Source organism: Aethalodelphis obliquidens, unplaced genomic scaffold (genome assembly GCF_003676395.1).
Source record: "Aethalodelphis obliquidens isolate GAN/ISIS:26980383/991018 unplaced genomic scaffold, ASM367639v1 scaffold32, whole genome shotgun sequence".
Lineage (NCBI taxonomy): Eukaryota > Metazoa > Chordata > Mammalia > Artiodactyla > Delphinidae > Aethalodelphis > Aethalodelphis obliquidens.
The window spans coordinates 2,592,502-2,731,842 of record NW_020837976.1 but is presented as its reverse complement, the minus strand read 5'-3'; the positions used below and the strand labels follow the sequence as shown (position 1 = coordinate 2,731,842).

Sequence of the window (139,341 nt, the reverse complement as noted above, 5' to 3'; positions counted from 1 at the left end):
TGTGTGTGTGTGTGAATCTGTATCCCCAGATACAGGAACATCTAAGGATGTTAGGAACATCTAAGCATCTAGGGAGTCAATGTGCTTTATCGTTTTCTGACCCTATCTTAAAAACTGGTACTTACCAGGTGGGCATAAACAACCCTTAGCACCTCTGAAATTGCTGTGGGGTAAAGCTGACTTCCACTTAAATAAATTTTGCAAGATGGGCTTCCTATGGACAAAAGTAAGCAGATTTCCACTTCAATACAAACCATTTTCTTTCTTTCTTTTTTTTTTTTTTGTGGTACGCGGGCCTCTCCCGTTTTGGAGCACAGGCTCCGGACGCGCAGGCTCAGCGGCCATGGCTCATGGGCCCAGCCGCTCCGTGGCATGTGGGATCTTCCCGGACCGGGGCACGAACCCGTGTCCCCTGCATCGGCAGGCGGACTCTCAACCACTGCGCCACCAGGGAAGCCCCAATACAAACCATTTTCAACAGTTAAAAAAAAATCCAATCAGAAAATGGGCAAAAGATAAGAAGAGATGTTTCTGAATACAGATGATATACAGATGGCAAATAAGCACATGAAAAGATGTTCAGCATCATTAGCCTTCGAGGAAATGCAAATTAAAACCACAGTAATGAGATATCACTACGTATCTATCAGAGTGCCTAAAATAAAAAATAGTGACAACAATTTGGTGTTCGGTGCTGCTGGCAAGGATGTATAGAAACTGATCACTCATACATGGCTGCTGAGAATGTAAGAGCTACAGCCATTCTGGAAAGCAGTTTAGCAGTTCCTTATAAAATGAATCATGCTATTACCATACTATCCAGTAATGACACTCCTGGGCATTTTCCCAGAGGAATGAAAATTTGTGTTCACACAAAATCAGTATGTGAACGTTCATAGCAGCTTTCTTTGTAATAGCCCCAGACTGGAAACAGCCCAGATGTCCTTCGACAGGATAAACAAACTGCGGTCCGTCCACACTGTGAAACAGCAGTCAGCAATAACAAGGAATGAAGTATTGATGCGTGCAACAATTTGGATGAATTAATGCTGAGTGAAAAATGTCAATCCCAAAATACGACATGCTGTATGATGCTACTTATGTAACACTTTTGAAATGAGAAAAGCTTAGAAATGGAAAACAGTTGTCAGGTGACTGTGGTGGATACCTGAGCGTGTGATAAAATTGTATAGAACTAAACACACACACACACACACACAAAGGTGTATAGATGAAACTGGGGAGATCTAAGATGGGTGAGTGGTATTGAAGGCGGTATCCTGGCTGTGATATTGAGCTCTGGTTTTGTGAGATGTTACCACTGTGGGAAACTGGGTGAAGTGTTCACGAGATCTCTGTATTATTTCTCACAACTGCATGTGAATCCACACTTATATCAGTAAAATTTTATTTTTTTAAATTAAATTAAATTTTTTTCTTTTTTGCCACACCGTGTAGCATGTGGGATCTTAGTTCCCCAACCAGGGATTGAACCCGGCCCCCTGCATTGGAAGTGTGGAGTCTTAACCACTGGACTGCCAGGGAAGTCCCCAAAATTTTCATTAAAAGAACATGAATCATAGCACAACATTTTCTTTAAAAACCATAAGTCCAGGAAAACTCCGGGCCAAACTTTCAATTCTCTTATGGGATGCCACACGTCAGATCACCCTCTTCCTATACATTGGCTTGGATATACTCACCTGCATAATTTTTCCCCCTAAAGCAGATTACTTTTCCCTTTCTAGTCCCGCCACCCTCCCTCCACCCCATCCTAATCCCTCCACCCCATCCTAGAGTAGACATTATTTTTTAAATAATTTTTATTTTATTGTATTTTTTAAATATTTATTTATCTATTTATTTATTTTGGCTGCTCCAGGTCTTAGCTGCAGCACATGGGATCTTTGTTGTGGCATGTGGACTCCTAGTTGCGGCATGTGGTCTCTAATTCCCTGACCAGGGATCAAACCCGGGCCCCCTGCACTGGGAGCATGGAGTCTTGCCCACTGGACCGCCAGGGAAGTCCCTAGAGTAGATGCTGTGTTCTTTGCAGGTTGGTGAACTAATCTGTAGCTAATGTGAACCTGAGACTTGCAGCCCTTAATGGCCCTCCAGCTCCTAAAATCTCATATGAAGAGATTTCCTTTCTTGGAGGTCTTGAAATTGTCTAGCAGATGATCCTCAAAGCATTAAAAAGATTGTGACTTTAGACCTACGAAAAGAGAAGTCTTACATACTGGAAATAACATCTCTTTATAGGAAAGAAACTAAATTTTTAATTTGTTTTTAGTTCCTACTATGTGCCAGACATGAGGCAGATTACTTTGCTTTGTTTCATGTTCATAACAAGCCTATGAGGGAGGAATAGTTTTGCTCTCTTACATATGTAGATAACTGAGGACCAGCCACACGGTCCTCACCTGATCCCATAGCTCATTAGTAGCAGAGTCATGACTGGGGCCTCGGCTGATTCGACCCGAAGTCCCCACCAGACCTGCAGTTCTCGAACTTTTTGGTGTCAGGACCCCTTTTAACTTACTTAAAAATTATGCTTTGGTTAATGTGGATTATATTGATTGATATTTACCACATTAGAAATTAAAAGTAATATATTTTAAATACGTATTAATTCTTCTAAAAATAACAAAAATAAACCCATTTTGATGTAAAATATAAAATTTTCATGAAAAATAACGATATATCTCCAAAAACTAAACTTAGAGAAAAGAGACGTTTTAAATCTCTTTAATGTTCGGCTTAGCAGAGGACAGTTGGATTCTCATGTCTGCTTATGCGTTACTTTGTTTGTGATATATTGTTCAGGTGAGGTATAGGAAGAAAATTAGGTCTCACAGTTTTTTAAATAGATTTTCCAGATAATTTTGGATATTAGTCTTTGATGCTATATCAGTACTCGACAAGTGGTAGTTTCTTTTCTTTTCTTTTTTTTTTTTTTTTTACGGTACGCGGGCCTCTCACTGTTGCGGCCTCTCCCGTTGCAGAGCACAGGCTCCGGATGCACAGGCTCAGCGGCCATGGCTCACGGCACCCAGCCGCTCCGCGGCATGTGGGATCTTCCCGGACTTGGGCACGAACCCGTGTCCCCTGCATCGGCAGGCAGACTCTCAACCACTGCGCCACCAGCGAAGCCCCAAGTGGTAGTTTCTTAAAGATCAGTTACAGTGAGGAATCTGAAACCATATCAATGAATTTCTTTTTGTACCCTGTTGTATTAAAATCCGTAGGTCTATCTTCAGTTTGGTTCTTTTACCCATGCATGGTTCATAACAAATCATTGGTCATTTGAAAAATATTGATTCAGCTGAGGTATTTAGATCTTTTTTATCTATACTGAAACGTGTTTCAGTATAGATAAAAAAGATCACATTCATCTACACCATCACCGACCTCATCAGAAAAGTCTTTAAGTAGCAGTACCGGCTTTCCAAAATGTTAATTTTTACTTGAAAGCTTAAATTTTATCACTGGCCACAAATATGGACATTTGTTTTCCTTGCAGTGACAGGCTTACTTCATTAATTTTTGAAAAAATGTCTGCCGAGTAGTCGAGTCTGAATAATCACTGCTGTCCTTCCTCCTTTTGCAATGGCATCCCATGCATTGCGGATGGTTCAGCTTGCAACTCCGCTGTACAGGCGCTTTGCCTCAAGACAACCATCCCTATGCAGAATATTAAAAAGATGTTAATATCTAATAAAATTAATATATTTTTTTACTGCTTCAGAAAGGACATTCTTAAGTGGAAATGGCTTTTCTCCTTGCCGGTGTCTGGCAGTGAGGAATACAGTGAAGAATACTGCCTTGACCGTGTTAAGGCACCGGTTTTACCTACCTACCTACCTAGCACCAGTTTTGTGCTCTCAGTGAAAATGCCAACACAGAGAAAAAGGCAGATGATGTTAGTGTTATTATGAAAAGGACATCAAAGGACCCCCTAGCGGCTGTGGACCATACCATATCAAACCTCTACCAGTTGAAGTAGAGCTTCTCAGATTTTGTTTTTTAGCATCAAACCTGCCAGGGTTGGTGCAGCAACACGGACAGCTGAGGCATGTTTATTCAAAAGTCCCCATAGATGTGCACAATTTCCACCCAGATGAAATATCAAAACCAGGAGCCAACAGGAACCATCATGAAACATTCTCTTCAGTGTCTTGTTCCCAATATCCCAGGTGCTCTGGCTTCCTGCTGCCCAAGGTCACACAAGAGGGGCCCCTGTTGTGCGGTGTAGCTTTAAAGAACAGGTGTGGAAAGAGCAAGCCTGCCACCACCATTGCTGCGCTCACTGCATGGAAATACAACTCTAGGAACCCAAAGGAACAAACTCTGGGATGCCCAACAGACTCCACTCTGCTGACTTTCCTGGGCAATGGCTGAGCTCTCTGCTCTGTGTGGAGTACATTGTACCTTGGACTCTTCTCTTCAACATTTCACGTTCCAGAAAACCCTTCCCCAAGACCCTGTTCTCCTTTTCCAACTTGGCAGCTGGCTACCTGAGAAATGAATTGCTGCACAGGTGAGAATGACCATTAAAGTGTTCAGTGCTGTGGGTAGGCGTGTTCACCTTTGAACAGGAGCCTCCTGGAGTTCTGTAGGAAACCTGACCATGAAGAAATAATTCTGTGATGAGGAGCATTTCGTTAGGATCACAGGCAACTGGGGGGGTGGTTCTGGAGCCCCTGAAGTTACATCAGGGGTCTCCTCAGCTGAGAACAAGTCAGAGGAATTGGACGATAAAACGATTGGAGGAGGGAGACAAAATCTACACAGCAGTGGTTTATCTCCTCGTGAGACGAAGGCTGTAGGTTTTTTTTTTTTTTTTCAGTCTTAGGCTGTAGGTTTTTATTTCAGTCTCTAATGAATGAAAAACATGCAATGTTTACGTTGTCAAAGGACAAATAGAACCATGGTGTACATCCTAAATTTACACAGCTGATTTCATGGGTGATCCCATCTCTAACATTTCCACACTGTTCTCCCTTGCAGGTGTTTGGATGTTACTTAAGTAGGTCATGTTTTAGGAGTTTGGGGGGAAGTCTCCTCGACATGCCTCCCACTGTAGTTTTCTTGATTAAGGAGGCTTTCATCTACTTTCTGCACAGGGAGAGAGGGTGGGGTGTGCTGGGAGCGTCTAGATAATTCAGCAGCCGTGTCAGGTTGGCCTGGCTAGCCCTCTTGTCTGGAACGAATGGGGTGCCCAGGAAAGTAAGTTGGGGTGCAGGTGGTGCTACCCAGCAGACACCTTGTCCCTGAAATGCACACTCATGAGCTGAGCTGTCAGCCTTCTGTGTGCTGCGACAGGCAACCTGGCTTCTCTTTCAAGCCCTGAATTATAAAACAAGGTGGTGCACGTTTTGGAAAATCCCTTTGTGGGTGTTCTTCTAAAAGTACTAATTTGGTCTTTTGGGTTTCATCTGGGACTGGGAAGGCTTTTCCACTTCTGCCTCTAGTCTCTGCTGACTTCAGTATGAGCAAATAAGGTCAATTAATATCTATGGAATAAAACTTACAGAATTAAATTCCCTTTTGAAAAATGACAGCATTTGAAATGACTCTATGGCCTAGAAGTGACAGCTGCTCTGTATCCCTCGTCCAGAGTTTGAACGTTTAGGCAGCAGGGAGGATCCAGGGGCTTAGAAAGAGTGCTGGGGTCACGGAGCCTCCTATGTGCAGTTTTCCTTAGAGATCCCCACGTAAGCACCCGTGTGTGCCCTATGGGCTGTGACTTCCCTGGTCTCTCCTACCGGGTAATTCTCTTCTCCTTGCAACTCCCACCACTGCCTGAAATATCCCTCCTGTTCTACCGCCTCTATATGACCCTTGCCCTTTATGAGCCCCTCTCTCCCACCTTACTCCCCCCTGGGTCTCTCTAAATCCCACCTAGTTGTTAGGGCTCAGCTCAAATTCCGACTTCTCCAAGAGGCTTTCTTTCTGATTCATCACCACCATCTCTGCAATACTGACACTAATGATAACAGCTATCAGTAAGTGAACAGTTACTATATACCAGGCTCTGTAATAAGTTCCTGTAGCATCTCATTCAATCCCCAAAATAACCTTGTTACTTGAAGGTGCAGAAAGCTTGGAGAATTTGAGTGCACTGGCCATGTCATACCCTAAGTGACAGAGCTGGAATTCCTGTCCTGACTTGCCTGGCTCTGAAGGCCATGCGTTTAACTGTTCTCCAGTCTGCCCTCCTGAAAGGGGTTAATCATCTAATTGTGAGAAGCTGATGAAGCTAGCTGATGAAGGTCATACTGTCCAATCCTCTCGTTTTACAGGTGAGGACCCTAAAGCCCCCAAAGGCAAAGAGACTTGCACACGGTGAAGTGGTGGCAGAGCCTAGCAAGGACCCGTTTTTCTGGTTCTCAATCTCACTTATCCTTTTTTCATTCAACAAACGTGTATTAAATCCTTCCACATTTAAGGCACTGTGTTGTGCCCTGAGTATCTTTCCTGCTGCACATTCTCTGGGTGCCCCTTTTGCAAGCTTAATGAATCCACACCCAAAGCTGCCTTAAGATGGGGATTGGGTAAGCCCCTGCCTCCTCTTAGCGTGGCTCTGTGTTGAAGCGCCGTGCACCTCTGAGGCCCCAACGTGGAACCCTTGTCATTGGCCTGTCCCACACTCAGAGCAGCTGCATAGGGGAGGGTGTGCTGGAGACTGGAGGTGAGGGTGTTTGATTACAGGGTAATGTGAAAAGTGCAGAAAGGCCCGGTTTATGAAAATGATTCAATGCTGCTCTAGTAACTCTTTCAAGAACAAGCATTAGAAAATAGGAAGCATGACTCCAAGTTTTACCAACTAAGTCTAATCCAATTCCAAAAGATGTGTCTCTCTGTTGCTGTCGTTTGTGTATATATATAGAAGCCACCAAGCTTGTCCTCTTGGGTGTCTCCCATCCTGGCACCGTGTCTGGCTTTATTATTATTAATTTCATGGGCAGCGTTGGCCGAGGACCCTTGGAGATGCCCGAAAAACCCTTTCAAATGAGCTGACAGGACTTGGGGGGACACAGTGAGGTCCTGTTTGAGAACTTGAAAGGAAAGGAAATGCAGTTGTTCCTTGAGAGTTAAACAGTAATGGCAACACAAACTAGGGGCAGAGTAAGGGTAGACATGCACGTGGATGTAATGAAACAGGACTGGCGACCGGCTCAGCAGCATGAGACTGCAACTCATCTTGTCACCTTCCACTCACACAAGGGTGACTGACCGGACTGCACACAAACAGCCCTTTTGAAAACTGCATCTACTGGGGAACTCCGCTGTGCCGGATCCTGTTGTGCATCGTTCTCGTGCAGCCTGCGGTGATCCAGAGAGGCCAGACGGCGGCCCGTAGGGAGCCTGGCCCTTGGGCTCTGAAGCTTTTATGCTTCATGGTTGGGAAGCACGCACAAAGCTCAGTCTGCCCCAGGTGGACCACCTTCCACTCCCAACATCCCCCCTTCCTAACACAAACTTCCTGACAGGTGAGGCCAAGAAGGAGGCTATACCTACCACTGATTGGCCGCCTGCTCTAAAAGACCATGAGGATTCCTGCCAACATGCCCTAAACCCCAGTACCTCTGTTACTAGAAGCCCAAACTGCAATCACCCCTCCTCACCCAGATGCTTCTATGAGTACAGATTCATATCATCTTAACCTACCTCAAGCTTCCAGATCTCTTCTTGTTTCTATCTACAGTCAAACCTTGGTAATCTCATGCACGTCAGTTGCTTCAAGTAACACCTAGAGGTTGGACTCCCAAATTGATATCACCTACTTGGCCTCTCCCCTGAACGTCAGAGTCACATATTCAGTTCTCTGCCTCATGCTAAGCGTCTTAATCTTGGAATTAAGATTGAAAGCCTGCTAAGCATCTTAATCTTCACGGGTCCAAAGCAAATCCCTGTTGCTCCACTGCAAATCTGCTTCTTCCTTGTTCACCTAGCTGCACAAGCCAAAGACTCTGGAGTGACCCTAACCCTTCATTTTCCCTTAGACCCTTTACAATTACCCAGTGAATCCTACCGATGCTCGACCTTCAAATAACCAACTCCACTGCTACCCTCAAACCACCATCGTTCACAGGACAGCTGCAGTAATCTACGACTCTCTGCTCCCACCTCGGCCCCCCTATTATCTCAGCCCTTTCTCACATCAGCTTGAATAATCCTTTTAAAACAGGCCAGGTCAAATCCCCTCCCCTCCCCTTAACCGTTCCCCATATCACTTAGCCTAAAACCCAGTCCTTTCTGGGCACAAGGCACTACATCATCTCGGCCTTGCCTTTCTTTCTGACCACACCTCCCACCAGAGTCCTGGTTTGCTGCGCTCCAGATGAAGACTCAGCATGCTAACAACATGCTCCTACCTCATGGCCTTCAAGTTGCTGTTCTGTTTGGAAAGCTCCTCCTCAGATATTCCTGAGCTCACCTCCTCACTTCCTTCTGATCTTCTCAGCCGGGCCTTCCCTGACAGCCCCTATCAAAACAGCCCCTGGCGCTTCCCTGGTGGCGCAGTGGTTGAGAGTCCACCTGCCCATGCAGGGGACACGGGTTCGTGCCCCGGTCCGGGAGGATCCCACATGCCGCGGAGCGGCCGGGCCCGTGAGCCATGGCCGCTGAGCCTGCGCGTCCGGAGCCTGTGCTCCGCAACGGGAGAGGCCACAGCGGTGAGAGGCCCACGTACCGCAAAAACAAAACAAAACCCGTTAAAGGGCTTCCGTGGTGGCGCAGTCGTTGAGAATCTGCCTACCAATGCAGGGGACGCGGGTTTGAGCCCTGGTCTGGGAAGATCCCACATGCCGTGGAGCAACTGGGCCCACACGCCACAACTATTGAGCCTGCGTGTCTGGAGCCTGTGCTCCGCAACAAGAGAGGCCACGATAGTGAGAGGCCCGTGCACCGCGATGAAGAGTGGCCCCCGCTTGCCACAACTAGAGAAAGCCCTCGCACAGAAACGAAGACCCAACACAGCCATAAATAAATAAATTAATTAAAAAAAAAACAGCCCCTGTTCCTACATCATAGCCCACCAGGCCTTTCAACTAAGAGTCTGGTAGGTAGTTAATCTGGTAAGTTAGTTGGTTTCAACTAGGAGTAAGGGTAAGTCCTGAGCATCTCTTTAGCACCAACAATAGTCTGTCGAAAACTGTTAAAAACAACTTTTTTTTATTGTGGTAAAATATACATAAAATGTACCATTTTAACCATTTTCTTAAGGTTTTTAGCATAGCTTTTTAGCCTCCATCCCGTGTAACTACAACATTTGACTAACATCTTGAGGACAGAACTGTGGAGGAGGCTCCTCAGGTCTCCGGTTCTGTCGCTGCAGCCTTGGGGTTCCCAGGGGTTCTGTCAGGCTCTCCCCTTCCTGGAAGTGACCCTCTGCTTGGTGAGGCCTGGATTGCTCAGCCTCCTTCCCCAGGGAAATACCGTTAGCAGAATTCAACTCACCTGTTTGTGTCTTCCCTCCCTCCCTCCCTCCCTCCCTCCCTCTCTCCCTCCCTCCCTCTCTCTCTCCCTCCCTCCCTCTCCCTCTCTCCCTCTCTCCCTCTCTCTCTCTCACCTTAGTGTCTCCAGCCATTGGTGCTTCAGCAGTTCTCTAGGGCATTTAGAGAGGATCGTTAATCTCTCCCACCTGGAAACCTGAATACCCTTCTCTAATTTAGAGGCTTTCCCTAGCTTGCCGTCCTCTCTTTTTGCAAGAATTACTGACTGAGGTGTGTTAGGATCACTAGAAATCCATATCACCCTTATTTTGAGACCACTTTTTTCCTCCCAAATATCTTATTGAAATAGATCGACGGTCTGTACGGCCAGGCCACTCAAGGTGGCTGTTCTTTTGCTCTTTGTACATCCCCTGCTCTACCAGTCCCTGCTTCACCTACACTCTGCTCACACGAACGTGCTTGCTCTCTGCCCCAGCTAGCGACTGTTCTAGTCCTTAGGCCAGATGGTCCACCTGCTAGTTTATTAAAGGGAAACGTCTGCCCTTGTGATGGTTGTTAACCTGAGGGCCTGGGCGGGACCTGCTAGTTTCCCTGGTAACCGATGAGCCAATCGCAGGTCAATTCTCCCTATAAGTGGTAGCCTCTTCCGCCCCAGGTAGAGGGGTTGTTGCTATGGCTTGCCTACTCGCCTGGTGGGGTGGAGTGTCGCTCCAGGACCCTTTGTTTTGGACGTGTAAGATCCCCTTATCCAATAATTCACTGATGTCTCTGTCTCCGGGCTCTTTCTTCAGTCTCGAGACTGGGCAACTATAAGGCTTGCAGCCCAACAATTGGTGAGCCAGCCAAGAGGCTGAGGAAACTCCCGTGAGCACTGAGATGTGGGGAAATAAGGACGGGGGGTGGAACATTGCTGGGGAAATCCCAAGGTGGCTGTCCACCAGCGTTTGGGGCCCTGTGGTAGCTGACTACCATGAGAGGTGTCTTCCTCTTCCGTAATATTGATATCCTGTTAACCTGAGTCTCTTTTCAGTTTAAAGGTAGCAGCCCCGTGCTCGTGGCTCCTCTAACTGCAGGGTGATGGCTGGTGAATACAGACAGAATGCAAGCACCTGGCTTCGCTATTGGGTGTTATCTGGTCAGGTAAGATGAGCGTACCCCTGACCCACCACTCCTAAACAATTAGACACCAGCTTTAGGGATGTTAACTCAGGGACAGGCCTGTGAATTGAACGTGGCCGGTTACTCAGAAGGGTTTGGTGGGGGCCTGAGGCAGCGGCGAAATAATGAAAGGGTACTCTTGGGCTTCTGGTCCCAGCTGTGGAAGGGGGCAGAGCAACGATACCGTGTGATGGAACAAGAGCTCTGTGCTGACGATGCGTTACAGCAGGTGGAGGGCATTACAAAAGGCCTACCTGAGTCATTGAGCAACACACAAAACCCCACTATCTGGGGTCTAAAACAGCTGTATACGACATATGGGACCCCACCATGGACATCAACAGTGACCAAGGAACTCACTTTACTGGGTCTGAAGTTCAGGAATGAGCCAATTAAGAATGACGTACACTGGCGTTTGCTTATTACCCCACTGCTGCTGGGCTATGACCGGACTACTTAACAACTGAGATGGGAAACTGGTTCTCTCAACGTGTGACACATCCCAGGAGCAATTGTCCCAGTGCCTACACCATGATAACCCAGAAGCAACTAGTCAACACAAGCCAAGTTCACCTATTGGCCACTGAAGGACCGTTGCCAGCTATTGGTCAGGACAGTAACTTACTTTTGCCCTTGCCGCAGGGTCTGTCCCCAGGAACACGTTATAAAATGGCCCTGGGACTGGCAGGTAAGTCCCCGGTGGTTTGCTTTTCCCGCCCCATGAGGAATAGGATTCTAAAGGGACTTAAGAGATTTCACCTGTCTTCTACCCAGCCCCACCTGAGACTGCTGAAACAATCCAGGCCCCCTACTGGAGAAAGGCACCATTATATCAGCCTGTGGTCAGTTGTTATACCACCTCTCCAGCGTTCGGCACCGGCTGAGGACTGAGGGTGGACAAGCGGTGTACTACTGCAGGCCAGGACGTGGCGGCAGAGGTAGTGTTATCTCAGAATGTTGTCACTGCTTGTCGTTTGCTTAATGGTCATGACCTTCCCTGTATGGTGCCTGTTAAAACATCTTACATTTTGTCCCTAGTCTGAATGGAGGGAATCTGTTTGTGGACTGGGCAACACTGGGGGCCTCACTGCGAAATGAGTTTGATTGCTGGAACTACAGTGAGATGCTGTTGTTGTCCTCTGGAATTCCATGAAAATTTGACCTGATGAGCTGCCTGGCTGTAAGGTTTGCCCACCTCTTGCACTCTTGATGCTTTTTAGCTTCTGTTGTCTGTATTGCATTTGCGGTATTTGGTGGCAGGGCACCCCTACGTACCTGAGCCCAGGGATATCTCGGAAGAGGGGTGAACCAAGATTGTAAGGGTCATGCGGGGTATGTGGGGTGGAGTGTATGGCCAGGCCACTCAAGGTGGCTGTTCTCTTGCTCTTTGTACATCCCCTGCTCGACCAGTCCCTGCTTCACCTACACTCTGCTCACACGAACGTGCTTGGCCTCTGCCCCAGCTAGTGATTGTTCTAGTCTTTAGGCCAGAACGGCTCCAGCTGCTAGTTTATTAAAGGGAAGTATCTGCCCTGGAGATGGTTGTTACCCTGAGGGGCTGGGAGGGACCTGCCCCAGCTGCTAGTTTCCCTGGTAACTGATGAGCCAACCTGCGGTCATTTCCCCCTATAAATGGTAGCCTCCTTCTCCCCTGACTAGCGAAGATTGTTGCCATGGCCTGCCTGTTGTCTGTCCTACATGGTAGGGTGACCCCTTGTTTTGGAGGGGTAGGATCCCCTATCCACTAAATCATTGTCTCTGTCCCTGCCTTGGGGCTCTTTCTTCAGTCTCGAGGCTGGGCAATGACAAGACTTGCAGGCCTGCGGGGTGCAGCCCCAAATGGTCTAAGGTTGGTCTGAGTTTCATCTTATTCGTTCCTGCCAACCTTTGGAAATGTTAAAGAACACTGAAGGGGTCCAGAGTCAGCATGAATGATTATCTGAGTGAATAAACAGAAGGATCAGTACAAACGAAAACCTCCTGGACACATCTTCAACTGGGTAGTGGGCCTCCCTGCATGAGTGGAGAGTAACATATATGAGGGAAATGCTTTGGAGGGAGTACTAGAGGCCAATCGTTACTGCCCTATAGTCTGGCCTATGATTTCATAAACTGGTTTGTTGAGCAAATGTCCACTATGTAACGGTTGCTGTATTCTTTAATGTGTGAAAGTTCACTTCAGAATTAGAGATGAATGTGTTTCTATTTAATAGTTTTACAATTATAAATGATGTGTAAAACAAGGGTCTCTTCCCGTTTCCAGTGAGAGACCCCATCCAATTGATCATTATGTCCCTTGTTACCACTGAATTGGTGATCAGCTCACTGAGGAGAAACTGTCATATTCATCTTCGGATCCTCCCTCAGCTGCCCCAGTTCTGGTAACAATCATTCAATTGCTTAAATTTCTTTCCGATTCCTACTGCCACCTTCTTGGCTCAGATGTTCTTCATGCTGGGAATATTACTAAATTTCTTTATTGCACACCTGATTCTATGCTTGACTACCCCCTGCCCACCCCCCCCCAAAAAAACCCTCATTTTACGTATTATATATTGCTGCCTGATGATTATATATAAATTAATACGTTACTACCCAACTCAATATTTTCAGTCAGGGGATGTTTGAAAGCTTATCATGTAGCTATTTAGTTTTCCCTGTTGTCTTAAGCAGTATTTCTTAGATTTGACTCATCCTAATAATCTGAGAACTTAAAAAAAAAAAAAAAAAGCTCAAGTTACACCTGAATCAAAATTCCCACAGGAGCCCAAGAATCTATTTATCAAGCATCCAGGTGACCTTTATGATTAAGTACTTGTGGTTATTGTACTGGCAGCTTTAGTATCACATGTGAAAAAGTAGATTTGGGGCCCTTTCTTACTTTGGGGTCCAGCAATCTGATTTAATAAGTCTTCCAGGTGATTCTGACGTACACTAAAGTTCAAATACCGTCGAACTAGCCTGTAACAATGACTTAGGGCAGTGGTTCTCAGATGTGGCTGCACACTACCATCGTTTAAGGAACTTTTAAAAACAATACTGAGCCCTTACCTCCAGATATTCTGATTGAATTGGGGCACAGTAAGCATTTGACTAATATATCATCATGGATACTGAGGCTGATGTAACCTACCACCTATAACTCATCTCAGAATTTTTAATTTATCTAGCCTTACTGATTGGATTTATATGGTGACAAGTTTGAATTTTTAACATAAATGTGTGCATCTGAGATATTGAGGTTCTCTGTAGACAGATTTAATTTGAATAAAGGGACCTTCTACTAATGGTTTGAAAACCACAAGCCTACAGACTCAAGTCCAAACCCTTCAGTCTTGCCTTTAAAACACAAGTTTATTGTCTCTCTTACTAATACCGCATAGCCCTACTCTCCAGCTGTAATATTGGGTTGGCCAAAAAGTTGGTTCGGGTTTTTCCGTAGCAGCTTATGAACGAACGTTCTTGGCCAACCCAATACACCTGTAGGAAGTATGCTTCCTGGCACCTAGGAAGGGGAAAGAGCACCAGACTGAGGTCCCAGACTACAGTCTAGTTCCAGCCTGTTGGACTTTGGCAAGTCACTAACTCTCTTTTGGCTTGTTTCCTCATTACGAAGGGAGGGGCCGGAACCAAATGATGTCTAGCACTCCTTCTGACTTAAGTGTTTTAGTGTTTTCACATTCAGGTTCATTTCCAGCTTAAGACTGTGTTGTCCCTTCTGTAGGATAACTCATCCAGAGGCACAGTTCAAGATCTAATTATCGTTAGCATTTCTTTGGCACTCAGTCCAAGCCTCTTTGACCTCTTAGGCGTCTTTGTGTGTTTATGTCTGGTCTCCCACTGGGTAATAGATTTCACGTATCTCTTTGTATCCCTAAATGCCCAGCATAAAAGTCCATGTTTCTTACTTTTTTCTCAGGACCATGAATTATGGCCGCCGCCATTTGTTTTATTCCAACAATAGCTATGTTGAAAGCTTGTTTTTGCTGAGTGAGCTCTCATGACTGTACCAAAGCTTTCCAACTTATATCCTACTTATCCTACAAATTTTCTTTTATGATAGTCCTATTCAGCCCCTAGTTTCCACTGATTATTCTCAAAATAGCTCTCTTGTGGCCTCTGCTGGTTTGACAGTAGACAACTGCTTCACTAATTCCTTAAATGCACACTAAAGGATTCAAGTGTAAGGACACTTCAGTTTTCCAAGGAACCATTCTAACAACATCAGCTCAGCAAAGAGAAAGATTTTGAGATGTCTCTTAAACTGCTAGCCTTGCTGAGAAAAGACAGTGGTAAAACCTGAGATTTTAAATGCTTATTTCTGAAGTGGCATTTTTCAAACTTAAACTCATGCTTGTTAAGATGCCAGGAACAAGTGAATAAGATTCTTAGGTGTGTTCTTTAAAAGCTTGCCCCTTTGGAATAAACTTGTCAAAATTGGCCTGATTCTGATACTTGTATTATACCTGGCAAAGATAGAAGTGCTTGATAAAGGTTTAAGTAAATATACTAGTGTTATTTGGTTTACGTAACACTATTCCTTTTTGACAACTAAATTATAAGTTAAAGACGATCTGGGCAAGTATCTTTTCAGAGTTGTTTGTTTTAGAGGGCCTAAGAATGTTCTCTGTAAGTTTTTAAATACATATGCTAGATGCAATTTTAAATCGAGTTACTAATATGTTAAGCTGCCTTTCCAGTGGGACTTTGGGAAATTTTTCACTACGTGAGAGGTGTTAAGAATATTCTTCTGCTTCATTTGTTCTTTTCTCAAGGTAGCATGTTGTATCTTCTATATACATTTGGATACCTATGATTAACTCATTCAAACTGTTACCTCTGACAACCTTACGTTTCAAATGACTTAATCGGGATGCCTGTCTGTCAAAGGCAGGAAAGGTGTTAATCCAATGTGAAGTGCTGACGTTGCAGTTCTGCATGCTTTCAAAGTTTAAATCACAGGTCTTCAACTTTAGAAAGCTCACAGGCAACTTGAAACTATATGTAACTACATACAGTGACTGATACATATTTGTATGAAAATACTGTCTAACATATATAATGCTTTACAAATGAAGAAGCCCTTTCATATATCTTAAATCACAAACTGCAGTTCTGTGTTTAAATGCATCTGTCTAACTCAAGTGTTTTTAAAAAGTATCTATTACATTACTTCATTTAAAGGTAGAGCTGGTCAACAGCAGATGAAGAGACCTCAGTTTACCCAACCTCACAGGGTTACTGAGGAAAAATGAAAAATGCTGGCTAAAAGGTTGGATTTCTGTCAAGCCACTATTAGGTAGACAATCTCTTGTCTCTGCTTAGGCTCCTTTTTTTTTTTTTTTTTTTTTTTTGCAGTACGCGGGCCTCTCACTGTTGTGGCCTCTCCCGTTGCGGAGTACAGGCTCCGGACGCACAGGCTCAGCGGCCATGGCTCACGGGCCCAGCCGCTCCGCGGCATGTGGGATCTTCCCGGACAGGGGCACGAACCCGCGTCCCCTGCATTGGCAGGCGGACCCTCAACCACTGCGCCACCAGGGAAGCCCTAGGCTACTTTTTTTTTAAAAAAAAAAACAGATCATTGGAGATATACAGCTCTAACTGCACATCCTGTGGTGCCCTGTTCCAATCCAGGTGTCTCTCAGTGGCTATTGTGGCCATTGAGACACAGGGAAAGTTACTGGGAGGGGCCTTCTGCAAAACTTTTTAAAGAAGGACAAAAACAAATGACATGTGCCTTTTTCTTTTCCCTTCTACCTGGCTAGAACATGGACATGATTCCAGAGGCGGCATAACTATTTAATAGTCACAAGGATGAAGGCCACATACAAAATATGAAAGCAGAAAGCTAGAAGAAATCTGGGTTTACGAGGGCATAGACCAGCTTTGGACTGCCCATCTCCAGACATTCTAATGTGAGAAAAAGAAAACTAGTCATTTGTTGTTTAATCTTTTTTGGATCTATTTTTTGGCAGCTTAGTGTTAAGCTGATACATAAATTCCCAAGATTATTTGACGATTAAAAGAGAAAAATCTATGTGAAGAGTGTAACACGGTTTCTGGCATATACTAAGTGACCAATGAATGGCTATTATTTGGGGAAGATCAGTTGACTGTCAGCAGAGAACAAAAAATCAAACATAGGATAAACAATTTGGGAAGGGAAGAAAAGTGCTGAATAGAAGCTATGATAGGTCCATTAAAAAAAAAATTGAGAATCACACTCAGAGCCAAACAATGTACAAAGAGGTCTAACATAAATGTAGATACTAAATGTAAGTGATTTCTTTTCCAATCCCCTCTCTGAAAACATAAAACTGATGTCATTTACTCATGAAAACCTTGATCAATGAGGAAGATGAGACTAAAAAGTTTTTTTAAAAAACTCTGAGAAGTAAAGGTTATATCTATAAGGTTATTTAGATTTTGGTGAGGCATTCCATTCAGTGTGTCATGTACTCCTGCTTATGTAATACTGTCAAGATCTGGATTAAAGGAATACACAAGACACTGATAAACAAAATGCCACTAGAAAAGGTGACACAGATGTGGTCAGTCATCGTGATGACTCAGACACTAGGTTCCAGAGGAGTAGAAAGTTGCTGAATAGAGAAATCTATTTTTGTTCACAAATTGCAAGTTCATAACATTAGTCAATCCAGAGAAATACAACTAACTGAATTTGAACATGTGGGCGGAGAAGAACTCAAATTGTTTGGAAACTGCACTAGGAAGAACAAGTATGATGAAAAGAAAACATGTGAAGAGCGGGAATAGTATGATCAGAGGATGTTAATTTATAGTAGGTGGCAAAGGAAAAGATATTTGTAGTCACCTTGAAAGGAATTCACTACCGAGCAGTTCATTTCAAGTCAATGAAAGAAAGAAGCTGGAAAGTTAAAAGGATTGTTAAAATTTAGCCTTTTAAAAGACATGAATGCCAGACATTGGAATGACCTACGTAAGAGCAACTTGATTAAGAGGAAATCTATGTTAACATGAAGTCACTACTGAATGTGAATACCAAGGGAAGATGGAATAAAAGACCCGAAAGGCAACAAATCAGACTACAACTATCATATTTTCAAAACTGTAATTAGGTATTACCAAATAAAGTAATAAACAACTTTTAACTTAGAGTGCAAAATAAAAGCACCTTATTATTTTAAAGGTGCAAAAGCAAGAAAATACGACATAAACTTATCCATTTTTAAATAGTCATCTGTGTGATGGGTAAATGCTATTTCAAAACATTTTCAATAGAAAAATGATTTATAAATCAGTTTTCAGAAGATCAAAAAAAATCAATGCTTAATACCAACTTTAACTATAAATAAAAAGAATATTGTCGTCTCTCCTGTTCTTGCTGCAACATTTATGTCTTCTGCTCTTTGCCTTTTGGAGAAAATATTGCATTGTAAGGCTGCCGTCTTTTTGGACGAGGACAAGGATCAAGATCTTCTTTAATGTAACCTTAAAAATAAATCACAAATTTAGAAGACAATATCTGCAACATATTTCAGCATGTATCCAGTAAACATCTGTCTCATTTAGTGCCTTTTAAGTTCACATGATTTTTCTATTAACTGGTTGTGCTGATTAATGATTTCACTACCTAGCATCAATTTTCTCATTTATACTAAAAACAATAGCAAACATTTATCAAATGTGCTGCATACATTATCTAGGATAACTCTCACACTCCTCTGCAGCAGCTTCCACTATGCCTGTTTCACAGCTGAGCTAACGGAGACCCAGGGAAGTTTGATAACTCGCTCAAGTTCCCAAAGCTAGGAAGTAGGAAAGCTGGCGCCCTGCCCAAGATCTAACTCCAGAACCAGAGCACTTAAGCACTTTCCTATTCTGCCTCCCGTTGGTTGCAAATGGGGACAAATGGTAAACATGAACTTTTTACTATGATAAATTCCAGGTGCTTATCAAAAAGACTTTTTTCAGTAGCTATTTGTTGAGATGACATGTCCCTATATTCTTCAGACTATTCGATTCTCCTAAGGTGTCTCCTTTCACGTAGTTTTCAGGGGAGGATTCTGCTCTGCCATACCCCTAAGCCATATTAGGGGTACAAGCACAGGCTCTATCCAGACTGTCTAATTCTATTTGATGACCAAGCAGAGACATCATGTCAAAGAGGACTTGTTAATGGGGAAAGTGGAAGTATGGTAATAGCTGTAAGAGACTTTGCATCTTTTAGAAAAACTTTTCACTAAGTATCTGGAGCTTTAAAGCTGCATACGTTCTCAAATTACATTAAATGTAAGTGCTGTATTTGAAGGGGCTAGTTGCATGTCAACAGTCTCCCAAACAAACAAAAGTCCTTTTTACTCAAATATGTTTTATAAATAATTAGCATTCTGAATAGTGAGGTTTTAACATCTAAAATTCAGGGTAGTCTCTTTAAAAAAAAAAAGATGCTTTTCAACAATATAACTTTGCTGGCAACTTTTGTAAAGTTATGAGAAGTCATTTTGATGACTGGATAAAACAGAAATTACTTTCTGAAATTTGAATGATAAAGGAGGATAATGCATACACAATCCCATTAAAGTGCTTATAAACAATCTATGATTCCAATGAAGTTATTTGAAAAGTTGAAAGTTAAGCCTTTACAAAATTTTATTTATGTCACAAAACTGGCACCCAACTTACAGCAGAAGGTAGAGAATCATGGAGAAAAAGTTTAGTGTTTAGACTCGGGTATACACAGTATTTAAAAAAAAAAAAGTTCCAAAATGTTACAATCTGTATTCTCACCTCTTTCCACACAAGTCTGAGTGGAAGGAAAACCAACTTCCCAGAAATGCTCTGGTGTGTTGGGTGGAATGTAGCGAAATCGGTGTCTTGAGCAGGAAGCCAACTTCTTTTCTCTTTCTTCTGCTGGAAAATCTGCATAATACTGATAATAAAACTGGTGAGTTTTCCACTTAGGAATAATAAATGGAGTGTTATGCTTACTGGTTATAAACTAGAAGCTAAGAAGACTTATTCAGCATGCTAAGGAAACTGAATTCTCACTGATAGTAATACTATCTCTAAGTAAATTACTATATAAATTACTAATAATAATTAGTGCTGGTCTGTGAAATGTTTGCTCCATAAAGAAAAGGAGCCTGTATCACAATGTAAAAAAACATACTGCTTCCTGCATCAGTAAAGTCTTACAAGTAAAAAAAAATGCCAGCTGAACTTTACAGCATCCTTAGTGGTACAGCTGATTTATATACTGGTGCAAACTCTTCATCTTTCTCAGACCAGTAACAAGAAGGCCAAGGCCTGCACTCTGAATAGCACATTTCTCAATTGTTATTTGACTATAACGTGTGTTTTGAAGTAGTTTTCCTTTCACTGCAATTTTTTAAAATAAAAATTTAGCTCTGAATGTTGTAGGCTTCACGACTTCCCCTTTTAAACTAGATCTTTCAATTAGGATCAAAGGCATATTACTTTTTGCAAGTGTGATCATAAAGAACCTGAACTTCATGCAAAGAAAGATAAAACTTTTATGTGAAAACTATACCGGTCTTCAAGCTCTAGATCTAAAGAAAATAAAGCAGTAGTGTAAAGTTTAATAGAACACAGATGATAGGATCACATAATCCAGCTAATTCCATTTTACACTTGAGGAACTGAAAATCAAAGTGATAATTCACCAAAGATATCACCTATTAAAAGTGGCAGACTTAGGATTAGAATTTTTTGGAAGTAAAGGTTTCTAATATATTTTTCTTTTACATAGATTAATTAAAGGTTTTAGAGTATCTCTGAAACTTTTTTGGGGGAGGGTATCTTTTCCTTCATTCTCATTGCCATGAATATAAGCCTTTGTTACCTTAGCCTGGGAACTGCCCTTAGAGAATCATGGTTATCAGTCAGTGTTAGAGAAACACTGCCACCAAATTACAACATATTTGAAAACAACAGTAGGCTAATGTAGCTGTTAACGCAGCAAGCAAGCAGAAGAGTGTTAGAAGATGAAGTCAGAGAGGAGGTGCGGTGGGAGTCTGCTGTCCTTGATAAGGGCTTTGATACCATTTCTTAGAGAGGAAAACAACTAAGGATTTTGGGCAGAAAAGTGACATGATTTAACTTTTATTCTAAAAAGATCATTTGGAAAAAAGACCATTCATTGCTGTGTTGAAAGTACAATCAGTAGGATTTGCTGATAGATCCATTACTGAGATATGAAAGAAAAAAGTAGGTAACTGCAAGATCTCTGGTTTAAACTAGAGAAGAATGGACATATAAAAGGCTCAGAGGTAAGGTTTGAGAATTGGAGATAGAAACTGTGTTTGCTTTAGGACACGTGAAATTTGAGGTGACTATTAGCCACATGTATATTGCATATTCCACATGTGGAACAGGCAATGGGAAAAATTTAGGAACTGTAATTGTAAGCATATAGACAATATTTAAATACATGGGACGGGCACTTTCACTCCTGGTCATGAGGGAGTAAAAGGGAACAGAATTACTCTCTATCTTAAAAAACTGAAAAAATGTAATAAAATGCATGAAACAGTGTTTTCAGAGACTGGATAACAGCACAAAAAATGATTCCTGAGAAAAGGAAAGCAAATTAACAGTGTTTCCAGCAAAAGAGCTTTTTTCTCACTGGTAGTAATAGTTCCACTTACAATTAAAAACTGGAGGTTTATTTAGTATAGACCATACTCCTTAATGAAGAAATCATGATACATTCGTGTTATGAAAACTCATGATACAGGAGGAGGTTTTGCTTGTATCACCAAACTGCTTTCCAAAATAGTGATCTCAATTTACACTCCCACTGTTAGTATATGACAGCATTTTTCTCACCAAATGCTTACCTGCACTGTAACCTATTCATACATAACTTTAATGTGCTTGGTTATCAAATTCTCTAGCCACAGTTTTTAAGAAGAAAATTTAAAAGGGGAAGTACATTGCTGGAAGCAGGGGTCTAACAGCTAAAGGATAGCAAGGGAAGAAATAAAAAGAGTACGTTTCAAAAAGACATGGAACCTGCCTAGCACTATTTATTAAGAGGACAATTAGTACAATCTACTTCAAGATATACTATCTAGTCCACAACATCCAATGTATAAAAGGAAAATACAATTGTGTTTTAAGGATGAAGTACAGCCTATTCATCACATTTTGTTTAGAAAGGAAAATGTTTGGGGAAAAAGAGCTTATGGTTGTACCAGTTATTTAGAAAAAACAATTATGAGTACATCTCATTTCCTGAGAGTGCTGGTGTTTAAGTAAAAAATAAAATAGCCAAGTTTCCAACTAAAATGTCAAAATTTCTCCCAAATAGTATATGTATTAGAGCCTCTGCCGTAACATAACACAAGGTAAAAAAATTAAAAGATATACAAATAAATACAGAAAAGACAAATGGCACAAATGTCTTAAGCTGGAAATAAGAACTACTGCTTAGGCTCCAGATTCACTTAGAGAATCTAAGAGAAATTGAGGGCTTTCGTTTTCATCTGTATCTCTCAGGTCCCAGCCAGTATAGTCTATGTATTCATTCTGTTATTCCTGGCTCAAACTTGTTTCTAGATACAAATACCGTTTGTATATGTGATTTTGAAATCATGCATATAAAGCCATCTTTAAAAAAAACCCAAATGACAGTATTTACATTTGTACTTACAATTTCACATTCCTTACACGTGTGTCCAAGCAATTTTCTTCTTTCTTCTTTTTTCCGGACCACCTCAATATGAGGAAAATTTTGTAAGCTAGTTTCTCTGGGGGGAAAATGAATTAAATTTATCTGTTACTATAGAGAGCTTTGGTTTAGGTTTTAAATTAGCAAAGGTGAGCATCCAGAAGAGAAATAATCCCAAAACATTCATTCATTTTATTTGAAATGCTTCCTCAGAATGTGAAAAAAAACAAGCATGCCTTCATTCACTCTCCACTGAAATATTAAGTATTTTACATATTACATAGTATTTTACATATCAGGTATTTTTATAGATATTTTTCTCTAACTGAAAAAGATAACTATTACTTCCTATTTTTGCCTCTGGCTGGCTGAAAATAATTCAGGTAAAATATAAAATAACCTAATCATAAAGGAATGCTGTATTAATACAGCATGATGCTGTATTATTAAACTCAGGAATTGCTATTCTATAACATAACTGAGAGAATACTGCCTGTTAACTCGGTTTCTAGTACTAAAACCCCATAAATCAGGGCTAACCTACTCCTCCCTGAATTCATTTGTTTGCATGTCATTTACTATTTTCTCCAACTATTTCTTTTGTTGCTTCCGTCTACCTTAAATTCTTCAAAATATTAGGCACAATTATCATTTGTGCTTGTCCTTAAAGACAAAGATTCTATTGTGAACCACTGGAAACCTAGGAAGGGTCAAAGCCACTGAGGTATTGATTGATGAGGTATATAGTCCTTTGGTAAGAAAAAGCAATCAGGAAGTATGGAACATTTCTTTATTAATATACCTGCATCCTACTTTAAAAAGCCCAATATAGAAAACTCCAAATTTACAAGTAAATGAAGACTTATGTAACACCATATACATTTGTTTATAATAGAAACATCACCAGTGAACTTAAACAGTCTGACTCACAAAAACTGGCTTTTAAAATGACCTGTTGGTAACACATCTACTCCTTTGAGGTATTTTGATAGTTGGCAATTACTGTTCTTCAAAAAAAAAGCTTTAAATGCTCTATTTCAAAACGTATCAGGTTATATAGGTCCTTTTTGTGCTTAAATCCAACAACTCTGGAGCAACTGGTAAATTAAAAAAGACCAAGAAACAACAGATAAAAAAATATTGCCATGACTATACTTTCTTTCAAATAGTTTATGGAATCGTAGGTTTACATAGCATATGATTTAGCCATATCCTTTCCTCTTAATCTGTTCTGTTTCTGTAGTGTACTATAACACAGCAAGGAATCCACTAGTAGACTAGCAGTTGCAGTAGACATCAAGCATCACCTAAAAGGTTACTAAGCTTCTTGTACTATCCCTACATCTTTACCAACGTGCTGCATCTCCAGCTATCTAATGGTTTTAGAATAAATAAAACTACTCATGTATTTTTTTAAAAGTTAGTGAACCTATGGGACTTCCCTGGTGGTCCAATGGTTAAGAATCCACCTTCCAATGCGGGGGACACAGATTCGATCCTTGGTTGGGGAACTAAGATCCCACATACTGCGGGGCAACTAAGCCTCCAAAACTAATGAGCCCGCACGTCTCATCTAGAGCCCAAGCACTCTGGAGCCCGTGCGCCACAACTAGAGAGAAGCCCGTATGCCACAATGAAGATCCAACACAGCCAAAAATAGAAAAAAAAAAGTTAGTGAACCTGTATTAGAAACATCTGAAATGATAGTTCTTACTCTGCAATCTTCTAGGAATCTATTCCAAAGATGCACAGGCAAACATTTGAAAAGAGAATGCACAAGGCTATTCATTGTAGCGTTATGCATGCAGCATAACTGTAGACAACCCAAATGCTCATTGCTAGGGAATAAGCTATGGTACAAACAACAAAATACCATGAAATTAAAAAAAGAAATGAGGAATATCACTATATACTACTGTGAGTGATTTCCAGGACATACAGTTAAATGAAAAAAGCAAAGTAGAGAAAAGCATATATAGCATTCTACCATTTGTATAGAGGAGAGAGTACAATTATCTACATCTACATCAATTTCAAGATATACAGATAGAAATTTGCTTTTACTTTTTAAAATGGATGGAAAACCGTAAAATTTTTAACAAATGGTTATGTGTGTAGGAATAGGAAGCTATCAAAATGAAGGCGACTTCAGAATATACCCTGTTTTACAGCCTCTAGTATCATATACATAATTTCCTTAATTTTAAAGAAAGAATTAAAGATAAAAAGAAACAATTTCTAAAAAATCAAAAGCAAAATAACACAAACATGGATACTGGGTTGGTGGCACAACTACAGTGAAAATAATTATCCTAAGTGACCTGAAAACACAGTGATTTGACTGTACCTTTCTGATGGGATATATCGTAAGGACAAAAAGACTCAAAAAAGTCTTAAACCATTTTCATAGATCATGTTATTCGTGATAGTCTGAATTATTCTGAGACTGTTCTGTGGAATCAAGTTAAATGAAGAATGATGTTAGTGGCACTGAGAAGTGGGATTTTCAGTAAGTGGGGAACTAGATACAGATGTAACAGAGGAGGTTACAGAGAAATCCTGTAGTCCTGAACTTGAATTGAAGCTATCAGTATGAACACATGTAGTTTATCTTAAAAAACAAAATGAAACAAAGACTTTTACTTCTAACTCTGTCCACCTAAAAGGTCCAGAAACAATGGCTAACTGGAGCAATGAGCAACCCCAGCAGTCAGACTACGGCCTAAATACTGTTAAACTAGGGCTCCTGGAGAAATGACAGATTCCAGCCTATGGCAGGAGCCTAGAACATCTTCTCATACCAGAGCAAGGAAGCTATGAAAGACAGCTAGAGTAGTGTCCATTCAAAGAGGCTTCTGCTGGGCAAAGATGGGACAATCTGAGTATCATAAGGGTGATAAATGCAATGGATTGAAATGCATCAAACATATTTAAATCCATTAGTTCATAATAATACTTAAACAAGACACTCTCTAGTCACATTTGAGATGCTAGGGTACTATTTCTTTGGAAAACTGGTGAATAAAGGGAAAGAATTAATCATTTAGCAACAAAATGACAGCTCTTATCTATTAGAGTCTTACAGGCAACAGTAGAAATTTATCTTGGCCTGTCAGATTTCTAAATTCTTGACCAAAGTATGAACAATAACTTTACTTATTGAGTGACTGAACTTGCCAACATCATAACTTAAAGAAAAAAAAGGATAAAAAGTTTTTTTGAATAAACTGCTATGCCTTAATTCACTTCTAGAATTAATAGTACATGACTGAAAGTTAGAGAATTTGCAATATTTGCATAAAAGGCAGAAAGCAGCATTATGGTTTAAAATCAAGATGCTTAAATTTTTTTTTAATTTAAAAATTCTCATGAAATAATTCTGAAGCACAGCCTAAGGCCTGCCACCCAAAGGCTATACTATATACAAGTTACAGTATTCAATAAATTCCTCAAGTTCAAATAAAGTTCACAATAAAATAGGATAAGAATAAAAATACATTATAATGAAGCAGAGAAAATAACTGTCATCACTGTCCAGAACAGGGTAGTGGTGGTAAAAAAATTTCCTTATTTTAAAAATTTGTCATTTTTATACTTGAGTTCCATTTTTGTTATGGTCATAAAGTAAATGATATAGATTCTATTTTAACCAAAGTAGCAATTTTAATAGGTCAGAGATCCTCTGACAAAGATAGCTCTGTGGTACTTCCAATCACATTGCTGGTATTAACCAAGGCCAACTTACCTTTCATCATCTTTAAAATATGGCTCCACAAATGTTTTCTGTTTGACTTTATCTTGTTTATCACCAGGAGCTGTAAACAAAACAATCATACCACAAACTGAATGTAGAACTTATTTAGAAATAATTAGCTTTGGGGAAAAAAAGGACATATACCAAAACTTCTATTTTTATTGGGTTTAATACTCTGGTCCCTAGGCAATTAGTTTAAGTTTTCTATAACTAATTCCTTCCTTTCTTTTTCAGCTGCATAATAAGGAGAGTGCTGATTATCTCACCTAAGAATTGCTAAAGAGATAAAAATCGTAACTATAAAAGTATTTTAGACTCTAAAAGAACTACCTGGATGCCTATTATCATCTGGCACCAAACAATAACATGGCTTTTAATCTGTTCACTTATTAGTCCCGTTGATTTTTTTTTTTTTTTTTTTCAGTACGCGGGCCTCTCACTGTTGTGGCCTCTGCCGTCGCGGAGCACAGGCTCCGGACGCGCAGGCTCAGTGGCCATGGCTCACGGGCGCAGCCGCTCCGCGGCATGTGGGATCCTCCCGGACCGGGGTACGAATCCGCGACCCCTGCATCGGCAGGCGGACTCTCAACCACTGCGCCACCAGGGAAGCCCCCCGTTGATTTTTATAATGTGTCTTTAAGGTAGCTGATAACTAGGAAATAAAAACATTTTAAAATTTTATCAAAATATTGGTGACAAAATAAGAACTAGAGCCCATGGACGTGAATCCCAAGTTGTCTAGACTCAAATAGCTAACTGCTATCATCTGTTCAAATAATCAAAATTTACTGAGCATTGTGCTAAGTTCTGGACATAAAATGTAGAACAGGAGAGACCAGGTCTCCTGTCCTCATGGAGTTTACATTGCAGTGAGGGAAACAGACATTAAGCAAGCAGAAGCTAAGGCTACCTGAACATGTAAGGTAATAACTGATGAATACAGAGAAGTCAGCCGTGAGAAGAGGTACGAATGGTGAACGTTCTAGGTAAAGGTCCTCGATGGGAAAAAGTTTGGCACATTATAAGAAGTAAGAGGAGGATAGTGTGGTTGAGATTTAGCAAAAAAGGGTAGTGTTGGGGAAGATGAGGCTGGGGTGGGGGTGGGAGTGGAGTGGAGGGAGTGGGCAGGTACCAGATCATGATGGGACTTGGAGGCCAAGAGAAGGAGTTTGAATTTTATTGCAAGTGCAGTGGGAAGCCACTGAAGACTTAAATATTATCTACTTTATTGAGGCATAATTTACATACACGGATTTTAAGTATACTATGATGAATTTTGACAGATGTATATTCCAGTGTAACTGCTACTACCTAAATCGAGACAGAGAACATTCCCATGAAAGTTTCCTATTCCATTGTTTCTCATGCAAAAGAATGTTCTCCTATGTCTCTCCCCTCCCCAACAATCACTGATTTAATTTCTATCACCACAGCTTAGTTATGTCTGTTTCAGAGCTTCGCATCAATGAGATCATAGAGTACGTATTCTTTTTCATCTTGTGCATTTGTCTAGCTCAACAGGTTTTGGAGACCGATCCATGTTGATGAGTCTAGTAGTTCCCTCCTTTTTGTTGTGAAGTAGTATTCCATCATGAGTATACCACAATTTATTCACCTGCTGATGGACGTTTGGGTTGTTTCCAGTTCTGACCTATTACAAATAGCACTGCTATGAACATTCTTGAACACATCTTTCCGTGAACATGTTTTCATTTTTCTTGGGTATATAACTAGGAGTGGAATTGCTGGGTCACAACACAGGTATATGCTTAGCTCTTACAAAAAACTGACAACTTCAATAAAGCTGTTAAAAAACCCCTGCTGAACTGTTTTCCAAAGTATAGTCAATTTTCTTCTCCACCAACAATGGCATGAGAGTTCCAGCTGCTCTTCACACTTGCTAATGCTAGATGTTAGCAATCTTTTTAACCATTTCTGGGGGTGTGAAGTGTTATCCATCCCTGACTGTCCAAGAATGTTGATCGTCTTTTCATGTGCTTATTGGCCATTCAAATATCTTCTTTTCATTGAAGGATTTTTAAGCAAGAATATAATCCAACTTAAATTTAAACTAAATCACTTTTAATTCTCTGTAGAGACTGGGCTAGAGATACGAGATACATAAAAAGACCAGTTAGGAGGCCTGGAATAGAATAGGTAGAGATCAGAGTGGCTGAGACCAGGTAGTGGCTACAGAGATGGAGAGAAGTGAAGTGTTATGAAATATATTTTGGAGATACTGCTGCCAGGGTATTAGACTGGGCATGAAGCAGGTGAAAGAAGTCAAATACGACTCCCACATTTCCATCTTTAGTAAATGGGAGGATAGTTACTGAGGCTTAATGAAACCCAGAAAGGCAGAGGAAGATCAAATATGGGTAGAAAAATTAAGATTTCTAATTGGAATATATTAATTTTAAGGTGCTTATAAGATGTCCAGTATGTAACTGGAATAAAGTCTGAGGTTCAGAAGAGAAAGGATGAGGCTGGGAGTAATGAATATATAGAAACGTCTTTTTCACTTGTCTTACAGAACAGCACCTACTCTCGTGTTCTTCCTACTTCATAGGCTGCACCTCCTTCTCAGTTTCCTTTGCTGGTTTCTTCTTTGTTTCTCTGACCTTTTAAAGTTGCCATACCGTAGAGGTCAGAACTTGAAATACTCCTCTTTTCTATTTATATTCAATTCTTGGGTGTTCTCACTCAGTGCCTTTCAGCTCCATCTACTTGTTATTCACCTCCTGCCCACTAAATCATTTTTTTTATTCTGGATTTCCTGTCCAAACTTGACACATGTCAATTGCCTACAAACACCTCCACTTGAATATCTAGTAAGTACTTAACATGTCCAGAACTGAGCTTTTGATATCCTGCCCGAAGTCTACTCCTTCCTATGAGGGAAGACTAGGTAGAATTTTGTGATATGGGGGTCTAGAAAATGAAATAAATGGACAGAAAGTCCTAAATTCTATGACTGAGTGACTGGGAAAAATAAAAAAGTCTGAAAGGTCACTTGGTAGGAAATAAATGGAACTTGGTTTAGATGCCTTAAGTTTAAGCTGTTGAAGAGATGCAAAAGTAGGATAACTAAGAAATACAGGGCTGGGATTCATTGGAGAAGTCAAACTAGAGATACAGATTTGGAGTTTTATTTTCAGAGGTAATTTAATAAAAGCATAAGAGAAAATGAGTGTGAGGAAGAAAACAGTATCTTGGGGATACTCTAGGAAACAGAAGTTGCCAGAGATCAGAAGAGCAGTGCAGCACTGCCAAAAAAGCTAAGTAAGAAGAAATTCTGGGATGTTCAGTGTGAAAAACAACTTAAAAAAAAAAAAGATAGAAATTAATAATTACACCTTATAAAAGAATATCTTTTTTTTTTAAGTGAAACCAATTTGCAAAGGATTTTGGATCCACCAAACAGGATTCATATTCTTGGGGAGAAAAATGAACTGAACAGTTGTGAATTTTTATCACGAAATTTGCTTGATCAAGTTTCTGCCATGGACTGAGCAAACGAAAGCATGCTGTTACGTATCTTTGGTTAAGGTCTCATCCTGTGGGCTGTCACTTTAAAAAGCACAAGGAAAGCATAATCAAGATAGATTTATACTCAATGCTTTGACTATTGTCATAGCAGAAGTTGTGCTCATTTAAGCCACTATAAAACCACCTTTGCACTAAATTAAAAATTATGACCGTGTTAATCACAGTAAGAAAATGAGATATTTAGCAAGAATTTTAACTAATTTTCAATTCAGATTATCTACTTAAGAGTTTCACTTAGACTGTTCTTTTGATTGCTAACCTACATTATAAATTACTGCTTCTAATAAAACAGATCTGAAGAAGGCAGATATAGTATTTTATCTGGGAAGGTAAAGTATTCAAGCAGGAAACGGGTCTGAATTTTCTGCAAAACTTCCTCTTTTCACTCAATTACAATCATTCACTTAATTATGGTATCACTTAACAAAGAATTTTCTCAAAACTTTTATAAGCTGAGTGAAAGGTTCATAGGAACCCTCTGAACTATTTTTGGTAACTCTTCTATTAATCTGAAATTATCTTTAAAAAAAAAACTGGAAAAAAATTTATTCAAGAAGCATGAAACTTGGTTAAGATACCTCATTAAGCCTGTTTAATATGCATGATGACTTAATTTACTAAACTCAGTGTACTGGAAAAACCATAATTAGAAAGGAAAGTGCCTTACAGTTGGGTTTTTTTGTAACAGTTGACGACTCCTCTTCATCTGCTACTTGGGGGAAGCTATCCACCAAACAGGATTCATATTCTTCATGTGTAGTCCGATCAAACATATCTTCCAAGCTATCATTCAGTTTTCTTTCTCCATCTGTGTGAAAGAGCGTTGGCTTAGGCAACAAGCAAGCTTTTTGCTTTCTATGTAGACCAATGTGAAACTTGTAGGAACTGCCACAAAAATAATTCAGATGTGTATGAGGCAACAGTAAACCCCAAGCCTGGGTAGTTACTGCATATTTATAAAGGTTTTATGTTATGCCTTCAAATGTCCTTTACTCATGTCAAGAGAATGCTAGTTTTTGTTACTGTCATTATAAATGTTAAAAAGTCTTTTTCTCTCTATCCACTCATGCATCAATATAATTCACACTAAACCAAAAGGAACTACCCAAAGGAATGGTGAGGAACAGAAAACACAGCATAATAAATGGTGAAAAATATGAAGTTTAAATAAACTATGTATAAATAACTGACATTAAAATCTCTATAGAGTTTTGTTTACCTGCTTATTTTTCTAATGTGGTAGCAAAAAAGTATTTTCTTGCATTATCATTAACACTTGGAAGTTCAGTGTTACAGAAATAATGAATTCAATTCCATATTTGATATGCAAAGTGCGAACTTCATCTTCAGAGTACTAACTACATTTCCATTATATGATTGTATTTTTAAAAACACCAGTTTACTAAAAATAGAAGTAGATTCAGTTGGCTAACAAATATGACAAAACTGAAGCCTACCAAGATGACTCTATATAAAGTAACTACCACCTCCCCCCATGCAGACTCTCTGGCCCCTCACCCCGTTTTATCTTTCCGTAGCACTTGCCATCATCTAGCATACCATACTTGTTTGTTTCTCCCCTATTACAATGTAAGCTCCACAAGGTAGGTACTTTTGTTCTGTTCACTATTATCTCCAATTCCTGATACAGAACTGTGTCTTGATAATTACTGAATGATTAAACATTTGTTCATTTTTCATTTTGAGGGTCAAATCTGTAAGTAAAAATAACTTCTACGTGCCAGGCAGTATGCTACGCATTCCGAAAGCATTCTGTATATGCTGCTAGTAAATCACAATAAGTTAATGATTTATTTGTTTGCGGGTCAGACTTCTGATTGTAAAGTGCTTGAGGACAGAGACCATATCCTTATTGATCTTTCGATCATAGCATCTACTAAGTCTAACACAGAGTAGAGATATAAAAATCAGTTTTTGACTTGAAATAGTAGTAATTGGGAGTTTAATGGTATGCTGCATCTTTAACCAATTCTAAGTATGAAAAAGATCTACTTTATGGGTAAAATGCGCAGACTGTTATTTTCCAAGTATGGGCTCAACAGTATCTCCTATTCCATTTGCTGTTCTTATAATGTGATCTTGGAACTCCTCCTACTGAGCAACTTCTGAGTCCAGATCATAAAAATACCATGCACTTCTACCTTGCTCTTTGGGGATGCTCACTCTGGGAACCTAGTGTCCAAGTAATAAGGAAGCTCAAACTAACCCATGTGGAAAGACTATATGGAGAAGCCCTGAGACTGAATAAGAAGAGAGAGAGATGCGAAGTATCTCCCATCTGTCTAGCCCTCTGCGGTTCCGGCTCCAGCCACCATCTGTCTATGACTGCACGAGACCCGGAGATAGAACCACCCAGCCTAGACCTTCCTGAATTCCTGAGGCACAGAAACTATGAAAGATAAGAAAATGGTTGTTGTTCTAATCCTCTAAATTACTGGAGTGACTTATTTTTCAGCAATAGTACGCACAACACCTTAGTCAAAATTATCTAGGTAATTTTAGTTTAAGATCTAGTTAAACTCATTAGTTTAAGTTCTAGTTTCACCTCCATATGATACTTGCTTCAAATATATTTGGGAAACTATCATCTTCTTAGATTAAGTACATAAATTTGAAGCCAAAGTTGTCATACTTTGTTTTTCCCTTTTCTACAAAACTGAGGAAAACATTATCAGGAACTGGTCCCAGGAAAAAACTAATCTTAAAAGCAAAGTCATCTTCTTAAGAAGAAAGTTATTTAAGTATCATTTACTATAAAAAGACAATAAATCACTGTTAAGGTTTACTTTTCTTTTTTTCCAGCATCTTTATTGGAGTATAATTGCTTTATACTCCAATAAAGTATATATACTTTATTGGAGTATAATTGGAGTATATAACCCAATGGTGGGTTAGCTTCTGCTGTATAACAAAGTGAATCAGCCATACCTATATACATATCCCCATATCCCCTCCCTCTTGCATCTCCCTCCCACCCTCCCTGTCCCACCCCTCTAGGTGGTCACAAAGCACGGAGCTGATCTCCCTGTGCCATGCAGCTGCTTCCCACTAGCTATCTATTTTACATTTGGTAGTGTATATATGTCCATGTCACTCTCTCACTTTGTCCCAGCTTACCCTTCCCCCTCCCCGTGTCCTCAAGTCCATTCTCTACGTCTGCATCTTTATTCCTGTCCTGACCCCAGGTCCTTCAGAACATTCTTTTTCTTTTTTTAAAGATTACATATATATGTTAGCGTACGGTATTTGTTTTTCTCCTTCTGACTTACTTCACTCTGTATGACAGACTCAGGGTCCATCCACCTCACTACAAATAACTCAATTTCATTTCTTTTTATGCCTGAGTAATATTCCATTGTATATATGTGCCACATCTTCTTTATCCATTCATCTGTTGATGGACACTTAGGTTGGTCCCATGTCCTGGCTATTGTAAATAGAGCTGCAATGAACACTGTGGTACATGACTCTTCTTGAATTATGGTTTTCTCAGGGTATATGCCCAGTAGTGGGATTGTTGGGTCATATGGTAGTTCTATTTTTAGTTTTTTAAGGAACCTCCATACTGTTCTTCATAGTGGCTGTATCAATTTATATTCCCACCAACAGTGTAAGAGGGTCCCTTTTCTCCACACCCTCTCCAGCATTTGTTGTTTGTAGATTTTTTGACGATGGCCATTCTGACTGGTGGGAGGTGATACCTCATTGTAGATTTGATTTGCATTTCTCTAATGATTAGTGATGTTGAGCATCCTTTCATGTGTTTGTTGGCCATCTGTATATCTTCTTGGGAGAAATGTCTATTTAGGTCTTCAGCCCAATTTTGGATTGGATTGTTTTTCTGATATTGAGCTGCTTGTATATTTTGGAGATTAATCCTTTGTTAGTTGCTTCGTTTGCAAATATTTTCTCCCTTCCTGAGGGTTGTCTTTTCGTCTTGGTTATGATTTCCTTTGCTGTGCAAAAGCTTTTAAGTTTCATTAGGTCCCATTTGTTTATTTTTGTTTTTATTTCCCTTTCTCTAGGAGGTGGGTCAAAAAGGATCTTGCTGTGATTTATGTCATACAGTGTTCTGCCTATGATTTCCTCTAAGAGTTTTATAGTGTCTGGCCTTACATTTAGGTCTTTAATCCATTTTGAGTTTATTTTTGTGTATGGTGTTAGGGAGTGTTCTAATTTCATTCTGTTACATGTAGCTGTCCAGTTTTCCCAGCACCACTTATTGAAGAGGCTGTCTTTTCTCCATTGTACACTCTTGCCTCCTATATAAAAAATAAGGTGATCATATGTGCGTGGGTTTATCTCTGGGCTTTCTATCCCACTCCACTGATCTATATTTCTGTTTTTGTGCCAGTACCATATCGTCTTGATTACCGTAGCTTTGTAGTGTAGTCTGAAGTCAGGGAGCCTCATTCCTCCAGCTCCGTTTTTCTTTCTCAAGATTGTTTTGGCTATTCAGGGTCTTTTGTTGTTTCCATACAAATTGTGGAATTGTTTGTTCTAGTTCTGTGAACAATGTCATTGGTAGTTTGACAGGGATTGCACTGAATCTGTAGACTGCTTTGGTTAGTATAGTCATTTTCACAATGTTGATTCTTCCAATACAAGAACGTGGTATATCTCTCCATCTGTCTGTATCGTCTTTAATCTTTTATCAGTGTCTTATAGTTTTCTGCATACAGGTCTTTTGTCTCCTCTTCTTTTTGTTGCAGTGGTAAATGGGAATGTTTCCTTAATTTCTCTTTCAGATTTTTCATTGTTAGTGTATAAGAATGCAAGAGACTTCTGTGCATTAATTCTGTATCCTGCTACTTTACCGAATTCATTGATTAGCTCTAGTAGTTTTCGGGTAGCATCTTTAGGATTCTCTATGTATAGCATCATGTAATCTGCAAACAGTGACAGTTTTACTTCTTCTTTTCCGATTTGGATTCCTTTTATTTCTTTTTCTTCTCTGATTGCTGTGGCTAAAACTTCCAAAACTATGTTGAATAATGGTGGTGAGAGTGGACAACCTTGTTTTTTTCCTGATCTTAGTGGAAATGGTTTCAGTTTTTCACAATTGAGAATGATGTTGGTTGTGGGTTTGTCATATATGGGCTTTATTATGTTGAGGTAAGTTCCCTCTATGCCTGCTTTCTGGAGGGTTTTATCATAAATGGGTGTTGAATTTTGTTGAAAGCTTTTTCTGCATCTATTGAGATGATCATATGGTTTTTCTCCTTCAGTTTGTTAATATGGTTTATCACATTGATTAATTTCCGTATATTGAAGAATCCTTGCATTCCTGGGATAAACCCCACTTGATCATGGTGTATGATCCTTTTAATGTGCTGTTGGATTCTGTTTGCTAGTATTTTGTTGAGGATTTTTGCATCTATGTTCATCGGTGATATCGGCCTGTATTCTTTTTTTTGTAACATCTTTGTCTGGTTTTGGTATTAGGGTGATGGTGGCCTCACAGAATGAATTTGGGAGTGTTCCTCCCTCTGCTATATTTGGAAGAGTTTGAGAAGGATAGGTGTTATCTCTTCTCTAAATATTTGATGGAATTCCCCTGTGAAGCCATCTGGTCCTGGGCTTTTGTTTGTTGGAAGATTTTTAATCACAGTTTCAATTTCAGTGCTTGTGATTGGTCTGTTTATATTTTCTGTTTCTTCCTGGTTCAGTCTCGGTGAAGGTTGTGCTTTTCTAAGAATTTGTCCATTTCTTCCAGGTTGTCCACTTTATTGGCATATAGGTGGTTGCAGTAATCTCCCATGATCCTCTGCAGTGACAGTTGCTACTTCTCCTTTTTCATTTCTAATTCTGTTGCTTAGAGTCTTCTCCCTTTTTTTTCTTGATGAGTATGGTTAAAGGTTTATCAATTTTGTTTATCTTCTCAGAGAACCATCTTTAATTTTATTCATCTTTGCTGTCATTTCCTTCATTTCCTTTTCATTTATTTCTGATCTGATCTTTATGATTTCTTTCCTTCTGCTAAATTTGGGGTTTTTTTGTTCTTCTTTCTCTAACTGCTTTAGGTATAAGGTTAGGTTGTTTATTTGAGATTTTTCTTGTTTCTTGAGGTAGGATTGTATTGCTATAAACTTCCCTCTTAGAACTGCTTTTGCTGAGTCCCATAGGCTTTGGGTTGTCATGTTTTCATTGTCATTTGTTTCTAGGTATTTTTTGATTTCCTCTTTGATTTCTTCACTGATCTCTTGGTTATTTAGTAGTGTACTGTTTAGCCTCCATGTGTTTGTATTTTTTACAGTTTTTTTCCCTCTGATATCTAGTCTTATAGCGTTGTGGTCAGAAAGGATACTTGATACAATTTCAATTTTCTTAAATTTACCAAGGCTTGATTTGTGACCGAAGATATGGTGCACCCTGGAGAATGTTCCGTGAGCACTTGAGAAAAAGTATTCTGCTGGTTTTGGATGGAATAGCCTAGAAATATCAGTTAAGTCCATCTTGTTTAATGTGTCATTTAAAGCTTGTGTTTCCTTATTTATTTTCCATTGGATGATCTGTCCATTGGTGAAAGTGCGGTGTTAAACATCCCCTACTATTATTGTGTTACTGTTGATTTCCCCTTTTATGGCTGTTAGCATTTGCCTTATGTATTGAGGTGCTCCTATGTTGGGTGCATAAATATTTGCAATTGTTGTATCTTCTTCTTGGATTGATCCCTTGATCATTATGTAGTGTCCTTCTTTGTCTCTTGTAACAGTCTTTAAAATCTATTTTGTCTGATATGAGAATTGCTACTCCAGCTTTCTTTTGATTTCCATTTGCATGCAATATCTTTTTCCATCCCCTCATTTTCAGTCTGTGTGTGTCCCTAGGTCTGAAATGGGTCTCTTGTAGACAGCATATATATGAGTTTTGTTTTTGTATCCATTCAGCCAGTGTATGTCTTTTGGTTTGAGCATTTAATCCATTTACATTTAAGGTAGTTACCAATGTGTATGTTCCTATTACCATTTTCTTAATTGTTTGGGGTTTTTTTATTGTAGGTCTTTTCCTTCTCTTGTGTTTCCTGCCTAGAGAAATTCCTTTAGCATTTGTTGTAAAGCTGGTTTGGTGGTGCTGAATTCTCTTAGCATTTGCTTGTCTGTAAAGGCTTTAATTTCTCTATCAAATCCGAATGATATCCTTGCTGGATAGAGTAATCTTGGTTGTAGGTTTTTCCCTTTCATCTCTTTAAGTATGTCCTGCAGCACCCTTCTGGACTGCAGAGTTTCTGCTGAAAGATCAGCTGTTAACCTTATGGGGATTCCCTTGTATGTTATTTGTTGCTTTTCCCTTGCTGCTTTTAATATGTTTTCTTTGTATTTAATTTTTGACAGTTTGATTAATAGGTGTCTTGCTGTGTTCTCCTTGGATGTATCCTGTATGGGACTCTCTGTGCTTCCTGGACTTGACTATTTCCTTTCCCATATTAGGTAAGTTTTCAAGTATAATCTCTTCAAATATTTTCTCAGTCCCTTTCTTATTCTCTTCTTCTTCTGGGACCCCTATAATTCGAATGTTGGTGTGTTTAATGTTGTCCCAGAGGTCTCTGAGGCTGTCCTCAATTCTTTTCATTCTTTTTTCTTTATTCTGCTCTGTGGTAGTTATTTCTACTATTTTATCTTTCAGGTCACTTATCCGTTCTGCTGCCTCAGTTATTCTGCTATTGATTCCTTCTAGAGAATTTTAAATTTCATTCACTGTGTTGTTCATCATTTGTTTGCTCTTGAGTTCTTCTAGGTCCTTGTTACACGTTTCTTGTAATTTTCTCCATTCTATTTCCAAGATTTTAGATCATCTTTACTATCATTACTCTGAATTCTTTTTTCAGGTAGGCTGCCTATTTCCTCTTCATTAGTTTGGTTGGGTGGGGTTTTACCTTGTTCCTTCATCTGCTGTGTGTTTCTCTTTTTTGTTTAACTTACTGTGTTTGGGGTGTGTTCGCAGGCTGCAGGTTCGTAGTTCCCGTTGTTTTTGGTGTCTGCCTCCAGTGGGTAAGGTTGGTTCAGTGTGTTGTGTAGGCTTCCTGGTGGAGGGGACTGGTGCCTGTGTTCTGGTGGATGAGGCTGGATCTTGTCTTTCTGGTGGGTAGGATCGCGTCTAGTGGTGTTTTTTGGGGTCTGTGAACTTAGCGTGATTTCAGGCAGCCTCTCTGCTAATGGGTGGGGTTGTGTTCCTGTCTTGCTAGTTGTTTGTCATGGGGTGTCCAGCACTAGGGGCTGCTGGCCGTTGAGTGGAGGTGGGTCTTAGCATTGAGACAAAGACCTCTGGGAGGGCTCTTGCCAACTGATATTACGTGGGGCCGGGAGGTGTCTGGTGAATCAATGTCCTGAACTTGGCTCTTCCACCTCAGAGGCTCAGGCCTGACAGCTTGCTAGAGCACCAAGACCCTGTCAGCCACATGGCAGGAGAAGGTGGGCCATGAGTTGGGTGTCAGCCACTGCCTGGTTGTAGCTCTGTCACAGCTGTCTCCAAAGGTCACCCAGATACATTGGGTTATTCCACCATTCCTCAGAGCTTGCACATGCCTGTCTGGGATCTGTAGATGTCCTCCTGATACTCTTCATTGAAATACCTTGCATTCATGGTGGTGAGAGATATGCTAATAGTGTTGGTTCTCTTCAGTTCAGAGACTGGGACAGTCTGAGCTTTCATGTGGCCAAGTCAGGAGCAGCTGGCCAACGGTCCCAAAGTGATAACATGTCAGATTCCAAAAAGGCTTTCTGCAGCGCCTGAGCAGTAGTCCCAAGCAGCTGCTCAGCTGCAGCACTCTGACCGGGGAACTCGGTGGGACCCTCAAACGAGGATTTCTGCGGGCCGTAGAGCCTAACTTGCCCACCCAGGCAAGGAGCTGAGGAGAGCATCTTCCAGCCCCGTCTCACCAGAGGAGCGGACACCTGGTTAAGGTTTACTTTTAATAGGTACTGTCCTCTCAACGTAGGCAGCCAGGTACTTGATTGTATGGATATTATTACTCAAGAACAAAGAATTAAGGCAAAGGCTATTAAAATTTTCTCTCACTTACTGCATTTGGGGCAGCAAGAGATAAGGTGTTTCTTAAGAAGCAAGGATAAGACTGGCTGTTTTACTACTGGGCCCTAAGCAGGTAGACTAGAGAATATTCAGCAGAAGATGCACACACAGTCTGAATGTCCTCAATTCTAAGAGATGATCATTGGAAAAGGCCTCTGCTTTTAGCCCTGCATCACGTGGCAGGTCCTAACTCTTTAACACATAAGGGTGATGAATGACAACTATTCCCAGTCTAGTTGATCTCATGTCATATGCCTCTGTAGTTAGGAATGTTGCTAAGGTGGTGCCAAATGAAATCCTTCCATTGTTCCCACCTCTTTCAGAAAATCAAGGCTTTAGATGAAGAATTAATAGTTTCTCACTACAAAGGGCTGTAGACTCCTAGTTCTGCCAAATCTCCTTTTCTATAGAAGTAGAATATGGCAGAGTCACTCACTCATCATATACACTATCATTCTTAGTTTACTGCTAATTTGCAAATCTATACTAATACTTCTCAGTGGAATCCTCCCTTTTTTCCCTTGATCAAATTGCTTTGGAAAATAGTATTTCTAAAACAGGACTCTCAAGATTCCCTTTACACCTTTTATAAAAAAAATTATCTAACCAGGGATCAGGAAACTTTTTCCTAAAGGGTCAGACAGTAAATATTTTAGGCCTGTGGGGCCATAAGGTCTCTGCAGAAACTACTCAGCTCTGCTGCTGTGTTCAACAAGCAGCCACAGGCAATAAATAAACGAGTGAGGCTGCGTTCCAGTAAAACTTTACTTACAAAACTGGTAGCTGGCTGTAGTTTGCTGACCCCTGGAAACAACGTGAATTCTTTTGGAAATAAAAATTATTTTTACTAAAGACTTTTTTTCCTGAAATATTGACACTTAGCTTTACTAAAGAGAAATCTAGTATTAGGAGAACAGGGGGGAAAAAAAAACTAGTTTATGGTGAAGAGGTCACTTATACTCATCAGTGCAATGGTATGTCTATAAACTTCCCTCCACATTTGTATTAAAATTAAAAAAAAGAAATCAAATCTTACTTGGACTTTTTTCTCCCTTCTGCTCTTGATTCTTCATTTTTAAAAGCATAGTTTCACTAACCAATGTACAGTCCATGTCCACTGTCTCTCCTCCTGCTAATCTTGACTGACTGCCATCCTGAATAAATATTTAAAAATTCAAAATTTTAACAATCATTCCTTTATGTCCTAATATTTACTTTTTTGGGGGGGTGGGGTAAAATATACATAACACAAATGTTACCATTTTAATCATTTTTAAGTGTACACTTACATTTCAGTAGCATGAGGTAATATTTACCTTTACCCTTTAGGAATATAGATACATTTAGGTTTAAATGCCTATAAACCATTTTTAGCTTTTATATACAAGCATCATCTCTCAAGCCTAGGAAAAGGACTGCTGCCAAGCATGAGAGAACTATGCGTTACCACGATCCCTGGAGCTTCCTTTCTTCCCTAATCTGCTTCACAGAAATGAACATCAATGTACACTAAGAACAAAAGTTCACAAGTCAAATTTGATTTCTTAATGGATATTTATTACTCTAGCAACTGTTACGTACTTTATTAATATGCTAGCAAGTGAAAGAGAACTTCTCAAACTATGAAGAACCTAAATACAAACCAAAAAATTTATTTCTGCTATGAATTTTAATGAAAAAATACACAGTATTTAAAAAAATTAGCCAACTGGGAAAAATGAAATTCTATTCTTGAAGGTAGATTATTTTAAGTTAATCAAGGCATATGACAGATTATTTTGATAAAAAAATAAAACTATTTAAAATATGTAATTAGCATTTTACATTATTTTAAAACTATATTTTTCAGCAAAGTTCTCTAAAGTCAGAAAGTATTATTATTATTATTACACTTTCAAAAATACCATAATGTTGGCATAATAAGTGTTATTATTTCATAGTTTTCTGAATAAATACATGAAGGCTGTAAGAGGTATTTGATTCCCTCAAGGTCATAGAGTGAGTCAGGACAGCAGGGTGACTAACAATACACTAGAATAACCACATGGGCTTTGGTTCTATTTTCTAACTTACCTTTGTATCTACTACAGTAATATCCATTTTATACTGAGAAAGGTCTGCTCCTGGATCTATACTCCACTGGATGTTTTCAAAGGATACATCTTAGATAAGGAGAAAAAAATGCACAAATAAAAACAAATTTTTAAAATTCTCATCACTTTAAAACATTATGGGACCCACAGAATGAGAAAAGTTTTGCAAATCATATGTCTGATAAAGGACTTGTACCTAGGATATATAAAGAACTGTCACAACTCAATAACAAGACAATTATTTCAATTAAGAATAAACAAAGGACCTGAAGAGACAGTCCTTCAAAGAAGATATACAACTGGCCAATAAGTACATGAAAAGAAAAGTTAGATAGTTCCTCAAAAGGTTAAACACAGAGTTAGCATACGCAAATGTTTACAGATATACATGTAAATGCAAAGAAAAGGACAGGCTATCTATGGGTGAGGAACAAGGTTTGGACGATAAATTTCTACTTTTTGTATTTTTAAAATCTGTATAGTTTAAATTTTTTAAAGCTTTCTTTTTGTAAAGTAAATAAGAAACAACTACATAGAACAGGTAAATCTATAAAATCACCTATAGAAAGTAGGCATTAAAGATGTCAATTTATTTTTTCAAAAAGCAGGAAAATCACATGTAAAGTGAAACCAATAAGAATTGTGCTATAAACACAGAAACACACAGGGATAAGATATTTTTTCTGAAAATAATTCAGTCTATCCAAAGAATGTACATAATATATTACAATACTCAATTTAAAGTCATTAAAAAAGAGTAGAAATGCTATTTATAGTGTACATACCTTGGCTGTTTTGTAGAGACTTTGTTTTAGCAATTCTACATGGATTTAACTGAAGAACTGATGCAAGTTCACATGCTCCAGGGACTGACCTGGTTTTTATTTTTATAGGCTCACAAGAACCAGCACCCTAAAACAGAAAGAATTATTAGCATCTAGGAGAAATCACAACCACCATTTTAATCAAAATCCTTGAACATTTAACACAAACCTTCATGCCATCAAAAAGATTCTCTGTCTCCAAACTTTCACGTGGACGTAGAGGGATTTTAAAGATAGAATTTTCTTCCTTTATTTGTAACAGTGTTTTATTATCTGGAGATTTATTCAAGGACTGGAGGAGGGACTCCTGTAAGCTGCTGGGCTCTTCTGGGGAATCTCTGGTTAACCCACAGCTCCCACTCAAGGCCTTACGGCTTGAGGAAGAGCCCTTTGGAACAGGCTTCAAAACCTCAGAGAGAGTCACTTGCCTAAATCCGATTTTAGAGTTCTCACTTCCTTGGCTTTTCTCTTGACGCTGAATAGCTGAAAATCGATCAGACAGATCCAGAGGTTTATCCATCACATAGTCTCCATTCATGTAAGAATGACTATCCGGTGGAAAAGGAAAAGCATTTTCTTTATCAAAGGAGGCTTGGGGGCAGCTTACTTCATCTTCACTTTCTTCCTCGATTTTCTTCCTTTTGGTTCGGCCTCCCAGTGATTTCAGGGGTACCACATGTTTATCTTTATCAGTAACAGTATCTTTAATGTGATCAATACTATCCTGTTCACTTGTATTTTTATTTATAAGCATCTGCTTATTAGAAGATGACTGGTTAGTGATCTTCTTCACTTCAGCCCCAATATTATGATGTGTGAAAAGGGCACCATCTTCAGATTTTGATCTAGGTTTCTCTGGTCTAGAATTAGAAGTGTTGCTGAAAGGCATTGTTTTCAGATGTTTTTTTTTCCCAGTCTCTAAAAGAGACGGGGACAAACTTGTATTCAAACCTAAACTACTTTTCACATTAGAGGTAGCTCCAAATACAGGAGATGATACCCGAGTAGTCAATTCTTCTTGAGGAGGAGGCTTTGAATTAGAATCTGAAAATCTAAAAAAATAAAGAGTGGTAAAGCTTTTTTCCTATTAAAGAAATAAGGTAAAAATTAAAAGACAAGCATAATGAGAAAACTTTTGCTAATATACAATTATTAATAGTAAGGTCTTATCTACATCTTAGACGCAGACCGTTAACCAAAATTTAAGATACAGTATAGTTGCTGGCTTCTCTTTATTTGGCTGACAAAAAGCAGAGGGAAATGATACAGCAAACCTATCTCAATACAATGATATTCCTATCTATAAATATTTTTCCTAAGTAACTTTAATTAATTTACTATATAATAAAATCGTATTTTAGTAAATCCCACTGGGAACCCAAATTCTTTTGCTGTTAGGAAATCTTATCACGAGTAACTCCAAGAAACAAAATTCTTATACTACAGAATTGAACATAACTCAAGACCCAGACTGCCTGTAGCAGAGGAGACAGCTGTGGCAGTAGAAAGAGCACTAGGGTTAAGTTTGAAGATGTGGAATGGCTAAGAGCTCTGACTCTCATACTTAATATTTGTGTGGTCTTAAAAAGACATTTAACCTTTGTGAAGCTGCATTTTTGTTGACTGTAAAAAATGGGGGTAATAAAACCTACTTTAATGAGTTACTATGATGACAAATTAAATGTGATATATGTATCTAATACTGAAAGCTCTTTTAAAAAGCAAAGTGCCACATAAATATAGGTACTGTTAGTTAAGGGATGTTCTGAAATTAGTAAAAACAAGATGTATCCCAATCTTGGAAGCTCATCTGAACTAATAATGGATTTCATAAAATGTCCAGTTTTTGAAAATACAAACCCAGAAGGGATGATTGGATCTTTAAAGGAGATAAGGCTGGGACCTCTTAAGTACTCCTTGATAGAAGTACAGAAAGAATCTAAAAGTAATATCCATCTCTCTACATTAACACAAAAAGCCCTCAATTGGTCATAAACTGGGGAAAATATTTTTTTAAGTAAAAATTAATACAACCAGAATAACAAGCTGAGGGAGAGAAATAGTTTAAATATATGGAACTCACTGTAATGGAATTTCATCAACGGTTTGTAAGTTTTTACCAAAGTGCCCCAAATTACCTTAAACTATCTTCACTATTTCTTCTAGATTCCTCAAAAGGTTTTTTGTGATCTCCTTCCAGACAGTGGTAGAGCTCATCACCAACAGGGCTCATAGGACCTCGAGATTCCTTCAATAATAAAATATAAAGTACGTAAATACAATGGAAGATTATTAATTCTCTCTTTTTTTTTTTGGCTGTGCCACACAGCATGTGAGATCTTAGTTCCCTGACCAGGGATCAAACCCGTGCCCCCTGCAGTGGAAGCATGGAGTCTTAACCACTGGACCACCAGGGTAGTCCCAAGATTATTTATTCTTAAAAAGGAATGAAATACTGATACACATTATGATGTGGATGAGGCTAAGTGAAAGATGCCAGACTCAAAACCCACATATATGATCCCATTTATATATGAATTATTCAGAATAGGTAAATTCATAAGGACAGAAAGCAGACTGGTGGTTGCCAATTCCAAAAAACAAGATTAGTTAGATTAGAGGACGGGAAGAGAGATGACTGATCATACTTATAGGAGACAAATTTAAAAGGATGCTTTAGAGAGCCGTGCTTCCCGAACTTTAACATGCATACAAATCAACTGAGGATCTTGTGAAAATATAAGTTCTCTTTCAGTAGGTCTGGGGTTAGGTTTGAGATTTTCTATCTCTAACAAATTTCCAAGGATGCAAATGCTGTCGGCCTGTGGATCACATTTTGAGCAGCAGGTCTTTAGAGATCAGTTCCCTTACTAGATTTGGTGTCTAAACTACTGACTTGCCAGGTTTATGGGCAGGACGGAATTAAAAACCATTAAAACATTTAAAGTTCAAAGGGTAAAAACTACCCACTATCACTTGAAGAGAGATTTAAAACTAGAAAGGACCAAAAAAAAAAAACTTCAAATGCAGTGAAAAACCAATTCAATGGTTTGAATATACATTTACATATATTAAATGTATATTCAATATATACATTTACTGACTAAAGCAAAAGAATAGTTTTAAAGCTGTACCAAAATGAAACTTCCCTAAGATTGAAGAATTCAAGGTTTCCATTTTTTAGGGATCAATTAAGAAAAAAAGTAAATGTGTCTGATGGAAGGAAGAACTAAAACAACGAAAAGAAAATCATGGGGTCAATTTCTGACTCAATTCCTAAAGATTTGGTCTAATTGGACTGGCATTTATAAGGACAAAGATGAATTAAAGGATCTATAGTAGACCCAAGAATTCAGACTATCTTCCAAATCAAAGCCTGGTTTAAAGGATGTTGAAAAGATCCAATAAATTCTGAAATCAACCTAAAGGTTTAAGACTTCTCTTAAAGTCTTCTCTTAGTTGGAACAGGGCAGGGAGGAGAGGGGGAGAGGGAAGAGGGTTGCTAAATCCTCTAAGTCATATAAATTTTGATTCAACCCACAACCTATATATCCCAAGAATTCTAAAGATTCTAGATTTCTGCGACTGCCTGGGGTGAATAATATAAATGGGCTTTTCTAGTCACATCAATTTTTGTTCTAGGCCTTTATCCAATAATCTTTGGATAAAATAATTTTTCTCTTGCTCAATTCTCGAAAAACTGACCTCAAAAGACACTAATTAACTCATATCATCACCAAAGTAAACAATTACTTACAGACTCATCTTGAACACTAAGTCCAAGTGTTTCAGCAACAACTGTAGCTAAATTATCAGGAGGATAACTGCTTTTTCCATGTGTATCTAAGTTCAAAAAAAAAACAAAACAAATTAAACAATTGTAGAAACTAGATGTATGAAAAAATACGTAAAAGGAAAGAAAAAGCTCAAAGGACCACTTTGCAAAATGGCACTGAACAATTTTTAAACTTCTATGTAAAGTCCAAAATATCTACTATAAATTGCAATAAGTTGCAGGTATCTAGCACCTACACTTGCCAAACTTTTTCAGCTAGTTTTCTATTTTTCCTAAATGAATTGAATGTTAACAGGTAGATTATTTTTCTTATTTCCACTGGAAAAAAATCATAAAAAACATATAATTAAATGGAGTTCTTGTGATACAAGATACAGCATGAATATCAAACCGTATTTATATAGTAACCTTTCATGAAAACACTTTCAAGAGAGTTTCACTTCATGAAAATTCTCACAGTGCAGAGAGATTTTCAGCATTGCATAATTTTCAAGTTTTAAGCTAACACAACATATTTATACAGAATTCACCTGTGTTCAAATATTTTATAAAGTTTTATGTATACGGAGTTTCAATAAGTCAACAAGTATTTATGTAGCACATACTAGGTTTCAGGCATTGTGCTACGAAGAGAAAAGGTTGTTGTCCTCAAGGAGCTTATGGGCTGCTATAGTTGAAAGGTATAAAGAAAATTGCAATAAAATGTGATAAACATTAAAGGTACATAAAAGGGGTCATTTAAACACAGAGCAAGGACTCCTAAATCTGCCTTGAGAAAACAAGGAAAGCTCACCAAGTGTTGACTAAGCTGACCCTTGAGAGAAAAAGGAATTAAACTGGGCTGGGGGCAGAGAGGATTCTAGGTATGTGGAAGGTGTGATATGTGAAACAAAACTGCATGTTCAGGCAACTACATGTGGTTCAACTGCTGGAAATCAAAGTGCAAAAGCTAAAATGGTAGTTAGGACATAAGCACAGACAGGTTGATAAGGGATCAGATTATGCTAAAGAATTTAAAATTTATCCTGTAGACAATGAAGAGATAGTCAAGGGTTTTTTAATGGAGGACAGATGCAATATTTGGGCTAAAAAGGTGATTCAGACAGGCTGAAGAGATATTCAAGGGTTTTTTAATGGAGGACAGATGCAATATTTGGGCTAAAAAGGTGATTCAGACAGGCTGACAGAACAAGAAGCGCTCACTAATAGGCAACGGGACTAATTAGATTACTAAAAGAGTCTCATGAGAGATGCTGATGGCCCAAACTAGTATAATGTGGGTGCAGAAGAATGTGCATGACAGATGTGTAGGAGGTGCAATCAATAAGACTTGGAGACTATTTACGTATGAGAGTTGAAGAAGCAGGAATCTAAGATGATTCGAAGTTTTCTGATTTAGGTAACTCAAAGAGGTACGTAAACTGTCATTCACTGAGACTGTAAATAAAAGGATGAGCAGGTTTGACAAGAAAGTCTCACTTTGGACATGCTGAAGTGGAAGGATATCCAGGTATAGATGTTCAATAGCAGGCAGATACATCAGTTTGGAATTCAAGAGAAAAGTCTTGGAAAGAGAGAGATTTGGAATTTATTATCATATAGGTGGTGGCAGAATACTAACTCTAAGTGAAGATTCCTCCAGAAACAGAAAATGAGAGAAGAATAGGCCAAGGATCATATATACTGGGGACAGTGACATTTAAAAGACAGATGGAGAAAGAATAGCCAGCAATGGAAGGTGAAAAATGAACAATAAGTAAGAGAATCAGGAGAGTGGCACCACTTCAAGAAAAAGTGTGTGCAATGTCAAATGTCATAGAAAGGTCAAGTAAGATAAAGACTGGTAAGCATTCACTAGATTTAACAACCAGGAGGTCTCTGATGACTACTGCCAAGCAGTTCCAATGTAATGAGTGAGAGAAGAGAGTATGAGGATGTGTCCGCTTTTCTCCCCCTTCCTCTCCCTCTTTTCCGCCCTCCTTCCTCCCTTCCCCTGCACCCCTTTTTCTTCCTGGAGTGAATGGGAGTTGACAGAAAGGAGAAATTGAGCACAGACTGCTTTTTCAGCTTTGAAGAGAAGCTCTAGCTGAGAGTGGAGACAATTAAGAGGGGGTTATTTTAAAAGACAAAAGATAACATGTATCTTTATGTTGAAAAGAACGAACCTGCAGAGAAACTGGAGATACAGGATAAGAGAACAACTGATGGAGTAAAGTTCTGGCAGCAGCAGAAGAAAATGGGCTCCCGAGTGCTGAGAAGCAAGGTTCTGACACAGTCTAACGTCCCCTGCAGCCTTTGCCTGACAGTCTGTCTATACACATGCACACAAACATACATACACTAATATAAAAAATTCGTAGCTCTCAGAGTATAGGCTCTGATTTTACTAATTTTACTAATATAAAATGAGTAAGTGATTAACCATGGCCAGTCCTCCCAGTTTTGCTCTGCATTTCATCTCCTCTCACTTTTTCAAGGATCTAGCAATTGTTCCCTCTTTCTCCAGAATTACTCATTTCTCTCTTTACAAGATCATTCCATCAGCATAAAAACATGCTGAATATGCTATAATAGTCCATCTTTTAAAATCCTCCCTGGACCCATGTTTCTCTTTAGCCACTGTCCGTTCTCCCTTCCCCCTTCACCACAAAAAGGCCCTGAAGGACTTGTTCACAAGTGCTCCTTCCGGTTCTCTTGAACATGATAGTCTAGTTGATCACCTCTACACTTTAACAACTCTCATTGAGAGTTAAACACTCAATGATCCCCAGGGGACCAAATCCAACGGTCAATACTCAGTCATCATCTTCTGCGGCCTATCAGCACTGTTCTCCACAGTGACCACTCCGTTCTTTCTCTCTTGGTTTAAAGGACGCCACTTTATCTTGGTTCTCCTATCTCACTGGCAGCTCCTTCTCTGGCTACTTGGTTGTTCCTCATTTTCACAATCTCTAAATCATCATCCCAACAGCTGCGATACTGCCTCCGAGGAAGTGAAAATGGTTCTTGGGGGGCAAAAAAAAATACTTTTATGTATGAGACACAGATACACATACACTCAATACAGTATATCTGCAGTATTAAAATCTCATGGGGGAAGTGATGCAGGGGGGCGGTGGGGTGTCTAAAAAGGCCACGTGGGAGTGATAATAAAAAATAGCTGAGACTCACTCCTTTACATAATGGAGTGCCTCAGGGCTAAGTACTGGAACTTCTTCTCTTTCCCATCTTCACTCACTTGCTTGGCTATCTCATCCAGTCTCATGGCTTCAGACACCACCTTCATGCTAACAACTTCCATTTGTATCTCTATGCTAGACTTCTCTACATTCACACCCACCTACCCATCCAAAATCTTTACCTGAATGTCTACCCGGCATCTGAAAACAAAATATTCTCAAAACCAAACCCCTACCCTCAGCCACCCTGCAAACCTCCTGCTCCCAGTCTCTTTCCTCTTAGCAAATAGCAACTTTAAAGAACAGAGTTGCCCAACCCAATCTCCCTTTCACTCACTCTGCCCCAGCCACACAGGGCTCCTTAATGTTCCTCAATCAAACCAAAGAACACCCCCACCTCAAGGCCTTTGTGCTTACTGACTTCTCCACCTGGAATGCCCTTGCCCCAGAAATCAACACGACTCACTTGCTTCCCTCAGTCTCTGCTCAAATGTTGCTTTTAAAGTGAGGCTTTCTAATATCTCTTCTTACCCTGCTTTATTTTTCTTCAGAGCCCCTGATCCATCTAACATATTTATTTTCTCTCTTCCTCAACTAGATTATAAGCTCTATGAGGTTAAAGATTTTGTTTTGTTTAGTGCCCGGTATACATTAGGCATCCAAATATTTATTGAATGAATGAGTAAACCACAGTAAAGCCTTATTTACTTAAAATTACTAGCAACTGTAATTAATGTGGATAGGGATATTAATATGAATTAATAACAGGATAACATTACTTTCCAATATGAAAAAGACTGCTAAACAACAAATAATACAAACAAAATTATATGGAAAATATTTTAAAATGTTGTCTAATTCAGACGGTCACTCTTGTCCACCAATTTTAAACTTGTACAGTAATCTCAGTATCTTGCTTACTAGCCACTGGAGCTTGACTCTGATCACAAGTGTCAGCCACTAGAATTTCACGTTCATTATGTTTATGTGGTGGATGAGTTGAAGACTTTGGTATTTTTCTCAATTCTAAGGGAAAAAAGAAGAGAGATTACATATAAACAATCAATCATGAAAAATGATAAGCCAATACAAATCTATCTTTAAATGCACTAGAAGTGCATTTTATTCACGTAACTTTAATATTCTAAAAAGGTTATTCCTTTAGTTTCACTGAGAAACAAAGTTGGTAGTTAGGACAGTGGGGTAGAGAGGACTGGAACAGATAAATTCTTCTGACCTAAGGCTTCTAGAGTTGTAATATTTTAATGTATCTTTTCCTTGTGTATCATTGCAAATCAGTAGGTTCATTTGAAATGAATATTGCATCATACAGCTTTTTCAATCTTTGTTTTAGAGTTTTCATTTTCTGGAAGGAAAGCTGAAACATGCTTTATCAGAAATCATTCCACTATTTAAGGGTTTAATTCAAAGAAAACCAAAAGAAGGACAAAGTAAAGGGAAATAGACTTTTACTAATTATAACTAGAAATTATCATTAAAAAGCAGTATACATGTAAAAATAAATAAGCATGGGTGGTTAGAAAGAGAAAAGGAGTAACTAGTCATTAAATTAGTTTTAACATAATTTGCATGGCTCAAAAGCATATTTTAAAAGCAGAATTTCATATTCCAAGTAAAAATGATCAGAAGATTAAAACTGACAAAGTTTTAAATAGTTACAGGTTATTCTCATACAATGAAGAAATAAACCAAGAGCATTTTACTAGATACAAAAGACGACTTTTCCTAAAAAAGAAAATTGCTGTGATTTGCTTTTCTGGATATTCTTTCAGATGGATTTAAACATGATCTAAATTATGCCGATGCTTATCTGTAGTGATTCATGTTCTATCTGATACCAGACAAAAAGGCCCACAAATGTTCATTCTAAATACATGATTTACATTTTAATTTAGCTCCTAATTACGTGTAAGATTTTTAACAATTCTTTTGTTTTCCACTAGATGGTGATGCAAGCTCATATAAAATGGGGGAAAACTGTCAATTTTCCAGTATCAAAGATTAAGATCTACTGTTTCTTTAAAAGGCATAGCTACTGTCAACAATTTATTTGCATTAGAAAAATATCTCTAAGACTGTGTATACTCCTTTCCCTCGAGTGCTTTCCTTGTTACAAACAGTTTAGGTTAAGATGAAAGTTTTAAAAATATTTACTTTTAGATTAATATTAAAAGGAATAAGCACTGTATCACATCACAGGATAAATTTCAGGACTACATGAAAAGGTATTTCCAAAGCATTTAGCAGAAATGGTCAACTGGCTTGGAATTAGAAATATGCCACTGACAAGCCACAAAGTAGATACATTATAAAGCCATTTCTTGATTTACCACCAAGCGCTACATATTATAAAAAATAACAATAGCTAGTTAAAGCGTTGGTGGGAGTAGCTGTGGATAAGACTTGGAAACTACAATAGTTTAGAGCCAGGAAGATCTATATTTGAATTTTGACTCATCTACTTACTTGACAGGTTACTTAACCCCTCTAAAGAGCAAATCTTTCCTCATCTATAAAACGAAGGTGCTAGTAGCTACCTCAAACCTGTCATGAGGATTAAAACACAGTAATAATGTATTCCAATCAGCAAAATAACCAGCACACAGTAGGTGGAACTTAATGTTAGGATATCTCCTCTTCCCATGTATCCTACTCAGATATATACACATAGGAATAGTTTTTAAATAAAAAGAAAACTATTCACTACCTTTGTAAAATGCTGAGTGTTTACATATTCAGATGAGCAACACACGTCTATACATAATACGGGCAGTAGATGCCTTCCCAGTCACTTCACTAATGGAAGTTAAACTTACAGTTGTAACGTAAGTTACCTGAAAAATGACTATCTTCCTAACAATAGATGAATACTTTTTTTTTTAACAGAACCAGGTAACTAAACTACAACTCCAATCCTTACCCTGTGCACACCCAGAGTGCTCCAGTTTAGTATGTGTTTGTTCTACGTATCGGACGTGGAGGTTCTCCTTCCTTCGTAGTCGGTTAGCGCCAGAAAATGAAAAGGTTGTTATTGGTGAATCTGGAATAACATCTTCCTCAGTTTCAAGATCGGTTGCTTGATGTGGTTGATCATTCCTACAGGAAAATAAGGACAACTGAATGAAAATTAGTTTGATAAATATTTATTAAAACATCTAGCATATGGTATGAGCGACAGCAGAACACAGGTATGAAGCCGTAAGAGATATAATTCCTTGCATGTGATGTTCCAAGTCTAAATACAAGGATTAGAGAAATACTCACATGACTAGAGTACCAGGTGGGGAATATTACTGTGAGAAGTGAAGTAGAAAGTGTAGTTGGTGGTACTTGAGGTGAAATTAAAAGAATTTCAAGTGGCAGAGAAAATCAGCAGAGGATCCTCCAAGTTTGAGTTAAAGGCAGGCAGTACTGTGTACTTGTGTTAGAGAAAGACAAGCCGGAACTACATGAAGGAGAGCCTCGACTAAGTGTGCACATAATTTAGAAAGCAAGAGGAAAGGAATGAAGGTTTTAGAGAATGGAAGTAATGTGACAATCTAGCAGCAAGACTGCAAGATTGACTGGGACAGAAAGAAAGGAAGTAGTGGCTGTAATAGTTCAGGCAGGAGCTTCTCTGGGTTTGAACTGGAATTCTGAAGATACGTATGGAAAGGAAGGGACCAGTGTTAAACACTCTGGCAACAGAATCAACAAGACTTGGCAAATGACAAATTCAGGGTGATAAATAGTACTAACACTGGTAACACCAACATTTGTTGCAGGTTTACACTGGCAGGCACTGTTCAAAGTGTTACATGTATCAGTTTAAGTATAAGGTATTATCATTATTACTCTCATTTTACAAACAGAAAATACAGATACAGAGGTTAAGTCACTTACTAAAATAAAATAGGAAGGGCTTCCCTGGTGGCGCAGTGGTTGAGAATCCGCCTGCCAATGCAGGGGACATGGGTTCAAGCCCTGGTCTGGGAAGATTCCCACACGCTACAGAGCAACTAAGCATGTGCACCACAACTACTGAGCCTGTGCTCTAGAACCTGTGAGCTACAACTACTGAAGCCCAAGCGCCTAGAGCCCATGCTCTGCAACAAGAGAAGCCACCACAATGAGAAGCCCGTGCACCACAATGAAGAGCAGCCCCCGCTCAACGCAACTAGAGAAAGCCCACGCACAGCAAAGAAGACCCAATGCAGCCAAAAATAAATAAATAAATTTATAAAAAATAAAATAAAAACGTTTAACAGAAGCAGGATCTAAACCCTGGCAGCCAGACTCCCAGGACAACACTGTTATCCTTGGTATAGACCATGGGGCTGATGACTGACTACAAGTAGGACTCAGACTTTGAATTTCTACTTCTGCTTCTATCCACATTTCACTGTCAGTACTCTCAACACATCAGTCAGAATAGTCTTATTAAAACTTACATCATATCATGTCACTCTTCTGATTAAAACCTGCCACATCTCCCCACTTCACTGAAAACACAAGCCAAACTCCTTATAATGATTGATCTGATCATCCCCCTCCCCCATTACCTGACTCCTCTCATATTACATTCTACTCCAGCCACCCTCGCTTCCCCAGGCTCCTCAAACACACCAGGCACACCCCTACTTTACGTTCTTTGCTCCAGCTGTTCCATCTGCTTGGAATGCTCATCCTCTGATATCACATGGCTAACTACCTCATCTTCTTCAAGTGTTTGCCTTCTCATCAATGCCTGCCTTGAACATGCTATTTAAAACTGCAACCCCCTTCCCACACCCTAGTACTCTAGTTCCTTGTTATTCTGCTGTTACTTTATCCATAGCAGTCACTGCTTTCTAACATAGTACATAATTGATTTGTCTATTGCTCACCAGCCAGAAAGTAAGCTCTAAGAGGATAAGGATCTTTTTGGTTCATTGATACATCACAAGTGTCTGCAATAGTGGGTACTTGGTACATGCCCAATAAATATTTATTGAATGAATGAATGAGAGGTTCCCAGATTTCACTAGAAATAAATTTGTGCTGATCTAGGCATATGTTCTTGCCCAATTCAATTCAGGCCCGAAGGCACCTAAAGACTGGGTTTGGACTGAATTGTGGGTACTGAGTAAAATAAAGTTAATTCACTTTAACTCAACTGCCTTTCCCATGTCAAGCCATCACTGACCTTATTTGCCACCAATTTTTATCAGTCTGTCAGGCATTTATGCTTTACATGACAAAACCAGTCTATCCTAATATACTCATCAGTTTGTAATACTACATATTTCAAACAAAGAATAATGAGATTTTTATAAATTATGACCAACAGAGATGTTTTTTTAATTAAAAGAGATTAATTTTTCCTAATGGATTTGTATCTTAATTTCCTAGATAATATCAATATTATTTGTGGTCTATAATCCTATACTCTATACTGAGTAAAATCTTTAGAGCGAGTATCTAATCTCTACCTACAATTCTACCATCTTATTCTGGAGAAAACAAAGTAAACTAAAGTCATACGAGAAACCTTTACAAATTAATGGAGTATGAAATCTATCTGACCTCACTTTAACTAATCACATCACAGGCTACCTGCCTATTAGTCATAAAAATTCAACCTGAAACATGAATGAGTCACGAGAAGAAACTGCTTTCCTGGCAGAGTCAAGCTAGAAGTAGCTGGGATCACAAAAGGAAAACACACACACACACACACACACACACACACACACACACACACACACACACACACACACACACACACACACACACACACACACACACACACAGCCAGCTCTAACTAGAGGTGTCCAAACTAAGTAAACAAGTGCTGGCTTTGTCCTCCTTTGTCCTGTCATAAAAGAAAAAGAAACAAAACAAAACAACTTTCCATGTGTTAACCAAGTTTCTTCTTTAAAGCATTAGGTCTCATTCTGATTTTCTGAGAAAAGTTAACATGTTATGCCACAGCTTTAGGTTAATTATGTACACTGGCCATCTTTCTCCTTCTACTTTTCTTTCTAGTGGCCCGAGAGCCTCCCCTTAAATTCCTGTCAAAACAATTTTAGTTGTCCATTTTTCTAAGAGCTGTAAGGATCCAGGGTCTCCCTTCATAATGAGTCTGTAAAGAAGTTTTTAATATTCAAGCTTTTCTCCTCCTCCAAAAAACTTACACTTCCAGTTAAAATATAATTTAAATTTACTGAAGTAGTTACAGCTATCAGGTTCACTTAAACATTCTGATTTTCAAAAAAAGGGTTCCCTGAAATATACACTAATGAGTCTGATACCCTGCTTTCTTGGAACCAGTTCATAATATGAATAATTCAAATAAGACTAATTTTTAAAAATAGGGTTAGAAAGCTAGTTTTCTGAGGAATGCTCTACTGCATATCTCGCTCTCAGGAAGGCATCTGACAGTGACTCTCTCGTTATCTTCTCACTGTAAACAAAAGGGAGAAATACAAACTTGGTATTAATAGAGAAAGACAGACTCCAAACTGACTGAACACCATCAGACAAAGAATTATATCGATGAGGAAACCTGTGGAAGTATGCCTCAGGGCTCCAGCCTCAGGCAGGTTTTGTTCAACGTTTATTACTGATTTTGATGAGGGTGCTGATGGAATATTCATTGAATTTGTGGAAGACACAAAGCTGAGAATAAAAGTTAACCTAATACATGGTAGGAAAAAAATCAACATATGAAAGACCCCCAGAGGTTGGAATAATGGGCCAAATCTAACAAAATGAAATAGAACAGGATAAATGCAAGATAAAAAGCCTCACTGAAGTGAGTCAGAAGAGAGAGAATCCACCTACGCAGGGTGACACCATGCAGGTAAACTTCTAAGGCTGTTTTAGCACAAAACTATACAGACGGTTTAAAAACTCTGAAATTGAGGTAGACCTGGGTTCAAATCCTGCATCTGACATTTACTAGTCACATTGGGTAAGTTAGTTAACCTTTCTGAGCCTCTATTAAAGTAGATACAGTACTGTACTTTCCTACTTCTTTTTTGTGGGAAAGTGGTGAGAAAGAAATAATATATGTAAAAATGTAATGCAATGCCCAGAAAATAGTATTTAATCAATAGTGCTCTTTACCTTACAATGAAGACTCCTTTGATAGAAGGTTACCATAACAACTACTATAAAGCCATAGGGAAGACTTTGACTTAGAGGTTCTAGTTAGCAGTAAACCTGGTAAAGAACCACCAGTAATGTATGTATGTTTTGACCACATTAATACAAGTAAAAAGATACAGAAAAATGGAGGGAGCAGTATTGCTCTACTGGTCAGACTATACCTAGAAGAAAACTGAATTAATTAAAATATTGACAAACTGAAACATTAAAGAGAAATGATAATTTGAAGAGTCTTGAAGTAATGTCTCACAAAGAACAGTTAATGAACAGAGAATATCTACTCTATATATTTACCTATTTACAATTAAGACTCAGGAGGGCCCCGTACCCTGTCTTCATGTAAACAAAGGGCCATCAAATAGAAGGCGGGTGGGGGGGTGGTGGTAAACTTGCTCCAGATGGTCTCAGAAGGCAAAAATCAGAATCAACAAATATCACTCTGTACAGTGACTTCTACCCAAACTTAGAACTTTTAACAGTATCATCTTGTTAAAATTAAATAGGCTTGGGACACAGTAAACCTGTATAAGAGGTATTCAAACAATGGCTATTTGTTAAAGAAGTTATACAAGGAATTCAATTTAAAAGAGAGCACTGAGGGAACCCCCTGTCAGCCCAGTGGTTAGGACTCTGTGCTTTCACTGTCAAGGACTTGGGTTTTAAAAAACAAACAAAAAAGAAGACTCCTTTGACTTACACATCCAGCTCATCCATTTCCCCAAACAAGTCATGACCTCAACACTTAGCTTATTTAATTACTTGCCTTCTGTGACTGGTACAGCTGAGTATATATTTTGAACTTTGTAACAGCAAAATTTTTTCTGAATAATTTCTTACTATAGTGTCACTAAACAACTGTCCTACCATAAAAGGTCTCTGTGGGACTTCCCTGGTGGCACAATGGTTAAGAATCCGCCTGCCAATGCAGGGGACGTGGGTTCGATCCCTGGTCTGGGAAGATCCCACATGCTGCGGAGTAACTAAGCCCATGCGCCCCAACTACTGAGCTCACGTGCTGCAACTACTGAAGCCCACGCTCCTAGAGCCCGTGTTCTGCAATAAGAGAAGCCACCGCATAAGAAGCTCACGCACCGCAACGAAGAGTGGCCCCTGCTTGCCACAACTAGAGAAAGCCCACATGCAGGAACAAAGACCCAATGCAGCCAAACAAAACAAAACAAAAACAACAACAAAAAAGGAAGGTATCTGTAACATGAAACCCAGACGAGGTGAGTCAGAATTACTGCATTTAACAAGAAAAAGTATAAATAAACACTTTTTCTGAAGTTCAGGGAAATTTCAGGCAAGATAATACTTGCTACTTCTTTTTCTGACTGAAAGCAAAAGGGAATTTGAGGAGAACAAGTCGTAAAAGAAGCTGGCTTATGAGAATAACTATCTTAAATTTCAGGAGAGAACTGAAAGACACAACGGATTACCTCCTACACTGTTCTAAGGCCATGTACTAAATAAAACATACATGCCCTGAGCTCGTCTATATGATTGATCTTCACTGTTATTACAAACTTCAGCTTTTACTTCTTTTCTAATGTATTAATGAGCTTCAACAGAAAAATCTGTGAATTCGAGAACACTAAAACTAATTCTGAACAAATTAGAATTCACAGTTGACCAAGGAAATGGCATTATCTAGTTACAAATCACTTTATAACCTTGGTTTTGGAGGCATTCACCCATCTAATTCTGTATAACCTCTACAGACTAGTTATTTATCTTTGGAATTCATAAATATCAGGGCTGATGTGTTCAAAATACCATAAGCTACATGTGCCAAATTAATTCACAGAACATAAATTAATGTAGGTCAACCACCACTTATCTGAAATCTTTGGAACCAGATGTGATTCAGAATTCAGTTTTTTAAAAATGAAGGGTACACCTAAAGCAACTAGAGAAAGAGGAACAAAGAAAACCCAAAGTCAGTAGAAGGAAAGAAATCGTAAAGATCAGAGCAGAAATAAATGAAATGGAAACAAAGAAAACAATTGCAAAGATCAATACAACTAAAAGCTGGTTCTTTGAGAAGATAAACACAATTGATAAACCATTAGCCAGACTCATCAAGAAAAAAAGGGAGAGGATACTACTCAATCAAATTAGAAATGAAAAAGGAGAAATCACAACTGACACAGCAGAAATACAAAGGATTATAAGAGATTACTACAAAAAACTATATGCCAATAAGATGGACAACCATGAAGAAATGGACAAATTCTTGGAAGCGTGCAATTTTCCAAGACTGAACCAGGAAGAATTAGAAAATATAAACAGACCAATCACAAGTAATGACATTGAAACTGAGATTAAAAATATTCCAACAAACAAAAGTCTAGGACCAGATGGCTTCACAGGTGAATTCTATCAAACATTTAGAGAAGAGCTAACACTCATCCTTCTCAAACTCTTCCAAAAAACTGCAGAGGGAGGAACACTCCCAAATTCATTCTACGAAGCCACCATCACCCTGATATCAAAACCAGAAAAAGATATCACGAAAAAAGAAAATTATAGATCAGTATCACTGATGAACACAGATGCAAAAATCCTGGACAAAATGCTAGCAAACAGAATCCAACAACATATTAAAAGGATCATACACCATGATCAAGTGGGATTTATCCCAGGGATGCAAGCATTCTTCAATATGTGCAAATCAATCAGTGTGATACACCATGTTAACAAATTAAGGAATAAAAACCATATGATCATCTCAACAGATGCAGAAAAAGCTTTTGACAAAATTCAATACCCGTTTATGATAAAAACTCTCAGAAAATAGGCATAGAGGGAACCTACCTCAACATAATAAAGGCCATATATGACAAACCCACAGCAAACATTCTCAATGGTGAAAAACTGAAAGCATTTCCACTAAGATCAGGAACAAGACAAGGATGGCCACTCTCGCCACTCTTACTCAACACAGTTTTGGAAGTCCTAGCCACAGCAATCAGAGAAGAAAAAGATATAAAAGGAATACAAATTGGATAAGAAGAAGTAAAACTGTAATTGTTTGCAGATGACACGATACTATACATAGAAAATCCTAAAGATGCCACCAGAAAATTACCAGAACTAATCAATGAATTTGGTGGAGTAGCAGGATACAAAATTAATGCACAGAAATCTCTGGCATTGCTATACACTAACAATGAAAAATCAGAAAGAGAAATTAAGGAAATAATCCCATTTACCACCTCAACAAAAAGAATAAAATACCTAGGAATAAACTTACCTAAGGAGATGAAATGCATGTACTCAGAAAACTATAAAACACTGATGAAACAAATCAAAGATGACATAAACAGATGGAGAAATATACCATGCTCTTGGATTGGAAGAATCAATACTGTGAAAATGTCTATACTACCCAAAGCAATCTACAGATTCAATTCAATCCCTATCAAACTACCAATAGCATTCTTTACAGAATTAGAACAAAAAATTTTACAATTTGTATGGAAACACAAAAGACCCTGAACAGCCAAAGCAATCTTGAGAAAGAAAAACGGAGCTGGAGGAATCAGGCTCCCCGACTTCAAACTATACCACAAAGCTACAGTAATCAACACAGTATGGTACTGGCACAAACACAGAAATATAGATTAATGGTACAGGATAGAAAGCCCAGAGATAAACCCAAACACATATGGTCACCTAATTTATGACAATGGAGGCAAGAATATATAATGGAGAAAAGACAGCCTCTTCAATAACTGGTGCTGGGAAAACTGGAGAGCTCCATGTAGAAGAATGAAATTAGAACACTCCCTAACAGCATACACAAACATAAACTCCAAATGGATTAAAGACCTAAATGTAAGACCAGACACTATAAAACTCTTAGAGGAAAACATAGGAAAAACACTCTTTGACATAAACCACAGCAAGATCTTTTTTGACCCACCTCCTAGAGCAATGGAAATAAAAACAAAAATAAACAAATGGGACCTAATTAAACTTACAAGCTTTTGCACAGCAAAGGAAACTATAAACAAGATGAAAAGACAACCCTCAGAATGGGAGAAAATATTTGCAAACGAATCAATGGACAAAGGATTAACCTCCAAAATATATAAACAGCTCATGGAGCTCAATATCAAAAAACCAAACAATTCAATTAAAAAATGGGCGGAAGAGCTAAACAGACATTTCACCAAAGAAGACATACAGATGGCCAAGAGGCACATGAAAAGATGCTCAACATCACTAATTAGTAGAGAAATCAAAACTACAATGAGGTATCACCTCACACCAGTCAGAATGGCCATTATCAAAAAGTCTACAAACAATAAATGCTGGAAATGGTGTAGTGAAAAAGGAACCCTCCTGCACTGTTGGTGGGAGCGTAAACTGATACAACCACCATGGAGAACTGTATGGAGGTTCCTTAAAAAACTAAAAATAGAACTGCCATATGACCCAGCAATCCCACTACTGGGCATATACCCTGAGAAAACCATAATTCAAAAAGAGACATGTACCATAATGTTCACTGCAGCACTATTTACGATAACCAGGACATGGAACCAACCTAAATGTCCATCGAGGGATGAATGGATAAAGAAGATGTGGTACATATGTACAATGGAATATTACTCAGCCATAAAAAGAAACGAAATTGAGTTATTTGTAGTGAGGTGGATGGACCTACAGTCTGTCATACAGAGTGAAGTTAAGTCAGAAACAGAAAAAAAAATACCGTATGCTAACACATATATATGGTATCTTAAAAAAAAAAAATGGTACTGATGAACCTAGTGGCAGGACAGAAATAAAGACGTAGACATAGAGAATGGACTTGAGGACACAGTAGGGGAGGGGGAAGCTGGGGCGATATGAGAGTAGCACTGACATATATACACTACCGAATGTAAAATAGCTAGTGGGAAGCAGCAGCATAGCCTAGGGAGACAAGCTTGGTGCTTTGTGATGACCTAGAGAGGTGGGATAGGGAGGGTGGGAGGGATGCTCAAGAGGTAGGGGATATGGGGATATATATATATGCACATGGCTGATTCACTTTGCTGTACAAGAGAAACTAACACAGTATTGTGAAGCAATTATACTTCAATAAAGATCTATTAAAAAAAAAAAGAAGGGTAATGCAGAGCATACACAGCTTGTTACAAAACACCTCCAGTGGAGCCTGAGGTATCATCCTGTAGTCAAACACACTGATATTATCACAGTGAAGCATAGGAATGCTCACAGGAAGTGGGACAAATAAGGATTATAATAAAAAGTATCTTGTCAATTGAAGTGAGATTAGGTTGCAACTTTTCAAAAAGAAAAACTCTGTTTCGGAATCATATAGAAAAGACTGTGAATTTGTTTTCTAGTTTCACTTCAATATGCAGCATGAGTAAAATGAGAAAGGGTTGACATTTTCATACACAAATGTTTGATAACCTCAGTCTGGCCTGATAGCCTTCTTTCCTCATCTATTATCCCCTCTCAAAATTCTCTCTGACTACCAATATTCAGTGGGCTGAATATTGGGCCAATATTCATGATAACATGGGAGAAATATCAAAATCCTATTGGACATCCACTACTTAAAAATATACTGATATGATAAAGATGTTAATTCCACTTGTGATATGTGTTTATACATAAGAGAGTTAAGTACTTGTAAGCCAAAATAATGTTACGTCTACATAGTTTAGCAAAGTTTTTGTAGATGTCCACTCAGATACAACAGAGTCTTTAAAACCCTATAAACCATTAACATTATCCTGAATCCTAACTTTTAAAAAATATTATATAAGCTTTACATAAATGGGAACTAAGAACTGGCCATAACTCTGCTTGGCATCAGTCAGACTAGACCCAGAAAAAGATTCTTTTTTTGAGACGCTGTCAAATAATGGAAAGAACAGAGGCTTTTAAGTCAGAAGATGGGGTTCTGAGTGATGTCTCATTATCTACTAGTTGTGAGACCATGGCAAGTTACTTGACTTTTTTAAGATGTGGATTCCTCATCTATAAAGTAGAGTTAATAAAACTACCTTGAAGAGTCACAGTGAGGATTAGAAATAATAAACATAAAACACAAAGAAGAGTAACTGGAACGTAAGATGAAAGTTATTATTTTTATTATGAGAAATTGGGGGAGAGGGAAAGGAGGAAGTTCTCCAGGCCTGAGAAGTGTATAAGAGGAAATAATTATTCAGATTGCTTTTATAAAGTTTCTGGGACAGGGCTAGAAAGGTGGTAACAAAACTCAAATATTTAAAATATAAGTACTTCAAATAATTTATTTGAATGATTTGTTATTTATAATAAAGTTATAAAAATTAAAGTGCTTTAAATTAAAATGTTTTGATTTTTATATATTCACACACTAAGCTAAGAGATGCATACACACCCTTCATATATACTCCCAGAACAAAAATATAGTGATTTTCTTTATATTTTCATTTGCAGAATACTTTATAACTTTTAAAAATGAAACCTTTAACTATTAATATATCTTTACAGTTTGCAAAAAGCTAAGTAAAATGAAGAAAGAGAAGCTAGGGGAAAATATTCAATTTTCTGCCACAATTAAGAAAAAATACTTACTCAATTTTCTGCTGCAGCTGTTCAGAAAGCTTTTTGTTTTCTTCCTGTAGAGTATTCTTTTCATTCACTTAAATATAATGTGAAAAGAAAGCACAAATTATAGCTATAATAAGATGTATGTCAGGTTCTTTCAACAGTTGCAACAATCATGGAGAATTAGGATTTCAAATTCTAAGTCATGATGTTAGGGTTAATGCTACTGTTCAAAACTAATTTGTTACTAGGTAGTGATTATTACATCTCATGTTGTGCAAGTTCCACGTAAATGATTAACTGATAATTCTATGTAGTGCTTGTGGGCAAAAAAGAAAGAGTACCTCATGTACTGGGGAGTATAGTTTAATTATTCATACTGAGCACAAGAAAGCATTCCATCTGGTTACTCAGTCCTACTAATTTCAAACACCACTTATCTTGAAATAAATCTGATCATAAAATATAACACTGAACATCAGTGTAATTTTTATAACATAAGCACACTTAAGTAAATTTTCTTCCTTAGTCATACTCTATGTTTCATTAATAATTATGGTATCAGTAACTTAAATATACCATTGAAGTAGTATCTCCTTGTTCGAATCTACCTTGACGAAATTTTCCTATCCATCCTTATTTATAAAGCAGAAACTCAGTTTGGGGCTATAATTTCTACTGCTGCCAGCACAAAATTATCAATCCTTGATATTATGTCACTGGTTAAGCATGTGTTTTACGAGGAGAAATATATCAAAGAAATCAAGTCAGAGTAAGTACAATTAACCTCTCAGAAAGAAAGTTAATCATACTCCAAAAATCTGTTAATAATTTAGTGGTTTACAAATCCAAACATATTTTCTTACACTGAGTAAATAAAAATTTGTTGACTATATATCAATACGTGAGGGTTACTAAACTACCTCCTGTGGAGGATCTGGAAAAAAACAAAACAAAACAAAAACCTGAAGATATGACAGTGACCTAGAGGAAAGTGTAGTCTAATGAGAGACAAGATATTATATAAACATATTTTTTAAAATTGAAAGTGACAAGGGCATTAGAGAGGTACAGATAAAACACTAAATGAAATTCCAAGGAGAAAAAAATGAAATTCCAAGGAGAAAAAGGTTAGGTTGAGCTGTTGAAAAAATCAGGAAAGGATTCAAGAGGACAACTGAGCTGGACACAGGAAGAGAAATCCAAGAGCCTCCCATTCCACCACCACAATCAACAACAAAAACAAAGGAAATTGTGAGCTAAAACCCAAGCAGTGTAAGCAAGCGGATACTGGTATCAGCACTGGTGGAGGGACTGAACTTGAGATTTCCAGTTTAAGTCTGAACTCCTAGAATGGAGCCAAAGTGATCTGAATTCACTTACCACTAGAGTCAGTAGAAAATAACTCATATATAGGTTCCCAAGTATTTCAGATAACAGAATTATATGATAATGAAATGTTTAAAGATTTAAAAGATGGAAGGCTCAAAACTAACATGATAAAAGTGATTACCAAAAATGAGTAGACAGACAAGATTGAGATAATTTGAGCATCAATAAAAATAATGAACATAACTGAATGACACACACTGAATATATAAAATTACACGTCTATTATGCTCAAAAAAGAGAACGCTCCATTCATGTCAAAAGCAAAATGAAACATAACATATACAACACACAAAACCTCATTTGTCCTAGAGACTGTCACACAGAGTGAAGTAAGTCAGAAAGAGAAAAATAAATACCGTATGCTAACATATATATGGAATCTAAAAAAAAAAGGTTCTGAAGAACCTAGGGGCAGGACAGGAATAAATATGCAGATGTAGAGAATGGACTTGAGGACATGGGGAGAGGGAAGGGTAAGCTGGGACGTAGTGAGAGAGTGGCATGGACTTATATACACCACCAAATATAAAATAGATAGCTAGTGGGAAGTAGCTGCATAGCACAGGGAGATCAGCTCAGTGCTTTGTGACCACCTAGAGGGGTGGGATAGGGAGCGTGGGAGGGAGACTCAAGAGGGAGGGGATATGGGGATATATGTATATGTATAGCTGATTCACTTTGTTATAAAGCAGAAACACACCATTGTAAAGCAATTATACTCCAATAAAGATGTTAAAAAAAAAAACCTTATTTGTCACCATTTAGGTAACTATTATACAAGATATTACTCTGAAAACTGGCAATTAAAGGGAAAACATTAAGATGTATCATGCCTTTCAAGCAGGAACTACATCCCACGGTAACCAATAGCCCCAAACTGATGAGGGAGAATTCTTGTTTACAGAAGAATGCCAGCTGATAAAGAATAAGAATAACAGAAATGGAAAATTATCATTTTATAGTCTGTAATTAAATAATTGATTCAGGCCAGAATCACAAATGGATATTAAAACCATTAAAGAAAGATTGAGGGAGAATTGTATTTTTGCAAGATTTCAAAGTATCACACATTCATCCTCCCAATTTAGACTACTTGGTGGTACTCGGGGGAAAATATAACTCTATAATGGAGAAATGTGGCCACCAATCCCAGAGAGTGGAATAACCTGACAATATCTATATCCTAATATGATACAATATAAAGTAGACAATTTTACCTATAAAGTACTGCTGTCAAAAATGTTTAATCTGGACCTAATCAAGCCTTCAGATACAATTTCTATTTTATAGGAAATAAAGAAACAAGATAAAGAAAATGATGAGAAAAATCCAGAAGGTGGCATAATTTTAGGAAAACAGCCCTACTTCTTCAAGAAGTCAATGTCATAAAAGAAAAAATTAGGAAGGGAGCTTATTCCAGATTAAAAGACAAATGCAATGTGTGATGTGTGACTGGCAGGTTTGAACAAAACTGTTGCAAACAGAGAGACAGCTGTAGAAATATGAATATGGACCAGCTCTTAAACAATATTAGAGAAAATTATGGGTAATCTTTGGTAGGCAAGGTAGTGGTATTGTGGTTAGGTATAAATTATCCAAGTATTTAGGGGAAAAATCTCCTGATGTATGTAATTGACATTAAAATATTTCAGTTCAAAAAGAAATGAAGAAAATACAGCAAAATATGAACAACTGTTAAATCTATGTGATAGGTGTATGAGGGTTCCTTACTATTCTCCTTACTTTTCTATATTTTTAAGAAATTTCATTAAAAAAAAGACTACACAGATTTGAAAAAGAACCAAACAGAATTTTTAAAAATGAAAAATTTGGTTACTGAAATAAAATAACTCAGTTTAACAGAGCTGAAGAACTTAGTATAATAAGCAAGAAAGCTGAAGAAATTACCCAGAACGCAGCAGAGTGAAATGAGGGGACGAAAAATAGGAAAGAGATGTTAAGAGACCAAAGGATTGAATGACAAGGTCTCATCATAACCCCCAAATAAGGAGAATGGAGAAGACACAATATTTGAAGAGCTAGTAGCCGACAGTTTTACAGATATGATTTAAGAAGTGATTAAATAGATTTTGTAATGTATACTAAACAGACTTTTTTCTTAAAAACCTACTTGAAATTGCACTAAAACTACAGAACACCAAAAACTAAGGAAAAAATCTTAATAGTAGCCAGAGAAAAATAATTTTGATCCTGTAAAATAGCCTTATAAAAATAACGGTGAAATAAAAACATTGAGGATAAAAACTGAGGGTTTAGAACCAACAAATATCCTCTAAAGGAACTTTTCAAGAATGAATCTCAGGACTTCCCTGGTGGTCCAGTGGTTATGACTCTGCACTTCCACTGCAGGGGGCGCAGGCCTGATCCCTACTTGGGGGAACTAAGACTCCACATGCTGTGCAGTGTGGCATGGCCAAAAAAAAGAAAGATCAGAAAGGGTAATAATACCAGAAGAAAAGTGAGATGTAAAAAGCAATAATAAGCAAAGAAACTGCTGCACGTGTAGTTAAGTCTTTTAAAAACTGTCTGAATAAGGTAATTTTTTAAAAAGTTTCTAACTTGCAGTGCTGAAAAAAAAATACAGGCCATAAACAGTATGTAAATGGAGGAGATGATCAGAGTGAAAGTGTTTTAAAGTCCTTGTACTATTCAGAAGAGAGTATCTTTATATTTTAGGAAAGCATGGTAAAATTTCAAGGTTGATCAAAAAAATAGAAATAAAGAGTTTAAAAACAAAGTAAAGGATAAAATAAAGATGAAATAACAAGATAAATATCCTCAAAATGCAATACCTGGAAAAGTAAGAACAAAAAAGAGAGGCAGGGCGGGGGGCGGGGGGGGGGGGGGAAGCAGCAACAATATAGAAACAACAAGAATTCATAAACATGAAGCCCTTAGTATTTTTATTCATAAAATAACTTTGTTTGGGATTTGACCTCAATGATTTTCCTGTTGCTCATTTTAATGTAAAATTAGTTTTCCTGAACTTTTCAGTATTATTAGTGGTATTATTCTAAGACTATTGTGCTATAATATGAGATTAAAAAATGAGTAGTTAGGGGATATTTTAATTCTATCATCCCTGTGTCCTTGAGAACCATGATTCTCAGTGTGGAAGAAAGGGGATACAGATATTATTAGAAGAGGTTAGCAAAAGGTCTATAGTCTTGAATTTGAATTTTCAACATGAACTCATGAAGTATTTTATCTATCTGAAAATTAGACAAAGGATATTCAAACCATTCACCCAAGAAGAAATGCAAACTGAAGATCAAGTAAAAAGATAATTGACCTGAATAGTAATAAAGAGAATGCTAATATTAAAAAGGTATATCATTCTTTACCCACTGAACTGGATATTGTCAATTAATACATTTTTGCACAAAACTGAAGAGAATGTAGGGAAACTGAAATTCTCAAACACTCAAACAAAAAATTGACTTATTCATCAATATGAGAATGGGTAAATAAATGGCATCTACACAATGCAGCCATTAAAAAGAATGCTGTCTTATTCCTCAATACCTAGGGTTTTTGCTTGTTGAGTTTTGGGCTATTTTTCAGACAGTTAAAGTTGCTAGAAATCTGACTATTAGACATGTAGACATTACTGCAGATTATTTCAAGTACTAATGGTAATATAATTGTGGATCTCAACTATATCTATTGAAATGTAATAGTTTTCTACTCATTGATAATCTTATATTCCTAAATAAACTCATGCATGCATTCATTCATACACACCACAGAATCTATGGGTCTAAATATATAAACAAACATAAACATGTAAAGACTTCTAATATATAGTCTAAAATAAAATAACATATGTCAGAACAAGAAGTATGATATGATCCCATTAAAAATTTAATAGAGAAGATAGAGGAGGGGGTAAAATGAGGGAAAGAGACAAACATAAAGATAGATAAATCTGGACCTGTAAAGATATTTATTATATACTTAATAGTAGTTACCTCTGGGAGCAGAATAAAACTATGTTCCTTCTATCTTTTTTTTAAACAATCAGCATACATTCATATATTCTTGCTTGAGTAACCAGAGGACAGCAATATAATTAATAGAAAAAAAAAGTCAAAATACCAAATTAGTTTGGAAAAGAAGATAAATGTAAGGAAGTCCTACATAAAATGGTAAGTAGACTTAAACTAAAAATGGTACACTTGTAATAGTGTGTCCAAAAAAATTGTGAAAATAAAAAAAAAATACACCTTTGTAGAACACTAAATTGTCTGCTTTGTGTTTAAATTTACTAAATATAAATAGTTGAATTAATATGAAATAAAACCAAAGAAGGAAATATGGATATAACCAAAGAAAATTTGCTTCTTGTCTTATAGCTGGTGAGACTTTAAGGCCAACGAGGACAGTATCTACACAACCTTTCTGTACCCTATTTCTTACTAAAATAAGCATGAGATTAAATCTACAAAAAGGGAAAAAACAACATTTGAACTTTTGCCTAAATAAAGAAAAACATATGTAAACAATCCATCTGATTGTAACCAATTTAATAACAGGTTTTAACAATAGCATACTATGCTTTACATAATAAATGAAGAAAGGAAACTCACTAAGCTCTGTGATAAGTTTAAGATTCTGCTGTCGAATATTTTCAAACTCTTGTTGTTTCTTCCGCATATGTTCTTCAGTTACTGCACAGCGATCACATAATCCTGCTCTTAATCTACAAAACAAAAACAAAACATTTTCAGAGTAGAACTTAAATGTTCTCATCAAAAAATAAAAAAATATGTGAGGTGATGGATATGTTAATTAACCAGATGGTGGAAATCCTTTCACAATATATACATTTATCAAATCACCATGATAAATACTTAAAAAAATAATTTTATTTGTCAATTATACCTCAATAAAACTGAAATTTAAAAAATTTTTTCAACTACTAAAAGATACTTATTCATATTTGAATTTCAAGATTTTTACATTTTATGAAGAACTAAAGAATTTACTTGGAAAATACAGAGAAAATTAACTAGTTATTATACCTTTAACATATTCCCAAACAGGCTGAAATCATGCTACATCATTTTCTACAGACTGCAATTCTGTAAAAATCTGCCAATTTTAAACTCTATTCAAGGGAACTTATTTATTGAAGCTCCCTTGTTTTAATTTATTAGAGCCAAAATATGAACCCAGTCTCGTACCAATGGACAGAATTTTATCTTAAGCAAGCTTGCATCTGCTTAGCATAGCATATAACACATAATGAGTGTTCAACAACCAAGTTTAAGGTGAATGAATACTAAAGGTCAAAGAATACGAAGTTTAAAAAAAAGTAATGCTCTTTTCAGCATTAAAAAAAGACTCCAGTGTTAGTAGAAATTCAGTGTACTATTTTTTAAAAAAAGAAAAAAGATTACAAAATAGCTTTTACTAATTATTTGTGAGTGCTGAAGGGAAAAGGGAAATACATATATTACACAGGAGGGGTGGGTGATGGAGAGAAAGGTGTATTTCAAAATGTTAATACAGTTATCTTGTAGGTACTAGTAATACAGAAGATTTTCTTTTTAGTGTTTTGCTATACTTTTCAAAATTTCTCTAATTTCATTATATATATAACCAGGAAAAAATATGGTTGAAAAAAATGACACATATCCCACATTAGGAATTTAGAAAATATAAAATCTAAGATAATCATTTTAACTCAATGACCTAAGTCAATAAGATACTAAGTACGTGAGTGTCTATGGAAGTCATAGCATGGTAGTACATGCCATGAATTTTAAAATAAGGCGACAAAACATGAAAACTATACAACTAAAACAAACAAAAAGAACCTAGAGATTTTTATATAAAAGTAAAACTCATATCAACAGTGTTGATATGGATGTAAAAAATAAAGATTATAGATCATAGGTTGCATTAATAGGACTAAAATTTCTAGAATGAAGGAATAAAGCATTGGGCAACATTGTTTAATCGGAGTACATTCCAGAACAGGAATTAGGCCAATCAAGATCTAAGTAAAGATGACGAAGTGAACATCTGCATCTACTGTCGCTTCCTCCCCAAATCCCACTAAACTACAGTAAAGATCTGTGTATATTTTTAAAGACACAAGACTATGAGAACTGGGAGAATGGGAAAGAAAAACAAACGAATTAAAAAGCAAGGAGCTGGCGGACAAATAGAAACTGACCTGAGAATGCTGAATCGCAGGCTAACAATGGGAGAAGTCTAGAACTCTTGTCCAAAACGGTAGCCACAATCCACATGTGGCTATTTCAATTTAAATAAATTAAATTGAGAAAAGATAAAAAACTAGAAGATTATCCTAGAAGGTCCATCATATCAATAATAGGAGTTATAGAAAGAGCAAGGTGGGGGCAGGTACAAAAAAACAGGAACAGAGGAACAAAAAAGACTTGAGACATACAGAAAGCCAAATGCCTAGCATAAATCCAACCACATCAATAACATTAATCATGAATTGATTAAACACTCCAATCAAAAGGCAGAAACTGTCAGACAGGACAAAAAAAATAAGATCTAACTATATGCTGTCTACAATAGACACACTTTAGATCTGAGGATACAAATAGGCTGAAAGCAAAAGGATGGAAAAAGAAATGCCATGCAAACAAAAACCAAAAGAGAGCTGGTTATTAATTAATTAGTATCAAACAAAAGAGACTTTAAGGTAAAAGTGTTACTAGAGACAGTGAATTCTATAACAAAAGGGTCAATTTATTAGAGATATAACAATTAACATTTAACACGAAAGCCCCCAAATATGCAGAGCAAAAACTGACAGAATTGAAGAAAGAAATATATAAATTCGTCAATAACCGTTATAGACTTCCAACTCTCAATAGTGGATAGAACAAGACAGACAGAAAATCAGCAGAGATATAGCAGACTTGAACACACTACCACCTAAACCTACCTGACATCTACAGAACACTCCAGCCAACAGCTGCAGAACACACATTCTCCTCAAGCACACTTGGAACATTCTCTAGGACAAACTATTTTCTAGGTCACAAAACAAGTCTCAATAAGTTTAAAAGCACTGAAATCAGACAAAGTATGTTCTCTCACCACAATGGAATTAAATTAAAAATCAAAATAGAAAAATTCACAAATATGTGAATCTTAAAAACAATGCACTTCCAAATAAGCAATGAGTTAAAGAAGAAATCACAAGGGAAATTATAATAATAGGGCTATAGCTGAGTGAGTGCCCCAGTCTAAAATCCTACCCAGGTCAAAGGATAGCTCCTCATTTTCTTATTGAAAAGTAAAGCTTCCATAACATATACAGAGTCCTCAGTTGACTTTCCTATTCATAGGAAAACTCCTGGGGGAGGGAGAATTGGGAATGGCTGGGGTAAAACAGATAGACAATTAAAAGCAGACTACATATACCATATGTAGTCTAATGCAGAAAATTCATTGCAGTCATACACTACTAAATACAGACAACCAAAGATCAATAGTGTATGAAACAAACCAGTAACATAAAAGAGCTAGTATCCCTGGAAAAATGAGAAGTGATGTTGACATAAAACAAGAAAAGGGTACACGTACACACACGTACATATAAATGATCAACAAACAATTAAAAGTTCTTGGATACTAAACGTGATTACCAAAATAGCTTCAATAATAGGGTTGGAGAGTAAAATAGAAGAAATCTTCCAGAACATGGAAAAAAACAAGTAACAAAAACAAGACAAAAGATTGTAAAGGATCAGTTTATGACTAAGAAGTGCTCCAGAAAGAAAGAACCTATAAAAATGGAGAGAGGAAATAATAGACAAAAATAGTATCTTAAGAGATACTAGTCTTCAAGTTAACAGGATGACTGGACAGCACAATGAAGGAAACACACACACACACACACAATTATGAAATTCAGAACTAGGATAAAAAGATCTTACATTCCAGAAAGGGAAAACAATCTATTACCTATAAAGGAATGAACATTAGAATGACAGCTTTGGATGCTCACAGACAATGAGAAAATGTTTTGAGGGAAAGTTTTGAGGGAAAACTATTTCCAAGCTAGAATTTTATATCCAGTCAATATACCATCTAAATGCAATAGTAAAATAAAAACATTTTCTCAGATATGCAAGACTCTTTGAAAATTTACTTCCTGTGCATTTTTAAGCAGTTACTTGTGGGTGAGCTATAAGGGGAAAAAAAAAAAAAAGGAAAAACAGGCCCACATTTTTCCAACCATGTATACTAGTATATCTTCAAGGTCTAAAATAGTGCCTGGCACAAGACAGGATCTCCATAAATATCTGTTGACTAACATGAGTTGAAAGAAGTAATGGAATTAATGTAGGGATCCAGTGAGAGAAATTCCAGAATTGCTGTTGTAGGACAACCTAGAAAGTAAATGGTCCAAATTAGTACAGAAAGATTTTCACCCCAAGAAGTATGTCTTCAAGAAAAAGAACAAAAAAGATTATAATCAAATAGAATAACAGGCATTAAATAATATTAATGACACGATGAGGAAAACATTTCTAATCTCAATAAGAAAAAAGGTAGTTAGAAATTCTAAAAAAAACAAAGCAAACTTATACAAGTACGTCGTTATCATAATACAGTTATAGGGTGACTTGAGCAACTGATTTGGGACAGAGTAGAAAAGAATCTATTTGACCTGGACATTAGAAACACTCTCCTTGAGTGGCACAGGGGTCATGACAATGGATCTATAGAGAAGGAAATGAATCCTGGCTCAGCAGTGAATAGTCAATAAATAAACATTGTTCATTATTTTCCAACTTCTACAATCAACTTGTAAACAAAATACAAGGGACTGAAATCTGGTAACAGAAAAGAACATAGCAACTATCAACTTTGTCAATATTTATTGGTTCAGCTAACACAAGGCAGAAGGTAGCAAGAGAGGAAGAGTGATGCAGGTAAGGGTGAAAGCATCAGTATCCTCCTGTGATACAGAGGTGAGTTCAGGGAGACTGTTCAGACCTCTCTCTCTAAAATATCTTTATGTAAATATGTATATCTGCATAAATGTATGTATTAAGGTCCAAAAAGAAAACAGCACTAAAATAACTTCAAAAATAGGCGAGGGAGGGAAAAATTATTCCTCTTCATAGCAAGAAGTAAACAACTATTGTCTCAAGTTGATAAATCAAGTGTTGAAGTGAAAATACATCATTTAGAACTTTGGAGAACTAAAACCTGGGACAGGCATGGGTGGGAAAGAGTGGAACAGGAAACTATTGGTTGATGATAACTATACAACTTTATAATGTACATGTATTACTTGAATAAAAATTATAAAAGGAAAAACGTAAAATCAGCTAAATAGTACGTTATACTCCTTTTTTGTCATAGCTTTTTTTTTTTTTTTGCGGTACATGGGCCTCTCACTGTTGTGGTCTCTCCCGTTGCGGAGCACAGGCTCCAGACGTGCAGGCTCAGCGACCATGGCTCACGGGCCCAGCCACTCCACAGCATGTGGGATCCTCCCGGACCGGGGCACGAACCCGTGTCCCCTGCATCGGCAGGCGGACTCTCAACCACTGTGCCACCAGGGAAGCCGCGTCATAGCATTTTAATTTAATAGAAATATATTCTAGTAAACTTTACATAAAATTTTTTTGAGAACTGAGGTACTAAGGACGTACACCTTCTTATCTTTCTGCTGTAACACTTAATGTTTTCAGACTTTCAAGCATTTCCAAAGCTAATAGTAAAGTCTATTTATGCCTTTAAAATTCCAAAGGAAATAAGAATAAAGTTCTCTCTAAACTATTCCAAAACCAAGACATTGTTAAACTGTTATAAAAAGAAACTCAATTTTAACTATTGGTTTAAAATACTTCACATTTCACTTTTATATTTCTCTTTTAAGATCTATTCAAATTAATAGCTTGAGATTCATGCAATAAACATTCAAATAGTTGACCTGATTGTGGTAAATAATTTATACACAGAACTACTAAGCTAGAGAGGCCAAAAAGAGTACTGACACTGAAAGGTCAATGAAAAACACTGAAGGAGTTAAATGGCATTAATCAATCCTAATTAAGTATTCAAATGTCACCCTACCACTTTGTCATTGAAAACTGAACACCTTATTGTTTCCAAGAAATCAACTCTGATATATTAAAATGTCGTAAGATATCATGTTAGACAACCTCTTGAAACCCTTAGTTTCCAAGTTTAAAAATGCCACTGGTATAAACAGTTATAAAATGAAACAATATTCCCTAACTTGTTTATTACATCTAGTTTTCTCCAGTTAACTGCCACTCTTGATAATACCTGTGAAAAAGAGTCAACTCTTGATTGTTCACTGATCCTAGCTTAAATTTAAATGAATGTGAGAAAACAGGCTAGCTCCTATTCCATCAGCAGGATTCTACTGTTTTCCTCTTGCCTATCTTCAACTGCTGCTGTCAGAGAAAGAAAAAACAGCCTCAATTTCACAGGAGAATGCAATTTCAGTAGCTATAAGCAGGTAAACGGGAAAGAAGAGTAATTCTACTTGTAAGGGCTGAAAGTATCATGCATTCTGAGTTATATTCCAGCCTGTTCACGGAGATGAAGAAAGAAAAGATTTCAGTTTTCAGTTAAAACTTACCAGATAAACAAGTATGCTCAACTGTTTGCTATACCCTAAACAGATTTCCTCAAACTTACTCATTTTCATTCAAAAGGGTTTTACTAAACACCTACAGTGAGTACTGTAAGTGCTAAAATACAACAGTGGCCAAGATAATGTCACTTCTTTAAAAGAGTTTACAGTGTACTAAAAAAAGAAAGACAATAAAAAGTAATTGCAATAAAGTATGATTCACAACATTAAAGTGGAAATACACGGTACTATGAAACCACAGAGCACAACTAAGTCGAGTCTAGGAAGTCTGGGAAGGTCTCCTGAAGAATACATTTAAATTCAAATCCATAAGTAAGAAGAGTTAGCAAGACAAAAGAAGACATTTGGTCAGTATTTCAAAAATAAAGAACCACAAATCCTCTGATTATGAGTACCAATTTTCCCTTTTAACAACAGTTGAAATATGAGTTTCCTAATATTGACAAAAATGCTTTTAAAAATATTAAAATCTATCAGACAACTATGGTTTAACTGCTTTGTTCAGATTTTTCTTTTTTAAATGCCTTCTATCCAGTACAGTGACTGTTCCTTAGATTAAGGAAATACTTTAGTTTCTTGAGGGAACCTGTAAATGGTTCCTGTAAATAGTAATGTAATAACAGTACTAGTAAAACACAAACAAGCCACATTAAATTAGAACTTTTTATTATCTAATTTATCTTTACTGAATAATTCCTTTCATCTAAACATCTGATGTTTTCATAATGTGAGCATAAGAAATAAGAAATGCTTCAACTTATGAAGGGTAAACAGCAAGTTGCAGAATTACCATTTAGAAATTTTAACAAAATGTATGTTGCTTTTAAAAGGTCTCAGCAAAACATTAATTTTTATAGATATTTAAAGCTTGCTCTAGGATTATCATTTTTACATATGACAAAATTAAAGTAAAATTTTAAGTAAGGCAGAACTTTACTAAACATTACCTACTTTGACATTTAAAGGCAGGATTTAGTTAGTAGCAATTTAAAAGAAAAATAACCAAAAACAAGCAAAACAACCTTCCAAGAAAACAAGACTAGATAATAGGCAATGTTGAAGACTTAATATTTCAGAGTACTTGTTTTGGTAATTTTATATCAAGCATAAATACTTTGAGATAATCAGTTAAGCTGTAATTCATTTAAAGGTTTATAAAATTAAGACAACACACAGACAAGGCATCGTCAAACAGTAGAAATTGGGAAGTTTGAGGGGCAAATTTAACCTAATTATCCATTAACTATGTGATCCTGGGAAAGTTTCTTAACTCTTTGTCAGCATAGTTTCCTCATTTGTAAAACAGATTTACCATCTACCGCACAGTGTTAAGGTGAAGGTTAAGTGCTGGAAGGATGGGTATAACGTGAGCCCTCACAACTAGCAGATCCTACATTAAAAAAATGATTAGATCTACATTGTTCTTGGTTTCATTAAATGAAGCTTCAAAAAATGAGGGACAAATTTTAAAGTAATCCCAGAAGGAAATTTCAGATTTAAAGAAAGGAAAGAAAAAGCATGTGAATAAAGAAATGAGCTACACTCCTTGTCCCACCCCCAGATTAATACCATGTAATGAATTATAGGCCCACCTACCTAAAAATGTAAAGGTGAACAGAATGAAAGGCAAGAGAACATTTAGGGTAAGAAACAGCACAGAAGTGTGACATCCACCTGAAATTAGTGAAAATAGATGGTAAAAAGAAAATCTAGTTTTTAAAAACTGCAGAATAAAAATGATAATTTTAACAATTAAATATATTAACCGAATAAAGGATGGTAATTTAGAAAATACTTCAATGGAAAAGGTAGGGGCACACATCCACTAACATTTCTTCTCAGAATGAGCCTGGAGAAGAAAAATTCACTTAAGAAGAGAAGCACAAGATGCAAAGAATAAAAGAACAGCCAAAACTTTAAATCATAAAGTGAAGAAATGTTCTGAAGATATTAGAAAGGAGTGTCTTCAAGAGCTAAGATGAAGAACACTGTATCTTGGGGATGAAATGGAGAGCGCACTGTATTAAGCCACTTCGTGTGAAACATAATGAAAACCTTACCTTGTGATTTTTTTTCAGTGTACTGAGTCCTAAACAACTTTGCTAATGATCAACTGAACAGAAAGAATGCTGGAAATAAACACAATCAGTCTTTGAGTGTGGCAACCATGAAAACGTATCTCCTATTGTGGGAAGTAAAATCACCGGCTCCAGCTGTTGTGCTCTGAAATCCTTCACCCGCCAAACAGGTGAACATACCAGGCATCCCACAGTGAGAAGCCAGCCAATGAATGAGTAGAGCAGGGATACCATGGCTCCAGAACTCCCCACTGGCCTTGCCAAAGCTTTCTTAAAAATGCAGTGCAGTCTAAGACCTTCCTTTTTCTCTCTTTTTCAAAAGGGTTAGATGCATGGACATCTCACAACTCTCCCAGTCTCCTCCAGCTCCTTCTTCATTTACCTTACAGGTGTGTTTCCTCCCAAAATCTCTTGAATATCTAATGTCATCTTGATGTTTGCTTTCTTAGAGAACTCAGACTTAAAATTTTCTATCCTTGGGAATCACTGAACAGAAAGAAAGTTCCTAATCTCTTGCCATTACTACCATTATTATATGGAAGGAAGAACCTCATCGCTTGTAGAAAGTAGTGGAGCAGTAGAGATGAGAGAAAAAATATGGTGAAGTAAGAGAAGGAAGTGCTTCAATCACTGGAGAGTTAAAGGCTGAGAAAGATATGCTCTCCACCCTTCCTGCTCAATCTTGTACTACATATCCAGAGAAAATAGAAGGAAATGCTGCACCACACTGAAGGAAGAGTAATTGATGATTTCCTCTTTGATCCTGGACTAGGGAAGAGTGAGACGGACAGATGGCTTTCTAGTTTCCAGATATCTCAGCTTGAGAGAGGGACTAGTCTGGCTGTGTGTACAGACTAGAGCACTAGAGGTTGGGATCATATTCACCAAACAGGAGGGATATTGTAAGTCTTTTTAAGCTTCCATTATGTATTTTTACTTGCATTACCTCATTTAACGTTCAAAACAGCCCTGTGAAGAAGGTATTATTAGTGTCACGCCATATGTTCTTGGCTTTTCTCCTACTCTGCTAATTCCTTTCTCAATCTTTTTTGCTGGCTGGTCCTTATTCTTCATTAAACCTTAGTTAGTATGTCCAAGGATTCAGCCCTGAGCCCTCTTCTATTCTTTTCCTATACTTTTAAAGATGTCCTTAGGAGATCTTATCAAGTCCCAAGATTTTAAATGCTGTTTCTATACAGCTGATGATTTTCAAATTTGTTTCTCTAGCTCTAACCTCTCCCGTTAGTTCCAGACTCACATATGCAACTACCTACTCGACATCTACATTTGGATATAACAGATGCTGTCAGTACCTGCTCGTATCCCTTTGGCATTCCCCTGCTTAAACCCTCCAATGGCTTCCCAATGCAATTAAAATCCAAATTTTCTGATGTCCCTACAGAATTTAGTTACTTCCCACCTTTCCAATATTATCTATCATTCATCCTCTTACTCATTTAGAATCACAGTGGATGCCCTACTCCTCAAATATTTCAAAATCTATTTCCACCATAGGCTTTTGCATTTGTCCTCTTCTTATCTTCAGTTCTTCAAGTGACGGCTCTTTTTTGTATCACTCAGGTCTCAGTTCTAATGGCACCTCCTCAGAAAGGTCATCCCTGACATCCATCAGTAGCCCTTCATTTCCCAATGCTTGTAGTCACTCAATTACATAATTCACTTGTATTTCTTCTTCAGCTCTTGTAATCTGAAATCATCTTATGTGCAGGCCCACTCCCAATCTTTGAAAATTAAGTATCAGCTCCATGACATACTAAGGATAGTATTCCTAGCCCCTAGAACAACACCTGGAACATAGTAAGTACTCAACTATTAATTGTTGAATTCAATTAAGAAGATAGTGTGAAGTTGGAATTCAGATTCATATCTATGATTCCAAAGCATATGGAGCCTTTTCCCACAATTGGCTGCCTATTCCAGTAAATGTGCATCCACTGAGATAGCAGTCATGGAAGGAAGAGTACTCAACTTTAGTTTGCATCATGCAGAATATTAGATTATTCCACCACTAAGACAGAGTGGCGAATTCAAACCACCAGCCTTCCTGTAACATATACAAAAATGAAAATAATGGAAAAATATTAACTATAAATAAAAAAAGCAAGAAACATAGTTTGCTATAAATAGTTCAAGTTCCTAAATAGCACTTACAGTTCAGACAAGGGAAAACAGCAAAATCTGAAAGCCTTTTCTAATGTAGAGTGTTAACCTCAAAGGAGTGGGAAAGAAAAAAGTCTGTACATGAGGTGAAGTAATAGGCATTATCTTGGGAATACTCAGTAAAAAGAATCCCTAGAATGCTTGAAAGTGGAGAAATATGCAAGGAAGAAAAGAGAGTGGCAGGAGTAAGAAAATAAGACAGGAATAGGGCTTCCCTAGTGGTGTAGTGGTTAAGAATCCGCCTGCCAATGCAGGGGATGCGGGTTCGAGCCCTAGTCCGGGAGGATCCCACATGCCGCAGAGTAGCTAAGCCTGCGCTCTAGAGCCTGTGAGCCACGAATACTGAGTCCGCGTGCTGCAACTACTGAAGCCCGCGTGCCTAGAGCCCATGCTCTGCCACAAAAGAAGCCACTGCAACGAGAAGCCTGTGCACCACAACTAACAGTAGCACCTGCTTGCCACAACTAGACAAAGTCTGCGCGCAGCAAAAAAGACCCAACACAGCCCAAGATAAACAAATAAAATAAATAAACTAAAAAAAAAGAAGACAGGAAGAGAATTGTGAAGCAGTTCCCACCTATTTAGAAGTAAAAATGGAATGAAAGCATCAAATGCATTAGAACACTGCTACTCTTGAGCTTGTCCTACAACAAATACCAGATAAAGAAACGTCATTTAAAGGGTAAACTGATGTGATTGCTGTAATTAATGAAAAAGCAAACCTGTAAGTTTGTTTTAATTTCATAAAATATTTATCCAAAGTTGACACAGAGTTGGAAAAAAGATCACTTTAAGTCTCAGAACTGATTACAAATGAAAACCAATGTATACTCTCTATTAAGAGGGAAATCACCTCTTACACAAGAAGACCCAAGAACCAGACTCACCGATCTTCTAAAACTTTAATGGTTTCATGAAGAACTTTCTGTTGCTCTCTCAGCTGTTGATTTTTGGTGAAGAATTCTTCTAGTCTCTGTGCATCTCTAAAAGTCAAGAAATAAGTCATTTTTTTTAATGGAAAAATACTCTAACAAGACTATTCTGTCATTAAGAACTCCAAAGCATGATCTCACCACTTACATATTATGAATTCGTTATATCAAAACAAACAATTTAGAAGGTGAGGTTTGAATATCTTGTTAATCAGAGTTCAAATTATACTAGAATTTGCTCTGCAGTATTTGTATGTTCTACAGAAGTATCTTCCTAAGCACCAGGTATTCATTATACAATGCTGGAACACAGATGGAGTAAATTCTGATGCCACCACTGACTCAACATTGTCAAAATTGCTATTAAAATGTACACTTACTGTTTTTTTAATTATTTTATCTACATTCAATAATGTAAATAGGTAACTCCACTCATATCATTCCTATTCCAATTATGAGGGATTTGTACTTTCTATTTTACTAATTTTTGTGTTGCTTAAACTTTTACCTGGTATTACTTTTAAGCCAGGGTTTACTGTGAAGTAGAAGTACACAAACCCTACATCCTGAAGCCTAGGTTTGAATCTCAGCTGTCATGTACCAGCTGTGTGAGCTGGTGCAAGTAACCTAAACTCTCTGTGCCTCAAAAAATGTGGATACATTAGTAGTATCTATTTCATGAGACATTTGCAAGGACTAAGTACTAATGAATATACAGCATACAGAACAGTACTGGCACACAGTAAGTTCTATTTAAGTATTTACCATTTTGATTTTAGTCAGGAAAAAAGAAAGACACCTAAAATTTTCTTCTAGTAAACTACCTGGTTACTTTCCAAGGTTGTGCCATATTTTACCTCTCCATCATTATACTTCAATCACATATATAAAGTATGCATATATTTTAATTCTATGAAAACCCATTAGAAATTGAATCAGGATTCTCTGTGTCATCTGGAATCTGAAAATATAGCATAATACCGTGGTTCAAATATCTTCTCCCAGCCCTCTCAAGGGTCTGAAATATCAAATCAAATAAAGGAGACAAACCAGTCTGCCAGAAAAAGGAGATGTCCAAATGACTGTGTCAAAATTGCTGAAACGTAGAATGTAATATCACTGGCAACAAAACAGACAAGCAAAACAACTAAGTCAAAATGTCAGATACCAATACGAGGGTACTTCTTATATACTGATTGAATATTTGATATTGAATGAAAAGCCAATACATCTAAGAATGGCCTCCTGCTATACAACAAATATTGTTCTGGTAGCATATGTATATATATATGAAATTTTGGAAGTAATAGATAGCTGAAGCTAATAATAAAAAAATTTTCTAATACTTCTAGAAAATGTATTTAATTCAGAAGCAGCACTAGGTTTTCACTGATCCTATTTTGGAAGTATTCAACAGTCAACATTTCTATTGATACATGTGTAATTTTGTAAATGAATCTGTGTAAAAGAGGAGCATTAGTCATGTGCAGAGACAACTATCATCAAAACACAAGTCTGAAGCAATTAAGTGATAGACAAATATAGTACAGTTACTGATTTCTTTTCTAATTGCTTCTTCCAGGTGGGAATCCCTAGGACTGAGATACCTTACAAATAAAGCTGTTCTAACAATATGGAGACCAGACATCCTGTTACTGTACCCTGACTGTCTATCATAAAATATACTTGGAACAGAGAGTTATGGTCATACAGGCAACTCTGAGTTCTTGGTCCCACAATGCAATGACCTATCCTTCTACAAAATAAAGCATCCCTTTAATTCTCTGATTACTCAGGGGATTTAGTTACTTACCCATGCTTCCAAAATGTGTAACCCCAAGCTACCTAAGGTAGGCAGGTACAGAGTAATTACAATATATATTAAAAGGCTGCTAAGAGGATCAAATGACTGAGAACTATACAGTGAAGTAAACCATTATTATCACCTACTGAACAACAGCTGTGTTTCCACTCTTTAAGATTCAGAAATGTTTTAGGTGATTTTTGATAAAGTAATATTCAACAGTCATTTACGAATTAAAGGTTTTTCATGTGGTTGCTTGGTTAGAGGTATGGAGAAATACATTTTGTATAAAAAGTCTCAGTTAAAAAAAAGTACATTTGTTATAAGCAAATCTAGATCTTTTTTTTTTTTTTTTTTTTGCGGCACGCGGGCCTCTCACTGTCATGGCCTCTCCTGTTGCGGAGCACAGGCTCCGGACGCGCAGGCTCAGCGGCCATGGCTCACGGGCCCAGCCGCTCCGTGGCACGTGGGATCTTCCCGGACAGGGGCATGAACCCGTGTCCCCTGCATTGGCAGGCGGACTCTCAACCACTGCGCCACGAGGGAAGCCCAAATCTAGATCTTTTAAAAAAAATTTTTTATTTATTTTTATTGTTTTTGGCTGCATCAGGTCTTAGTTGTGGCACGTGGGCTCTCTAGTTGTGGTGTGTGGGCTTAGTAGCTGTGGTACGCGAGCTTAGTTGCCCTGCGGCATGTGGGATCTTAGTTCCCTGACCAGGGATCGAACCTGCGTCCCCCACATTGGAAGGCGGATTCTTAACCACTGGATCACCAGGAAGGCCCTAGATCATTTCTAACTATGCCTAATCATTCAATCTGCAGGAAAATGATTCTGATTCTAGCTAAGAGGAAATACTATTCTACAGCTATAAATCTATCATTTAAAATAGTAACATTTTAGAAAGTAAAATTACTAGGTCTACAAGAAGGATCCATTTTTAATAAAACTAAATTCCTTCAAAAACATTTAGTGAATGTAGTTTAAAATATAAAATCAAATAGCAAACACAATGTTTCTAAAAACTGACCAACATTTTGATTCTAAAGGATGTCATTCTAATCAATGGTTGTTAATCTAGGATTTATAAGGTCATTTACTTCCAACACTGAACCAAGGTACAATATAAAGAGCTCACTGTCTAACTACTGATCAACTCCAAAATATTACACTTTGGGTATTATAATGGTAAGAGGGAACAAGAATTCCTATACAGTATTATTATATATAAAAGAGGAGACTTGTAGAATAACTCCAACAAACAGTAATTAGCTATTTAGTGTAGTATGTGTTAAATCAGCATACCAAGTCACTGATAGTACATACTCATCTTCTGATTAACAGTGCTTGTAGCCACCATCACTAGCTGAGCTATAAGCAAAGGTGAAGATGAAAACAATAGAATAAGTGTATTCCATAATTTTTAATCTCAAACCACTCAAAAACAATTTCACCACTGAGGAAAAGCCTCCTTATCAACAATATACTTACTTATTCACTTAATCCTGGAATACATATAAAGTAGTGTCATAATTAGTGTAAGCCAATCATGTTAATTCAATTCTCTTTGCCAGTTATTATTTAGGAATGAACATTGTCAATGAGTTAGAGGAAGTCTGCTGGGGGCTGCTTCTGACAAATCTTTATAATTAGTAAAAATAAAAGGACACAAAGATGTTGTGCAAGTGATAACTAGAATGATGACGGCCAGCTTGACATACTGAAGTGAATCAAGACTAACAGGGCAAGTCTGAACACTAAAGATGGCAGAGAAGAAAGACAGAAGTAAGTGATAACCAGTCCTAGAATCTCCCTACTTTGGGCCTTCTATGTGAAAGAATACATCTTCTTTACCATAAAAGTCCCTTCTGGTGTTTTTTTGGTCTCACAGTAAGAAAATATGATAAACTAATAAGATATACATCCTAAATTTAAATGTTTAAAATGACACCTTTAAGGTAGGAACAGGTACATTTTCAACATGCAAAGCATTTAAAAGTGTCAGTGATTAAGAATCCTAAAATTATTCTTCAAAAAAACTGTTTTAAAAATTTATGATTTCTCATTTCTGTATCTAGGTCATCTTCCAAACATGACTTTACAGGTGTAATGGAAAACTTCACAATTTCTATTTTCAGATTATAATAGCAAAAATAGTGAGGTGTGTTTTGATGAGTGGTTGGTAACTCCAGCTTCTGGTTACAGTCTTGGAAGCTTTAGAATATGAAGGAACTGAGACCTATTGGTATATACTGTAAAGCAAATGCAATTATTATTAGTCACAATGATATTAATTTTTGTTATGAGTAATAACATTCTATTATGCCATCTGTTTCAGATTCCTGAATGCGGAAGGTCTAAAGAACCACGAGTAAAATCTGCTCCTGACTTAGAAAATCAGATCTGATTCTGGGCTTAATAACCAAAACAATTCAGGGGAACTGCTGGTAATTTCAAATTAGTTAAAAGGGGTCTCAGAATATCCATTTAGTTCCCATTTCTTATATGAGTTAGAAATCCCAGACTTATTCTGCTCCCCATCTTGTAGTATCTTAAATTCCAGGTATCAATCATAGTTGAGAAAAAAATGCCATTAACAGATCAAAATGATTTATAGATCAGTTTCCATCTTAATAAATATTTTAAGGAAAAAGATTATACACATATTAAAATTATGTTAAAATATAAATATATGCAAATATTAACTAAGATTATACTCAAAATTATTCTTTTTCCTTTAGAATTTTGAATAACTTGCTGTCAACTACACAAGGTCCACACTAAGTAAAGCTAACTTCCTTATAAATAAAACACTGAATTCAAATAGGACATCAATATCAATTACTTTATAAATAGGACATCAGTGTTATATATGCTGATACTTACAAAATTCGTTCCTTTTTCAGTTTGGTTACTTTTACTTGTAAACCTGAAAAAGAAAAAAATCCTCAGTATTTTATTTATACATTTTATCGTTTCAAAAGCAGTTAATCTAAGTTTCTTTATGAATCTAATGCTACACTATTAAGTTACTTGAGCCTGGCCTCTGAACAATGAGCCAGGTCCCATTAGTTTGAAAAGTGTATTTCCCTCACTTGCACCCTTAGGTCACAAAAGAGTATTTGCAACATTATTGCTTAGTCTATTGTATGACAGCCAAATAGAATGAAATTTTCTCCACCTAAAGTGAGTTACTTCCCAATAGCATGGGCAAGCATATAATTAGAAGTTCACTATAAATGAAGGTTTATGTTCTGGCATAGCCTATGTATTTTGATAACAGCAATAGTGCTTATGCAGGCTCAAATCTTCTGGGATTAAAACAGATTGTGTCAGGAAGTCCGGGACTAGGAACACAATTGCTTACAAAAAAGTACTTAACATAAGGCAGTACTGTTTTTAGCTCAAGATATGTATTACATGTGTTATATGTATTTTTAATTTTAATTGAGTCCAATACAAAATAGAAGACCACTGCCTATGGGACTTGGGTAATTACTGTTAAGAAAGCAGGCTGATGAGCATTGAGACTGCAAGAAAGGATATGAACAAAATAAGAGTGACATTCCTCAGTCTCAGAAATAATTAAAAGGAGAAAAACAGCCATTAAACAAACATGAAAATATATGCAACACCACCAGCAATATAAATCCAAACCCAAAAAATTACTTAGCAAAATTATAAAAATTATAATACCCAGTGTTGATAAAAGTGTTGTAAAACTACACTGCCATGCTTTGCAGGAGGTATTATAAATTAGCACAATTCTTTTGGAAAGCAAGCTAGAGATATATAACAGGACTCTTTTTCATCAATATCCCACATCTTAGATTCTAACCTAAATAATCCAAACTATAGAGAAACTCATAGTCACAAAGAATATTAAACAATGTATTGAAATATAAAATGCTTAAAATAGGGACAAGTTTAAGTAAAATATGATGTAACCACTAGACAGAATAATACACAGCTATTAAAATCATTAAGTATAAAAGAATAAGTCTATTTAGCAACACTAAACTATTTGGTTCTCTATTTTCTCTATGCTATTTTCTGCAATGTGATTATTAAAAGGGGGGAAAAACTTCTGTGTTTACATTTTCAGATTCCTAAACCAATTTTTTTACTATTCTACAATTTTCCCACTTGTGGATATTATATTCACTTTTAAAAACAGTGCCTAGAAAGTTTAAAAATTCTATATCTACTTAAGAATTTCTTTTATTTGGGGCATAGTTAATCCCCAATAAATGCTTATTAGTTAACTAATTTCTGAAAAATTAAACATTGACTGTCTTTGGTAGTTTATGGATTCTAATAAGTTATACATTTAGAAAATCTTTCCATATAATTTGTATAGAAACATTAATAAATTTGTCACTTCTAAGAACAGGATTTTTTATTATCTGTCTGAACAACATTATTTAGCTAAGTAAGAGTTTTAGAAAACAGACCTATACATTTCTCCACAATCTCCCCCTCCCTGGTGCTGACTAGAGATGAAATTAAAAGTCATACAGATACTAATGGGGAAGTCACCTTTTCTTACTGCCCAAGAGGTAAGGATTTAATGCCAGGAAATCCAGTTATTATGGAAAAATAAAGGCCCTGGAGAATTTTTTAGTTATACTTTTGCGCTATATCTCAAATTTCACCTCTAGGAAATGTCCAACTGATATGATACATTTACCCTCATTTCTATGGCCTATAATTTGAATAAATAAAATGTTATGAATAAACCTGTAATCAAATGTTCACAGCAGCTTTACTCATAACAGCCAAAAACAGAAACAACCCAAATATCCTTCAGTGAGTGAACTGTTAAAAAAAACAAAATGAAACAAAACTGCAGTACATCCTTGTACCACATGTACTACTCAGCAATAAAAAGGAAAGAAGTATTAAAATATGCAACAACCTGGATGGACTACAAGGGAATTATGCTGAGTTGGAAAAAAAAAGCCAACCCAAAAAGTACACCCTATGTGATTCCACATACATAACATTCTTAAAATGACAAAATTATAGAGCTGGAGAACAGATTATGGGTGGCCAGGAGCTGGAGGGGTTGGGGTGGGAGGAAGGTGGTTGGGGACTTAGCATTAGGGACCCTTGGTAATCCAGGGATCTACACGTTAGTGAATTAAAACACACACACAAATGAGGGCATGTAAAAGTAGCAGAATCTAAATAAGATTGATAGATTGTATCAATGTCAATTTCTAAGTTGTGCTATTATACTATAGTTATACAAGATGTTACCACTGGGGTGAACTGGGTAAAGGGTATATACTACAGTGTGAATCTACAATAAGCTCAAAATGAAAAGCTAAAAAAAAAAATATGGAAAAATATTTACCCTAAGAGTTGGAATACTGTTAAAATGTAAATTATTATAATAAAGGGAAACATTAGTTTTTCACTGTTTAAAATAAAAACTGGTGTGATCTTTTGATTTTTTAAAAAATCTTTTCCATCTGTCAAGTTCATAGCTGGAGAAGCTTCCTTCTTTTTCAGGTAATGATGACCAACTCACAAGGCCTTGAAAGTACTTAGTAAAGCATCAAATCATTCTTGAAGAATTAAGAAAAGAACTTGTGACCCTACTAGGCCAAAGACTAGAGTCAGCAGTTTTTCACTCTTTTACCCTTCCCAAAGTGTGTGAAAATTTACTTGCTTTTAGATTTTCTTGTTTTTTAATTTTGGCCGACTCTAAAAGTCAGGTCCGCCTTTAGAAGTGAAAAGTGCACCCAAGATGAAATGGATTATTGCCATAAACCATTTTAAGAAAAGAAACAATGAGACAGAAAATCCTTATAAACTTCAAAAGAAAATTCTTGGGAAATATGGAAAGACTACTCTTTTATCTTGTAAGCATTCAACACCTGTGAGGCATTTGTTCTGTCATGCAGATCAGCCCTGAAACAGGTTTATGTGTGTATGTGTATGTATGTGTGTTTAAATTTTAGCATTTGCCATTCATCAAGTCAATTAGGCATCCACAATTAGAACCCCTATAAAGTGTGCTTTAATCCTGCTCCACACCCATCGGAAGGAATGAGGCTATACAACAATGCAGCTCCTGTATGAACAGGTAGTCTGTTCAAAAAAGTATTTAGGATTGTAACACTGGCAACCTGAGACACCTAATGAGGAAACAACGCTCAAAAGACCAAAAGCGCTGCACTACAATTAACCTTATAACGTGTATGTGAATTTTCAAAGAAATGAAACAATTAAGGGCCCATATGTGTAGTCACGAACATAATACAAGAAACAAATTTAAGTAAGAATTCAGAAATAAGCCAAGAATTCAATTTGTTATAAACAAAATAAAAATCATTGCTATGTTAATTTTTACTCATTCTCGTTTGCTACCCAGAATAAACCATATATGTATGTACTGTCACTGTAAAACAAGTTATTTATGGTTCTGAATTATAAATTGTAAGCCTAATAACACTTCTTGATAAATAGTGGCTTTATATATAGCTCAAAGAATTAAGCTTCTACCAAAAACACAACTACTAGTATTTCTGTAACTGCCTAATCAATTATTTCAACTTCAAAGTAAAGACACTTGTCTTTATGAGATGCAGCCATATTTAAGGTGTGCTTAGTTTACTCTTAAGATTTAATGATCTCAAAATGGGTAAATTAATTTTTTGTGGATATTATCGAATTTATATTAACACAAATGGAAAATAACATGTGAGAGTTGATGATAGTGCTTTTTTTTATTGAATTATAAATGATGTATAATATTGTTACAGGTACAATATAGTGATTCCCAATTTTTAAAGGTTACACTCCATTTATAGTTGTTATAAAATATTGGCTATATTTCCCGTGTTGTACAATATATCCTTTTGTTTTTGTTTTTGGCCACACTGTGCAGCATGTGGGATCTCCGTTCCCGGACGAGGGATCGAACCCAAGCCCCATGCAATAGGAGTGCGGAGTCTTAACCACTGCTGGGTTAACGGACTGCTGGGGAAGTCCCTACCCTTGTAGCTTATTTTATACCTAATAGTTTATACCTATTAATCTCCTACCCTATATTGCCCCCCACTTCCCTCTCCCCACTGATAACCACTAGTTTGTTCTCTGTATCTGAGTCTGAGTGAGTCTGCTTCTTTTTTGTTATATTTACTAGTTTGTTGTATTTTTTAGATTCCACATATAAGTGACATCATACAGTATTTGTCTTTCTCTATTTCACTTGGCATAATACCCTCTAAGTCTACCCATGTTACTGCAAATGGCAAAATTTCTTTTTTATGGCTGAGTAGTACTCCTTTTTTTTTTTTTAATGGCTGAGTACATATACACACATCTTTATCCATTCATCTGCTGATGAACACTTGGGTTGCTTCCATATCTTGGCAACTGCAAATAATGCTGCTATGAACATTGAGGTGCATGTATCTTTTCGAATTACTGTTTTTGTTTTTTTTTGGATATATACCCAGGAGTGCAATGGCTGGGTCATATATGGCAGGTTTATTTTCAGTTTTTTAAGCAACCTTCATACTTTTTTCCACAGTGGCTACAACAATTTATATTCCCACCAACAGTGTATGACGGTTCCCTTTTCTTCACATCCTCGCCAACATTTGTTATTTGTGCTCTTTTTGATGATATCCATTCTGACAGGTGTGAGGTGATATCTCATTGTGGTTCTGATTTGCATTTTCCTGACGACTAGCCTTTCTTAATGACTAGGACACTGATGTTATGGACCAAAATTACTTGCAATTCCTTTCATTGCTAATTTGTGTAGTCTTAATATGAATGTTATCTTTTTGGAATTTTTGATGAAACATCTAAGAAAATAAATGGAGCAATCCAAAACTGAATCAAGAAATATTTATCCTGTCATATTAGAGCCTCTATACTTTCTGTTTCTTCAATGGGGCTCCAATTCTGTCCTCAAAAATCTGCCTAGTTTTCTATGAAATTGATTACCTTATTTACCAGATATAGAAAACATTACTAGATGAGATGTTGATGGTAAAACATAGCATGGACAAAAACCATTTATTAAAATGGTGACATTATGAAAAATATTCTAAATTCCATCTTATTACCTGTGCTTTTTAATAATAAACCTGATACTGAAAGGGATTTTAAAAGGCAAAAAAAAATTGTATCCAAACAAGTTCAGATGCATTTAAGTTCTTATGCGTATCTAAGAAAAATTATGTAACTCAGGTACCACCTTCATATCTTTTCTTTCCCTTTTTTTTTTTTTAACCTGACACGAAGTTTTAAAAGCAATGACTGAATTTTAATTCCTATGTATACTTCAAAACCTGTAAAGTCTGGACAAGTCCATGTTTGACGTCTTTCAAATAGCCTCTTATACTGGTTTCTCCAAGTGGATCCTCTACTTTAAAAAAAAAATTAAGTACCCTTTAGGCATGTCTTTGATGTTATCACAGAGTCACAGGATCTAATTTTATATGGAACTATCTGGAACACATTGACAAGGGACTGCCAAAAAAAGTCTTCCTTTCAACAAATTTGCCTGGGCCCAACCAAAATGTTTTTAAATAACATACTAATTTTTAAAAAATAGTGCATGATCATTTAAAACTTTTAAGAAACCATAAGTGATTTTGAAATTGGCAAAAGTAGCCTGATCAATATATTATAATATGCTGGAAGTTATCTTCTCTCATCAGCTCAAACATATATCCAATACCTACCATTCATAAAGCATATAGATATTAATCAAAATCATCAACAACTTCTGTATTCCTCCCTTAAAGTTTTTCCATGTATATAAACTAATGCTCCTGCGAGTGTGATGGCTACTAAGAGTATGGCCATGAGGAGTACACACTTTAAAAAGAAATTATCCATTATGTAATATTTGTGAGTCTTATATGTTCTGTAATCTGATGAATAGCATATTGTTCTTATCAAATATGTTATTTATTTTCTTGATGCTTCCTCATCATAGAGGTCTCCTGAAGACCCTGAAACACCAATGAACATGAGGAAGAAAGCTGCCAAATACTTTATCCTTGTTAAATTAGGAGCCTAAAAAATAAAACTGTCCCAGTTTTAAATGGGTATGCCTAAAAATTCTAAAATGAAGATTATGTACCACATGAAAAACAAGCAGTTTGGTTAAGTAATGAAATAACCGCAAAAATAAGTCACATATAAAACAGTATGTACACTGAACACAACAATACAATAAGCTACATGCCTTTCTTTTAAAACTAGGAAAGAATAAACAAATGCCATTCCTATAAAATGGTGATTTATTTTTCTTTTCCCAACTTTCTACAGTATCATCTAAAAATAGAAAATTTAAAGTAAATGGGTAGTAAAGCATTTCAGGGTTTTAGAGATATGAAATTTTGATATTTTCATATATTATGGAATTTAAAAAACTTATGTTCAAGAAAATGTTTCACTGATGCAGCTAAACTATGCAATTCATTCAGATACCATTTACTAACTTCTTACTATGTGCCAAGCACTTTCACCTATGGAAATGCAGGTAGAAAGATGAGTAAGATAGGGACTCTGCATAATAAAATTTTAATGATCTTCTTAAAATTTTAATGTCTTATTATAAGACAACAGAAAGTAATCATTTAAAGGATAAAGAATTTAACCTTATACTTAAAGATGGCAGAATGCTAATTCTTCTCTGTTAAATGTTTAATTAAAAACTCAAGTACATCTGGTCCTATTTAAATCATTTGAAGATATTGTATTTGCTTTACCTCCAGGTCACAAAGAATAAGCTTTTTCATAGTGTACAGCTCCTATAATAGTTTAAACTTGAAACTGTTCCTATTGGTAAACTTACATGCTGGGGTCACAGTATTATAAACCAAGAGGAGGATATGGCTTCTCTTCAACAGAAGTTGGGAGATGTTATTATTCCTTTGCAGTTTTAAAAGTGCACATAGCTGATTACATTGTTATTATCAGTGTAGCCATTATACAAGACAGAATATCTTGTATCTGGATTATTTTTGCTATCATTTCATTATATAACTACAGTGTATAAATATTTTCCGAAAGAGAATGAATACAATGCCCCCAAAACCTACTGTGTCTTCTTCACTGTTGTATTCTCAGCAACTGCTACCATTCTCAGCATATAATTCAATAACTGCTCACTGAATGAATAGCAAGTCAGTACTAAAACTCAGAATACTTCCTCAATGTTTCACACTACATTTTCTGGGGGAAAACAGTGTAGTCAAATGAAGAGCAGAATTAATGTAAAATACTCATATTTGTCCCTGAACATATGACCACAAGCACAGTCACTTAAAAATCAGATGTTTATCACTAACAACAAATTTGAATTTCTAAACTTTCAAATATTTGAAGTGAACTAATCTGCCTCACATATAAACAGCTCCTATCAATTGATAGGGAAAAGGCCAACCAAAGAATAATCAGGTATATAAACAGTTCTTAAGAAAGAAATACAAATCACCCTCAAGCATAAGCAAAGATGCTTAATCTCATTCATAAGGGAAACATAAACTAAAACTACACTGAAAATAATCAATAGATATATTAATCAAACACAACATGGAGAATTCTTCTAGATACAGATGGGAACAAACCCAACTATAAAAAGACATTTTAGATAACTGGGGAAATTTGAACATAATCATCTAATAGGTATAAGATGATATTAAAGAATTTGTTTTGTTAGTATAATAATGGCAATTTTTTGTTAAAAAAGACTACTGGAATATACTGAAGTATTTATAGATGAAATTATGTCAGAAAGTTCAAAATAACTGAGTGGAAGAGGGATAAAGATGCAAATGCAAAATAAGTAAAACAAGATTGGCTGTGTACTGATAACGGCTGAAGCTGAGTGATGGGTAAATAGGAGTTCATTATACTATTTTCTTTACTTTTATAAATGTACAATATTTCCTAAAATTAAAAAGTCTTAAACTTTAAATTTAAAAAATGGAAGAATACACACACAAAAGATAATAAAAGTGGTTACCTGTTTGTGTGTGGGGAGAAGAGGGTAAATTTTTGCTGTTTATTTTGTGTTTTCACAATTTTAGAAAAAAAAGTTTAAATTAAAAAAAAAATGGATAAAACAATAATAACTTCATTGACACCTGGATTTCTAACCGAACACTAATGTACCCTGACTGCATCAGCAATTCTAATATGCTGAAAGAGTGTTTTAATGGAAACATGGATCAGAAAAATCTATCAAAGAATGAGCGTAATAGAGCAGTAACAGATGTAAGTGAAGTAGCAGATGTAGTTGAATTCCAACCTTCCATAATAAAATTAAAGAGTTTCTAATGTTTTTCTCACCTAAGAATTCAAAAACTACAATTAAGAAATAGAAACTTTCAGCAAAGTTGTAGGATACAAAGCAACACACAAAAATCAGTGGTGTTTCTTTACATTAACCACGTGCACTCTGAAGAGGAAATTCAGAAAATCCTATTTACAATAGCATCTAAAATTAAGAAAATTCCATTTACAATAGCATTCAAAAGCATCCAATACAAAATAAGGAATAAGCTTAACCAAGGAGATGAAAGACTTGTATGATGAAAACTACAAAACATTGCTGAAAGAAATTTAAAAAAGGAAAGACGTCTCATGTTCATGGACTGGAAGACTTAATATTGTTAAGATGTCAGCATTACTCAAAGTGATCTACAGATGCAATGCAATCTCTATTGAAATCCCAATGATGTTTTTTGCAGAAGTAGGGAAATATGTCCTAAAATTCATATGAAATCTCAAGGGACTCCGAATAGCCAAGACAATCTTGAAAAAGAACAAAGTTGGAAGTCACATATTTCCTGATTTCAAAACTTAATAAAAAGCTACAATAATCAAAACAATATGGTACTGGCATAAAGACAAACATACAGACCAATTACAATAGAGCCTTGGCACCCTTCTCAAAAAAATGGTTTTTGAGAAGGGTGCCAAGACCATTCGATGGGGAAAGGACAGTCTTTTCAACAAATGGTGCTGGAAAACTAGATATCCACAGCAAAAGAATGAAGTTATACCCTTACCTTACACCATATACAAAATTCACCTCAAAATGGAAAAAGGACCTCAACATAAGATCTAAAACTATAAAACTCTTAGAAGAAAACACAAGGCAAAACTTAATGGCAATGGATCTGGCAATGATTTCTTGGATATAATACCAAAAATATAGGCAACAAAAGAAAAAAGTAGATAAATTAGACTATATCAAAATTAAAAACTTCTATGCATCAAAGGACACAATTAACAGAGTGAAAAAGTAACTCACAGAATGGGAGAAAATACTTGCAAACCATATATCAGGTAAAAGATTAATATCCAGAATATACAAAGAACTTCAACCACAACAAAAACCAATATGATTAAAAAACAGGCAAAGAACCTGAATAGACATTTCTCCAAAGATACACAAATGGCCAATAAGCACATGAAAAGCTAACATCACTAATCATTAGGGAAATGAAAACAGTATGAAGGCTCCTTAAAAAACTAAAAGAAGAGTTACCAGTTGATCCTGCAATCCCACTCCTGGGCATATATCAGGAGAAAACTCTTATTTGAAAAGATACATGCACCTCAATGTTCATAGCAGCACTATTTACAATAGCCAAGACATGGAAGCACCTAATGTCCATCGATGGATGAATGGATAAAGAAGATGTGGTATATATATACAATGGAATATTACTCAGCCATAAAAAGAATGAAATAATGCCATTTGCAACAACATGGATAGACCTAGAGATTATCATACTACGTGAAGTAAGCCAGACAAAGACAAATATGATATCACTTATATGTAGAATCCAAAAAAAATGATACAAATGAACTTATTTACAAAACAGAAATAGACTCAGAGACAAAGAAACCAAACTTATGATTACCAAAGGGGATTGGGGGTGGGGTGGGGTGGAGGGAGATAAGTTAGGAGTTTGGGATTAGCATATACACACTACTATATATAAAACAGGTAAATAACAAGAACCTACTATACAGCACAGGGAACTATATTCAATATCTTGTAATAACCTATAATGGAAAAGAATCTGAAAAAGAATACATATATGTATATATATGTGTAACTGAATCACTTTGCTGTACACTTGAAACCAACACAACATTGTAAATTAACTATACTTCAATTTTAAAAAAAGAGAAAGCTATTCAACTGAGGGAAAAGAAAAAAACTAAAGCACGGTAGTATTAACCTATGGTTGCAGTAGGTAATCAAGAAACAAATGTAATACGAAGCATTTCCCACACATGGGGGAAATGTATTACATGAAAGTCACAGAATTAGATAGGTATATTAAGGCTTACTATCAGACGTTGAGTTTAGCTTTAATAGTTTAGCTTTTAATAGTACATTTTAACACAATTATATATAACATTTATATACTCAACCTAATCGCAACAGCTCAATTCTCTGTATGCTCATTGCATTTCATATAAACCTTTTAGCCCTTATTTCACTATACTGTTAATTATCTGTTCACATGACTCTCTCTCTACCAGACTGCAGGCTCTTTGAAGGCAAACTGCCATTTACTTTTGGGTCTCAGGGCTTGGTGGCAAACCCAAGCACTGAGATACAAATTCTGAAGGTTTGTCGAATGACTTAGGTAGTATTTTTATGTCAATAAACAATCCTGCAAATAATTTTACAGAAGATAATTAAGTTTAGAGGTTACGTAACTTGCTGAGATCACAGAGCAAGTACATAAATGAAATTAGAATTCAAATCCAGATCTTCGGTCAACAATTTCTATGCCCCTTCCACCACACCATACATATTACAAGTAACTACAAGCTGTGCAGGAGCTACATTCTGTGGTTAGTTGTCTGTAGTCAAAAAGCAACAACTCAACCATAAAAATGAATCACCCAAAATTGGAATAGTAAAGGTCCCTTAAAAATGAGATCTTTGAACTGTCATAAAAATTAGTTATTATTATTATAGTCTCAGCAGAATACTGCTACAAGTATTTCAGAAAAAAATTACCTTGTACTTCTTTATCATGACACTCCTTTAGTTTTGTCCAAACATCCTTAAAGTCATTAGATACATCTGCAGAACTAGGGCTTCCACAACTGCTTCCCGGGACGTTCATCTTACTTAATATGCTCACACTTCTACTGCCTAATGTTTTCTGACCTTTTCTGTTACATTATACAGGTCTGAAGTTGTCTTTGGTCAGTTCAAATACCTGAAACAACAGATTGCAACATAAGTGAATTCTGCATTTATCTTTGTGTAATTTGAAATCAGGATGACTTCAAGCCCAGGCAGCTGATCTCAAGTTTTCCTTATTTACCTATGATCAATCACTTTAGAATTTGAGGGGGTGGAAGTGAGGAAAAAAGATGAGTATGGTGAGAAAAGCCCCAATTTCAGTTACCTGGCCTTAAGTTAACCTACTCTTTCAGGCAAATTTTTTCTTATTCCGCCTATGAGGAAGTAATTACCTACATTATGTTTAATTGAAAGGACTATGATATAGAGAGGTTTGTAATCATTCATGGTCAGTACTGTTTCCCCATTCTAAAAGAATTTATTGCTTTCTTAACTTTTGAGTTGATATGGAATACAACGATATATTGAACCAAAAACTGGAAAACACTCTGAAATATTCTTGACTTAATAAGCATTCACATCTAGACACACACACTGTAAAAGAGTAAGAAAGATGACTGACTAACACGAGTCTCTGAACAGCTTTCTCATAACAATGAAATTTGGTGAGCAAGATACAGACACAGCCAAGATCTATGAATACGGAAACATCTAAAAACAAGGCAAATATGGGTAAAGCTATTTTGTGCCTCTCAGAATAAAGGTGAATGATTAAGTTTATTATTTGTGTAGCCCCTCAAGGAAGCAACAGGCTATTAAGTTCAAGTGGATTAATAAATATTTTAATATGTGTTCTTAAACTGAAACCATTAACTAGCTACTACTAAAAAATTACAATAAAATGATTAACAAATCTACTAACCCTCACATCTGGCTCCTTAGTCAATGCCTTACCATTGCTAACAAGTGCCCAAACGGATTTAAGTGTCTTTTACTAACCATTTCCTGAGGTCTCTGATGAAGAGGCTAAGATAAGCAAGGGCATGTCTAAAGGGAGCAATATTATGTGCAGAGCCACTTGGTAAACTATAAAACACTAAAGAAATAAAAATACATTTATTAAGCTTTTCAAAAATTGTGATTACACTTTTTTTAAAGATAATCAGTGAAAATTGAACAAGTACTAGATTTTACATAATATTAGGAAATTATTTTTAATTTCTAAAGAGGCTTGTATTCAACTATTTATTAAATAGTTTTATTTATCTAAATAAATTTTATTTATCTAAATTTATTTAAATTTAGTTAAATTTAAATTCCATTTATTTATTTATCTAAATTTATCTAAATAAATTTTATCTAATTTATCTAAATAATTTTATCTAAAATTTATCTAAATAATTTTATCTAAAATTTATCTAAATAAATTCCATTTATTTATTTATCTAAATTTATCTAAATAAATTTTATTTATCTAAATTTATCTTTTATTTATCTAAAAGATAAATCAATGGGTCTATACTACTGTCAATAAAAGCCACCATTTATTAAGTGTTCACTATGTACCATGGAGTGTGCTGTTTTATATTTCCTTTTAATTTAATCTTCACATTGTATAAAACAGCTACTACTGATATTATTAATTTCATTTTAGAGTTTAAGAAAACAGGCTTAAGAGACTATGTGACTCCCCCGAGGTCACATTGCTAGGACACGTCTACTACGGCCACGTCACTGCTGCAACTCAAGTTGTGATGCCAATGAACTCCAAAATACTCCTAAGAAGCAAAACAAAACAAAACAAAAATGTTAATTGTTTTTATTAATCAAAAAGTTCAAAACAAAGTTTTAGTTACTTTAATGAACAATTTAAAATTGTATATTTTAGCATTCAATAGTTTAAAACCAATAGTGTAAGATAAGCTTCCTTTATTCTACCTTCAGGGGTAATAAAAAGGTTAAGTGTTTTTTTCCCCCCACATAACAATTTATCAATACTAAGTTGTTCAGATATTGAACAGCTTATGGCAATCATCTTCCTTGCTCTTTTACAGTGTGTGTGTGTCTGTGTGTCTAGATGCTTGTTAAGTCAAGAATATTTCAGGGCGCTTTCCAGTTTTTGGTTCAATATATTGTTGTATTCCACATCAACTCGAAACTTGAAACCCTCTCCAATCTATTTTGCATGCTTAGCACTTTTTGCTGGCATTTCTTTTGATATTGAACCGTTATTCGCTGCACGAATAATTTCTCAAAAATGTGCATCTTGCCTCTCAAGTTGCATCCTGGGCTCAACAGTTTGCAATAATTTAATACATTTCTGTGCCTCCTGTTGCAATGTAAACCACAAACCACCACACTGAAGGTGCTCAAGAGAAGATCTTTCCTGTCACACCACACACATTCTTAGGTGAGGCAAGAGCCGCTCCTCAGTTCACACAAGGGCCCTGAACAAACTGAATAGGGACTCTGACTGCTGCTCTTACGAGCAGAGCAGAGGTCCAGTGGCTCCCATCCCAGGACCCTTAGCCATCAGCCTCCTCCCGCACCGCGAAGGGCTGGCGGTCCGCCCTCGCCAAAGCGCTCCGCCGAACAAACCACACGGCTGGCGCCGGAAGCGCGCGCGGCGACACCGGGCGCAGGTCGGCGCATGCGCGTGGCGGGCCCGGCGCCGGCAAGCAAGTTCTCAGCTGGTGCGAAGACTCGGAAACAGCGCTCAGCGCTGGGTCGTCCGCAATCCGGTCTACCTCCTGCGTAGTTCAGGCCGGCTCCAGCCGACTCCTCAGATTCAGCCCCAGCGCCATACAGCCATTCCCACCCCGGGGTCAAACGCCTTCGGTCAGCCGGCAGCTCCAGACCGGAAATAGCCCGCTAGGACCCAGCGCTTTGGGTCGTGGAAAAAGATTCCTTTTACTCACAGCCTGCAAGATTGCGTCGAGATTCTCGAAAGCCCCAGCAGGAACGCGAGCACGCTCTGGAGAGGGGAAGAGACGGCCGTTCGCTTTTCTGCTCGTTCCCTCACTAATCTGCCACACCGCCAGCAGCCAAGCCGCCCCCTCGGGGCAGCCCGCGTTTTCCAGCGCTGGGGGAGGGCCCGAGGGCCGCCGGCTACGCTCGCCCCGCCCGGACCTCGCGCGACGTCACGCAACGTCGTGTGGGAGTTCCCGCGACGTCACTCCTCTTCCTCCTCCTACCTCCGCGGAGCTGGGTGGCGCCCCTCACGCCCCCTGCGGAGGAGCTGGGTCGGCGAAGAGTCCCACCGCGTTGGGCGGTGACTGGAGAGTGGAGCTCTTCCACTGAGCCGTCAGAAGAGGCTCCGAGAGCTGGCGGCCGCCACCGCGTTTTTTGAGAGGGCCCGGAGAAAGCTCACGCTGTTCTGTCTGCGGAGATTCACGTTCTCCTAAGAAGTGATCAATGTGTCTGACTTAAGCCCGTTTCTGGGAAAGCACGTAGGAGCGGCCCGTACCAGATGGAAAGATAAAGTTAACTGAGGAGGGAAGGGACACAGATCAATCTAACGTAGCTTTCCGGCTAGTAGCTCTTACCTACAGTTTAGTGATGCGACCTGACCGGACTGGGTGGCGAGGCCGCGTAGCAAAATGAACGATGTATATTTTGCTCAGGTTAAAGAAAGTTTCTGACGAACCTGAAATGATACGGAATCAGAAGTGACGCATTATTTACTGGAACAACATGCTGTTAGGTAATTTTTTTAAGTCAACGTTTTATGTGGCTGTTCGTTTATAAACATTCAAATTATTAGTATATTTTCCTATTTATATTACCTATTTAAAAGAAGCGTTTTAGCGTTAGAAATTCTAAATATATGAAGTTGAAGAAAATAAACAGAATAGACAGTATCATAATATTTTTTAAACCAGTTCAATACTTTTTTTAATGCTTATAAGACCTGGGAGGAAGACAGAGGATATTATAAACTTTAAAAAGTAGAGTTGTATTTGGGAAATCAAAGATATAAAATGTAAAAGTAATTTTCCCGTTCATTCCCGGTCTTAAGGGATGAATATCACAGCTTACTCCTTGCGAGTGGGCATAACAGGATGTTTCTGTACCATCCTAGCAATGCTGTAGGAACATTGGTATCTTTATAAAAGAGAGCTGCTGAACATTCATTACCCTGTTAAAGTATCATTCACTTCCAAATTTTATCTTGTTTTAGTCTTTTCTATCAGATCCTCTTACAGCACTATGTGCTATGTGCCTTCCTATCTGACACTTATTGCAGTTTTCATTATTTGATTAAATCAGTCTCCTCACTAGACTCCTAAGTTTCTTAAGGTCAAAACCATGTCTTGTTCACCTTTTTATCACCAGAAACTAACCCAGTGCTTGCCAGAGAGTCAATCTCCGTGTAAAATTAATGAATTGGGCGTTCCTTGAGGGACTCATCTTTTTCATTTAAGCGGAGAATATCTTTGAATCCATTCTAAATTCTTAGATTCTCTTTATGGGATTTTATGATAAATCACTTTAACGGTGGAAACAGTAGGCATACGTGTAGATATCTGCCTCCGATAAGGAGCCTTAAGACCTACATGTAAATTATGAAGTCCTATGAGAAAACTTAACAGTGAAGCAGATATTTTGAACTCTTTGTAATACTGGGTTTCTCAAATTTTATGGCTTAGAACAATGCTTCCCAAACTTTTTCAGTACCTGGAAAAAGAATACTTGTATTACATATTGTGATCAAAAATGAGACTGCTTCCATCCAGAGGCAACAGCAACTAGGATTCCAGCCACCTCAGGCCCAGCACTGCCACCTTGAGGGTTGGGAGTTTAATGTCCTAGCATACATATTGGAGGCCCTTGGTTAGGATGCTCAATTTAAAAATTGTGTGGTGAAATGGTTAAAACGGTAACTTTTATATATGTACACTTAACCGCAATGAGAAAAATTGTGTACTGAAAACTCTAGGATTCTTAGAACTGTAAGAATTTTGGAACTATGTAGATTTTGAAATCATGTAACTCAAGCCATTTTACAACTGAAACTCTTTGTTGATTCATTCTATACAATCTGCTTACCTCCTACAGCTGGGTAGCTGAGGGTTGTGACGGGAGAAATCACATAACAGGTTAGACTGATATCACTAAAATTACATGGTTTCAGACCTCATATAGGCACCAATTAATCTCTAAAATAACCTTTATTTAGCTCCTTCTGTTTCCTTTGCTGTCTTCCAAACCTTCACTGTTTTCCTCAAGCCTCTATACAGTATTCTCACTCTCAGCAGACACCTTCACCTCTTGGTTAAACAAGACAATGGGACTCAACAAGTGTGATCTTCCTGAACTTTCTTTCCTCAACTCTGTGAATTAGGAAGTACCATTTTGCAGAGAAAAATGCAACCCTAATCCAATTTCTTCTCATCACCTCATCTGTATCCACCCTGGGCCAAGCCACCATCATCTTAAACCTCTTCTGCAGCAATAGCCTTCCTTTTTTTTTTTTTAAATCAACTATCTTTCTACTTACATTGTTTTCCCTTTACAGTGTATTCTCCAACAGCAGTCAGAATGATTCTTTAGAACCTAAGTCAGAACATGACACTCCCTTAGTTTAAGACATGCCAGGGTCTTCCCATCACTTTAGAATAATATCAACCCCCTTTCCATGGAGTCAGGACAGGTCAATCACTGTATTCTACTGATGTTACCTCCTAAATAGAGTTCTGAATTAGTGCTTTCCTATCCATCCTCACTCTTTTTGCCCTAGTTTTGGCCCTGATATTTCTTACCTAGACTGTGCTTCCAATCTTGCACCTAAATGCAGTTTCCACACAGCTGCCAGAATGCCCAACCATTATTTCTGATCTTGGCACTCTCTTGTTTAAAACCATTCAAGTGGCTCTCAATTGCCTAAAGATTAAAATTCAATCCCTTTAAAATGTCAAAGAAGCCCTTCTTAACCTTACACCTCTACCCCCCACCTTATCCTTTCCCTCTAAAACAGGAGACTGCTTATATTCCTCCTTCCTGCTCTTTGCTATTTCATTGTCTTGGCTCATACAATCCTCTTCTCTTGAAATTACCTCCGCCCAGATCCTTAATATTTCACCCCCTTTCTACGTATCCTTTAAGACTTAGCTCAGGTAGTGCAGCTTCCAGGAGACTACCTTAATGTCTCTCTTCACCCCTTCTTCCTACCCCCTTCCACAAATAGCCCTCCTCATTCTCCCATACCCTTCTATATGTATCTTTGTCACTGCATTTAATGCTATTATATTGTAATTATATCTTTTATCTTACCCAGCTAGGCTGCAAGGGGTTTCTTGATAGCGGAGACTGTGCTTTCTTCATTCTCCTCGGTATTCCTAGTTCTTATCAGAGAGTCTTAGAACAGTACTACCCAATAAAGCCACATATATGATTTAAAATTTTCTATTAGCCGCATTTAAAAAGGTGAAATGAAACAGGTGAAATTAACTTAATATGTTTTGTTTAACCTAATTTATCTAAAATATTATCATTTCAACATGTAATCCATACACAGATTTATGAATGAGGCCGTTTACATCATTTTTCTTCATACTGAGGCTTTAAAATCTGATGTGTATTTCACCTTCACAGGACATCTCAATTTGGATTAGCCACATTCCAGGTGCTCAAACTCACATGTGCCTAGTGGCTACCATATTGGCACAAAACATGCCCAGCATATATAATGAACAAATGAGGTTACATGATTTACCTGAAGAACCAAGTTGGAGCTGATTCCTATGGAGCTGTTTCCTACTCTAAGGCTATTTCTCCTATTTGTGCTGGGCATTTCCCATCTCTCTCCCACTCTACACATCATGCCATTCTCTTCCCCTCCCAGCAAATTTTTTGCCTGTATCCCCAGGCAAAAAATCTAGTGATTAAACCCATTATGATTATTTACATAATAATGTCCAGCACCTTTAATACAAACACAAAATACTAGTAAACTGGAGTGAGCTGTATACTTACAGTCAGAACTACTTTAAGAGCAGAACAAAAGAGATAATAAGAAAGATAAAAATAAGATAAAAATAATAAGAGGGATAAGAGGGGAGAGAAGTATTAACATAATAGAAAATTATGCGGTCAAAATTTGTGTCAACCTAAATGAACACGATTTAGTTTTTAAAAAGTTGTTTACAGTAATTACTAGGTGTTGTTTGGATCAATTAGTGATCTTGCCCCAAGCGCCAAAATGTTTTATGATTTGAGTTGATGGTGCTGAGATTCCAGTTAGGTTGAGCAGTTTTATAATTGTTTTAAAAGATATATTTAACATTCATGGAGGATGTCAGTATCACAGTTTTTCTTTTGAGAGTCAGGTGGTCATTAAAGTGCTTATAAAAGACATTAAAGATTATACATTGCTTTCCGATTAGAAAAAGTAGCCTCATGCGGTATAGCCAACTTCTAACTTAGGTAGAGAAACTTTTATGTATTTTGATTATCTCTATGGCTACATATACCTTCTTCATTTCCCTTTATAAACTATTAAAGTAGTTTGTGTTTTTAAGTACTTAGCTACTTCATTTCGCATCAGCAATGAGCAAAGTTTTATTAGATATATAATTTTCCCAATTTAGGAACTATCACCTTATACTTGATAAATAGTCTTATACAGTATACTGTGTGCTTGCCTATTGGCATAGGTTTAAATGATGGTGGGCTGATCCAGGATGTTAATGATCTGCTATTTATTGTCAGTGGAAAGAGGCATCTTTTTCTTCCAGGCCATCAGTTTGTATACAGTGGCTGCTTGGGCAGTATTTCATATCTCTGCAATATAGGTTAATGAAGCTTAGGAATTTTGTTAGATAGCCGTTAGGCCCTTTCTTTAACACTAGCATTTGTAAGAACCTCAGAGCTTAACCGCTGCAGAGATGATAAAAGAATTTAAGAGTGATCACTAAGACTGTAGAGTAGAAAAGTGGATTGTATTTTGGGAATCTTGAAAAACCAATCTTTATCTTTTTATCCAGTAAATGTAGTTCTATACAAATTGTCCTGTGTACATATATATAATGCTGCCATGATGGAAACTGTGGGAACAATATTTACAGTAATGTAAATGGAAAATATTATGAAGAGTTAACTGTAGGAACAAGTCACTGACACTTGGAGTCTATTAATTAAAGCATTCCTTGATGGGTTCACAGGAGCAAACACATTTAATATTCATTGCTTTGTCCACTTAAAAAATAATGATGCATGTCTTAAATGGTAATTTTTCCACCTATGAATTAATGAATTTATTCACTGCTGGCATGTAGTTGTGATCTTTAATGTACTCATGCCTCACAAATTGCACCTATGTCTTCAAACACACTGGCTGACTTTTTCCCCCCATTTTTTTCTTATTCTAACTATGTTTGAGAAAAACAGACTATTTAAAAAATAATGACATTTTGCTTTTCCTAATCCATATGTCAGTCTAAGGTTAAGGAAGCTTTGATAATTACTGATCCAAAAATGTTTTACGTTTAAAATTCAGTTCTTAGAGGAGGCCTTCAGTTTTAGCCAATACTTTTCTATTTTACTTAAGTTATAATCGGAAGTATTAGAACTGAATAGTGAAATTAAATTATATTTTAATTCACTTCTCACCCTTTGGGACAATTTGTTTTTGCAGACTATTTAGGATAGATAGAATTCCTCTTCCCAAATCTAGTACACTTATATAAAATGACCATATGCCCTGGCTTACCAGCAACAGTTCTGGTTAATGTCTGTTCTTCTGGCTTAACTATTAACAGGGCTCCCATTTACTCTAAAAAATGTCCTGGTTTGGGTGATAAGTCAAACGATCAGAAGCTTTAGGGAATTTGAAATATAAACTAATAAAAAAGGGAAGATTCAAATGACCTTCTCTTGCCAGGAGTATTTTCTTTTCAACTATGTACAGATCTATCTAAACTCGTTTTAAAGAATATTATGATACAGATAATGTAAGCCATAAAAGAATTGCACTTTTTGGTTTATTGCTAGTACTCTGAAATTCCCATTAGTTGGGAAGTGGTTTGTTTAATACTGATAGAAAATGGGTTCAAGAAAAATTTGCGATGATAAAAATACAAAGTACTGTTCCTACTTATCTTCTCTTTTGAACCTAAAAACTGTATCATACAGGTAGAACAGGTACAGTTTTCATCTCTTTAGAAAGGTTGATAAACTAGGTGGTGTGACTAGCACTATATGTACAAACTAGTAGATAAGTTGACCCAAGACTTTAAACCCAGTCTTCTGGACATGAGTCCTGTGTCTATGATCTTTTCAGTACACCATGCTATTTTTAAATAATAGAATCTCTATGAAGCTTATTCTGTGCTTTTCTGTTTTTAATTTAGAAAATGCTTTTGAGAAAATAACCAAATAACGTTTCTGAAAAATTATTAAAAATTATTACCTAAAGGCTAATTTGCAGTCCCAGTACATTTTTCTGTTTACTTCAGAAAGCTTTACATCATATGAGGTTACTATAAGGACTTTTAAATTTGATAGCAACTTAATTTGTCTTATTGAGAAGAGGAAAATAAACTGGGCTCTCTTGGTCAGGATTGGAGTGAAGCACTATTCTATGGATTAATCTCAGTTTTTTTAGACTTTTTTGCAATAATTTTATTTCTTAGTAATTATGGCACATATGGCCTTTTACTTGGTTTACGATAGATGTGGACATTTGAGAGATGAATATAAATTGACTTCTAATGGAATTAGTGAAAGTGTTTATACTAGATTCCCAGCTAGATTCTTTCATGTAGTAAGTTTAAAACTAAATAGATTGAAGAGCCTTGAATTATGTTGTAATCTCAGAAGGGACCAGAGCAGGAAGTGCTCCAAAAATTGTGGCCTTATTTTACAGTCAATGATGGTGTATGGCCATATTCCCAGCCTATGGTACTGTGCAAGTCCTGAGTAAGAGACGACCAGGGTTTATGCTCTGGCCCTATCTCTGGTTATCTGCATGTTTCCTAGACAAGTCTTACTTCCTCAACTGGAAAATGAGAATACTCATACTTAGTATGTCCAAAAGGGTGGCTGTAAAAATGAGGTATTATATGTGAAATTTCTTAAAGCTTGCCAGTTGGGAACAGAGTGGTAGCAGGCTTTCCAGGCAGAAGGCATGTGCAAAGGTTCTGCTGGGGGGAATCATTGTGAGCTCTGGAAAGTGCAAGTATATAGTAATGTATTTGTATAGGTTGATAGTGGGAAATCAGTAGCAGTTCCACCTGATTTTTTGAATGAATTATAATTTGTAATTATAATCCTATTAAGCAAGTAATTTAACTTCTCTGTGCCTCAGTTGTTTTATCAGTGATATGAAGGTAATAATATAAGCCTTGGGTATTTCACAAGATTGTTAAGGATTGAATGATTATATATATGTATTCAAATAGTGTAAGAAGCTATTGTTAATAATAGATAAATTTAAGAGCTACAGCTAATCAGAGAGATCTTTCCAATTGCTAACATTATATAATTATAGTGAAATTGTTGAATTGCTATGCAAATTGTGAGAGATTTATAATTATAGAAGTGATTAAATGATAATTTGTTAAGTGCTTTTTTTTTTTTTTTTTTTTGTGGTACGCGTGCCTCTCACCGCCGTGGTCTCTCCCGTTGCGGAGCACAGGCTCCGGACGCGCAGGCTCAGCGGCCATGGCTCACGAGCCCAGGCGCTCCGCGGCATGTGGGATCCTCCTGGACCGGGGCACGAACCCGTGTCCCCTGCATCAGCAGGTGGACTCTCAATCACTGCGCCACGAGGGAAGCCCCACATCTTATTTGATTCAAATAATTAAGTTTAAATAAGTCTGGTAGTTAAATAGTCAGGTAGTTATTATATTGTTGTTATTTCCATTATATTACAAGGGATTTTAACCATTATCTAGCTGAACTGCAGAATTGTATAGAAAGGAGAAACTAATTTATTCATTTATTTCAGAAATTGGTGGTTGTAAGGAATCATTTATTTAACAGAGATTTATGATCTATTCAGCTTCAAGTCCAAGAAAGGGAGCATTGGTATCAAGCTGATTATGATCTGAGCTAATTTAGTGAAGACCTGAGTATATTTGATAAATCCTTTTGAAAATAGTATCTGCTATTATTGGGCTGTGTTCAGTAGTGTGTGTCCACACTTCTTCTTATATCTATGCCCTCTTCAGTCCAGTTTCCCTTTTTTAGTTCATTAGCTAATTTAACCACCTTCTAAGAAAGAGTTTTTTTAAAACTCAGATAATTATTCTATTCTAACATAGTTCAAGTTAAGTGAAAAAAGGATGTGATTTTAATCAGATTTCTTTTTTATTTGTACCTGTTTCTTCCTCATTTTTCTAAGCTAAGTTTCTATCATTATGCAAATATGGTATTTACTTAATTAGAGCACATCACTGGCTATTCAGTTTTCTATTTTTAATCCACTTGACTAGAGCCTTCATCTAATGTATTCTTCAGAGCCATGCTCCAGGATCACAGTATAGGTTATAATGAATTAGTTCTTGTAACCAGACCCTATTGGACATAGTCCAAGACAAACTTGTAGCTTTCAAAATTCTGTGTTTTACTATAGTGAGAAGTGTTATTTGAGGGTCCAACATAGTCAATCTATTTTTATTACAGTTTTACCAGTGTAGACTTAAACAATAAAGTCTTTGAATCAATGCTGGATATAAAAGTATTTACAGAGTATGTACTAATTGTTCATTTTGTGGCTGTTTGGCTCTTCAAAAATTGGCAGCCAAATTCAGGAAATGAAATGTAGTTTATTAGAAAATACCTTTCTCACAGAAGATCAAGTTTCTGTGCATCTCAGGTTTTGTGGGAATGGATCAAATACGTCAGACAAAAATTGGCTAAAGTTCCTTATTTCCATTTGAAATTGCTGTACTCATTTCTCAAAAAATCTATTGTAGTTGTACAGTGTATTAGTTAAAAGTATATCGTTAAACCAAGGAAAAAGTGGTTTTACGATATTTGTTCAATAATAATAATGTACTGGACTCCTCTTGGGCCCTGCTTACATCAGTCATCGCAGTGCAAACCAGATTCCTGTCAAGTAAAACCTGACACCTCACCTGACTTTCGGCTTTAACATTAGCATTAACACGTGATTTGTTATGGTATCAGAGGAACTGCTGAGAATTTAATTTACACTAGATGTGTTTAGTTTACACTTACTGGTGGAACTAGAATAACATGCCATTCATCTTAAAAAGTAAAACTGTGGGAAAAGAGACTGGTTTTATTGTGCTGGAATGGATTGAACAGCTTTTCTTCCTGAATGGACTATAGCCAGGTTCCAGTGTAGCCAGGTTCCAGGTTCCTGGTTCCTGGCCTATAGTCAGGTTCCAGTGGTTAGTTCTATTTTATAGTTAAAAAGCAGTATACTTGTTCCTGAGCAACATATATTTGTTTTAAGTTTTGTCAAACAAGCACTTGGACAGTGAATAGAGCAGAAGGTAACAGCTCACGAAACTGCTATGTAGATGGTATTTATCATTCAGTACTTATTATATGATTGAAAATTTATCACAATATTAATATCTTCAGAAATGCAAATGTTCCTTTCATCTCAGACTGAATTTCATCTACTTTCAGTTAGGAGACCTCCAAATGTAGACCTGTATGGATGGTCCTCGACTTAAGATGGTTTGATCTTAGCGATCTTTCAACTTTATGATGGTGTGAAAGCCATACGCATTCAGTAGAAACCACAATTCGAATTCTGAATTTTGATCTTTTCAGGGGCTAGCAGTATGCAGCATGATGCTCTCTTGTGATACTGGGCAGCTGCAGCAAGCTGCAGCTCCCATTCAGCCATGCAATCACGAGGGTAAACAGCTGGTACACATGAACCATTCTGTACCCAGACAGCCACTTTCAGTACAGTATTCAATAAATTACTTAAGGGTGGGAGGGAGGGAGACACAAGAGGGAAGAGATATGGGAACATATGTTTATGTATGACTGATTCACTTTGTTATAAAGCAGAAACTAACACACCATTGTAAAGCAATTATACCCCAATAAAGATGTTAAAAAAAAATAAATAAATAAATAAATAAATTACTTAAGATATTCAACACTATTATAAAGTAGGCTTTGTGTTAGATGACTTTGCACACCCGTAGGCTAATGTAGTGTTCTGAGCATATTTAAGGTAAACTCGGCTAAGTGATGGTGTGCAGTAGGTTAGGTGTATTAAATGCATTTTTGACTTATGATATTTTCAATTTACAGTGGGTTTATCGAGACATACCCCATCATAAGTTGAGAAAAATCTGTGTATGTTAAATGTAAATTTTTTCTAGAAGACCTCATCGCAGAATTCTATAATATTGCTCTGTGTCCATAAATATTGTACTGCAAGCTACAGAAAGTTATTGATATGTATTTCTTAATGTTTCAATATTCATTCAGAAATTCATTAGATTTAAAATATTTTCATATTGGAAGGAAGTGTTTCTCACTCCTAATCTAAATTATTGTAGAAGGGATAGGCACAGAACCTTCAAGGGAGTAGACTTACAATAGAACTTTAAAAAAAAATTTGCCACGTAAGTTATATTTTCACTTTGTCAGTAATACATAATTTCTAAGTTAATAGTTTTCTGATTACTTTTAAGACTATATGTCTTTAACACGATGAGCTATACCGTTCTCTATTTCCCAGTCAGTTTTTGATGCATAGCAAGTTTGGTCATTAGTCCTGTGTTATCCAAATTAGCTATTTATATAGAAACATTTAAAAAATATATGCCTGCTTTTCAATTATTTATAGTAATATCCACTCTGTATGTATGAAAATTAAATGCAAATTAACTACTAATTTAATGAATAGCCACATAAGGTTAAATTGCTTATGTATCTAATAGTTTTAATAAGAATGTATAATTAGTGGGCTAAATTGGTGAAGTGGTACTTTTGTCTTTAGGTATACCATCTACATACACGCTTTTCAGTTTAAGAGAAAAACAATGCATTTACCATGGATACAAATTCAAATTATATTATTCACATAACGCTTATTTGTACGACAGTTAAACATCTTTCAGGAAATTAAAGTTGACTGCAAGAGCTCAATAAGATCAGCTTGTGTTAGAAGTGGATCTGTTTGTTGGTTCTAATATGAAGTCTAGCCTCTTTCCTGTTCTTTCTTCACACATTGGAAGATGTGTCAATTGACCCAGCTTTCGTTAGATAAGCTCTTAAAATGTTTTGTCACACTCTTCTGAGCTCCCTTCTGGCTGATGACATGCATTTCATGAATATCTCACGTGTGAACTTTGCTTATTGGCTCCATCTCCTAATCAATTTATCAGTCTGAGGCTAATTTAATATCTTTAGAACATGTTAATAAATCCTATTCTATCTTCTTACATCCAATTTTGGATTCACTCTTCCTATCATTATTTACTATCAAGGGAATGTAATATAATTTCGTATTGACCTACAGTAAATTAATTCCTAAGAGAATCTTTTGGAGGAAAAAACATACTCTAGAGCCCTGAAGAAATAATTCAATCGGTAGTAGAAAGCACAATCCTTAGAGCATATAGAAATCCTTGGCCAACTAATCTGATGTGTGAAATAATACAATAGATATAAATAGATGTAAAATGCCTTTGAAAAACTCAGATACTAGGCACAAGCAAGGTATAATTTGGACTATGTCACAATTCCTTCCTTTGGTATAGATGATTGAAATTTGAATTTTTTAAAATTAAGCCTTTTAATCACCTTGGTATATTGCTCTCAGAATACGTTTAACAAAGGCATCTTTGAAGTGATTCTTTAATTTGATTCAATTATATGGGTTTCTAATTTTTTTAATTTAATAAGATTAAAATGTTTTCCAATATTAAATCTTAATGCTTTCCAAGGTTGCTGATTTAATTTTATCTCTGACCAATAGAAAATGTATATTCTAAGTTAAGCTTTGACTTCTCTTACTCAAGCTATTTGTTGAAATTTATGTATTAAAGAGGGGGGAAGAATATTGACGTGCTACACCTACTATGTTCTAGAAACTCTGCTAGGTGTTTACACAGAATATCTCATTTGATCTTGCCAACAACTCTTAGAGAATGGTATTTGTTTCCTTAATTTACAGTTGGAGAAAAGAGAACTCAGTGTTAAATAATTCCCAAGGGTAAACTAGCTTGTAGCAGAGTCAGTATTCAAACCCATCTCAGTTTGGCTCAAAAACCCATATGTTTTTCAATATACTACCTTTTCTCTTGATTGTAAAGACAAGAAACAAATGGAAGTAATTATTTTCCAGAGTCCACTTGAACTGAACTAAATTTACCAAATTTAGAAACATCCCTCTGGTAAGATTTTACCTGTAAAAAGAGAAGGGGCTTAGTAGAATTAATTTTTAGCTCTGAGAATCAGAATTGAAAATTCTGAGCCTTTGGTTCTCAAGCTTTCTATGGTCCTATTTCCTTGGAATTTCTCAAGTTAAAAACATTTAAAGCATTTTTGAGCACTTGTGCTCAAAGCACTCTATTAAGATCTCACGCTTTAAATAACAGGTTTTGTCCCCTCTAAGATGGGTTTTGAGTCCTTCAGTTCTGGGCTTCATAACCTTATTGAAATTTTCATCTCAATTCTAACCAAATTTTAGAAGTACAACCTTCTTAGGCAAATCCTAAACTATATCCATATAAGAGTGATTAAAACAATACAAGAATACATACATGCTAAGAAAATAAACAGTTGAGACAGTTTAAAGCAATAATAAGTCAGAAAATGACAGCAGGATCCACAAATAATCTGGGCAAATATGAAGGAATGTGAGGTACTCTTATGATTTTGATTTACAATTTTGTGATGGCACTAAGAGATTAGGTTTTGAAATGGTCGTCATCTTCATTGCCAATGGCAACCCCATAAGTTCGGCCACTATACCAAAAAAGTTTGGGGGCAATAATTATATAGATTAAAATATAAAAGCAAATAATTTCTTGGTTCAGTAAATATTCCTTAAAATAACTTATACAACACAATTTTACGTTTTTACAAATCCTTTAGAACTCACAGAACAGATTTCACGTAGTAGTCAGAAGAATCAATGTAGAGCAGTGAAACAAATATTCGTCTGGGCTGCTATCAGGAAGCTGGGATGTTCTGGTACCACCTCTACCCTTAGATTGTATAATAGTGATTTAGCTACGTTTTGGGGCTTTTCATTCAACTAAAAAGTGAGAAGTTGAATTCATTAGTTATTCTTAAAGAGTCCTTCTAGCTCAAAAATGTCATGATTCTAAGTGCTTTTGGTAGGAAACACATGAATATATTCAGGAAGGAAAGAGGTTATAGTTGTAAAGAAAGCTAGCATGGTTGACAAAAAGAGTCATTGTGTGCAACTGTTGCCAGGAATAAAGACAAAGGAATGCATCCGTAACTAGACTTAGAGAATAAAAAGATTTTTAAATGACTAGAACAATTTTTGACCTGGGCCCTCAGATAATGCAGGGCTATATGAAATACATACACACACACGTACAAACACAGACTCCTAATTTGATAGGTAAATCCATATATCCTTAATTTTCATCAAACATCACAATGTATCAGTATTTTAAAGGAATCAATATATGGAAAATACATAAAAGTCGTATTTAATAGAACTTTCATATATTTGAAACTCAAGATCCATTAAGTGAAAACTGTTGACTCCTCCCCCAAAATGTAGAGTTAGATTTGAAATTTTACCCACAAATTTTATATGAAATATATATCTAGTTCCTAAATAGCTTTCCTCAAAACCATAAACATAAAAACCACTTAATAAATAAGTTGGAATCCCAAATTGAGTTAATCTTTGAAGAGTAAGCCTTGTATTTTAAACATAGTAAGATCTAAAAATTTTAAGTTACTATATATAATATAGTTACCAGAACCACTAAAACTATACTCTATTGACATATATTTATATTTAGCCTGAAAACTAACTGAAAAGAGAAAAATTCAACTAACTAAAAATTTTGGTCCATATTCTCCAAAAATTGTCCAAATAGAGTTTATGCTGAATAAAATTAATTTTTGGTTTGCTGAATCAGCACATTCCTTTTGGAGGTTCAACATTACATAGCTTTTTAGAAATTCAGCTGAATATCAGAAGTTTTATGCAGAATTGCCTTGGAGTAGGCAAGCATCCAAAAGGTTTCCCTGCAAAAACTGAAATCTCATCTGAACATTTATTCTCACTTTTTAAAAACTCTTTATTAACATGCTGAAGAAACTCTTATAGCCTTTGAGTCTGAACGTAATGACAAAGTGAAGACTCTAAAGGGCCAATGAAAAGGATGCATCAGTCTTGCTCAGTTCAAGGCAAGTCATATGATGGCCTACAGATAGTCCTTGAAGGGAAAGTATTTAGTATAAATCTGTTTTAAAAAGCAATTTTTAATTCCCAGGTAAAGTTCCTGTGTCAGCTGTTATGTTAGATTGAATGCCCAGAAGGTGTGTACATTCAGTTCCTAATATTAATAACTAAGGGTATGCCAAAATAAATCTAAAGGGATTTATAACTTTCATTTTAAGTGACACAAATTACTAAAATAAATTAATTGGATCAATGAAAAAGAGAGGTAAAAGAATTATTTTAAAATATAATATAAATTAAAGGAAGATCCAAATGTTCTTTAACCTAAAAAGGTTTTCAGACCTAATAGGCATGACAAAACCTGTCTTCATTCCTTTCTATTCAGCTCAGCAAGTGCTTTTGAGCTCCAATAGTTAATCAGTTACCAGATTCCACAATCTTTGTTTTTCACACTCCTCACTTCTTGCTGTGAATTGTTCTTTTAATGTGCTGAGGATCACCAAGCAGGCCAGCACTATTTTTTTTAATGCCTTAAAAAGGCAATTATTTTATCCACAATTAGATTTGCCATATAAAATGTTACCATATAGCAACAGCCTGTAAAACATAATAGTATATTATCAAAGAAGTAGATAGCTTAAGATGCAACATTACATTAATAGGTGAAATATATTTAGCAAAATTATTCAACCCAGCTTTCTTAATGACCATAGCCATGCCCAACTTACTAAAAGTATAGCAGAAGTGATTATATATCAAATAACCTTTATCCAAACAAATCAATGAACATATATGCAAGTATTATAAAACAATATCTAACCAGCTTTATATAAAAGATATAATGCAGGTATTACCATGTTAAAAATAGATATCTTCTTAAACATCATTTCTGAACTTAAACTTCTAAAAGTGCATAGAAAATAGAGAAAGATAAAAAGTATATTAACTTACCCTTCCATTTGTTTAGAAAACTTCTGCTCTTGGCCAAAAGCAGAAGGTGTTTCACTGCTGACTTTCCCTGAAGCTATGAACTTACACACTAAATCAGTGGGAGACACCTCTGTGGACCACGCTAGAGTTTGCTAGACACTACTGCTATGTGGAAGAGTTCTGCTGCATCTAAGCTATATAAGGCGTGCAGTGGATAACCTAATATGCCTTTCATTTAACTGGCTGGGCAGGTTTCTACCGTCTGTGGAACATGGAATCACACCAGAATATGTTGGCACAACAGGCCAGTCAGACCGGTTCTTCTTTAGATCCAGAACCCGTCCAACCAGTCTGCATCAAAGGCTAGCCCAACAAGCTGCAGCGGCTCAGCTCTGCTAAGCTTGTACCAGGTGAGTTATCCCCACCTCCCGTCAATTCCCAACAAACTGCTCAGAATGTTGTAGCCTCCAGCAAAATAATTCAGAGTTCTAGTGGGAGGGGTAGATCTGTGTCAGGTACAGCAAGCGTCCATTGTTATACACCTCTCATTGTAGATAACTTGAGAGTCTGTCATCCTCAGAGGTAGGTAATCCTTTTTTAAATGTACTCCATGGCTCTGCGGACTAAAGCCTCTAGAAAGAGATTACAATGAAGAAGAATCCATAATGCCTGAGCTTTCCACTAGTCCACTTGGTCTAGCTCAGCCTTGAGGGGGTGTTGATATTCCCCACAAGGGCAGTGGCCCTGAGAGTTTGAAGGAAGCATTTCTAGAGGGAGGAAAACAAGATGTGGATTGACCAGACATTTGTCTGGGTGTGTTATCTTTCTTGTACTCAAATGATCCTCATACCATTCCAGTTTTAAAATGGGAAAAACTCCTATTTCTACATACTAGGACAACTTGGAGAGGTTTTACTTTGGATATTCAACAGGTGAACACAAATTCATGATAACTACTATATGCCAGGAACTGTGCCAGGTAAAGGGTTACAATGGTGAAAAAAGACAAATTTAGTAAGAGATGGGAGCAATGTCCAGATTCCCAGTTAAATACGTCTACTAATCATTTGGATGGAGGAAGTGAGCAACACAAGATCACATTTTGACAAAAATTGGTTTGTATTAAGAGAGATCATATGAGATTTGTTCTTACTCTCTCATGATACACATTTAGAAACAGTCTTTTCTTTCTGCTGATGGAGTGATTCTACAACTTCCCTGCATAAGTATAACCTGAAGTTTATACTGGACCTCACCTCCAGAGATTACTGGACCTTACCTCCAGAGATTCTGATTGAGTAGGTCTGGGGTGTTATCCAAGTATTGATACTTACAGTGATCCTGCTGCAGTTGTTGCAGGGACATGGGCTCAGCCTCTGGTGCTCAGCTTCTTTTCTATTTTTGTACCTAATTAAATAGACTATATTAATCACAAGTTGCCATATTCATCTTTGTATCTCTAGTGTCTAGCACAGACACTTAGAAAGTGTTTACTAAATGCTTATTGAGGAAATATCTACTCAGGGACAACACTTGCTAGATCCCAGGGGTATCACAACTAGTGTTATATGAATCAAACTGCATTAAGTACTGTAATTAGAATAACTCAGGTAGTAGCACAGAAAAGGGAGCAAGTGTGACTGAGTATAGGAGATTACAAAGGAGATTGGTTTAGAGACTTTCCTTTTTAACCATGACCAAAGATTGCTATCTGCAGGATAACAAAAGGTTGAGGGAACAATAAAAAGAATGCCTTTGATAGAAGTAACAAAAGTTTTAGGTACCTGAGGACACCATGACCTCAACACTTAGTAATAAGGTTATTTTCTATAGCAGGTGTCAGCAGATTTTTCCATAAAGGATCAGAGATTAAGTATTTTAGGGTTTGTGGGCCAGATTGTTTCTGTTTCAGCTATTCAACTCTAACATTGTAGCACAAAAGCAGATATAAAGAGTAGTCAATGAATGGGGTGGCTGTGTTCCAATAAAATTTTATAAACAAGTGACAGGCTGGATTTAACCCCTGCTCTAGAGTGTAGCTTGTGAAAATTAGCAAGGTTGCATAATTGGTTGGGAAAATAGGGTTGGAAGTCAAAAAGTCTATCTCTTCCGCAGAATCCTGCAAAACTTCAGGAATTGGAGGCATAAGGTACCTCTAAATAGTCTTTGGGTATTGGGCAGGGGTGGGGGGAATTTGAAGTAGAGGATTGGTTGAAAATATGCTTAAGCAACAGTTTGCTCCCTAGATCCCTTCCCCAGCCCAGGAGCCTGGAGACTGCCCCTCTTCAACGTTGATGAAAGACAGGTAGGACTTGTTGATTCATGCTGGGAGAGATTGTCCCAGGTTGGTTTTGGACTTGAGAATACCAGGCAGAGCTGAGGGTAAATGGTAAAGTAATGAGACTGTATTAGTTTCATAAGGCTGCTGTAACAAATTGTCAGAAATTTAGTGGTTTAAAAGGACACATATTTATTATCTTACAGATCTGGGGGTCGGAAGTCCAAAGTGGGTCTCACTGGGTTGAAATCAGCAGGGTTGACATTCTAAGATATAGAGAGTCAGCCAGGTTGAATTCTTTTCTGGAAGCTCTAGGGGAGAATCTTCTGGTCTTTCCCAGCTTCTAAAGGCTGCCTGTGTTTTTGGCTCATGGCACCTTCCTATCTTCAAAGCCAGCAATGGCCAGTCAACTCTTTCTTACATTGCATCATTCTGACATTGCTTCTGCTGCCTTCCTCTTTCATATTTAAATCCAGTTGTATAATCCAGAATAATCTCCCCATTTTAAGGTCAACTGATTATCAACCTTAATTTTATCTGCAATCTTAATTCTCCTCTACTATGTAACAGAACATATTCACAGGTTCCCAGGATTAGGATGTGGACATCTTTGAGAGACCATTATTCTGCCTACCACAGAGATTAGGTCAGAGTTTCCAAATTGAATAGTGAGATGGCCAGATCCATTCCGCTGCATGGCTTCTGAATGCTGATAACCAGGTTCATACTCCTCACTCTGAAAGCAGAAAACTGGAGAATTTCTCTCCAAGAAACTCTCAAGACTCTCATCACCCTAAGACAGTGGTTATTAACTAGGGATGATTTTGCCCCTAGGGGCCATTTGGCAATATCTGGAGAAATTTTTTATTGTAAACAACTGGGGAAAGTAGAAGAGAGTTGTGCTACTGGCATCTTTTGGATAAGGGCCAGGGATGCTACTAAACATCTTACAATGCGCAGGAAAGCACATCCTCTACCTCCCTCACTGCTTCCCTACATAATTTTCTGATCCAAAATGTCAGTAGTGCCAAAGATGAGAAACCCTACTCTAATGTTAAGTCTACCAGTCAATATCACCCTAATATAAATAAATAAGTCCCACCTAGGCACACAGAGTTGCAAATCAGTATTTTTATGCCTCATTCTAAGATACAGAGAGTATCTAACATGAAAGAGACAAAAAGAAACTAGTAGATAAAAAGAACTTACAGAAAATAGTGTAGGGAACATAATAATAATAATTTAAAATATCCACTATAAGAATTTCTTCAAAGAAACGAGAAGATACTGAATTCATGAAACAGGAACAGAAGTCTATCTAAAAGTGGAACTTTTGGAGAATAAAAAAGAGATATTGGAAAGTAAAAATATGGTGGCAGGCAGAAATAAAGCCAACAGGAGTTGGAAGATAAAATTGAGGAAATCTACCAGGAAGTAAAATTAAGAAAGTACTGAAGGATGTGTTACAAAATAAGAATAAATTGAAAAAGATGAAATATGGAATCCAGAAGTAGCTCCATTTCTTCTCTTTGCTTAAAGTTCAACATGGCCACCAGTCCCAAGACCACAGCACTCTATAGGGTCACTGCACACTAGTAAGTTATTGAAGACTCTGTGATTTTTACTTCAAATTCATATTGCCTATGATTGAGGGAAGAAAAGGGAAGTGGGGCAGAGGGGGAGAGAGAGAGAGAGAGAAGAGGAGAGAAAGAGATGTGAATATGATTAGTTTTTGGTTTTAGATTTAAATTTAAAAGATTTTCTTAAATGCAAGTGTTCACTTTACCCTTTACCAAGGGTTAATGTTCACAGATCATAAAATGAGGAAGGCAGTCAAACTGGTACAAGTACAAACGTGCACCTGCAGAAAAAGTTTGCATAAACATTCATATCTGCCAATATTCATAAGTAAAGGTTTGCAACATACTATCCAACAGCTAGTAAAACCTGATTACAATGAAGTTAAGAGCATGTTTTACCTGAATAAACCCAAATCAGGAAAACCTGATTTTGAGCTTGCCTCAATTGTCCTTAGAGTATGGAAACATGGATTAGTTATTTATTTAACATCCTGAGCCTCAATTGCTTCATTTATTAAATGAGAGAGTGTGATTGGATATATTCTAAATATCTATTCAGCTCAACACTTTTATTCGAAAGTTCTTTTGGGCAAGTGAACAATTCAAAAAAATATGGGAGCAAAAGCAAGATAGACCAATCAAGGAGACATTTTACAGAAGAGAAATTTTAAAATGCAAGTTAATTTTTGGTTGTATATTCTCCAAAAGTTGACACTGAAATATGGATTCACATTCAAGTGATTTATTAGAAATATGCTCTGATATGAAACTAGTTAGGGAGTGAGGAAGGAAGGACCAGAAAGGAGAATAAGAAAAGCAAGGGTATGATTTCAGCTCAGCCTGGTGCCAGGGAGCTCTAGACCATAAATTACAAAGAAAGAATTTATCCCACCTAGAGGCAAAGGAAAAGGCTTTCATACTCCTGAACCAGTCACTGCCTACTGGCTGCTCCAGGGATTTGTAAACTTCCAGGCACTTTCAGCTCTCCATGAGAAGTGGTTCTAGTAACCTGAGAACGTTCCTTTGAAGAAGGTTGTAGGTGCTATAACATTAAGAGTGAAGCATTAATATTCCTGCTTCCAGCCAAGATGAAGATATAGGAATCAGATTTATCCTACCACCTAAAAAAGCAACAAGGGTAAAATGTATAAAACAATGGTTTTCAAGACATTGTGCATCAGTCAACAAAGAACAGTTATCTCTAGAGAGAGAGTAAACAAACAAGGTGAGTCCCACAATCACTTCAGCTTACTGCCAGGAGAGAGTATCCAGGCCATGGAGAAGAGAGGGATTCCTCAGGTAGAGTTTAGTGGTCTTATGGAGATTGTCAGATTGGATAAAAATGCAAAACCCAACTGTGTACTCCCCTCAATAAACATATTTTTAGATATAAAGATGCAGATAGGTTAAAAGTAAAAGGATCAAAAAAATATGCCATACTAATACTAATCAAAAGACATCTGGAGTATATTAATCAGACAAAATAGGTTTTAGATCAGAGAATATTACTAAGGACAAAAAGGGTGATTTCAAAATGATAAAGGGGTGAATTCATCAAGGAAACCTAATAATCCTACACATTTATGCATCTAATCATGTAAATAAAAAATATGTGAAGCAAAGGCTGATAGAACAGAAAGGATAACAGAACAAATCAATAATTATATTTAGTAGCTGTATTTGGAGATTTCAACAGCCCGTACTCAAAAATTGATACATAAATAGACAGGAAATCAGTAAGTGTAGAAGACAACACTATCAATAATCTTGATTTAATTGACATTTGTAGATCCCTCAGCCTAAAAACAACTGAATGCACATGTTTCTTCAAATGTACCTGGAACATTTACCAAGTTAGACCATGTTCTGTGTTCTAAAATGTCTCAAATTTAAATAGATTCAAGTCATACAAAGTATGTTTTTGAGCTCAGGAGAATTAAATTAGAAGTCAATACAAGAATAATGTGTGGAAAATCTCCAAATATTTGTAAACTAAGTAACACACTCTTAAATAACTCATGGGTCAATGATGAAATAAAATGGGAAATTAGGAAGTATTTTGAGATAAATGGTAATAAAAACACAACATACTAAAATTTGTGAGGTAAAATATATAGTTAAATTCAGAATGCTCTAATGTTGTAATGGTGGTAGGTAACTCATTTATAAATATAGTAAGAAGGTTAAAAGATAAAAGTATTAAAAATAACTATAACTATAATTATTTGTTAATGGATACACAAGGTAAAAAGATGTAAATTGTGATATCAAAAACAAAATGTTGGCTGGGGGGGGAGAATAAAAATGTAGAGCTTTAGTATGTGTTTGAAGTTAAGTTGTTATCAGCTTAAAAGAGACTGTTTTAACTATGAGATGTTTTATGTAAGCCTCATGGTGACCACAAAGCAAAAAACCTATGGTAGACACACAAAAGAGAAAGAGAAAAGAATCTAAGCATACCACTACAGAAAATCACAGAGGAAGAGAGGGAACAAAGGAATTACAAAATATTCAGAATACAATGAACAAAATGGCAATAGTGAGTCCATACTTATCAATAATTACTTTAAATGTAAATTGACTCAATTATCCAATCAAAAGACGTAAAGTAGCTGAATAAATTAAAAAACATGTCCCAACTAACTAATGCTGCCTACAAAGAGACTCACCTCAGCTTTAAGGGCACACATAGACTGAAAGTGAAGGAATGGGAAAAGATATTCTACGCAAATGGAAACCAAAATAAAGCAGAGGTTGCCATATTTATCTCAAACAAAACAGGCTTTCAGTCACTATAATAAGAGACAAAGATGGTCATTATATAATGATAGAAGTGTCAGTTCATTAAAAAGTTATAACAATTGTAAATATTTATGTACCCAACATAAATATATAAATACCTAAATATATAAAGCAAATATTAACAGATTTGTAGGGAGAAATACACAGCAGTACAGTAATATTAGGGGAGTTTATGCATGTTGTCAATTAATTTAATACAAAGGAACTGAGAATGTACAGTGGGGAAAGGGCAGTCTCTTCAATAAATGGTGCTTGGAAAACTAGACAGCCACATGCAAAAGAGTGGAACTGTACCAACTGTATAACACTATACAAAAAACTCAACTCAAAATGGATTAAAGGCTCGAATGTAAGACCTGAAACTATAAAACTACCAGAGGAAAACATAGGTGGTAAGCAGCTTAACATTGGTCTTGGTGATGTTTTTTGCATTCGACATCAAAATCAAAGGCAACAAAAGCAAAAATAAACAAGTGGGACCACAGCAAACTAAAAAGCTGTAAACTGTACTGTATATATGAAAGTTGCTAAGAGAGTAGATCTTAAAAGTTCTCATCAAAAGAAAAATGAGTAACTATGTGTGGTTATGGATGTTAACTAGACTTATTGTGGTGATGATTTTGCAATATATACATATATCAAATCATTATGTTGTACATGTGAAACGAATAAAATATTATATGTCAAGTATAGCTCAATTAAAAAACAAACTCAGTGAGGTCAGGGCCTATGTCTGCCTGTTCTCCAATGTACTTCCAACACCTAGCATAAGGTCTTCCTGGCATAAAGTCAGCATTCAATAAATGTATATTGCATGAATTCAACCAAATTCTATTTGACTTGGTGACCTGAGCAAATTTGTTCTTTTCTCTAAGCATTAGCTTCTGTATCTGTAAAATAAGGGCTTTGGGCTAGATACTCTCCGAGGTCCTTTTTGGTTCTGACATTTCATGGTTTACTTTCCTTAAACTTTAATCCCACTCCCAGTAACATTCTCACTCATTTGGGAAAAAAAATGTAGAGGACTTCAGTACCCCACTTTCAACAATGGATAGAACATCCAGACAGAAAATCAACAATGAAATGTTGGTCTTATACTACACGTTTGATCAGATGAACCTAATGGACATATATAGCACATTCCACTCACATTAGACCAGGTGGACCTAACAGACATACAGGGCATTCCATCCAGCAGCAAAATACACATTCTTGTCAAGTGCACATGGGATATTCTCCAGGATAGATCACATACAGGTCACAAAACAAACTTTAGCAAATGTAAGAAGATTGAAACCATACCAAGTATCTTTTCTGACCGCAATGGTATGAAACTAGATCTCAGTAACAGGAGGAAAACTAGACAATTCACAAATGTGTGGAAATTTAATAACACACTCCTGAAAAACCAATGGCTCAAAGAATAAAAGAGAAATTTAAAAAGTCATGAAACAAATGAAAATGGAAACACAGCATACCAAAACTTACAGGTTGTAGCAAAAGCAGTTCTAAGGGGGAAGTTTATAGTGATAAGCACCTATATTATGGGAAAAGATCTCAAATAAACAACCTAACTTTACATATTAAGGAACTAGGAAAAGAAGGACAAAGTAAGCCCAAAGTTAACAAAGAAAGAAAATAACAAATATCAGAGCAGAAATAAATAAAATAGAAACTAAAAAGGCAATATAAAAGATCAGTGAAGCTAAGAGCTGGTTTTTTCGAAAGATAAGAAATTGACAAACCTTTAGCTAAACTAAGAAAAAAGAACACTAAAATAAATAAAATCAGAAATGAAAAAGGAAACATTAAAATTGATAACAGAAATACTAAGGATTATTAAGAAACTACTATGAACAATTATACACCAACAAAGCAGATGACCTAGAATATATGGTTATTCCTAGAAACATACACCTATCGAGACTGAATCACAGGGACTTCCCTGGTGGCTCGGTGGTGATCCCAATGCAGGGGGCCTGGGTTCAATCCCTGGTCAGGAAACTAGATCCCACATGCATGTCACAACTAAGAGTTCACATGCCACAACTAAGGAGCCCGAGTGCCGCAACTAAGGAGCCCACGAGCCACAACTAAGGAGTCTGCCTGCCACAACTAAGACTCGGTGCAACGAAATAAATAAATATTTTAAAAAAAGATAAATAAAAAAGATCATATATTTTTTTTTAAAAAAAAGACTGAATCACGAAGAAATAGAAAATCTGAACAGGCCAGTTACTTATTGAATCAGTAATAAAAAACCTCCCAACAAATAAAAGCCCAGGATCAGATGGCTTCACTTGTGAATTCCAACAAACACTGAAAGAAAAATTTATACCAGTCCTCCAATTCTCCTAAAAAATTGAAGAGGAGGGAATACTTCCAAACTCATCGTATAAGGCTAGCATTGTCTTGGTACCAAAGCAAGAAAAGACACTACAAGAAAAGAAAATTACAGGCCAATATCCTTGATGAGTATAGATGCAAAATTCATCAACAAAATATTAGCAAATCGAATTCAACAGTACATGAAAAGAATTATACATCATGATCAAGTGAGATTTATTCCTGAAATGTAAGGATGTTTCAACATATGCAAATCAATAGATGTGATACACCACATTAAACAAAATGAAGGATATAAATCATATCATCATCTCAGTAGATATCTAAAAAGCATTTGACAAAATTCAACATCCTTTCATTGTAAAAACTCTCATCTAATTGAGTATAGAAGGAGCGTACCTCAATATAATAAAGGCCATATATGACAAGCCCACAGCTAACATCATACTCAACAGTGAAAAGCTAAAAGATTGTCTTCTAAGATCAGGAATAAGACAAGGATGCCCACTCTTGTCACTTTCATTCAACATAGTAATTGAAGTCCTAGCCAGAGCACAAGGCAAGAAAAAGAAATAAAAGGCATGAAAATAAGAAAGGAAGAAGTAAAATTGTCTTTATATGCAGATGATATATAGAAAACCCTAAAGACTCCACCAAAAAAAAAAAAACAAAAAACAAAAAAAGAACTGTTAGGACTAAAAAATTTATTTAGTAAATTATCAGGATACAAAATTAACATACAAAAATCAGTTGAGTTTCTATACACTAACAACAAACTAATGGAAAGAGAAATTAAAAAAACAATCCCATTTACAATTGCATCAAAAAGAATAAAATACTCAGGAATAAATTTAACCAAGGAGGACAAAGATCTGTACACTGAAAATATAAAATATTGATGAAAAAAATTGAAGAAGATACAAATAAATGGAAAGATATTCCATGTTCCTGGATTGGAAGAATTGATATTGTTAAAATGTACATACTCCCCAAAGTGATCTACAGATTTAATGCAATCCCTATCAAAATTCCAGCAGCATTTGTCACAGCAATGGGACAATCCTAAAATTTGTGTAGAATCACAAAATACCCCAAGTAGTCAATGCAATCTTAAGAAAGAAGAACAAAGCTATAGGCATCATGAGCCCTGATTTCAAACTATATTACAAAGCTACAGTAGTCAAAGCAGTATGATATTGGCATAAAAATAAACACATAGGGAAAAAAAGACAAAAAAAAAAAACCAGACACATAGATCAATGGGACAGAATAGACAAATGGGATATTATTCAGCCATGAGAAAGAAGGAAATTCTGCCATTTGCAACAACATGGGTAAATCTGGAAGGCAGTATGAGTATGCTAAGTGAAATAAGCCAAAGACAAATACTGCATGATGTCACCTTAAAAAAATTTGAACACATAGGAAAAGAGGGTAGAATGGTGGTTGCCAGGAACTTGGGGGTTGGGGAAATAGGAAAGGCTGGTAAAAGGGTACAAACTTTCAGTTATAAGATGAATAAAGTCTGAAGACATAAGAAAATATAACATGGTGACTATAGCGATAATACTGTACTGTATAATTGAAATTTGCTGAAAAAGGTGAAACTGGAGTGTTCTCACCAAAAATTAAAAAATAAATAAAAAGGTAAGTATATGCGGTGATGGATGTGTTAATTAACTTGATGGTGGGAATCCATTTACAATGTATATATATATGTATCAAATTATCACCTCAATTTAGCTGAAAAAAGGTCATTGATATATCCACGGTCATCTAGGTTTTTCTTATGTTATCATCTAAGGATTTTATAGTTTTACATTTAACATTTAGGTCTATGACTCATTTTGTGTTACTTTTTGTGAAGAGTGTAAGGTATGTGACTAGATTCATATTTTTGCATGTCCAGTTGTTCCAGCATAATTTGTTGAAAAGTCTCTTCTTTGCTCCATTGTATTTCCTTTATTCCATTGTCAAATATCAGTTGACTATATTTATGTGGGCCTATTTCTCAGCTCTATTCTGTTCCATTAATCTACTCGTTTATTCTTTTGCCAATACCACACTGTCCTGATTACTGTAGCTTTATAGTAAGTCTTAAAGTCCAGTAGTGACAGTCCTCCAACTTTGTTCTCCTTCAATATTGTGTTGGGACTATAGCTTTTTCATAATAATAACTAATAATTTAGGGTACTTGTCACCTCTAAGCACTTTTTATACAATAACTCATTAATTATCATAAAACATTATAAGGTAGGTGTTAAAATATTTAGAGATGAGGAAATAAACCGTTTTTTAAAAAATTAATTAATTAATTAATTTTATTTATTTAGGCTGCACCGGGTCTTAGTTGAAGCATGCTGGATCTTTGTTGCAGCATGTGGGATCTTTTAGTTGCGGCATGCGGACTCAGTTGCAGCATGCATGCAGGATCTGGTTCCCCATCCAGGGATCGAACCTAAGCCACCTGCATTGGTAGTGCAGAGTCTTACCCAATGGACCACCAGGAAAGTCCCAGTTAAAGAGATTTTGGCAGCTCATCTCTAGAACTCATGTGTTTAATCATTACATTATACTGCCTTAGAGGTGAACTAGATTTTGATCCTCAAATTGATATTTTTTCTATTATTTAGCTACTTTTATTTATATGTGTTATTGTTAAGGCAATAATTACTTTTAAAAGTTCCTTTCAATAACATACTTGTTTTTTTTCTGCCACTCAGTGAGTGGGAAAGAAGAGTTTTATATTCACCCCCTCCAAAAAAAAAAAGTTTCCTCTACTTCTCACAAGCTATTTATTCTGTGTTAGTATTTCCCAAACATATTTGACCTGAGGACACTCTTTTTTTTATAGCATACTATCATACTTGTTAACCTCCTACCTACTACCATGTGAAGTATTCTGCAGGACACTAGTTTGGAAAAATGAGATGGCACCAATACTCACTGTATGTTGTAATATCAAATATTCTCCCTGGAATAGCAGCAGGTGTGATTAAAACCTCCCATAATTATCTACCTGGTTTTGCTGTTTATTTTTCATACCCCTTTACATGTGTTTTACAAATCTTAGTTAAATTCTTTTGTCACAAATGAAACTAACTTGAGATACTTTAAGCCAAAAAAGGCAGAGATTTATTTTGAGGTTATAAAGGTATCCTAAGAAGAATAAAGGGATGTAGGTATTTTGAAAGCAGGGAGTCAGTCTGGCCAAATGAGGAATTTGAACCAGGAAACAGACAGCCTCATTACTCTCATTCTCTCCCTCTTTGGGGCACATGGTCTTTCATTTCTGCATATATCTGCCTATCTACTTCATTTTCCGTTCTTTGCAGATCCAAATGTCAGCTAAAATATCCCAGGACTTGAGATTTAGATAATATTGGCATGAACCACATTCCACACGCATTGAGGCTCTGGAGACTTCTATGAGATTTCTACAGATTTCTGAGTGAGGGCCAGTGAGATAAGGGGGTGGGAGAATGCCAGGCTGATGCTCTCCTGGTCACCTCTGGCTCTGGGTCCCTGTTTCCATGTCATAGACTTTGTTGAAGATTTTGGAGTTTATATCACAGCAATATAATCAGTACTATTTGCTGAGAATATTTTTAACCACTTCTGAGAAATTTCCTTTGGACCTTCACCCACAATAGTCCTTCCACTTCAAACTTCCCTGCTGAATTCTTTCTCCTTCTCTTTTCTGGAGGGAAATAATTGTTTCTGATGTCAGCAGAGCAGCTTTACTATCTCCTTTGTTTCTATCTCTTCTGATACTTACACCCTCAGGGTTTTATACTCTATCCTAAGCAACTCAAACAAAGACACATCCCTTTATGTTTTTATTAGTTTGCTAGGGCTGCCATAACGATACCACAGACTAGGTGACTTAAAAAACAGAAATTTATATTCTTACAGTCTGTAGGCTAGAACTCTGAAATCTAGGCGTTAGCAGGGTTGGTTTCTTCTGATGGCCATGAGGGAAGAATCTGTTCCAGGCCTCTCTCCTTATCTTGTAGATGGATATCTTCTCCCCATGTCTTCCTTCTGTATGTATCTGTATCCAGATTTCCTGGTTTTATGAGGACACCAGTCATATTGGATTAGGGCCCACCCTAATGACTTCATTTTAATTTAATTCTTTAAAAATCTATCTCCAAATACAATTATATTCTGAGGTACTGGGAGTTATGATTTCAACACATGAATTCGGGTGTTGGGGGGTAACATAATTTAGCCCATAGCACTGGTATTTGTCTCTAAAATAGTATAAGTTTTACCTTTGTTACTTTTGCTTCTTAGTGTTTATTGGGGGAAAAAAGTCCTCTCTATAGCAAGTCAGTTTAAGCAAGCAGCTTTAGCGGATTAGAATTGGGTTCCAATTCCAAATCCCCAGGACAGAGAATCAGATTGACAGAATTGAGATTATATATCTACCCCTGATCACTCAGCACTTGCCAGCGTGAGATTATTTAGTACATATCAGGTTGATGGGGCCCATCCTTGTTGCCTAGCTTCCAGTGAAGTGAGAACAGTTAGGAGCTGGTCAGTCACCTTAAGCATTATCTACCATTAAAAAACCAGTGTAAATAGTGTAAATTAAAATTTATTTAGAATTGAAAAGGGCAATATTGTATATTTTCCAATTTTTATGACTAAAACTAACTTAAATAGTAGAATAAACCCTTGAGAATTTATTACTGAGAAAATTTTATGATCAAGACTTAAGAGAAAGAACGTGAAATGGGTATTTTATATCTGTGTTTAATGTGGAAGTAATTGGTGTACTCAAACTTCTAATGTGCAGTCATAGAACTCCAAAGCAAAATGAACTTACGGTTAAATATTGCAACTTGCTTTGTCTGAAATTACCTAAGTACTACATAGATGCTAATGAATTCTCCAACTTGAGGAGACATGCAATGAAAATTGCATCACTCTGGTTCTAAGTGCTGCTGTAAGCAGTGATTATTTTTTTTCCACCCATAGTTTTTTCCTTTAAATTGCTGCCTTGTGCCAAATTAAGAGATATGAATTTGCAAATAGCTTCACTTTACGTGCCAGCAATAAATAACTAGACTTACCAAGGAAAGGTAACCTCAGCCACCTTTACAAAAGTTCATATATTTTTTTCTTTACCTTTATGCCTGTGTCACTACTACTTATTTTTTGCTGTGACACATGTTAGAGATTTCCTGTGTCTGAGAGTATAATGACCAGTGTCTTTAGTGACAGAGAAGTTGTAATTAGCCGGAAACATGGCTGGAGGTCACATTTTCTAAGTAGCAACATGCTTTTACTTCTGGCTTGGACGGCAATGGCAAGCTTCTCTCTTCCTACCACTCCAATTCTTTCCTCCTTGGCATTATAGTATAGTTGTTAGGAGTCTGGGTTTCAAAATGAGAAAGGCCTGTGTTCAAATCCCTGTTCAACCATGTATTAGTTGTTAAATTCTTAGGTAAATTACTGGGCTTGTGAGATTAGTTTGTTCATCCATGAAGAGGGATAATAAGATTATTAAAAGGATTAAATGGGATATTTGCATTGTGTTTAGCAAGAGCCTGGCACATAGTCAATGTTTAAAAAGTAGTAGCAAGAGTTACAAATAATACTAATTATTATTTTCAGTGCTAAGCCTGGGGAAACAAAGGTGCATGAGGCATGGTCCCTGTCTTGAAGGAACTCACAGACCAATAAAGTGTGGGACTCAAAAAGTATGAGTGTAAATGTATCTTTATATTGGGAAGGCACTTGGTACTTGATAGTTGGTTCTTAATTTTTCTATTAAGGCTACATTACTATTTTAAAAAATACCTGTAACTGAAGTTTATTCTTAACTTTAGATTTTAAGAACTTTATCCTCAGAGCAAGTTATCATAAATGACTCATTAGACCTGTAGGTGTTGGCATTCTTTGCTCTGTTCTCAGTTCTGTCCCAGCTACATAGGCTGCCAGGCTCTTTCCTAGGTACCAGGGAGAGGACAGCCAGGTGGGTATCAGGATCAAAATGATGAACCATATTCAACCCAGAAGATTGGCTCTGGTCCCAGCTTTGGAAGTTGAGCAGAAGAACTAGAATGTGAGGTGGAAACTCAGGAAATCTATCTAGTATTGAGGCAAAGGAAAACAGGCTCAAGTCATTCAGTTGGTACCCAAGGCCAGATTTCCTCCAGGCACCTTGGGGGAAGAGGGAACAGAGAAACTTAGGAACTCAAGGAATCTGTGAAGGTGCTCAAAACAGCAGCCTGACCTTCATAAAAGTAGTTTAACCTGGGAGTAGGGTAGCGTAAGAGAGGTAGAGAGCATGGTGCTACCCATGCCTTAGCCCAGCGGCCTCTAAACCTTTCTGGCTGTTAATCTTTATTTTTATTTATTTATAAATTATATACATGTACCTGTATTACTAGTAACATCTCAGTGCATAATAAAATTCATTGTTAATGATAACTGCAATTATTTAAATAATTTAAGAAGTAGTTTAAAATTATTTTGGCTGGCTTCTTGCCAGATTTGATTATACTGTTACTGTTTTTAAATGAAGGTAGGCTGATGAAGAAGAGATTTATCCACTTTCTTGTTGTTTGGTATTGTGCTTGCTTTGTTAGTGTTATCTTTGTTTTGCCTTTTCTTTGCCTTTTCAAGCCATCATTTGAGGATTATGTTTAATAATCCATAAATGCACTTAATTAGGCATGTATAGACAGAAATGCATTGCTTATATACTGAAAACCAGTGAAAAATTAGGGAATTATCTCTTTCTGTTTGTAAAACTCCTGCTCCTCCCCCAGGTTACCTTGCATATCGTATGGAATGTGTTTCCTCCCCTAACATTCGAAGGGTGAATGGTTATGATATAATCCTTTTATTTTTTTCTGAACTGATGTTAGAAGAGTTTGGGAGAAGTTAAGGAAGTAACATTCTCCTTTTTATAAAGAAGGAGAAGAGAGGCAGGTCGATGTGTAGAGCTGCAGAGGAGAGGAGAAGGAGTGGAGGTTGAAAAAATGTGACAGTTACCAGAGGGAGTGAGTTTTGGGAGAAACAGATTAATAAAGGATCTTTTCAGGAGGCTTTACTATGTGAAATTGGTGTGCCCTGTCCCTCATATCTCCATATCTTTTGTTCTGGTTATACATTTTTTTTGACTAAATAAGAATGCTGCATTCTTTAAAATTTCTTAATGATAGAGTACATACAACATTATACACTCAAAATGATTTTCCTTGCTACTTGCCTATCCAAATCCTGCTCAGCTTAATGTCCACTTTTTCCAAGTAGCGTGTATCAGACTGTATTTTCTAAAAATGGCAGCAGCAATATTGCCCATTCCACATAATTCTTTTCCAAGGTGACTTTGATACTCTTCCCTTCACTGAAGGGTTTATACAAATGGCAAACAAATACATGAAAAGATGTTCAACATTAAACATCACTAGCTATTAGGGAAATGCAAATTAAGACCACAATGAAATATTCTTAACACACCTATTATATAAGCTAAAATTAAAAATAAATAGTGGCAATACCAAATGCTCGTGAGGATGTAGAGAAACTAGATCTCTCATACATTGCTGGTGGGGAGGTAACATGGTACAGCCACTCTGGAAAATAGTTCATTGGTTTCTTGAAGAACTAAACATATACTTAACATATAACCCAGCAGTCACACTCCTGACATTTATCCCAGAGAAATGAAAACTTATATTCACACAAAAACCTTTATGTAAATATTCACGGTGGCTTTATTTGTAAGAGCTCCAAACTGTAAACAACGAAAATGTCCTACAATAGGTGACTACTTAAACAAATGATGGTGTATCCATGCTAGGGAATACTACTTAGCAATAAAAGGAATGGATTATTGACACATGCACTAACTTGGATGGATTTCAAGAGCATTATGCTGAGTGAAAAAACATCAGTCTTAAAAGGCCACATACTATAGAATTTCATCTATATAAAATTCTGGAAATGACAAAATTATGAGATAGATATAACAAATTAGTGGTTGCCAGGGTTTAGGGATGGTAGGGGGAGAGTGTGACTGTGAAGTGATAGCACAAGAGACTTATTTGTGGTGATAGTTCTGTATCTTAATTGTGGTAATGGTTCCATGAATGTACACATGATCAAATGTACACACAGGAATGTATACATGTGACATTGTCCCTATCCTGATTTTGAGATTTCCTGGTTTTGAGTAACTATACACAGTTACTAAGATGTAGCTATTGGGGGGAACTGAGCGAAGGATAGGTGAGACCTCTCTGTACTACCTTTGCAACTTTTTTTGAAATTGTAGTTATTTCAAAATAAGAGTTAAAAGAAGGCAAAAGACTAAATTTAGATTAGACCCTCATCAGCCTTTGTCTGCACTCTTTTCCCACCCCTGGAAAAGGCAGCAGAAGGGTGTTACAGAGCACACCAGAAATGTTTTAAATTTAACTTGTGAACTTTTTCTTTGACTTCAGTATTGCATAGCATTGTGTTATTTAATTTCCAAATGTTTGTGGGTTTCCTAGATATCTTACTATAATAACTTTCTAATTTAATTCCATTGTGCAAGATTTTAAACTTTTGAAAAATGTTGAGGATTTATAGCCTACTATATACCTACCTTAGTGTACTTTCCATGTACACTTGAATAGAATGTGCATTCTGTAGTTATTGGATAGAGTGTTTTGTAAACATTGATTAGGTCAATATGATTTATCATTTACTTCCTTGCTGAATTTTTGTCTACTTGTCTTATCAGTTACTGAGAGACGGTTATTAAAAATGTCCAATACTGTTTGTGGATTTGTCTATTTCTTTATTTCTGTTAATTTTTGCTTAATGAACTTTGAAGCTCTTAGTAGGTACATACATATTTAGATTGTTAGGTCTTCCTAATGAACTGTGCTTCTTATCATCAGGAAATTTCCTGCCTTATCCCTTGTAATATTCTTTATCTTGAGTTCTACTTTGTCTACTATTAATATAGCCATACCAGCTTTCTTATATTTCCTATTTGCATGACGTGCATTTTCCCATTCTTTCACTTTCAACCACTTTATGTATTTATATCATTTTTATATTTGCTCTTCACAGTGTAACATTTCTATTAATTTGTCTTCGTGTTCACTGACTCTTTCAATTGCCATCTCCAATATGCTGTTATGCTCATTTGGTGAATTTTTCTTTTCAGTTATTGTGTACTTTCCAGTTTGGGATTTACATTTAATCCATAAAAAATAATAGCTTTATTGAGAAATAATTCACATAATACAATTCACTCATTTAAAGTGTACAATTCGATGGATTTTAGATATGACACTAAAAATATGTGCATCAGTCAATACAATCATTTTTAGAATGTTTATATCACCTTAAAAAGAAGCCCTGTATCCTTTAGCTAACACCCCCAACCCCTCATCCCCTAAGCTCTAGACCATTAAGTTACTTTCTGTCTCTATAGATTTGCCTATTCTGGACATTTCATGTAAATGGAATCACACAAAATGTTTTTTTGTTTCTGGCTTTTTACATAGTATATTTTCAAGGTTCACCGATGGTGTAGTGTTCATCAGAACTTCATTCCTTTATATTGCCAAATGATATTCCCATGTACAGATATACCACATTTTGTGTACCCATTTGTTTGTTGATGGACATTTGGGTTGTTTCTACCTTTTGGCTATTAAGAATATGCTGCTAAAACACTTGTGGACAAGTTTTTGTGTGAACATATATTTTCATTTGTATTGGGTAGAAATCCTTTACAAGGATAAAGATCCAGGTGTTGTCTGGGCTGTCTTTTCATGTAGAGCTGAAGTCGTCTTTCAAGCTCATATGGTTGTGGCAGAATTCAGTTCCTTGTGGAAGTATAACTGGGATCCCCATTTCCTTGCTTGCTGTCCAAGTATCTCATATAAGTGAAATCATAGAGCATTTGTCTTTTTGTGACTGGCTCATTTCACTTGGCATTATGCCTCTAAAGTTCATCCATGTTGTAGCATATTGCAGAATTTCCTTCCTCTTTAAGGCTGAATAATATTCCATTGTGTGTATATACCACATTTGCTGATCCATTCATCTGTTAAGGGACACTTGGATTGCTTCCATGTTTCAGCTATTGTGAATAATGCTGCTATGAACTTGTTCATAGTACTCTCTTACAATCTTTTTTATTTCTGTAGAATTGGTAATAACGTCCTCACTTTCATTTCTAATTTTAGTAATTGAATTTTCGTCTATCTAGCTAAAGGATTGTCAATTGTGTTGATTGTTCTGAATAACGAACTTTTGGGTTCACTGATTTTCTATATTGTGTTTCTATTCTCCATTTTACTTATCTTTGCTCTAATCTTTATTATTTCATTCATTCTTCTAGCTTTGGATTTAGTTTGTTCTTCTTTTTCTAGTTCAATAAGTTGTAAACTTAGGTTGTTGACTAGAAATTCTCTTGTTTTCTATTAAAAAATTTTTTTGGACATCAAGTTGGGGACTTAGCCATCTGTCACATTTCTCTTTCTAGACAGTCCTCTGCAAGTAGTGAGTGAAGTTAAATCAAGCAAGTTAGAGTGTTTAGTACATCATTTTTCTCATAGTATTAGCAATTCTACACTTAGTAAGAACTTGGCAGAGGTTTGTTGATTAGATTTCATTTTTTCATTCAGCAAATATTTTTTGAGCATCTACTGTAAGCCAGGAACTGTTCTTTTTTCCCAATTGAGCTATAATTGACATATAACATTATATTACATTCAGGTATACAACATAATGATTCGATATTTGTATATATTGCAAAATGATCACCATAATAAGTCTAGTTAACATCCATCATCATACATAGTTACAAAATTTTTTTTCTTATGAGAACTTTCAAGATCTACTCTCTTAGTAGCTTTCAAATATGCAATACAGTATTATTAACTATAGTCACCATGCTGTACATTACATCCCCAGGACTTGTTTATTTTATAACTGGAAGTTAGTGCATTTTGACCCCCATTTTTAAAATTGGATTTTGTGTGTGTGTGTGTGTGTGTGTGTGTTTGCTAGTGGGTTGTATGAGTTCTTTATATATTGTGGATATTAACCCTTTATCAGATATATGATTTGCAAATATCCTCTGCCATTCAGTAGCTTGACTTTTCATTTTGTTGATGGTTTCTTTTGATGTGCAGAAGCTTTTTAGTTTGATGTAGTTCCACTTGTTTATTTTTGCTTTTGTTGCCTTTGCTTTTGGCATCAAGTCCAAAAATAAATCATTGCCAAGACCAACGTCATGGAACTTACCCTCTATTTATCTTCCAGGAGTTTAATTTACTATATTTGTGGGTTTATTTCTGGGCTGTCTATTCTGTTCCATTTGTCTGTATGTTTGTCTTTTAGCTAATACCATACAGTTTTGATTCCTATAACTTTGCAATGTAGTTTGAAATCAGGGAGTGTGATGTCTCCAACTTTGTTCTTCTTTCTCAAGATTGCTTTGGCTACTCAGGGTCTTTTGTAGTTTCATACAAATTTTAGAATTGTTTGTTCCATTTCTGTGAAGAATGCCATTGGAATTTTGATAGGGATTGCATTGGATCTATAGATCACTTTGGGTAGTATGGACATTTTAACAATATTAATTCTTCTGATCCAAGAGCACAGAATATCTTTCCATTTATTTGCGTGTTTTTCAATTTCTTTCATTAATGTCTTATAGTTTTTAGTATACAGATCCTTGACCTCTTTGGTTGAATTTATTTCTAGGTATTTTATTCTTTTGATCCAAAGTTAGATTGTTGATGTGAAATCTTTCTTGTTCTGTAGTGTAAGCATTTATAGCTATATATTTCCCCCTTGGCACCATCTTTACTGTATCCCATAAAATTTGGTATGTTGTGTTTTCATTTTCATTTGTCTCTAAGTATTTTATAATTTCCCATGTGATTTCTTCTTTTATTCATTGGTTGTTTAAAAGTGTGCTGTTTAATTTCCACAATTTGGTGAATTTTCCAGTTTTCCTTCTATTTTTGATTTCTTAATTCAGCCTGTTGTGGTTGGAGAAGATACTATAAGATATCTATCTTTTAATCTATTGAGACTTAATTTGTGGCCTAACATACAGTCTAGCCTGAAAATTGTCCCATGTGCAATTGAGAAGAATGTATATTCTGTTGTTGGGTAGAGTGTTCTGTACATGTCTGTTAGATTTAGTTAGTCTATTATGTTGTTTAAGTCCTCTATTTCCTTACATATCTTCTGTCTATTTATTCTGTCCATTACTGTGAGTGGGGTATTGAAGTCTCCAACTAATAGTATAGAACTATATGTTTTTTCCTTTAATTCTGTCATGTTTTGCTTCATATATTTTGATGCTCTGTCGTTAGGTATATAAAGGTTTATAATTGCTATGTCTTCTTGAGTATTAACCCTTTTATTAATATATAATATCCTTTTTTTGTCTCTTGTAAATTTTTTTCACCTAAAGTCTATTTGTCTGATATTAATATATATACCCCTGCTTTATTTTGGTTACTGTTTTCATGGAATATCTTTTTCCATTCTTTAACTTTCAATCTATTTATGTCTTTGGATCTAAAGAGAGTCTCTTGTAGATGGCATATTTGCTTTTATCCATTATGCTAATCTCTGTCTTTTGATCAAAGAGTTTAATGCATTTACATTTAAAGTAATTACTGATATGGAGGTACTTTTATCTGTCATTTTGCTATTTGTTTTCCATGTGTCTGATAGCTTTTTGTTCCTCATTTCCTGCATCACTGTCTTCTTTTGTTTTTAGTTGACTTTTTGTAGTGAAATGTTTAAATTTTTTTCTCATTTTCTCTTTTATATATTCTATAGTTATTTTCTCTGTGGTTGCAATGGGGATTGCATTTAACATTCTTAAGTTATAACACTGCATTTTGAATTTATGTCAGCTTAACTTCAATAACGTACAAAAACTGCTCTATTACAGCTGTATCCCCACCCCTCTCAGTTGTTGATATTATGAAATCACATCTTTATACATTGTGTGCCCCAAAACATAAACTGACAATTATTTTAAGTGCATTATTTTCTTAAATTGAAGTAAACAAGATTTGGAGTTACAAAGCAAAGTTACAATAATACTAGCTTTAGGTCAATTATTATTATTTTTTTTTATTTGTATTAATCCCTTAAATCATGTAGAAAACAAAAAGTGCATAAAAATTGCATGTAGAAAACACAAAAAAGTTACAATAATACTAGACTTTATAGTTGCCCGTGTATCTACCTTTTATTGAGATCTTTATTTCTCCATATGGCTTCGAGTTACTGTCTAGTGTCCTCTCATTTCACCTTGTTGTACTCCCTTGAGTTTTTATTGCAAGGTAGGTCTAGTAGCAATGACTCCCTCAGCTTTTCTTTATCTGGGAATGACTTAATTACTCCATCACTTTTTTGTTGTTGTTGTTGTTAGCGGTACACAGGCCTCTCACTGTTGTGGCCTCTCCTGTTGTGGAGCACAGGCTCCAGACCTGCAGACTCAGCGGCCATGGCTCACGGGCCCAGCCGCTCTGCGGCATGTGGGATCCTCCTGGACCAGGGCATGAACCCGTGTCCCCTGCATGGGCAGGCAGACTCTCAACCACTGTGCCACCAGGGAAGCCCCTCCATCACTTTTGAAGGACAGTTTTGCTGGATATAAAAATCTTGGTCGACAGGTTTTTGTTGTTGTTGTTAGTACTTTGAATATATCATTCCATTGTCTCCTGGCATCCAAAATTTCTGAGAAATCCACTGATAATCTTATTGAGGATCCCTTGTATATGATGATTCACTTCTCTCTTGCTGCTTTCATCATTCTCTCTTTGTCTTTGTCTCTTGAAAGTTTGACTATAATGTGTCTCAGTGTGGGTCTCTTTCAGTTTAACTTACTTGGAGCTTGTTGAGTTTCATGGATGTGTACAGTTGACCCTTAAACAACATGTGTTTGAACCACACAGGTCCACTTATACATAGAGTTTTTTCAATAAATACTACTATAGTATTCCACAATCTGTGGTTAATTGAATTCATTGATGTGGAACAGAGGAAATGGAGGGCTGACTGTAAAGTTATATGCAGATTTTTGACTGGACAGTAGGTCAGTGCCCCAACCCCCTCATTGTTCAAGGGTCAACTGTATATTCATGTCTTTCATAATATTCTCTCTGCCCTTTTCTCTCTCTCTTCTTCTGGTACTCCTGAAATGTGTTATGTTGGTCTGCTAGATAGTGTAACGCAGGTCCTTTAGGCTCTGCTCATTTTTCTTCAATCTTTTTTGTTTCTATTCCTCAGACTTGATAATTTTCATTGTCCTATCTTTAAGTTCACTGGTTCTTGTCTTCTGCCTAATCAAATTTGCCTTTGAATCCATCCCTCTAGTAAATTTTTCATTTCAGTTATTGTACCTTTCACTTCCATGATTTCTTCGGTTTCTCTTTAGGTTTTATATCTATTGATATTACCATTTTTTTCCTACATCATTTTCTTGACCTTCTCCACATCTTCCTTTAGTTTTTTGAGCATTTTTAAGACAATTGTTTTAAAGCCTTTTGTATATCTGCCATTGGGTCTTTTTCAGGGACAATTTCTGTTGATATTTTTTTCCTTTGAGTGGGCCATACTTTCCTGTTTCTTTGTATGCCTTGTGATTATTTTGCTGAATATTGGACATTTGAATTATAAAGTGGTAATTCTGGAAATCAGATTCTTTCCCTTCCCCTGGGTTTATTGTCATTTTTGAATGTCCTAGCCTTTAATGTCTGACTCCCAAAAGGGGAAAGAGAGAAAAACGAAGTGGGGAGGAAGGGCATTAGCCCTTTAAACCTCCTGGAAGTCACTTCAACCAGAAGGGAAAGGGCTTGCATCAATGGGAGGAGGTGCAACAGCAATTGCTGACCACCTCTTTGTCTGCACCTCTGTGCCCAGAAGTAGCAATCAGTGATCAGAGCACAGATCCCCTATATTTAGAGGATAGGGTCCTTTTTGTCTACCCTGGCTCCCACAAGCTATGTGCAAACTGCCCCCAAGAATATGTGCACAATTCCCTGCCACATGGCTAGGGTTGAGGGATAGGTAGCTATTACTGTGCTAGGAGCTGAGAGCTGAGATTGACTAAAATTAATTGCAATTTATTGTCCAAATCTTTCCCTGGAAGTTGCAAGCCTTCAATAGACTCCAGGATTCCAAAATAGTTATATCAGACAGTTTCTGCCAGTCCAATTGTTGTCTAGATAGGGAGACAGATTCCTGGTGCTTCCTACTCCACCATCTTCCCAGAATCCTCTGGTATATCTTTTTCTATAATATTATTTCCAAACTTTCTGTGCTCTCAGGTTTTTGTTTTTGTTTTTGTTTTTTGCAGTACATGGGCCTCTCACTGTTGTGGCCTCTCCCGTTGCGGAGCACAGGCTCCGGACGCGCAGGCTCAGCGGCCATGGCTCGCGGGCCTAGCTGCTCCACGGCATGTGGGATCTTCCTGGACCAGGGCATGAACCCGTGTCCCCTGCATCGTCAGGCAGACTCTCAATCACTGCGCCACCAGGGAAGGCCTGTGCTCTCAGGTTTTAAATGTCTCTCGTTAATAGCATATAGCTGGGGCTTCCCTGTTGGCACAGTGGTTAAGAATCCACCTGCCAATGCAGGGGACACAGGTTAGAGCCTTGGCCCAGGAAGATCCCACATACCACGGAGCAACTAAGCCTGTGTGCCACAACTACTGAGCTTGCGCGCTAGAGCCCGCAAGCCACAACTACTGAAGTCCATGCTCCTAGAGCCCATCCTCTGCAACAAGAGAAGCCACGACAATGAGAAGCCCGCACACTGCAATGAAGAGTAGACCCCGCTCACCTCAACTAGAGAAAGCCAGTGCGCAGCAAAGAAGACCCAACACAGCCAAAAGTAAAACAAATAAACAAACAAATAAATAAATAGCATATAGCTGGATTTAAGAAAGTACCAGTTTTGGAATCTCTGTTTTGTGTCTTGTGAGTTACCCTACTTAGTGATTACTGGCATATTTAGAATTGTTTTTAATCATCTTATTTTGTGCTTCCATGTGCCCTGGGGATTTTTTTCCCCCTACTTTTTCCTTTTCTCACTTCCTTGATTGGTTTGATCTTTCTCTCAACTGGTTTATTCTCTTTGTCTCAACTGGTTTGATAGCTATATATTCTCTAATTTCAGTGGTTTTCTTAAAATATGTACATTTCTTAACAAATCTAAAGTTAATCAACATCTATCCTCCAGGTAAACAAGATAGGAACCTGAAATTACTTTAATTCCAATTATCCTCTCCAGTCTTATAGAGAGAAAAGATGTATTGCTTGTAAGTGAATGACAGTCTGATGGAAGATTTCTCATCAGCATCAATGATACAGCAACAAAATATCTTCTAAGCTGAGGAAAATTAACCATTTACTTAAAAGTCAGAGGAAAACTCACAGATACTTAAATTTAAAAAATAATTTTATATTGGAATATGGTTGATTTATAATGTTGTGTTAGTTTCATGTGTACAGCAAAGTGATTCAGTTATACATATAAATATATCTATTCTTTCTCCGATTCTTTCCCATTATTACAGAGTATTGAGTAGAGTTCCCTGTGCTATACAGTAGGTCCTTGTTGGTTATCTATTTTATATATAGTAGTGTATATATGTAAATCCCAA

The 139,341-nt window shown here is 36.5% G+C and overlaps 1 protein-coding gene and 1 long non-coding RNA gene across 10 annotated transcripts in view; one reads left to right on the top strand and one right to left on the bottom strand.

The window, feature by feature from the left end:
* The window catches only part of LOC113631295 (uncharacterized), a 95,381-nt gene extending 81,951 nt beyond the window's left edge, over nt 1-13,430 (top strand). Inside the window, exon 5 of the long non-coding RNA XR_003437251.1 lies at nt 10,492-13,430. This is a non-coding gene — a long non-coding RNA (uncharacterized LOC113631295). The remainder of the gene's footprint in view (nt 1-10,491) is intronic.
* A 4,265-nt stretch (nt 13,431-17,695) lies between these two features.
* On the bottom strand, nt 17,696-113,835 carry RBBP8 (RB binding protein 8, endonuclease). Of its 9 annotated transcripts, none has more exons than XM_027127590.1 (23): nt 113,688-113,835; nt 113,162-113,333; nt 111,421-111,602; nt 110,715-110,748; nt 98,317-99,044; nt 95,327-95,531; nt 84,181-84,223; nt 79,448-79,543; nt 68,258-68,370; nt 62,283-62,349; nt 51,484-51,659; nt 49,464-49,568; nt 45,325-45,410; nt 43,706-43,815; nt 41,737-42,619; nt 41,529-41,655; nt 40,724-40,812; nt 39,687-39,804; nt 30,267-30,407; nt 26,042-26,111; nt 22,279-22,375; nt 19,392-19,545; nt 17,696-18,092 (listed from the first exon to the last, which is right to left on the bottom strand). In XM_027127590.1, the coding sequence occupies exons 6-23, from the start codon at nt 95,433-95,435 to the stop codon at nt 17,995-17,997; spliced, it is 2,682 nt and encodes an 893-aa protein (XP_026983391.1). In that variant the 5' UTR covers nt 95,436-95,531; nt 98,317-99,044; nt 110,715-110,748; nt 111,421-111,602; nt 113,162-113,333; nt 113,688-113,835; the 3' UTR covers nt 17,696-17,994. The 9 variants fall into 9 exon arrangements, with proteins under 9 accessions (XP_026983391.1, XP_026983395.1, XP_026983393.1 ...); XM_027127594.1 differs by lacking the exons at nt 111,421-111,602; nt 113,162-113,333 and adding an exon at nt 96,965-97,176 and having other exon boundaries at nt 98,317-98,372; nt 98,593-99,044; XM_027127592.1 differs by lacking the exon at nt 111,421-111,602.
* Nucleotides 113,836-139,341: the final 25,506 nt, after the last annotated feature.

Coding starts and splice junctions, on each gene's coding strand:
- RBBP8 (XM_027127590.1), bottom strand. CDS start 95,435: ATGAACGTCCCGGGAAGCAGTTGTGGAAGCCCTAGTTCTGCAGATGTA. Junction 84,224..95,326: donor TCATGATAAAGAAGTACAAG/GTAATTTTTTTC, acceptor TTTCTTTTTCAG/GTTTACAAGTAAAAGTAACC. Junction 51,660..62,282: donor CAGCTGCAGCAGAAAATTGA/GTAAGTATTTTT, acceptor ATTTTCCTGTAG/GAATGATCAACCACATCAAG.